Consider the following 136,912-nt stretch of genomic DNA (forward strand, 5'->3'; position numbering starts at 1 on the left):
GTCTTAAGAGTTTTCCTCTAATTACGGGTAGTAAGCGATGATTCCGTTGAGTGGCGAGCTCAGAGAACAAGATGACACGTGGCAGTATATCACACGGCAAGTTCTGAAGTGTATTAACCACATAGAGATATTGTACTGGTCGCATTACGTGACCAGTAGATATGAGGCATGATGTTTTACAATGTAGATGAGTTGTACTTCAACAACAAGTGCATCTTCTATCATTGGGCATACAGTGTCCTGATAAAGCAATGGCCATGGCGTCACAAGTATATCTATATGCTTATGCAGAGGAAAGTGAATCGGTAAGGTTAAGCAAGTCAAGCCTAAAATACATCATAACACATACTGTACTTGCTCAGTGGTTAGCCCTGTTGCCTCACAGCAAGAAGGTCCTGAGTTTGAACTTGACTGCAGCCTTTTTGTGTGGAGTTTGCATATTCTCCCCATGTTCATGTGGGGTTCCTTTGTGTGCTCCTGTATTCTCCCACACCAAAAGTCATTCATGTTAGGGACATACTTCTCCCAGCACCCTATCGACACAACCAGACTGTGTCTCCAATAATTCACTCAAATGTGGAACACCGCAATCCCTATCCCTTAGGGGTTTATACACATAAAATAAATCATAACATTACTCCCACACACATTAATTCTCCTAACACATTCCCACAGGGAACAATGTAAATAAATGAGTTTAAACAAATAACCAAAGCTTGTGCACCCTGTGTATGCTGGAAGTCCATATATGTTCAATGTACATACAGTAGGAGGGACGCTAAACAGTAGGCTACAAAGCCCCTGCAGGGTTCTTACTGTCCCCAGTGATATATGCACCCAAAACAAAATCCTGGAAGAGCTGGGGTGACTCTCTGTCTTTTTCCAAATTCTTTTGTATAACTGTGTCTCACAGTTATACAAATCAGGTATGGAGTGTCTCTCCTCCTCCACATGGTTCTCCTCTGCATCAGTGAAAGGCAGATAAGGTGCCAGTCAGTGCCGGTGGAAGATTCATGGGCAGTTCATGGGCCGGTCCACTTACTGTCAACACTTGTTTCCCGAGAGGGGTCAAACACCCAAAACCCAAGCCCCTGGGGCAACGTCCATTCCTGTACATTGGGAATAGTAGGCCCACTTCTTTTTACCTTTTTCAATTTAGAGTATAGCCAATCATTTTTACCCCTTTTTCTCCTGAATCTAGCCGTTTAGCTGATGTAGTGCTTCCGACCTCCTCCGACCGCCCAACGCTCCCTATTCACCTGTTTCCTAGGCTGTGTGTTTTCCACTTCCTGTCGGATTTCATTGGATATCATTAGTCATCTGACCAGTTTCATTGGATTTCATTGGATCAAATCGACAGGAAGTGGAAAACACACAGGAAGTGGAAAGCCTAGGAAACAGGTGAATAGACAGGTGCCGCCATAGATATATATAAAGGCTAGATGACTCACCCGCGCTGCTGGCAAATGGAGTACGACGTTGCCACATGGCGGCCATCTTGGGACGGTCATTCATAACATTATGTCTATGGTGCATATACTTTCATAGCGTGTTAAATTTTCATCCGATTTTCAAACGGTTTGGTGTGTTGTAAACACCAAAGATGTATTTATGATACTGCATATTTAATGTTATTTAAAAAAGTACATGCACCATAGACATAATGTTATGAATGACTGTTGCAAGATGGCCGCGGTTGAGCTACGCTTGCGACGCCCCCTTGAGCCATCTAGCCTTCATATATATCTATGGGTGCCGCCACCAGCCTACACTCCGCAGTGGTGGGCAGGTAGCCTATACTTTACCACTGTGCCACTCAAGCGCCCTGCAGGCCCACTTCTGCTGACTCTGAGCCTGGGCCTCAGCGAGTGTTTTCTGGCCCCTGTAAAAGTCAAAGCCTAGCCCCCCCCTCGAACTGTTTACTGTACAGATTTTAGTTTTAGTTTTCAAACTGTTTATATGATGCTTTGCATAGTAGTGTATATCTGTCATTCAATGTTTCGGTGAATTGAGTACAAAGGACCCCAATGGAAACAAGCCATAGGCCCATGAATTGAGTATGTGAGGGTCCCATTTGAAACAAGCCATTGTGGCTTTCTTGGGCAATCCATTTTAGTTGACTTGTATTGTAAAACTGTACTTCCATGTGCTTTTTCTCTGCAAACTTCTGAATAAAGTATTCAATCAAAAGGCTTTCTTGGGTTTAAAACCCTCTTAGCAGACCTTGTATTGAACTGTACTTTCCTATTCTTTTTTTTTGGCAAACTGCTAATAAAGTATTCAATCAATCCATCAATCAATCAATCAGAGCTGTTGGGGTGCACTGTGCTGACTCCTGTGCTGACTCTATACTGCAGTCCGTCATGAACACAAGACCAGGCAGAAAGTGATCCCAGTCCTTAAGTAAGACTTGTACATTTTAATCAGTCATTTTGTCTGTATTAATACAGTGACAAATGTCACCCAATCAACTCAATTCAATTTAAAAATCGGCTACACAGTACACCATACTATTGCACATTGTCTTTTTTTGCACTTTGCAAAAGTAAATGCGCAAATGTAGATGATTGAAGAGTATTTTAAAAGGGGTACCAAAGTTACATAATTGAATTTGCACAGATTAAATTTGTTTGGCATCACCGCAGCGCGGCGTAACCATCATGGATGGATACACTCGGTGGGTGGGTCTTGATCCCTAAATCCCCGGACTGTCCCTTTAACATAGGAAAAGGGGTTGCTATGCAGGCGGTTGGTTGTGCGCTTGCGTCGCCACATTTTCGACAACAGAGACGGTAAAGGGAGCGTCTTGGCACAGCTGGGGTACAAATCAGGTAAATAAAGTTTCTCTTTGTTGCCGAAATCGGTAAACATATCAGAGTAGGCCCTACGTACACTATGTTGTCGGTGCGGCGTATTTGTAGTTTATATCTAACTGCTCAACGAGCGCTTTGTTACAGACAGTGAATGCAGGCAAAGCGGCCACTGATCCTGTGATTACAAATAATCTCGCTTGTCAGCAAATGTATCGACCCGCTATGCCGCTCCTCTCTCTGGTCGCCCATCATGAAATTCGGACAACAAAATAAATGCCGCTGTGGTGTGATGGTGGTCGCAAGCAGTAGGCCCACACGGGGCAAATATTACGCGCGTATAACGGTGTCATAATAATATATCGTTCGATCGTTTGTTTCTCCATCTCTGTGTGTCCAAGCCTGTCTAACGGGCTTTGTTGCTGTTCGTGACATTTCTTTCTTGCTGGTCGGTTCCAGTTTATTTCTGTCACAGTAACATTCCTGGAACCAGCGTCACGGTGAGCGGCATCCGCTGGCTACTCACTGACTCACACAGATGCCTGATGTTTATATACAGTAAAATCCTTACGTTCATTTATACTCAGAGACAGAGTGTACAAATGGAACGAACCATTTGTAGCCTCAGATTTTAAAAGGGATATAAGTGTAGCCAACGTCAGTGTTTCTCAACCATTTTAATTTCAAGGATCCCCCCGCCCCCAGTTTGATATGCATCAGGCCACGGACCCCCATTTGATACCATTTTGATCTCTGCCCCCCCCCCCCATCTATTGGGTGTTAATTTAACTCCTGTGTGTACAAATGGTTCAATTCCTACACTCTCTGAGTTACACTCATTTGTACACTCTCTGAGTAACAGACACGTAAGGGTCCATTTGGTTCCTAACTATCAATTTGGCTGGGGACCCCCTGGAACCCCCCCCCCCAAGGACCCCTGGGGGTCCCACTTTGAGAACCACTGGTCTACATCAACACAGGACAGGACTTCACTGTGTTGCTACAATGCCACACAGCTGTTCAGTGTTAAATGCCTCTAATAGAATTAATAGGATTGGGTTCATTGTGTTTTACCTAACATTTTATTTGCAGATGAGTTGAATAAATGTATTTAAAATTCATACATTATGTAAGGTATGTCAACAGTTCAGAGCTGCAGTATAACTGTGCGTGTGTGTGTGTGTGTGTGTGTGTGTTTCTACAGACGAATAATCTCTCCAACAGACCCGCAGGAATCATGGGGGGTGGTGAGTTTGTCCACACTTTTTACATTTACGTGCAGTACATGTTTAAGCTGCGGGCTATTGACACTTTTTAATATTGACTCACACATTTCCTGCTCCAATTTCTCATCCTTTGTCTTTTGATCCTGGTGAAATGAAATATAGTTGGAATAAGTTTCCATGCAGGATGCCATTCTTTTTTGTTCTGTTCATTTGTTTTTGGATTCACTTTTTTCTTTTTTTTGGGACACACAGCTGGCATTCTTTTTGACGGGAAGTCCCAGTTTTCCTGCTTTGTGTACATTATTTCCTGCTGTTTGTGTGGTCCAAACACCATCCCTATAATTATGAGTCACGGGATGTTCTTTCTGTGTACACAGTAAAATCGGTGGTATTTTATCAATTTGTAACTCTGAGCTGGTACAAATGTAGCCAAATGGACCCTTATGGGTCCATTTTGTTACATTTGTACCGTCTCAGAGTTAGATTGTTGTGGACTTTTCTGAGGCGTGTTGAATGCTCCATTGGATTTGTGTTCTTGCCCCCTGCCTGCCTTTGCTCTTATCGTTGATATTTGGAACAGAGGGCTGCTCTGTCTGTTGCTGCCTCTTCATTCCTCTAGTTTCTCTTATATTTCCCAGGGATGGACGTTCCTTAATCAAAGGAGCTTTTGTTTTAGTCAAAAATGCAGTTTAGTGGGCAGCGCTCAGCTCTCCTCGGATGGCTTTGTTTCGGTCCCTTCCTCTCCCCCTCCCTCTCTCACCCTTTCGTTTATTTGCCTCTCGCTTGTTATATTTCTCACCCTTTCCCCCCTTACCTTGCCTCTTTCTTACAGTATTCTTTCTTGGGGTTACTTAATTTCATACCCTCTTTCTCCATCCACTGTACCCTCCCCCATATCATGCCTCTCTCTGACTCATAACCTTTCTATATTCCTCATCCCCCGTCTCTCCCCCTCTTCAATACTCTTGTCCCTCACCCCCTGTCCCCCCTCTTCAATACTCTTGTCCCTCACCCCCTGTCCCCCCTCTTCAATACTCTTGTCCCTCACCCCCTGTCCCCCCTCTTCAATACTCTTGTCCCTCACCCCCTGTCCCCCCTCTTCAATACTCTTGTCCCTCACCCCGTCCCCCCTCCCTCTCCAATACTCTCATTCCCTCACCCCTGTCCTCCCTCTTCAATACTCTCATTACCTAACCCTCTGTTTCGCTCTCCTCTCTTTTCAGAACTCTCATTCCCTCACCCCTGTCTCTCTTCCTCTTACTGTCTCTTCTTCACTTCCTCAAATACACTTCACCCGTTCTTCTGTCTGGTTCTCTCCCTCCCTTCTTTATGTCATCTTCTTCCTCATTTATTCACTCTTCATTTTTTCTTCCTCTTTTTCACTCATTTCCACACTCACTAACTTAAAAGGCCCAATCTGGGAATGTTTTGTAAATTAGGGTTATACATTCGCAAAGGACCATATTGGTGATCTAGCATTTTCAACCCATTGATTAGCCCTAATCAATGTGTGTCCAAAATAACTCCCTACTCACTATATTGTGCACTAGAGTGATTACGCCATTTTTTAGTGGTGTCCGATTTTACAGTAATGCCCTATAGTTAATAAAACATCTACTGATGCACAAACTTGGACACATCATCAGTGTTGTTTCCTGGAGTTAGAGGGTGTTTTGTGTCTTGCAACAGACACCCTCCTCCAGGCGACGCGACCGAGGCTGATCAGACCCCGGCCTGTGTCCAAGTGGCATGCTGCTGCCCCCACTGTCTCTTGGGGGCTTAGGGTGGCTGGTGAGATGTTATCAGCAGGTGTTGGCGACACTTAAGAGGCTCTCTAGGCACTGTGGGTTGCCTCCGGGCCTGGCTCCTCCTTCGTCTGACCAGAAGTGAGCGTTCTTCTGTGCGTTGCGTCGTCATCGTTGCTGCTGGGCACAAACATCTCATTCTGCCTCGATGGATTTTTAAACCCTCCTGGCAGGTTTTACCGCAGTCTGTAGCTTTTGGGTGCACAAACTTGGACACATCATCAGTGTTGTTTCCTGGAGTCACTGGGTGTTTCGGGTCTTGCAACAGACACCCTCCTCCAGGCGACCCGACCGAGGCTGATCAGACCCCGGCCTGTGTCCAAGTGGCATGCTACTGCCCCCACTGTCTCTTGGGGGCTTAGGGTGGCTGTGTAGTGGACTTAATTTACCCCACATCGGTAGGCTACAACCGATGGTCACTATCGCAAATCCAGCTTTATGCTGAAAGAAATGTCCAAAATGTGTTTTAATTAGAATTTTGCTTTTATGTTTAATCATCTCCTTTTCTTCATCCTTGCATTTCTCTCCACCTTACTTATATTCAACCACCAATTGTCTCTCTATGTCTGTCATACGGACCCTTATTGTCACTCGTAGAGATGTTCCCATACCATGTTTTCCTTTCCAATAATATCTTTTTCAAAAACAGCAGCTCTGCAAGCTCACAAATTTGACTTGAAAATCAGCTATTTATGTTATTTATGAAAACTGAGAATTATCGCCTATTTGTTATTTTGGAAAACGCATACGAAAGAAATAACATATATAGTTGCATACAACTAACCCTGCATTGATGTGATATGATTGTGTACGGCCTAGTTCTACATCCTACAGATACAGAGAATACATACAGAGAATTAATGACATTTTGACAATGACATTCTGCTAGCTCTAACATTACACTCTGCACTAGCAAAGCATGTATTGTTGTTTGCCGGTGTAGCGTAAATGAGCTGTCATCAGATGATAAATGATGCGGTATTGGAACGGTGCATAGACAATTGTACTTGCAGATACCTGATCCAGTATTTTGGTATCCAGGGTTCGATTTCCTTGGGGCGTGGGGGTGGGCGGGGACCCATGTCTCTGCTTTTGAGACATGCCCCCCCCCCCCGTCCCCCCGTCATTCCTTTGTATCCCCGGTGGAGATATGTTTTATCCCTGTTTCTGGATTAAGTATATGCATTTCCTTTTTAGGAAATGTAGACTCTGACTGTCATACTTATGTTTGATAATATCACAATTTCATAAAAAACAATGGTTGTTAACCACTTTAATCCTGGCATTCCTATTTGTAAAGTTTTTTTTTTTTTCAATTCAAAAATAGCAAAAATCGTAGACACAGTGTGTCTTGTGAGCTTTTTAGTTTTTTACACAAATCAAACCCTACGTATCAGAACTCTAATCACTTACTCATCTCTTCTTCTTCTCCTCCTCCACCCTCCTTTCCAGTGTTCCTGTCGGCGGATGAAGCCCATGCGGTTCTGAAAAGGCTGCCCAGGGCCTACTCCCTGCTGGAGGAGATAAAGCAGGGCAACATCGAGAGGGAGTGTCGCGAGGAGATCTGCAACTACGAGGAGGCACACGAGGCCTTCGAGGACCACGAGAAGACGGTGAGAGGATCCTTACAATAGTGCTTCTTAAACAATTTCATGCCAAGGCTCCCCAAATTGATATGTATATGGCTGCGGACCCACTTCTGAAAATATTTTGTCCCGGGGATTTGTGTTTTTTCAAAAATAGCCAAAGTACAAGATAGGGTTAAAGTGCTTGAACTGATTTGATGCTAATTCTGCTGGGGACCCCCTGGAACCCCATCAAGGACCCCTGGGTGTCCCCGGACCCCACTTTGAGAACCACTCACACCCAGTTTATCAATACACAATGGATATTAAGTGTACCGCAATTATCTTTTATGCACTTGTAGAGCGCTGGTTTGCGTGCCAGGGGAAAGTATAGGGGGAGAGAGTGGCTTTGCCATTACTGTTTGTAAGGGAGTATTTACTGTTATGTGAGAGGCAGTTCAGAACACCTGCCACACCTATTTGTTCACCCGTCTAGTCTGATAAACCGCGTAACATAAGTGTGTGTCTGTATACTCAATAGTGAAATCCTACTCCCAAGTGTGTTTGCTTCTGGAATGTGGCTGATTTTCAGGAAGCGATTATCATCAGCAGGAAGAAAAGCTGAGTGCATGCTTTGGAGGGAGGCATAACGCTAAAACGATTGTGAGACTTTGGAGAGCACGATCATGTGGATGGAGATGCATAATCATGTGGGAGGGTCATTGTTTGGCAATTGTTTTTTCAAAGGCGTAGTGCAGCTGGTTTGCAGACAAACATTCTGTACTCTGAATTTTGGCTTTTGGACATTATGTCCTCTATTATATCAAAAGTTCAAAGCAGTCAGCACATCCAAAAACCTTTTTGAAGAAGGCAGGTGCTGCACCTAAAATTAACAGAGATCAAAATGGACCCCATTTGTGCACTCACAGAGATGGGACCTCAATCTACACTGTAAAATCCTATTGATAAATCTATCAAATGGGGGTCTGCGACGTAATGCATGTCAAACTGGGGGTCCATATACCATTAACTATGCTCTGCAATACTCTGTTGGATATACCGTAATAAATGTCATTTAAGGGAACTACAGAACGGTTGTATACCAGCACATTCCATAGTTAGTTTGTCTCCTTAACAGGTCTATTTAGTTATGTTTCATAATGCCATATATTGGACATGCCTGCCTGCTGTAAAGTTAATGATATAGTGGAAACAGCCAGTAGAGGGCAACAGAGAGAGGCCACGTTCGGACTGTCGTCAAAAAATGAGAACATTTGACATCTTTCTTTTTCTTCTGATTGGCTGCAGAGACGTTTTTGGGAGGAGTATGTGCGGGAGAGCAGTCCAAGTGGAGGGCTAGAGTCGGTGGTGGGCGGAATCCACTCTCTCTACTTGATCCTGCCGCTGCTATTGGTCGTGTTGCTCATCGCGGCGGTAGCCATCACCGTGTGGCGCTGCCACACCCGCAAGCGCTCAGAGCGCAGCCCTGGCATGGGGCACTCACACCATGACCCCAACCTAGCTGTGGTCTCCATGGACCAGTGGGGAAGGGAGTACCACCTTGGTGACCAATCAAGTAGTCACAGTAGTCCAGCCTATCCGGGCTCAGAGGTCACATCGGGAAGAGGAAGTGCTGGAAACCCACCGCCATCTTACGACGAGGCTGTGGGCCATGCAGACGTCCACATAGAGACTGAGCCTCCTCCAAAGTACGAGGACATTGTCAACACCAACACTACCAGTGTCAACGTTGGCTTGGGGAAGTAAGCTTCCAAGCCTGTCTCAATGGCCCAATCCCAAAGTGAAGATTCTGGACTCTGAAGACTTTCCATGTAACTTACTGAGTTAGATGACAAGTGCACAAATAATCATAATAATAAATAAGGCAAAAGGGACACACTTCTTACATTACCAGGGACATTACTCAGTTACAGAGCACTATGTTCTTGGGGACAATAGCAAAACTTTGGTTGAACACAATGAGGCAATGTAAATAATTTAACAACTGCAAGGCTGGAAGATTGAGAGGGAAAAAAGCAAGGTCCGATCTACAGTTCATCAGTTGAAAAAATCTGTTACTTTAAAAAGCTGTTCAGCAAGTAAAATTTACAGTCAGAAAATGTTGGAGATTGGGATGTAGGCTGGTCTAGATAACGATTTGTTTGTGTTCTCAAGTGTATGTCTGAGAGGAAGAGGTGGGTCATTACTGAAAAACGTCAGAATGAGCTGAATTATGGGCAGTTACCATAGCAAAAGTTGGCAAAGATGCTAACTTACAGAAGGAGAAGATAAAGGACTCAAAGTCTGCTCACTAGCCTTCAAGTGGCTGTTTTTGAGATGGGACAATGCTTGGTCCTATGGACTAGAGGAGAGCATGTCTGCAAGTCCAGCAAACTGCAAGGGTGGATTTTGGGATTGGGCCACCCTGACAAATGCCCTAACCTCCACTAGGACCTCATCACTTATAACAATGCCATTATCCTGGTATCACCAGCTTCCCCAGCCCCCACTAATTCCATAAACCATTAACTATTTTAATGGACTTGAGTCAATTTCTGCTGGAGCCAGCGCTGTTGAAACTTGCACTAACCACTCATCATGGAAGTAGAATGATGTTTGGGATGGAGCCAAACCAACACACCGTGACCTAATCCATCAACTTCTTTGAAGTCGTTTCCATTCTATCACACTGTTAGCGAATAATTTAAGGCACAAGGCATTGTGATGCCTGCATGTGACATAAAGGAGGAAAACATATTTTCTTTTCCTGTTTGCCATAGTTATAAGAAAGGAAAACATTTCTAAATGTATAGAACTATTTTGTTGATTGTTAATGGGGATTTAAGAACCGTAAAGGCAAGACATTTTGATTATGGTGATGAAAATGTATATTTTGTGTATATGTGTCCTGTAAGCCTGTATTATGTTCAGCCATGTAACTGGCTCAGTACACATGAATTTGGTTCTTTCTAGCCCAATGTTGTTTGTTGACGGTCAATACTTGGCTTTGTGCTCATTTACCAGCTCATGGCGGGTGACATTTACTCTGGGTCTCATCATTTGAACGCTGTGGAAAATGTAGCCTACCCTTCCTTGTGATCGTTTCCTCAAAGCAGATCTTAACTACATTTGATAGGCTTAGGAAATGTATGCTGGGCTATTTTTTTCCACCTATCACATGATGTGAACTCTCCAAGGGAAAGATGCTCCAAAGAGCACTCAAACAGGGCAGTGTTTACTATTTTGTTAGGCAGGGCCATGGTGTGAATTTGCGAGGGGAATATGGGACAGAAAGCAATGTGGGTGTGAAGCCAATAACATGCAGTATTATATATCAACATGGCCAGAAACTGTTTAGCATGTGTAATATATAAAAATGTAAGTACTGTATGTATGTGTGAGTTTTAGAGTGCTAATATTTTCTATTGCAGTGAATGCATTGATCACTAATGCAACTATTTTAGGTGGTGAATGAAGGCACTTTTTATGTTTTCTTCAAGCTAAGTAATGAATACTAAGGCAGTCTGGTTTGGTGTCTCCCAGTGCCCTCCTAGGCAATAACAATTACCGTTAAATAATTCTCGTAATCAATATGCAACACTTCTGAAGACATTCTAGATACCAAATATATCTGCCTAATATTCATTTGATATTTTTTGAAATGTCATAAATTGTCTCTGTGTACACTACCCACGTTGAGCACTGATATTTATTTTGATTTAACCTGTGAATCTCAGCACCAGCTCCTCCGCAACAACCTTGGGCTGGACTGCTGGTTGGGATGGGGGGATGTAGTGTGTTGTATTGTTTTTTTATTATGCCTTATCAAGCAAACAAAAAAATGTTAAACATTTTTTAATAACATGCAAGGGAATGTGTTGAAATCAAAATTTGGATTTGTGCAGAAGCTTATGTTAATTTGTAATAAAAGGGTTGTAAAAACTCAATTGTTTCATTTTCTGTAGCTATTGAAATAAAATTATCAACATAGACAAGGCTGAAGAAAAGCACAGCTTTTTCAAGTAAATTAGATTTTCAAACATGACGTTTGGGCGTTGTTGTATTGTGTGCCCAGTGGGTAGGACTCTTGACTACGCTTGGGGTCCCCCCCCAGGACATTTTTAACAGTAGATGTAATTTCCAGATTTAGGGAGTTTGACACTTTTATCAGGCTTTACTTACATAGGATCCATTAAAAAGTTAAAAGCAATACATAGCCATAAAAGACACATATAATAACATTTTGCTGGGGACCCCCTGGAACAAAATAAGATAACTACACACTATAGTTTGCTTTTAAAAGAAGACACCGTTGTAGCAGACCTTAGATCAGCTGATATAGAATTCCACAGAGTGGGACCATAGTGACTGAATGCACCATAACCTGATTTAGAGTTTATCTTGGTCTTAATGAGGAGACCTTTGTCAGATAATCTAAGGGATCTGGTTGGTACATATGGTGTGAGCATGTCAGAAACATAGGAAGAAGCTAAGACCTTGATTGTTTTTAATAAGCACTTTAAAATCAATTATTTGTTTCACTGGAAGCCAGTGAAGAGAAGATAAAATAGGAGTAATATGTTCAAATGGTTTGGTTCTAGTTAAAACTCTAGCAACAGCATTCTGAAGAAGCTGGAGTTTATATAACACCTGCTTTGTCAGTCCGGCAAAGAGATCATTACAATAATCTAGTCTATTATAAATAAAAGCATGAACCAGTTTTTCAGAATCTGATTGAGACAGGAAGCATCTGACTTTAGAGATGTTCCTTAGCTTAGCCTTAGATGATAAAAGGCAGTCTTGGAGATGTAAGTGATGTTCTGGAAGTTAAGCTCATCATCTAAAATCACGCCAATGCTTTTAACATGCTCAGAAAGGGGTTTACATTTTCTCACAGGGTTCTACTGACAAGGGGGAATAACAAGGAATGAATCTGGTATCTTCAATCCTTGGGACCTACTAATAAAATGAAACTTTAAAAAATTGTTAGTTATCCAGTCTTTGATGTCTGAGATGCATTGGATGAGGTCATTCACTGGAGACAGAAATGTATCGAAATGTTTTCATTTCATTTCATTCATTTTATAGTCCTTTGTTTCCATTAACAAGAGACCACATTGTGACTTTTGTAAACAATGCCAATGATCAGACATTAAAATATCAAAAACAGATTTATTAAAATGTGTTCTCTGCACACTATTGGAGCGGCTCGGTTCCTAAACGTTCCCTTTTAAGTGAGCTGTGTTTAATGGGTCGCCCTGGAGAGTACACAGCTGTGACAGCTTACAGTGAGAGCAAGCTACATGACAACCACAGCAGAGCACAGAAAACAAACACAGGATGTTTCTGACACACGCAAAGGAGAAATAATGCTTAATTTATACTTCGTTGTGCGCTGGTGTTGTGTCCCGAAAATAAACACCTTGTGAGCTTTTAGATGAGCCATTGTGGTGTGGGATACCGGCGTGCAACTAAGTATAAATCATGCTTCAGTGATAGGTGACCCAAAAGTAGACATAATCATCACCTGAGAGTATCTGGCTCCAACTTGTTTGGCAATGTGCAATAATGCCACAGACAGAAATTGTATACAAGTAATGATTCACTGTAAATAGATACAAACGTTAGTAAAAATATGAGCAGTACCGGTTCGTAGTAAGTCATAATTCTTCCATTTAGAAAAATTCAGGGCGAGTTTGTCCCGCCTAGATAAGCAAAAAAAGCAATATCTGTGAATTGGCGCATATTTTGGGGCAATTCTGTCATGATTTAGATTTCACAGATCGATGACACAAGCGCACACTTGGAGGTCGTCTTCATGGTGACATGTAAACACGATGCACATGGCCTTGTCACACCCACTCCCTGGGGTTCCGTAGCGCGTCCAACATCTCAGCCTCCGGGGTACCTTTGGCAGGCTCATGCATGTACTCCCACCTGGGGATAAACAGTGCTTGGTTACCAAGTAGCGCACTCAAGCACACGCACACACACACACACACACACACACACACACACACACACAAATTACTTATGTACAACCACAGGCATACTGTTTGCTTACCTGGCAGTAAGGGGGAGGGACATGAGGATGCTCTCAATTCTGGAGCCAGGGGTGGCCAGGCCAAACTTCACACCTCTATCATACACCAAGTTGAACTCCACGTACCTAAAACACACATACACACTTACTCAGGGGAATCTTTTATGGGTTTGAGGGATGTGTAATGATAGGATTCAGGGTTACTCATTTTAGCTACCCCCCCTCTCTCTCCCATACAAACACAATTGTTATCCTGATTATTTGTTGTCAGGTGAAAGTAAAGAAAAGAAAAGACCAAGTTAGAATTTGACTGTAGAAGCATCATTGTCAAGTGGTGTATCATTGTCACTGGGTTGGACAGTTTAAAAGTGGTTAAGTGCTCCTGTCGCACCCTGGAGGCCTGGGCTCAGTGGGTCACTCACCTGCCTCGTCGAACCTGCTGCCAGTCTTTCTCCTCGGCAGTGAAAGGTTCATTAAGGTGTTTGTCTACGATGGGTAGGTAGCATGGCACCACAGTGCGGGCACAGCTCCTGACGAAACTAAAGGCCTCCTCCTGATCAGGCGAATCCAGGTCATCGAAGAAGATGCCTCCTATACCCCGCGTCTCTCCTCGATGGCGAATGAAGAAGTATCTGTCACACCTGGAGAAGAAAGGAAAAGAAACATGTTACACAGTCATCCATGTTAATTAAACTCGGGTGTACAAATGCAACCAAATCCATTTAATGGACCTGTAGGGTCCATCAATTTGTCTCCGATTTGACCACCAGAGGGTGCTAGAAGGCACCGGGTAGATGTCAACATTGAACTTGAAGCAAACCAAGAGGATTATCATTTGCTGAAGACAAAAGAAGTCCTGCAACTTCACTCCATTACATAGACTGCTGACTGCATTGCCTCCCAAAAGGAACAGACTTGCAAGTTATCATTGTGTCACAATGCAAGGTGTGTGGATACCTTGTAGATTTGTTTGTTTTGTCAAGAAATCAACACTGTTGCGCATGGAGTATAAATTAAGCTTAACATTGAAATGTCACAATTTGATTGGAATTTGAAGATCCATCTTAATAATGGCCTCAGCATTGCCCATACACAGTGCTTCGCCTGGCCACCGGCACCGTGACTCCACGACAGCTGTCAATCTCAAAGACACCTGACTTCTTATTTTGAGGGCAACATTATTCAGCGCCACTGTTACTTCATCCTAGGGGAAACACTGACATGTACAAACTTCCTGGTTCTATCAGGTAAGGTTCACCTGTCCCTCTGAACCACCTCTAAAATGTGTCAGTCCTACACTTTACTGAGTCATATCTAACGCTACACTAAAACACGACATGAGCCTGAAGCATTTCAGTATGGAATAGAATACCTTGTATTTGATAAGTATGCCTGCATTCCTGGGAATGATAGTACAATGTGAGACTTTGCAGCACTGCTGTGCTGTGTGGAACAATGTGTGTCCACAACCTACAGTATGGTATCATATTTGTCCCACTGACATACTATGTGAGTATTATGTTCAGGATATTACGCATCAGTGTTTGACTGAACGTACAGGAAAATGTCTATAGGAGTCAACTTGAAGTTTACAAATTAATTAAATTAACCAGAGACACAAATCCATCTGAGGACAATTAACTTTCTTTTGTCCGAGCACAACATAGATTTTATGGTGCATCAGTGGGTTTCAATGAACTTGAATGGTTGATTCAAGTCGACAAAATGACATTACAAGGCCATGCAAGATAACATCCCACCCTCCCTTTCATTGGTGAACTACAAGGTCTTTCCCCTCATGACCTCTGACTAAACAGTTATTCTGCAGTTGCAGATTATAGGGAGCGACTTGCCCTTATCATATTCAAACAGTATGGATACGCCCACTGCGATGAAACACAGACACACGTACATGTACACACATAACCCATTAAAGCATCTGTCATTTTAGATTTAGATATACAAGCTCACAGCACGGCACTGAGTGCCGCGCTATGAGCTTGTAGATGCTATTTTTATCTGCTATTTTTTGCAAATCATTGAATATATATATATTCAAAGATTTGCACAAATTTTCACGTTTTTTTCAAAAATAGCAGATCTACAAGCTCGTAGCACAGCCGTGCTATGAGCTTGTATATCTGCTATTTTTGAATAGCCAAAGAAATCTCAAATGACACAGATGCGTTCCCGGTCTTAAGGGGTTAAACCACACAGTCACTAAATAAAACATAATGCAAAACATGCACACAAATAGACTTCATTCATATTATCCAAAGCGTTTAACAATGTGCATTACATTCACCCATTCACACATCGAGGGTGGAGGCAACCATGCAAGGCACCAACCTGCTCATCGGGAGCAGTTAGGGCGGGGTTCAGTATCTTGCTCAAGGACACTTCGACACGAAACCAGGAGGAGCCAGGGATCGAACAGGGAACCTTTCTGTGCCGCTGCTGTCCTCGCACATACATGAGACGAGCCATTTGGTGGACGCTTTCATCCAAAGCTCTTTATAGTACCATAACAATACATACTTAATAACATGGGGGCCCCCAATGGCAATGAAATCCCTTGGTAATGTGAGTGCCATGTTCTACTCATTGTGCTACATGAGACCAATAAGTAATGCATGGTGCGCACACTCTTGCATGCACACACGCACAAAAACACAGACATGCATAGCATGCAGCCATGCACACACACATCTGGAGAGTCGGCCCGTACCATTTCTTGAAGTCAGGGTAGTACCGTGGATGGTGCTTGTCGCAGGCTCCCTTCAGCGTGTTGTGGAAGTGAAAGGCATCTTCATCATTAATGAAGACTGGAGTGAGATCTGTACCTCCACCAAACCACCACAGTTTAGAGCCTGACACACACACACACACACACACACACACACACACACACACACACACACACACACACACACACACACACACACACACACACACACACACACACACACACACACACACACACACACACACACACACACACACACACACACACACACACACACGTTATCATTCATGTAATCAATAGTGTCACTTACACCAAAACACAACCACTACTGACGTCACTTGACAATCACACACTCACCATCTTCCTCATCAATCTCAAAGTATCTGTAGTTGAAGTGCACTGTGGGAATGTGTGGGTTCTTGGGGTGGATTACAGAGCTCACCCCCATGGCAATGAATGGCAGCTTACCTGGGGGAGAGTGCAGGAAAACACATTAAAATGGTAAATGCTCTGCCTTTCTAGAGTGACTGTAGTTAGGGGTTCAGTAGCCTTGTTTTTTTGTGGGGGGGGGGGGGGGGGTTCTGCCTTTATTGGTAGCACACAGTAGAGATAGACAGTAAACTGGGAGAGAGAGACGGGGAGTGACACACAGCAAAGGTCGTCGGGCTCTCCTCCGGCCTAGAACCCGCAACTCGCCGTCAGGCTGCATTAGAGCCTTGACCTATATGTGATATGCTCCTTAACCGCTACGCCACAGTAGCCTTGTTTACCAGCCTTTTTGTTTCATAATTACATGAAACAAAAAGGGGTTCAGTGTCTTGCTCGAGGACACAAAGCCACAAGAAGCCGGGATCAAACCAGGAACCTTACAGTTCCCAGAAGACTGCTACCTCCTGAGCCATTGCCGACCCAGAAGCACCACCTGGGTCGCTCGCAGCTACTGGGTAGGAAACATGACAAGCCGCCAATAGCTCATGCAAGACTCAGGTACATTTAAGATATTTAGCTATTGCTCTTATTCAAAGTGACAATAACTCACTTTGAATATATAAGCATGAGCTCCTACATTTATTTCTCACAATCATAAGGATTGCAAAGGTCTAAGCTGGACATTTTACTGATATGCGATATGATATGAGACTAGTAGATACCGTCTGTGATTTCAGTTATAATAATATCATGATATAGCTTACTGTAAATGTTGCCTTATAATGAATATTGATTTGTGTAGACTTACCATCTTTCCCTTTGAGAACTTTCCCTCTGCTCCTCATCTGCCTGGCAGCCTCCTCAGTCAAGTGTCCAAACACCACCGACACGTTGACCCCCGCCTTCTCAAACACCTTACTATCCTGCATCACACAGCTGATTCCTCCACCGCCTGACACACACAAAACATGCACACACAACATGAGACAGGGACACAACAATGACAGTTTTTATGAAACAAAAACTTTGCAGATAGAAAGAGGATAATCCAAGCTTTCCGTACAGCTGCAATGTGAGTTTAACGTCGTTTAACACAATCAGATAGGACTTTTCTGTTTGGATGTATGGGGGCTGTCAAGGGTTGGTATTGCAACTCTAGATTCCAGATATTAAAAATAGAAGAGTTGCTTGCGGCTACATCAGCTCTGATTACCCGTCAAAATGTCAACGTTGAGGGTTCTAATGTCAGAAACAACAGATTTAGCATCATAACCAGCATCAACCAGTTTGTAGAATCGCTCTGAAACATCGTTTACTCCAGTTTGGTGATTGATGCCTACCCGCGCAAAGCCAAGGGTGCGTGCCGTGCATGTGCCAACCCCCCCCCCACCCCCCTTATATCTTATCCAGTACTCGCCTTCCTCCCTCTCCCATCGGTCCACCTTGAACGTCCCGCCGTCCACCTTCTCCAGAGCTCTGCAGAAGTCGGCCTGCGTCTCCATGATGAGCATCTCCATCCTGGTGCTCATCTCCGCTCTCCTCTCCTGCAGCACGCTGACGTTGGTCACGGGGGGAGACAGGAGCTCTTTGCACCTCTCCAAAATATCCCCCTCCTCCTCCGGAGTCACCTGAGGGATCACCGACGCCATCTCCGCCCGCTGGATGATGTGGCTCCTCGCCCCGGCCACGAAGCCCACCACCGCGGCTGCAGCTCCGGCGGCGAGCAGGAGCCGGGCTCCCCGGTGGGCTCCTCGCCCCGGGGCAGAGGACCCTGTGGTCCCATGGGACATGAACCTGACTCCGGTGGTCCTGGAGGAGAACCATCGCGAACCAGAACCCACCGACTGGCTGCTATGAGGGTAGGAGGAGACGGTCGTGTTAGCATTGACCCCTTTTAACGGCGAAATAAAACATTTTCTCGCAGTTGTCTGAACTAGCGTCCTGTTTACGGAGTACAGTCCGACAGTAGCCATGAGTAGAAGGACCTGCGCTCTGTGTGCGTCACTGGAATAACACGCAGTTATGATACATTTACTAAAGTCATCTCAACACTGACATACTGTAAGTTGACGTAAGTGCTGCTATCGTTGTCGCCAGGTTTCGTGAGAGAAACAAGCAACCAGGTCTAGGAAAACAAGCCCAAAATAAGCCACAAGAGCACTCTAACCCTATACATTGGCTATTTGAAAATATCCGATCTACAAGCTCACAACGCGCTGCGCAACCACCAATATTTTCAAACAACTACACAGAAAAAGAAGCCCAAAGTCGCTTATAATAAGTGGACATGGCAACCCTGCGTACGTGCTGCTTTCGTGCAATCAGATGCGTGCTAGCTCGAGGGGCGTGGTCCTTTCTGAGAACTGTCTGAGGAGACATAACTTGGGAAATGTAGTTCTTCATTGCTCACAGCGCAGCGAACGTAGCGGTCCATAAGTAAACATCAACACCCAGAAGGTAATGCGTGACTCTGCCGTCACATCTACAGAGAATGACCTATGAGCGAGCGGCCCACAGCGTGCGTGTGCTTGCGCGTGTGTTTGTTTGTGCGTGCGTGCGTGTTGTGTAAAGTAACACGCACGTAAAGTAACTAAGTACATTTACTCAAGTACTGTAAACTTAAGTACAGTTTTGCGGTAGTTTTACTTTACTGGAGTATTTCCAATTTGTAGTACTTTTACTTCTACTCCACTACATCTCAGAGGCAAATATTGTACTTTTACTCCACTAAAATGATTTTAAAACTTTAGTTACTAGTTACTTTGTTGATTTTGATTATTGTTACAAAACATACATTAACCACTTCAGCCTTATACATTTCAGACATTTGAAAATAGCCTATCTACAAGCTCACAATGGGTGGTGATGCACGCAATGTGGCTTGTAGATCTGCTAATTTCAAAATATTTTTATACATATGAAAACTTGTGAAATGGGACATTCGGCATAATGAGTACTTTCTACTTTTGGTACTTTAAGTACATTTTGATACTTTTACTCAAGTACATTTTGAATTCCGTACTTTTACTTGTAAAAGAGTATTTCTACAGTGCAGTATTGATTATTTTACTTAAGTAAACAAATGTGAGTACTTTTTCCACCACTGATGTCCTATTTGCGCATGTGCACGACGATAAGGCGTGTTGTAGGTCGCCATGACAACGTGTATTAAAGCCTTTAGAGCAGCAGACAGAGAGTGGATTATGTGCAACAGGTTGATGGTCTGCAGACAGACAGTTGTAGGATATAAAATGTAGGATATAATAATAAGGTGCAACTCGTCTCCAGACAACCTTCTAGAAGACTTTTCATTTCTTTGAAGCAAGAAGAAGAAGAAGACAGATTTCAGTGGTAGGTTGTTGTGGTGGTCACATTAATTCTGACCCTAAACCACTTATTTGCTACAGCTGTACCATGATGATGATGTATATTGTTCGTTTCTTTAGCATAACTTTCAAAGACGAACAGTCCATTGTGACGCAGCTGTTTTTTATTCTCACAGGTTAGATGTAGTTCGTTGATGTCCTTACGTCAGTCAATGAATTCAAGTTGTAGCCTACACTAACACTATAACTCTCTTCTGTCTATCCTATAGCTCACAGTTGATCTTTAAACGTATATGGTGTACATACTTTGAGAGCCCTAACAGGAGAAAAATAATAAATGCATGTTTGAAACAAAACAAAACGCCACACGCGTTTGTGGGATATTATTACATAGCCTGTTACTTTACCCTGAACTATTATCTTTTGACCAGGAGAGGGCGACCAATTCATAGCTAAAGCTAACGCACTCAAAACTTAAACCAAACCTGAATTTCACTCCTTGTTGCATCCAAATAAATATACACACATTATTTACACATTAGTTTGTGGCTCTGTTATATTATAAGAAGGGGAAATATGAAAATACTAAAAGCAGTTTTTAAGTTAATGCTACCTGACATTTCTCTGTAGCAATTTGGTTGAAGTCAAGTGTCTAGAGATCAGTGGTTCTCAAAGTGTGGAGTCCAGTCCAGGGACCCTTAGGGTTCCTTGAGGGGGTCCAAATGGACCCTTACATGCCTGAGTGTGTACACATGGAAACAAATGGACCATTTGGTTCCATTTGTACACTCTCAGAGACAGTTATGGAGGTCCTTGAACATTTCTTCTGGCTAACCTCAGACTGTGTTTTTATATGGTTAATAATGACCGTATACAAAATACAATACAATTCAATACAAATACCAAATATATTTGAGTTCATATTAAATATGTCATTCTTCTCCCAGTGGTCCAAGATGAGTCAGGTTGTGAGTACAGAGAACCAGGAGGAGTACGAGGATGACTTTGAGAAGGACCTGGATTGGCTGATTAGTGAGGAGGAGGGCCAGACTGAGGACCAGGTGAGCACTTCCTGCTTATTTGACTTATTTAACTTCCATATTTGATGCCCCAACATCTCCTTAATTCAACAACTTTAAAATATATATTTTTCTTCTTACCTTTTAATACTATTACCTTGCTGTTGTAGCATATAATTATGTTAGCACAGTTCTGCAGAACAAGTGAGTCCCATCAACATTTTGCTGCTTGTTCTTGTATAAGTAAGTCACAAATAAAACCCTTCTTGATTCTTCACAACTTGACAATTTAAATGCCTTAATTTACTAATATTAGACTCATGCCCTCCATATTTACTAAATGTTTCCTCCACACAGCTGGAACCTGTAATAACACTATTATAATGGAAGGGAAAGAGAAGCAACAAAGAGATGGAGATAGATAATTTAGCTTTCCCTTAAATTGTTGAAAGACACATTGAATTACAATAACCCAATCTTATTTATTGGTATGTCACTCAGCACTTTGATGTAGCCAGTTCGCAGGTACATCTACTGTCTACCTGCAGTGAAGACGAGAAGCCAATGGGACCATGACCCTGACCCTGTGAAAGTGTGATAGAGAGTGTTGAGTAACCCAACGCTGGCATGTTCCACGGTCCCACCGTCTGCATGGGAAACCTGCTCAAGTGACACCACCGTGCATACTTTCTCTGTGCCAGTGAAAGATATCAATATAGGATGCATTATTGATAGACTTGAATATGCACACTTAATGCTTAATTCATGCTTAGCTGCGCTGATAATAGCCTATACAAGCTCACAGCGAGTAGAGTGGCTACCTTCGCCACGCGACATCGACGCACAAATAAGTAGAAATCAGGCTTCAGTCATCACGTCTGTTGGCTGTTAAGTATCAACAGTGGAGGACAAAGTACTCAACGCCAGTACTTGAGTCAAAGTATAGATACTCCTGGTCAAATATTACTCAGCAAGTGAAAGTTGCTCTGTACTCGAGTTGCCTACTTGCTTTTAAAAATAATAAAGTATTCAAAAGTACACGCTTTTTAAAAAAATGGTAAAAGGGGCATTTCACCCATTTTCAACCTCATCTTCATACTATTGGTCCTCAATAATGCTCATTATAAGATGGCACAATTTCCATCTACTCACTAGTTTAGAAACCTACCTACCAATGACATCATTGATGGGGATTCCAAGCTACAGTCTGGAAAGTTAGCATGCTGAAATAGAAGCCATTGTTCTCGCATAATAACATTTAAGTTTGAAATCTTGTTCGAAATGAACAAATCTGCCTACCAATGATGTCACTGGTAGGCAGGTTTCTGAACTGCCCAAAGCCCTCTTCTTAGATACAGAGTGAGTAGACAGAAATGTTGCCATCTTATAATGAGCATTAGTGAGGACCAATTACAGTATATGATAGGTTGAACATGGGTGAAATGGTCCTTTAAGTATTCAATAGTACAAATTACAAAGTACAATAGTTGTTTTTGAAATATAGTGGAGTGAAAGTCATCCAAAAATACAAAACTTAAGTAAACAAAAAACAAAAGTAAGATTTCATTTATCTATTTAGATTTTTATTAACGCGAGAACCATGGCTCCCATTTATATGCTAACTTTGCAGGAAAAGAAAGCCCAGTTTCTATAAGATTAGATTCCCCATCGATGATGTGGTGTTTCTGAACTGTCCACAGCCTTCCTCTGAGACACAGTAGACACAAATGGTACCATCTTATTAGTGAGAAAAAATGGGTGAGGTCGTCCTTCAAGTACAGTACTCAAGTAAATGTTCTTTGTTACTGTTCACCACTAAGGGTGTCGATAGCTGTTCCCTATACTTTGTCACCACAGGGTCCCGACTATGAGGAAATTGAGAGCGAAATAGACAAGGAGCTGCTGGAGGAAGACAAGGATGAGCGAGGGAAGAAGGAGAAGAAGAAGAAAAGCCAGAAGGCAGGGAAAGCAAAGAAGGCGACAAAGGAGATGGAAGTAATGGAGGAAGAAGAGAGGTGGCCCTCACCTATGGAGCCTCTGGAATGCGACTTGGAAGGAGAGTCTCAGCCCACAGTTTCGCCCCCTCCTCTGGCGTCGGACGACCAAGAACTGGACGAGGAGAAGAAGTACATCCTGGAGAAGATCCAACAGGCCAACCGGGAGCTGCAGGACCAGGAGGCTCCGGACACGACACGCCCCATTAGGCTGCACTTCAAAGACAACCTGGTGGACCTGGTGGTTCCTCCTCTGGAGTACGAGCGAGGTGGAACACCTGCCGGTGCAAAGGCGGAAGGACGGGAGCGCAGCGGCGCAGAGAGGGCCAACGGCACGGAGGCAGAGAAGGAGGTGTCAGGGAGGTTGTCTGAGCTGAAGATCTCCCCACGGCAGGGAGGCGCGGCAGGAGGAGGGCCCATCGGGGCGACGGCGGAGGCTGAGGGAAGCAGCCAAGCGGGGCACGGAGGAAAGGAGGGAAGAGTCTTGGTAGAAAAGGACGGCAAGTTTGAACTGGTCAGTCTGAAGGAGATGGAGAGCCAAGGCCTGCTGCCTCCGTTAGCAAACCATCCCAGTGAGACCTCCTTCTCCTCACCTCGCCCTCAGGAGCCCGTGTCGAGCCCCAATAAGACCCCCGCCTTTTCCTCCGCCTCCCCTCAGGTGGCCAGCGCTTCCTTCTCTCAGCAGGGCGTTGCAGCACCCAGACCTCCGGCCAAGCCACGGAACCGACCCAACTCAGCCAGTCACAGTCAGAGGGACAGCCAGAGGAGAAGCACTAACCGCAGAGTGCAGTCAGCCACGGGAGCTCCCTGCCAGGCCACCTACACCCTGTCCCCACAACAGAAGGAACTGCTGCAAAGATCACAGGAGAGAAAAGAGAGGCTGGCCAAAGAGGTAGGAATCGATGGTGTCAGTGATCTAGAAATTAATGAAAAGGTGAGAAAATAATGGATTCCAGTAAATGATCAGGGTGGGCAGCAACCAGTATGCCAATACCCACGTCCATGGGCTTTTGTTTTGTCAGCAGTCATGCGTTAATATCATTTGTTAAGCTGTCAAGTCACCATGAACCAAAGCTACATTCCTTTCAAGAAACCCTCTTGGATAATAAATAGTTTTTGATTTAGGTTTTTGATTTACTATAAATATCTCAAATTAATTCATGGATAGAGTTCATATATATTTGAAAGTGGGATGCGTTTTGCATTAACAAAGTAAGTGTTTGATGTTTAGGTGGTTTTGCCCTCCAGTACATCCCTGGTTGGACTCTTTTCACAGCAGCCATTTTTACAGGTAAATGCAGCTGAAGGTAATAACGCTAATTGTGGGTGGTTCTGTGTGCCAGCATGAAGTTACCTGTACAGAAGCATGGACAGCTTTTATTATTATTACAGACTTCACCTAAATGAAACACACCCACAATTAAAGGTGATATTGATAACATTTGTTTATTATATTATAGACACATAATGAAATGATAAAACTAAGTAAAAGAAAATTGCAAATTGCATGAGTGCTGCCTACACGTGATTCAGGGAAATAAGGAACCTTATGCAACAGAGGTGCCGCGATGTGGAGTGGTTTGCAACATAGTGGCTTAATGTTAACTATAGCACCGTTAATGTTATTACCTTCAGCTGTGTTTACCTGTTTAAATGGTAAAGGGTCTATTGTTGTAGGCCTACTTTTCATGCCATGGTAATGATGTGTTAGCTTCTCCACTCTCCCTTTCTCCCCTGTCAGGCGGAGCAAAAGAAACGCGAGGAAGAGGAGCAGAAGCGTCAGGAAAATGAGGCGGCATTCCGGGCCTGGATGATAAGGAAAAGAGAGCAGTTTCAGGAGGAGAGGCGGATCCACCGAGCACAGGAAATGGAGAGAATGAACAGTAGCAAGGTATATGACCACTAAACGGCGAGACTAACAACTTAAAACCATTGCTGAAAATAAAACAGTGGTTCAGTCCAGTCCCAGTAACCTCAAATACTGCTTAGAGGTAGACTGAAAAGAGTTAATTAAATAGCTTAGTAATATGCGTTTTCTGACAGTATATTGTAGTGAGATTTGTTTTGATGACGTATAGTATAGTATGACCTTTTTAACAACTATTTCATGGCTGTTTTTATGACGAAATCAATTGCAGTTGGGGATCGTGCACAAGTGCACAGCGAATTCTATGGCATAGAATAACTTTTAGTGAAATTACTCGACCCCATAGTATGAGTGCAAGTAGCTCCATAAAGAACCTCTCACTCCGCTATACAGCTCCGAGATGAGGTTCTATGTCGTTCTCATCCAGAATCGGGTGAACGTCCGCCAAGGCTCCGCTGTTTACCCTTTTGTATACATATATATATGGTTCGGAGCATAATATTTTAGGTCCGGAGCGAAACTACCCGTTTAAATCGCTTATTTAGTTAGCCTGTGGCCATGTTTCCCATTGTAGCCAAACCGGGAGCAGTACTGGCAGCGGACGTAGGGGGGTTTTCCGGGTTGAATGGGAAACATGGCCACAGGCTGACTAAATAAGCGATTTAAACGGGTAGTTTCGCTCCGGACCTAAAATATTATGCTCCGAACCAAACCTTAAACATCCGTGTGGTTTGGAATCTACCATTACTTTTGGGATACGATGTATACAAAAGGGTAAACAGCGGAGCCTTGGCGGACGTTCACCCGATTCTGGATGAGAAGGACATAGAACCTCATCTCGGAGCTGTATAGCGGAGTGAGAGGTTCTTTATGGAGCTAGAGTGCAAGCTGAGAGTAACAGAGGCAGAAATGTGAAATCTGTTGTTGTTTTTTAAGTTTGACTTTCCCTATAACAGAGAGATGCCAGTGACCCAGAAGTGGCCTTCAGGTCCTGGCTGCACAGGAAACAGGAGCAGCAGCAGAGGGACAGACAGCTGGAGGAGATGAGGAAGCTGGAGCAGGAGGGTGGCATCTACTTACACAACCCGGTGGAGTCTGACAGGGCATTCAGAACGTGAGTCAGTAGCCCAGGGTTATTCAACTAGATTAGGCAGGGGGCCACATAGTGTGTAAAAATGACTTGAAATCGGCACCAACAAGAACAAAAACAGTGACAACAGAACTAAAAGTTCATGGTTAACCATTTCAACCGGTAACGTTAAGACATAATCGTTAACTTAATTTATGGTTAATTAACCGTTAATGGGGTTCAGTTAACGGTTATGAAAAACATTCAAATTGGTCATCCCAATGCCATTGTTATCCCTTATTGTATAACCAACCGTCCAATCATTATTATTATAATAATTTGGTCTGCAGGCTGCTAGTTAAATATCACTGCAGTAGCCAATGCAGGAGCTAAGAAAGGCTTGTGGATGCCTGGCTTAAGATAGCGACGGATTTAAGACAGCGAAAAAATCCAAAACTTGGAGGAAACTGAGTAGACTTCTGAACTGTCCACAGCCCAACAGAGCAAGTAGACAGAAATGGTACCCTTTTATAATGAGCATTAGTGATGAGGACCAATTGTATGAAGATGCGGTTGAAAATGGGTGAAGCGCTAAAACAACATTTTAGATAATATACAAGCTCACAGCGTGTCACATCGCGACATGTTGTGAGCTTGTAGATTTGCTATTCTACAAGCTAACAACACGCAAATCAGTTCTTGTCAGCAAGTGACACTCGCTGCACTGTAAATTATGTTTTAGATGACAGGCTGTGGTCGACCCACTCATTGTAACTCTTTCCTTCTCATTATCTTCCATCACCTTTTGAAGGTCACCCCATCATCCATGATCACACCAAACCCTTTACAAGCCATTCATTTATTTTGTCTGCACCTCACACACTGTACCTCTCCCTCCCAGGTGGTTGAAGAGGAAGCGGGCGGAGAAGCGTTTCGAGCAGCATGCAGCTCGAGAGCGCTCCCGCAGGCTGGTGGTGGAGGAGCGGCGAGCGCGACGCACGCAAGACCTGCTGTGTACCGTCAACGACATGAAGCCTTTCAGATTCTCCGAACACCTGGCCTACCGCTTCTGAACTCAACCGCTCACAGCACGCCTTCAGGCGTCCGTTGTAGGACAACGAGACCAGTATAGCTCACATCTCCACACTGAAGTTGTGAGCTATCGTCACCTCACACAGAAGTCATATGAATATTACTGACAATCCTTTTTGCTGCTACAGAAGTCATATAATACAACAGGTATATAAGCTACTTATTTTTAACCTGGAATGTTGTTTGATCAGTGTGAATGTAGCTTGGTTAATGAAATAATCCAAGATCAATGAGGTTACTGTGGGATACATCGTTTTGTTTTATGGAGTGTTTTTGTTGTTTTTTTACAAGCTTTAATTATTTCTGTAGGGGCAGATGCACTTTACACTGTTTAAATTACAGTCGGGACATGAGAATAATACCCTTCTTTTGATCATAATTATGCCTTTTCAGAGTCTGTATCAATAAGTGTTTTGTAACAGCTGGCAGACCTGGGACAAATACAGTAGTTTGTGCAAATCTGGAGCATTTTTATTACGTCTCTGCTTGGTGTATGCATGTAAGAGTGCATTGCCAAAAATGGCAATAGAATTACAAGTAGTAATGAGCAGTAAAAAAAGAAACTACTACTCTGGTTGAATAGATACAGTATAGTATGTTACAATAGTTGTATGGACACCGTATATTAGTTGTATGGACACGTTCTTATCAAAAACTAATGAAATGTATATTTAAGGAAGATTATATTGTTTGCATCAAAGGAAGTTGACAATCATGACAATCAATGACATCAACAATGAGAAATGCATTGTGGCAAAGAACACAACAAAAACGAATATTTAAACAAACAAAACATTCTATTCCGCAATTTTGGATATGCAATGTTCTCTTTAATTTATAGGCACATACTGTACATGTCACATACATCAACTTATGTCCTACAGCATTTCATAGTTAAATATCAGTGAAACAAAACAAAGTGGCCACCCTCTCCATCAGACACGAATCCTTAAAAACAGCTCTTCACCATCAATGGGTTAAATTCATAGCGGTTGGAATCGGTGAAAAAAAACAAAAAAAACACAGCACACATGCCACTTCAACTTCCACTGGACTTACAGTGCATGCATTTTACCTGTCTGTATTGCTGGCAAATAAGAGTTCTGAAAAGAAAGTACAACTACAACCCACTTAAAGATAACCATTACAAAATAACCATTATTCCTTGAAACAGGAACGATTGAGTTCTTTTATTAAAAAAGTTACTAGTATTAAAAGCCGACAATTGCCATAGCAGCTATCTTAAAACAAACAAATAACACATAAAAACACACACACACACACACACACACACACACACACACACACACACACACACACACACACACACACACACACACACACACACACACACACACACACACACACACACACACACACACACACACACACACACACACACACACACACACACACACACCAATGAACTTGTAAACTATTATACTGTTCTGTTTGTTCAAAGGGAAGGGTCTCTGCTTATCTCCTAACATGAGGAAAGTGCAGGTAGTGCACACAGGTAGTGACAGATAACATCAATCACTGGTTTCAAGAAAGAAGTCAAATACAAAATGTCAAACACAGACAAATATATCCTATGTTCCAATATTGTCCCCTTTCTGTGCTCTTGGCTGTCTTCGTTTCCGGAAAAAAAAAGAAAGAGATATCCACCTTTGGAATAGCTCTTCATTCATGTTCATGTTTTGTCTTCCAAACTTGACAGAAGGACATTTGATTCCCACTTCGTTGCATGAAGGCGTCACGCGCCGAAAATAGCCGACCTACAAGCTCACAAAGCGTTGCACCCGCCGTCGTGCAACAGAGCATAAATTAGGCTTTACAGTGACACCTACTCTGATAAAACATTATTGCTGGGGTTAAAGTCAAATGCGTTAGGTAAGAATATTTTTGAAAAGTTAAAAGGATTATTATCTATTATAGTACAGGAGATAATTTGAACATAGAATTTCTCAGACTGCATGTTGCTCTTTGATTTGGCTTGTTCACAGTGCAGAAAACATAATGGCCCCAATATCAACGAAATACCCAAATAATAATAATAAAAGAATGCAGAGCTTGTAATCGGGCGTGCTCCGATGATTTCCCCTGCTGCTGCTTGCTTGCCCCATCAAACCCTCAATGTGGGCGGGCTCCCAGAAAGGCTAATTGTCACCTCAAGTTCCAGCGGGACCCACATATCCATCTATCCACACCTAGCCCACCCCAGCAACATTCAAAAGGAACACACATATCCGTGATTAGACATATTTTTCTGCCACCCCTTAATATCACTATACTAATGATTTGTCTTTACTCCTAACAATCCATGGACTACAATACCAGTATTTCAATATTTCTCTCAGGGGGGATTTGTCTCTTGTATCTTTGTTTAGATTTTTGTTTGTCCTGTAATATGGTGTCTACTACTTGCACTGATAAAATTAAAGGAAAAACATAAAAATAAGACATAAAAAAAAAATCAGGACAATACAACAAAGCAACAATGATCAATATTAATAATACCCTTCCACTTTAAATGGTACAAAAATAGAATTGCTTTGATCCAAAAGGTCATTCAATAAATAGATAAAAATAGATAGATAGAAAGATCTGACTGCAAGGAGGGCAGGGGGGGGCTGGTGTTACAATTCATCCTTAGGGTTGATACTAAAGCCCTGGTCCCAGTTGAGCTCGTGCTGGGGCTGCTGGAGAGACTGGCGGTCCAACGCCTCTATCACCTCGTCTGCTTGTAATCTCTCCTGGTATTGAGGAAGAAGAGATGGATGAGGAGGAAGGTTGGGAAAGGATCAATCAAAGTCAAACATCACTTTAAGTAAAAGTGGTTAGTTATTATCCACTTGAACCCTGGCGCCCCCTATTATGAAACATTCATCAGAAATAGCTGAACTACAAGCTCAAAACGTTTGGCAACGCGAGCTTGTAGATCAGCTATTTCTGGCAAAGAGATTTGGTGTAAAAGGCAACAAGAGCAAACCAAGTACAGAGCCAACTCAGGTCCGTTTCACTAAAAGTATAGAGGGTTTAAGATGTGGTTAACTATTATTCTTATTAGCAAACAAAACAAAGACACTAACATTAAAAACAAAACAGAAACTAACAATAGAAACTATTAACACTGTTTAAAAATGATGTTAATAATTCGTTTCTTAAATGTTAATTAAATACTTACCAAGCAATATGAATGAGTTTATCGAAGTGTTAAAAAACAGTAAGTAACAATAATAAACCATGAATTGGTGTGTTTTGTAATGTTACCTGTGTTTTAGAGTTAAACAATGCATTTTCTTCAAAGAACATAAAAGTAATGAACCAGTGTTTACTATCCACTTCCACTGAAATCTGTACTTGAACCAGAATACGGACAAACATTGCTAAAATTAAACCCAGCAATCAGTTGCTATACATACAAGTGAAAACCTGTGGTGGAAGGTAACTAAGTACATTTACTCAAGTACTACTTTGAGGTACTTATGCTTGTATTTCCTTTTTTCAATACTTTATTCTATACTCCACACTACTAACAAATATTGTACTCTATTCTCAGAGGCAAATATTGTACTTATTACTCCACTACAATTATTTGAAAACTTAGTTACATGTTACTATTTTATACTTTGGCTATTCATAAAAAGCAGATCTACAAGGTTATAGATCGGCCATTTTCAACAAAAAAAGAACTTAAAACTGAAATGTGGGGTGCCCGCTGGCCTAGCGGTCCAGGCGCATACCACATACGCTGGTAATCCAGCTTGACAGCGTGTCGCGGGTTCGACTCCCGATCCCGACGACCTTTGCTGTGTGTCACCCCCCATCTCTCTACCCATTTCCTGTCAGCCTACTGTCCTATCAATAAAGGCATTAAAAAGCCCAAAAAACATATCTTTAAAAAACTGAAAATGTGACATTCTGCATAATGAGTACTTTTACTTTTGGTGCTTTACTCAAGTAACATTTGAATACAGGACTTTTACTAACAGGGTATTTCTACATTGTTACTTTTACTTAAGGTAACTCCGCACCAAACAGACTCGTCCAGACTATTGCAGACTACTCCAGACTGCAACAGACTGGTATTCGGTTGGCAAAAGTTGGCATTTAAGTCTGTCAGCCGACTGGCCATTCATGTGCTAATTTGACTTTTAGCCTGCCAGCGTTGCCAGGTCTGCTTATTATAAGCGACTTTGGGCTTGTTTCCCTGCAAAGCCACTTAGGGATGTTACCAGCGTTTTTTCTTCACTGACGTGCAGTGGTGTAAGTAACTAGTACATTTACTCAAGTACTGTACTTAAGTACAATTTTGAGGTACTTTTACTTTACTGGAGTATTTCCAATTGTCTATACTTGTACTCCACAACAATTATTTCAAATGTTTAGTTACTAGTTACTTTGCAGATATAAATCATTATGAAACATACATTAACCACTTTAGCCCTACCTATAAGCTATTTGAAAATAGCAGATCTACAAGCTCACAACGTGTTGCGATGCACGCGTTCTGAGCTTGTAGATCTGCTATTTTCAAACATTTTTGTAGTTTTACTTTTGGTACTTTAAGTACATTTTTATACCAATACTTTAGTACTTTTACTCAAGTAAATGTTGAATTCTGGACTTTTACTTGTAACAGACTCAGAGTACATCTATTGCATTCAAGCCTGGAATTTCGTCATTTTAGGGGCAAGGCCACTTGGCCTTTGGTGTTGTAATTTTTTGGAGGGCACAAAGGCCCTGCCCGGTCTTCCTGCCAGGGCCATCCAAAAAAATAATGATTTTTAAGTTCAAAAATGATTTTTAAGTCCACGGAAATAATGCATTTAACTTGAAGGTTAAGGATCATTGTATTTTAATATATTATAAGAATAGTATAACTATCTGTGAAATATAACCCATTTATTTCACAAAATAATGTGTTGGCAAATGACCAATATTTAGTTATATAGGTCTCAATATGTCACATTCAGCCCTGGACTTCACTGACTGAAGTAGGGGTCACATTAATCACATTAGATTCACAGAATGTATTTTACCCACAAGTTATTTTCATTCAAATGAAATGTGAATGAACTTGCACTAATAATGACTTTAGTTGATTTTTCACTCTTTAAAATATAGTATTTCTTAATTATTAATAATTACAGCTTGTAGATTGGCTATTTTCACGATTTTAAATTGTTTTTAAATAATAATAAAAAAGGAACATACAAGATTTCCACCCGACAGCCATAATATATAGCCAATATGTTCTGTATCAGTATATGAGTCCGTTTTTGCAGATTTCATTCTAATTGGCTACTATGCCTGCATATGAATTTCATGAGCCTGGGTAGGTCACCCTGGCTTGGCGGAGATATGCCCTGTAGCGCACACTCCGCCAGTGGTGTAAAGTAACTAAGTACATTTACTCAAGTACTGTACTTAAGTACACTTTTGAGGATTTTTTACTTTACTGGAGTATTTCTAATTTTCAGTACTTTTACTTCTACTCCATACATCTCTGAGGAAAATATTCTACTTTTACTCCACTACAATTATTTGAAAACTTTAGTTATTAGTTACTTTGCAGATATAAATTATTACATTATAAAACATACAGTAACCACTTTAGCTCTATTTTATACCTAGGCTATTTGAAAATAGCCGATCTACAAGCTCACAACACGTCGCGAAGCGACGCGTTGTGAGCTTGTAGATCTGCTATTTTCAAACATTTGAGTACTTTTACTTTTGGTACTTTAAGTACATTTTGATACCAATACTTTTGTACTTTTACTCAAGTACATTTTTAATTCGGGACTTTTACTTGTAACGGAGTACTTCTACATTGCAGTATTGATACTTTTACTTAAGTAAAACATTTGAGTACTTTTTCCACCACTGCGCTCCACACAGCAGCAGCAGGTGAAAGCAATTCACTTAAACGAGGGTTGTGTTGCGCACCAAAACTGCACAAAAGTAGGTCAAATCAATCAATCTCTCTCTCTCTCTGGGAGCAACAACGAGAAACAGTGAATGTAGGTTTTCATAGACATGGTCGCTTGTTTCTCTCACATAATCTGGCAACACCGACAGCCCTTTGTTGTCACTGCCACTGCTCTGCCAGTCGGCTAAAAAGCTGAACATGTTCGGTCGGCTCTGGGTCGGCCGAAAAGGTCCCGACGGACCCCCCGACGGACCCCTAACCGACTGGACGACGCTTCCCGACGCCAAGTCGGGCCAAAATCGGGCCGACTAGGATTGGTCTGGAGTTAGCTTTAAGTAACACATCTGAGAACTCCTTCCACCACTGGTGAAAACAGAGTCCTGGTATTATGCGCCATGCTTACCATTTCCCTGTAGAGGGGATCCAGGGTGAACCAAAGGGCCACAGCACACCTCTGTCCCCCGGTGACGGCCCTCACACCGTGGGGGTTCTCCCCTCCTGAGGAGAAGCCCACCATTCGACCACACTTTGGCTTCACTGACGCCTGAAGACCACACACACAGGAAAGAGAGGGAAGGAAAGAGGGGGCCAGAGGGAGGGAGGGAGGACGCAAGGCAGAGTGGAAGTGAAGGAGGGTGGAGGAAAGGGAAGCAGCAAGAGAGATAAGACAATAACAATGTTTGGGTTTTTTCCCACTTTAATAAAGTTGTTTTTTTGGTAAGATTTTTGAATACCCATGAAGCGCTTTGATGTATTATTATTACTGTTCATAAGAACCACCAACTATTAACCACTTATAAGTCCTATTTTATACTTTTTTGCATGATGTGTCACATGGCAAAAATAGCAGATCTGCAAGCTCACAAAGTGCAGCTTTTAGATATGCTATTTCAGCTTTTTAGGACATGCCGAAAATAGTGTCTCCAAGTGGTTAACAGCAAAGACAGGTCAACATTATTCTAAATACAAGTCACAGTGATGAATCAGTGTAGGAGAAAATAAGCTTAAACAAATATAGTACAAATATGTACACTGGTGAAAAGTCTAAAGCTATTTTTACTGTACTCAGGGCTAAATACAACATTACAAGAAAGACAAATTACCGTGACTGTTTTGGCATCCATTTCCGTGAATATGAACTCTCCACCCTCAAAATCTCCATTTAGGTACAGCAGTGCACTGAAGACACAAATTAGTAAGCACAATCAGTAACTTCCACACAGTAAACATAAAATGAAAGGCAAATATGATATGATTTACAGTACAACCAAGTTTAAAGATGTTTGAACCACTTAAGCCCTATTTAATTTATTTTCACTATTTTATAAAAAAAAGTAATAATGTTTGCAATTTCGCTTATTTGATATGCCCAAAATAGGGACGCAGGGTTGAATGTGGTTAAAGGTGCAATGTGTAACATTAATGTGCTGTACCCGGGATAATGTTCTACCTTTGAGCTAAAATGCAGAACTATAACCCTTTGAGTGTCATGCAATACCTCTTGTCACCCAGTAGTGTTCATACCCGACCGTCTGACACCATACAGATTGGTTGAAATAATGTTTTATTCACCCAAAAAAGTAATGGATTGCTGCTTTAACACAGTTTTCCATGTATCTTCTAAATTCCTAAATTGTAAATAGTTTCCCCTGCATGTTGTGTGAAGTATTCAAGCTTGCGGCGGCCAGGTTTTGTGAGAGAAACAAGCAACCAGGTCTATGAAAACAAGCCCAAAAGAATAGACTAGGCCACATGAGCCCTTAAAACCAATATACATCGGCTATTTGAAAAGAGCCAATATACAAGCTCACAACTTGTCGCGATACGACTTGTAGATCTGCTATTTTAAAAAAAATAATGTTTTTTTGTGTTTGAAAGATTTGGAATATATTAACAACACAAATCTTGTATGGGTCCCTGGCATAAAATATTTTCAGATGGAGTCTGCAGACAATTAAATACATATTAATTTGGGGGGTCCTTCACATGAATATGTTTGAGAGCCACTGGTTTAAACAACATAACAAAGCAAGCCCAAAATAAGAAACTGCACTTTGGAAACGAGCCCAAAAAAACGCAACCCGCAGCTACCAATATTTTCAAGCAAATTTACAGAAAAACAAGAGGGGATCCTGGGGAAGTAAAGAACAGAATCGCCTATAATAAGCGGACATGGCAACCCGGACATGGCAACCCTGACTCTAACCTGTAGTCTCTGTACGTGTACGCTGGAGGTTCCTTCCAGCACTCATTGGCCTCAGGGTCCAACAGGCAGTTGTCAGCATGTATGGGGTGGCTCAGGTCATTCCTGTGGTCCTGTTGGCCTGCAAACAAACACAGTCACGAACAAACAAACCCAGAGATTAAGGCCTCTAGTTTGAGGGCGGTTAACTGTAATGTTTATCGGCATGGGTTGTCAACCCCGCCCTTAGTTTTGCATAGCAGTAGAATCAGTACAGCTCGTGCCAAAGAATGAAAAAGGTGGACCTAACGAAAAGGGACAACACACCACAACACTGACTTTTATTTTATACAATCTCACCAACTCAGTCTCTCAGTCACATCCAGTCTACATGGTTCTCTGACTACAGGGGAATAGAGTCATGTCTTTTTTTTTTGCCAGTTAGATATGGCTCTTATGGGCCTATGTGTATTAGTCAAGCTTGAACATTGTCAGCAGCAATATTGCTGAGAGACCCACTTCAGTAATGCAACATCTACAGTGACGGATTAGGCCAACTAAGTACAAATCAGGTATTAGGCGTGTAATACTCAGCACTGACAGGATATTTATTTTGTGTCTGCACAGAACACAGAGAAAGCAGTGTGCTTATTGGCTAGTTTACCCCCTCAAACGACAGGCCTATGAGTAAAATATGAAACGTTAAAAACAATATTTGTTTCAATGTTGTAATGGAGGAGTTGGACAGGCCTTCTCAGAATGGCCTTCTGTGGTGCTAAACCCAAACAATATGTACCTAAAAAGACTATCCAAGGGTAGCATTCACCAACTTAACAAAAAAGGACAAGGACAGTGCCTCGATTATATCAATTTATTTTGTCCAGACAAAGTAAAGCTAACATTTTGGCCTAGTTGGCCTTCATCAGAGCATGTTTCACAGACTTATTTTTCGTGTGTGTGTGTGTGTGTGTGTGTGTGTGTGTGTGTGTGTGTGTGTGTGTGTGTGTGTGTGTGTGTGTGTGTGTGTGTGTGTGTGTGTGTGTGTGTGTTCACCTGTGATGGCTGTCCGACACACTAGATGTGTGTAGGAAAAGTGCAGAGTGGAGTTCAGCAGGAAGTAGGACTCGACAATACGTCTGGCTCTTTCACTGACTTCATAGAAGAGACGAGCACTCCCCAGTGGTACTCTGCCCTCATACCCAAACTGAAGAACAAAACAAAATCACACAATCCAATTATAACATGACACTCCCACCCCCTTGGGATTCATTCTTCCGGGTATCTACAGTAATTGCACACACCTAATTTGCCACACAGGCAGAATGAAAACCTCATTAAATAACCACACACTCAGCTTAAAAAAATGAACTAATAACACGGTCTCATGACTGTAACATCACCCCCACGAATGCTTGTATGTTCATTGCTCACCATGATGACGTGTAATGCCCCAGACAACCACTGTAGTCTCATTTAGCCACTTGTTTGCACGGTGCTTTTTTAAGAGACATAAAAGCTACAAAATTCACAACTTGGGTATTTATGTGGTAGAACAATACATGAAAATCTATTAAACCCCTTTTATTATACACAGACCTTATATCACACATCTAACCAAAGACCAAAGACTTTTTCAATGCAAAAATGCTAACCTGTTTCCAGGTAAATCTGGGAAAACACTGCATCTACACTGAAACCGTCCCAAAGACTGAAGTGAGAACTGCTATAGAATGCATACTAAGATTGTCATTACTTGGACAGTAGGCTAATTCTGATAGCCTTATGTCATGTATTATTTCTCCATGAAATGTTCGGAACACACAGATATTTGTTAATTGTTTATATTAGGTGCAGGGACTAATCTTTCGATGGCTTGGACAAAGTTATGGATGAATATGTACGTGGGCTTCAGACATATCTTTGGGTTTCAACTCCCTGCAGATTCTGGATGACCTACTGTGTGAACACTGACTTCCCTGTGTGGATCAACTAAAGTGTGTGATACTCCTTCTCAGAACTTGCATTTCTCCTTGTTAGTTTTCTCTCTGTGTAATGTTTATTGTACCTGCAGGGCTTTGAGAACAGTGGCTCCTTCAAACTTCTCGTTGGGAGTGTGTGGAGACATTTTGCCTCGGTATCCATCGCCTGCCAAGGTGATACTCTGGAAACATACAATAATACATCAAATAAAATATCTAATTCCCTTCCAGTATTGAGGACAAGTTCGGGCATTTCAGTAATCAAGAGTAAAGGAAAATTATTACATAACAATAATCCATAATTAATTGAATTGAATGTCACTAGTCCCAAATGGGGATTTTTGATTGTGATGTTATGATTGGAGAATCAGTTATAATTGATTAATATAGGCTAATTCAGCAACAAATCCATACAAATCGAATGCTAAAAGCAGAGAAATAACTGTTTCCTCAACTGGTCACAGAAGTCAGAGGAAGTAAGTCAGTGGATTCACAATTTGAACATTTGCAGTGTACAGTCAATATCTGTGTGTGTGTGTGTGTGTGTGTGTGTGTGTGTGTGTGTGTGTGTGTGTGTGTGTGTGTGTGTGTGTGTGTGTGTTTTTTTTTTAAAGATTTATTTTTGGGCTTTTTATGCCTTCATTATTGATAGTAGGCTGACAGGAAATGGGGTGCGAGAGATGGGGAGTGACACGCAGCAAAGGCCGCCGGGATCGGGACTCGAACCCGCGACGCGCTGTCAGGCTATTGTAGCCTAGGTGCCCGGACCGCTACGCCAGCGGTCCGGGCCGTGTGTGTGTGTGTGTTCTTACATGGGCCAGGACTTTGAGGTCTGAACACTCCTCGTCAGAGATGACATGATCCAGCAGTACCCTCTGGGTTCCGTTCAGGGCAGCAGAGTTCTGCACCAGCTGTATGTGGTCATACAGCAGCGGACCACCTAGGCAGATCACAGCACAATGTCGGCCGTGTTATCTTAACTGCGCTAGTGGGAAAATGTACGCTGAACACTGACAAATGTTGGTTCTGCTTTGAATGTCTATTAACTCCTGTGGTTGAGGAATGTGTGACTGAATTTGTGGTGGGGTACATCTGCGTTATTTCAGCTCAGTTAAAGGGTTAAGGGTAGGGTAAGTGATATTTTTGGGTTAAAACAAAAAGTATTTTTTTAAAAGGTTTAAGCACTATATTCTGATAGTAATCATTGCTAGAGAGTGTTTGTTCAGTAACAGGAGTCTCCCCGTCTCTCCAGCTCTTTAATAAACAGAAAATACATTTTCTGGTAGGTGTCAAAATCTCAGCCAATCAGGAGAAAGTACCCATTTTTAAGCTTTATTTTTTATAGTGTTCCAGTTCAAATTTTGCCTGCTCATTTCTTAGTGTCATCACTTCCAATTTCACTTGTTTAATCTATATCCTGATTGAGTTCTCTATCCTGATTGGATAAAATTGGAAATGAAACTGAAACTGAAACGAAAATGCATTTTCTGTTTTATAAAGAGCTGGAGAGACATGGAGACTCCTTATATGGACAGGACACTCTATAGTAACGAGCACTATCAGAACATAGACCCATTTTGCAATTATTTGAATAATTGCAAATCACTTACCCTACCTTTAAGTAGTTATGGGTGGTTGGTAAAAAGCTTAGACAAGTAGGATTGTAACAAGGAAAATGCACTGGTAGGGGTGGGTAAATTAACATACTGCAGTTCCTAAACAGCTATTGTCAAGGCATCCTCGTTCAGGACATGTTTTGAGTTCAGTGGTCCACTACAGAAAACTGTGACTGTTTCTACGGTTCAGTTCAGCCTGATTTATGCTTTGTTTCATACTGGTGTCAGCGCACGACACCAGCTTGCAACAAAGTATAAATGAAGCATTTCTGTTTGTAAATACCATTTGTCACTGTCGGGCGGAGGCTTTGTATGTCCAAAACCATTACTTTTCTAGGAATTGGAGAAAAAAAAGTCTGTGTTCCAATGGATTCAAAGTACTTCGTCACAAGCTCTTGTTAATACTTTTCATTGATTGTCTTAACCACTTTCAACCTGGCATCCCAACTTTGATCGTTATAGATGATTTTCCCCCCCCAGTTTTAGTTAAAAAAAATGCAGATCTACAAGGAATTCTGCGCGACACTGTCATTAAACAAAGTATACAAAAGGTCATTATGAAAAGACATAAAATGATGAAATACAGATTTATGCCTGACAGCGACAAAACATGAAACACTCTTGTCAGATAGTATTCATCTCCAGGAAAAGAAATGCCAAATATGAATTACAGGAGACTAGGATTGATGTTTGCACTGTACACAGTACCTTCTCTGTTTGGTAAGGACGCTACGGTGTTGTTCTTCTTCTCTGAAATTGGAACGTACTCCATCCAGCCATCTGTACCAGAGGGGATCCTGGGAAAGTAAAGAACAGAATTTATGACGCACAAAATTGGGAACACACGACACACTTTCACTCTAGTTGGGAATTAATTATTTGATTGATTAACCATCTGTACTCATTCACCCATTCAAAATGTATGAAATAAGACCTTTCTGTTGTAGAGTCCACACCTAGCTAAGATGTACAGTACAATAAATGTGAAGAGAATTTATTTTCTCCAAATCCAGTATCTTTACCTGTTTGAGTTCTCTCTTCCACCTGTGCCACTCCAGTATTGCTGCAACAGAACACATAATTGATACTTTAAGGCATGTATTCAATATGCAATCAATTAATTCATAATTCATTTCTCAACGCTGTCTAGTGCCGGTGTATAGTTAGTTGCATACAGTATGTATCGCAAGCAGCACAGGTCTCTGTATGACCAGTAGGTGGTGCTGTTAACTGTCAATGCAGTGACTTCCGCAGGCTGTTCCAAACACCTGTTCCACTGCTCTGGGTCTGATCTCAGCTCTCTGGCTCATTAAGGCTGCTAGTGGCCCAGCATGAGTTCTGCTCTGGATTTAAGAAATGGGGACAATATTCCAAATAACTGTAATGATGTAACTTCCTTTTGCTTGTGAGAAAAGCTGAGAAAATGACTCATTTGGTCTCATTTGGCAGTTACAACTCCCAGTTGACAAAATTATACCGTCCATATAAATGCCTTTTGTATAACATAACTTCCTCTTGTCTGTAAGCAAAGTTTTAAAGTTTTAAAGTTTGGCACTGGTTTAACAATAACTGATAGTGTTGAGCAGTGTTGGCATAATATCACAACTATTTAATGGCCAATTTTGAGCATACAGTGGCTTCCCAATGACCAATTAGATGACATAACCTCTTTGGGTTGTGGGCTAAAACAAAAGCATCTGCTGTTAATAACGCACACCCTATACTAAACTGCTAAAAACAGATAGTTCTGGTTGTTGATTATTACTGACTGAGCCGCATTCAAAGTCATTGTTAAATACTCTCTAAACACATAACTGTGATTGCAGTATTACTGCACCAAACAGATCATTTCAATTGAAGCCGGATTTAACAGACTGGTTTGTTCGCTGTTTTCAGACCTGGTGTGCTGAGAAAGATCTGGCTATTGATTTTAAAACGACAATCAATAAAGTGGAGATAAATCAGGCTCTCTATCAGATTTATGCCAGTGAGAAAAAGGGGCAAGGTGAGCGCTACACTGTATGTCTGTATTGCTTTGCAACGAATTAAATGTCACTAAAGTAGAGAACTAATAGAGAACTACATTTCTTGGTGGAAGAATGATTTGCTGTTGTCAATAAATGATTGTTTGTTGAAATCTTGCTAGGCAAATTATTGAATGTAGTGACTGTTTTATAAAAGCAAGTAGCCACATGAGGCCATGGGGCAGTGGCTCTCAATCTTTTGTGGATCAGGGCCCACTTGAAAATCTCAAAAGCGTTCAGGGCCCACCCATTTGAACACATTGGCCTATTGGCTGCCATGTTATGTGGTCAGATGGGTGGGCCGCGTGCGTTTTCAGAGCATGTTTATTTGAATGATCAATCAATCGATTGTGTTTCGCTTGGATCAATGGAACTAACATAGTATACTTCAAGTTATTTATCGGTATCACAATGACAACTCACATTTAAAATATATATTTTAAATATTAATTTTATATTATCCTTAAAATCTTAGTGTTTTGCCAATTATTTGGGGGTCCACTTGCAATATCCTCAAGGCCCCCGGCCCACAGGCTGAGAACCATTGGTTTAGTGATTTTAACAGCTACTGTACTGGAGTTTTAGGCAAACCATGTCAAACCACGGCTCCTTAGCTGTTCTAAACTCACTGTATATCACAGCCTCTTGGGGCTCATTGTTTTACTCTACACTTCTAATCTACAGGGGAAAAGGATTATAGTTTTACTCACCCCTTCTACAAACTCCACCCCCATGGTTTCACTGCCAATCAGGAGCAGCTTGAACTCCTGCTTATGACGCCTCAGGTACCACGCTGCCTTCTGCGGGCACGCACACAAAATCACAGCATTAGGACGCATACTGCAACATTGATTCCACTGGTTCTCAGTGTGGGGACCCCCAGAGGTCATTGGGGGTCCCCAGCCAAATAATTGATAGTTACGAAGCAAAATGAACCCTTACGGATCTATAACTCCAAGTGTGCAAATGGGTCCATTTTTGTACACTCTGAGTTAAATTAACACTGGATTTTACTGTGTAGATTGGAGTCCCACAGATAAAAATCCAATCAAATAGGGGTACGTGGCCAAATGCATATCAAACTGGGGGTCCTTGAAGTTACAAAGGTAAAGAATCACTGATTTATACTATACAGCATAACTACATTTTTACATTTTCGAGTTTTCTACCTGTGGAGAGAGACATGGGAAAGAGACAGCTCAGTGAAGAGTTTACATTATGCCAGCATCATGAGGTGGAATTAAAACCAGTGTCTATTGTAAGCATTTTGAATAGGCTGAGAAGATTACTGCACCCACAACAGCAGCAACGCCCAAAATAAACCTTCTTCCGTTACAGCACGAGGGAAACTTATCCTCAATGATTCCTTGCCCTAGTAAAGGCAACCAAACTGACTTTCCTCAATCCATCCTCTTCTCCTCGCCTCAGTGCCAGGGTTAATGGAGTGTGGTGCCCTTTCTTCTCCTTTTTTCACAGACTGAGCTCCTTGCTAGTGTTTCCTGCCAGGCCTGAGAACAGGAGGCTGCTGGCAGTGAGGTGAAGCCTGGCGTTGCCCAAGTATTAAAAATGCTATACAGTGGCAAGGACTGCTTTACCGGCTTGCATTAAGGTGGATTGTGTGGATTGTGTGGATTGTGTGTGTGTGTGTGTGTGTGTGTGTGTGTGTGTGTGTGTGTGTGTGTGTGTGTGTGTGTGTGTGTGTGTGGCCTCTCTACTTCCAACCATAGGCACCTAATTTAACACGGCCCAGACCGGCCTTCCTGACAACCAAAATCCTACCTGCGGAGGAGTGTGTGTGTGTGTGTGTGTGTGTGTGTGTGTGTGTGTGTGTGAGAGTGCGTGCGCAACCCTGTATGCATGTGTGCTTGAGAGACAGGGCGACAGAGAAAGCATGCGTGCGTGTATGGTACTGTTTGTGTGTGGGTGTGGGTGTGGGTCTACTGTACATACAATCGCTCCTTGTGTGTGCACGTGTGTGTGTTTGTGTAAGAGGTGGTGGCGGGGTGGGGGGATGTGGAGGTCGTTCCAGCGAGCGCGGGGCGATGATCATGAATGTTATGAAACCCGAGCAGCCGGTAGCATTTTTGTGGCAACGGGGTGAAGAAAAAGTGCTCCCTTTTCCAGCCTCCTTTTAATACAAACAGCCCTCAAATTGTTCTGACCAATTTCTGAGGCCATTCTAACATGCACCCCCCACACACGCACACATGCACGTGTGCGCGTGTGCACGCACACACACACACACACACACACACACACAGTAGGATTTTGGTTGTCAGGGAGGTCGGTCTGGGACATGTTAAATGTGGTGCCTATGGTTGGAAGTAGAGGATAGGATACATGAACGCACGCACGCGCGCGCACAGACACACACACACACACACACACACACACACACACACAGAGCTCATATTCACACCAGCCCATTGGGAGGAAACTTTCTAGGAGTGGGTTTTCTAGGAAAAAGAGAGCCGAACAAGAGACTGCTTGACTTCAGACGTAGGCTGGGTCCAGGACAGACAACATCTCTTGTGCCTAAAAAAAAGAATGTGCTGGTAATTTTGTCCATTACACTAATGCCCATACTTCCACTCGCATTTTCCAACCGCATTTCTATAAACTGGCACTCTACACGCCTCTAATAAGTCACTTTGTTAGGATTACTCGGGGGAGGTGATTTGTTCGATGAAATAATGATGATGTGGCATCATGAATCACAGTGGCAGAGCAATATTGGCTTAATAAACCCAGTTGGAGGGAGATCATATCGGAAGGAGAGGCAAGTCCTCTGAGGCACCTTTCTGGCAAGTGACAATAGCGCAGTTGTCCAAAGTATACAATAAACAGCATGCTGCCTCTTAGCTCTTCAACCATCCACTCTCCTCTCTCTACTCTCCTTCACGGCATGTCAACTTCTTTCATACACACTCTCCCGTCCCTATTCTTTCTTATTTCCCCAGTAGTCATTCACCCCCCCATATTCAGAGTAGACGTATCCATCCATCCATCCATCAAACATCTTTTTATTATGTGTATGTCAAGTGCATATCGGGCAGAAAACCATCTATATCCATGTTTCAACTTTTTATGCTTTTTCGTAAAGGAATGCCCTACTTCGCCATACAAGAGTGCCGCACAAAAGCAGTGAAAATAGCCTACCATATCTACAGCTATGATCGGCTATTTTCACTACTTTAAATTAAGTTTTTTAATTAATAATACAAAAGGAACTGTTTTGGACAAACAAGGTTTCCACCCGACAGCCACGATACATATGTGAGTGCACTTGCTTTTGTACTTGTTGATGCTTTGTTTTTTGTTTTTCTGTGCAGCACTTTGGTCAACAGTTGTTGTTTTTAAATGTGCTAATTAAATAAAGTTTGATTTGATCCATCCACGTCTCTGACCTCTTGTGGGCGGCCCTGGTGTCCCAGCACCTCCCTGTAGTAATCCACGTTGTCCGTCATGAACTCCTCTCCCTCATGGAACAGCAGGTAGGACAGAGCACACTGCAACGCCTCCTCTATGTGACCCACTGCATGGACACAAACCAGGGGAGGGAGAGAGGGAGGGAGAGAGGGAGAGAGAGAGAGAGATGAAACCCTGGAGGTTACAGCAGATCGAGGATAAACACAACAAAGTCTTTCTTGAGACTTAATTCCATTTGGTCCTCTCACAAGCACTTAAGTTTACAACACCATACAAAACAACAGTGATAGATTTACCCCTAGACATTTTACCTTTTATAAAAGGAACCTTTGTAAAAGGTAGAAGAGAGAGAAGGTAGAAGACAGAGGGGATGTGAGATGAGGACCAGAGATAGAAGGATAGAGGGAGACACACAGGGAGGGAGAGAAGCAGAACCAGAGAGAGGAGGAGAGTGTCGAAGAGGTAGACAGACAGATGGAGATGGAGAGAGAGTGATATGAGGTGAAAACAAAGAGATTAGATGAGATGAAATAAAACCGTCTGGTTCTAATCACGGCTTACTCATGAACACAAGGAGCTGTCATCACACCTGAATTACATCCACTAATCTGACTGTCAGAGTTAAATTAGCACTCAAGATTCGACTTGTGTGGGTCATTCATGGCTGTCCACTCGTCTACAGATCTACCTAAGAACTGAATGAGCTGTGTGTGACTGTGTGTGTGTGTGTGTGTGTGTGTGTGTGTGTGTGTGTGTGTGTGTGTGTGTGTGTGTGTGTGTGTGTGTGTGTGTGTGTGTGTGTGTGTGTGTGTGTGAGTGCGAGCGTGCGTGCGTGCGTGCGTGCGTGCGTGCGTGCGTGCGTGCGTGCGTGCGTGCGTGCGTGCGTGCGTGCGTGCGTGCGTGCGTGCGTGCGTGCGTGCGTGCGTGCGTGCGTGCGTGCGTGCGTGCGTGCGTGCGTGCGTGCATGCGTGCGTGTGACAGCGCGTGTGTGAGTGTGCGTGTGTGTGAGTGTGCGTGTGTGTGTGTGTGTGTGCTGAGGAAATCTATCACGGCTGACATTCCAAGACCATTACCACGATGGAGCATGAACTGCGGCTGGTTGAGATAGTGGAAACAGACACACAGGCACGTTTCTCTCTCTTCTTTCACCATCAGCCTGTGGTCATCAGGTTGAGAGTGTTGGCTATGAGGCAGTGTTGTATGTCAAGAGTGAGGCCCTCCTACCATGATTTATCCTGTTCTGTCTACCCTCAATATATGACATCTCTTCTGGGCAACAGGTAGACACACGCACACACACACACACGCACCTTACAAAGATATATTGTACTTCCATGCACCTTTTTCCACGTTCATACATATACTCTCTGTAGGTCTCTCATATACACATGCTTTGCTAGCTTGTAAAGGAGAGGGGCTAAGCAAAGATTTCCTGTCTTGGCAGAGTCTTTAGACAGCACATGAGCTGCGGTCAGAGTGTCTGCTGTGCTTCCCAGCTCTCTTCAAGTCTGAGGGATTTCAGCTCAGTAAACCAGAGAAAACATAATTGTGGACTTAACCACACTAACCCTGGCATCCCTATTTTGGCCAAATTTTCAGAGGTGATTTTCAAATAAAAATGTGTAATATATTTTGTTTATTATTAAGAAATAGCAAGAAAAGCTGATCTAGACAAAAATATATAGGCCTATTGTGGGGCTTAAATAGACACCTAGCGCATAACTACGGGGGGATGAGTGGCTTTATCATAGATTATTTTTTGGTTTATTGTACAGGACAGGTAAAGACGTGACCGGAAAGTGAGGCGATGACAGATGACACCGTCAGTCATGTTCTAATGCATAAGGCTAATGAATGGAACAAACGGAACATTTTTAACAAACCTATAAATTCATCAGTAGCTCTCAAACGTTTTTATACCATGACCCCCTTTTATGGGGAAACATTTTGGCAACCCCAGTGCCCACACTTGATTTATAGCGCAATTTCAAAGTTGAAAACGAAAGTAATATTTATTAGAAAATGCATAATGCACTGATGGAAACGATTACTAACAAGCTACTGTATCAACATTTTTTAAACTAATTTTCTTTATTTTTCTCAAACAGTGATGGATGTGTCTAAGTGGTGAAAGCTGGATGTGCAGACGCTTTGCTCATAGGGCAGATTTAACAGGCATTAGAGCATCTAGGATATCGTAAACCCACACAAAACGGAGGATAAGTGTTCTCATACTACATTTTAAGCCTGTGTGAAGTAGTATTTCAGCCAAAGACATGCACACACATGCAGACACACAGTTTTGTAACTATACTTGTGAGGACAACAATATTAACCACATTCATCCTATAACTCCTATACTTAAACTTAAACGGTGACCACTTTCCTCCTTCTATCCCTGTGAGGATGTATGGTCCTCAGAAAGATAGCAGAACAACAGTACACACACACACACACACACACACACACACACACACACACACACACACACACACACACACACACACACACACACACACACACCTGGCTGCTGTAGAGTGTTTGCACAGATCCTGTGATCCACTTGACTTTAGACTTTATGAGAGCCACATGCTTACAGGTCATTAAGTATAATCTTATGATCTCACTGAGATCCAAGACACTGGCGTTTTAACAACAGCCTGTGTTGTTCTGCCAGCACCCTCTCCTGCACTAACACACACTCACACACACACACACACACACACACACACACACACACACACACACACACACACACACACACACACACACACACACACACACACACACACACACACACACACACACACACACACACACACACACACACACACACACACACACACACACACACACACACACACACACACACACACACACACACACACACACTAAATAATTGTACTCTTCTGTACTCATACACAAGATGTAACAAATACAAAAACCTTGAAAACCTGAACCTTAAACACACACATGCTCAGCCAAAACCTATAGGTACATCTACGCGCACACACACACACACGATAATGACGTAAAGAAATTGGGTGTGGTGCACTGTCCTGTCTAGCGCTCTCTGTGGTTGTGTATGATAATGAGTGCACAGGGTGGTGCACTAACCTAAATGGTTGTATTCATGCTTTGTATCTGCTGTCATACAAAAGGTATCATGTTCCATAACCTCAAAGGAATATTGTGTGTGTCTATGTGTGTGAGTGCGTGCGTGTGTGTGTGTGTGTGTGTGTGTGTGTGTGTGTGTGTGTGTGTGTGTGTGTGTGTGTGTGTGTGTGTGTGTGTGTTTGCGTGTGTGCGTGTGTGAGTGCGTGTGTGTTTCTTACCCTGAAAGTAGGCAAACTGCAAGTAGTCATAGTGCAGGGGCAGGAAGTTTTCCATGGGGGAGAGTCGTCCGGGTCGCGTGGCCAGATCTCTCACACACTCATGCTCACAGTGAAGAACCTGAGTGAAGTGGTCTGCAACAAGATGGAAGTGATCGATGTGTTAATTCAAGGTGCTTTATGGCAGAGGTTCTCAAATATTTTCATGTGAAGGACATCTAAATTGATATGTATTTGGCCATGGGTTAAAGTAGTTAAACTGATTGTGATGCTATATTAACAAATTTCGCTGGGGAGTGGGGAGTCGGGACCCCCTGGAACCCCCTCAAGGACCCCTGGGGGTCCTCAGACCCCACTTTGAGAACCACTGCTTTCAGTGCTTTACGGACTGAGGGCAACAACTGTTAGCTCTCAGAATGCCTCACACTGTTAGCATAATTACACAAATTCTCCTTTATCCACATCTTTTAATGATCAAGATTCGTACTACATTATGTTGTCTCTGAAGGTTGTTACTGAAAATGTTCCAAATCTTTGATAACATTATAAGTTCAGGCATCCCATCTATTTCCTTCAAAAAATAGATGGTTATTTCATTCAAAATTAAACTTTTCGGTCCCTTCGGTGTAAATAACCCAGTTGGCCACCCCCTTTTTTATTTCTTAGATATCCTACGTCAGTAACTGGCCTACACTGAAGGTGCAGTGGCCATGGGTCCCCTTACTGACTGTTTACATTATAATTAGCTATATTTATATTACAGTTAGCCCAGTGCACTGCCTGGGACTCTGTGTGGTCTGTTGCTAATTTAACACACCATATGATGTGGTCTCCCGCCAACAGCCATTAACCACGAACTGTCGATGAGCTCATCTGTGTGATGTCATCTCAAGGGGAAAGGGAATGCAATGATATACTGCATAGTCCTCTTATTGTATAGCAGCAGGCACTTGACTCGTAATGGGACACATTCTTTATTTGAGTTAAGGAAAAAACGAAAAAAAAGAGCGAGATTTACATTATAGCCAATTATCCAGTGTAATGGAAAGCAACAGTGGCAGGTTAACGAGTGCAATGGAGCACAGTGACAACATTGTGTCATTACACTTCTGATATAACTGGCTCCTTTCTACTACAACAGCCCCTGTTTGGAACAGTGACCTATTAGGGCATGTCTGAACATTGGAGTGTGGAAAATAGACTTTGGAGCTGGAGAGCGCTGATACATTGATGTCAAACTGGATGGCTGTAAATGCAACATGGCGAAAAAAAAACTCCTGTTGATATTGCATATAGAGTCATGGAGGAAGTGAAATTTCAGGAAATCAAAGAGTTTGATTTTCAAATTGTGTTGAGTGTATGCATTTATTAAGGGGAAATTTCAGTTGCATTTATTAATGTTTACAAGTGCCCAAGGCATTAGGGAGCACTCCATAGAACATTGTTATACAGCTTAGAGCAGGGGCTCTCAATTTTTTTAATACCACGACCCCATATTACGAGGGAATTCTTTTTCCCTCAAAATACACAGCGGAGCTGTGTTTGTATGAGGAGTCAAGTGGCCGTCCTCTTCACGTTTTTTTTTCTTTTTTTGGTTGCCAATGCGCAACCCCAACGGCACCTTCCCGCGACCTTAAGTATAGTTTGAGAACCGCTGGTTTAGAGAAATTTAAATTAAAATTATATTTTTGACTCAGAAGTAAAAATAGAATTTGTGGAAAATGACATTGGAATTGGGACAGTCAAGATGATCTCTACAGTACAAACTAAATAAACCAAGCCCAGCAGCATGGCAGGTAGATCATAAGTTACTTGAACTGGCAATTGTGGGCTCCATTTGACAGTGACAGATTACCATATAAACATTCTACAGTAGTTGTTTGTTGTTTTCCCACAAAGTTTACCTTGACTCTAGATGTAGACTTTGTTGGAAACAACATTGATGAGTTGAACCAAACTGAATAGCCGCAGGCTCAGCTTCACAACTTCTGCATCAAAAACGCAGATCAAAACATGCCAACTATAAACAGCTATTAACTGTTCCCTTAGTAACAATCTAGAGCTTTTATGAGGGCCCACATTTGGAGAAATGTGATTTCTTTGTGTTGAAAACACAAACTGAAAACAAAGTGAACTTAATGGAAAACAGACAGTGGAAGTGGGCAGTCCTGATCTGTATCAAATTAAATAGACATGATATCATTGTCACGATCGTAACTTAGATCAAAAGTACGTCTACTATAAATTGTATGGAGTGCAGGGATTTTGTCTCCTTATTGTTATTTGGAAAGAGGATAAATCATGATTTTGTTCATCTATCAGGAGATTTCACAGTACGCTGTTATCACCCCCTCAAGTCTCCTCCAGCGGACTAGTTATATACATGATTGATGCGCGTGTTTGTTAACGTGTGTGCTGAATTGGTTTGTTTATGGGCGCATGTGCTTGAGTGTCTGCATGAAAATGTCTACAATTGTTTGTACGTGCGTGCGTGCATCCACATGCTTGAGTATGTGACTACAGTGAGGTCAAGTTTAACCCATTAAGACAGGGAACGCATCTGTGTAACCACTTTAACCATTATTTTATACTACGCTCTGAGCTTGTAGATCTGCTATTTTGGAAAAATCTTGAACATTTTTGCAAATCTTTGAATATATATATATTTTAAAGCGAACATTTGTAACTTAAATCTGGGAATTCTACAAATGTCTTCTAAATCCTAAAAGTATCAATGCAAAAAATGATGTTGCTATTTATCAGCGGCTCTTAAACTTTTTCATGTCAAGGACCTCCCAAAATGATATGTATTTGGCCACGGACCCCCATCTGAAAATATTTTGTTCCAGGGGAGGGACCGCCAGAAGCAAAGATTTGAGTTAAAAATGTATGTATATATTCAAAGATTTTAACACATTTTCACAGTTTTTTTCAAAATAAATAGCCCAACGAAATCATAAAATTACACAGATGCGTTCCCGGTCTTAATGGGTTAAGTGGCCACAGCAGCACTCTTTCCAAGAGAGAACTGTGCTGTCATCTCTCCAGGAACCAGAGAGGGTGAACTATGTCATGCTATAACCACGCACGACAGCAAAGGGACGCGGTTTCTCAATCTCAAAACCATCATTAGATTACGTGTGGAGATTGAAGCCAATGTACGAGGAAGTTTTCATACGAAATCAACTTTTTCCATTCGACACAAATAACAGACAACATTCAACTGAAGAAAAAACATGTATACGCCTCCTTTGGCCAAATAAACTCTATCTGTCATCAAATATTCTCCACCGCTGTGGGTTTACAGCAAATGATCCCCTGATTAGAAGTCAAATAAAGCCCGGCCAAGAATGAATTACCCAATTTTCACTGTTTACGAGACATGGGCCATACATACGTTTGAGACAAAGCACACTAATCAGAGATTACGCTGCAGCTACCACCTGGCTCTTTAGTGATAAAGGGCAGTCTCCAGCTAAGAAAAAAACCACACAATTCACAATAGCTGCTGTGTGTACAGTACATCAGTAAAATCATATGATTATCCTCTGGTGCCAGTGTTTTGCTATGGTTAACACTCTTCTCACGCACCTCCCCCACAACCAGCATGCTCAATGTTCTCCAGCTGGCCGACTGAAACCCTGTGTGCCCTCACACTGGATGTGCACCATGCTATGCAGCACCGCTTTGGAGCAACAAAATGCAACGATAACACAGAACATTAAACCGAAAGCTTTACTGCTTGTAGGCAGTGAAGGGTGCTTTACGAGGAAAGTGAGGAAATTAACGCTTGAAAGATCTGGGTTTCTATTGGGCTGTGCTGTGCCTGTGGGTTTCCTGGTCCAGGCAGCATTACTCAGCACCACTTTGGGCCAACAAAATGCAATGATATATACATAAATGCATAAACTGGCAAATCCACTGCTTAGTTTGTGGCACCTTTTATGACACTGTGGCTCACACTTAATGATGTAATAATGAATCATTGCAAGAAATATAGAGGGTTTTCTATTTGGCTGCCAGCATGTTGAAGATGTGTGCTGGGATTGGAATGGTTTCATACTGACCTCAGTAATTTTACTGACTAAACGTGACGGACTGTTGGAGCTGTGTACTTCAGGTTTACAGAAGGAGGTGTGAGAGAGAGAGAGAGAGTGAGAGAGAGTGAGAGAGTGAGAGAGTGAGAGAGTGAGAGAGAGAGAGAGAGAGAGAGAGAGAGAGAGAGAGAGAGAGAGAGAGAGAGAGAGAGAGAGAGACACACAGACAGAAACAGATAGACAAACAGACAGAAACATGCAGAGAAAGAAGGGAGGTCTTGTTGAGAATCAGCAGAGTCCCGGTGGACTCAGCTCTGTTCTGGCCCAGGCTCAGAGCATCTTCTGATGCAGTTAGAGACGGTAATAGAGCATGTCTTCCCAAATCCCCTGAGCTATACTGCGGGCAGCCAATAGTTTCAAGCAGCAGAGCATAACACTTCCACACCAACTACGATGGCCTGGTTCCCATTAGCTTCTCACCCAGGGAGCTTCTCAGTCTGCGGTAACGTCATGCTGAGCTGTCCTCTCACTCACTCACAGGGCTGGAGAGTGCTTTCTTCAATCAATGTGTTGCTATGGTTCAATGAACGTTGCAGAGAGAGATCCAAAGTCACTGCAACATGTGGACGCGCTTTGTTACCTTAAAAACACCCTATGAGTTATTCATTCTTCCTCTTCTTTATTTTCCATTCCTCCAATAGAGTTATCCGAGAGGGCTGCGTTCAAAGGCTGTTCACAGATCTGGAAAAGCACTTACAGCGACCCTAACAATGTTTTCCAATGACAATATGGGGGATAGTAAGTGGGAAAAAGGCTGAGAACAAAACTGTGTGTCACCTTTTAGAAGCCAAACCGAAGTCTAATATGCTATAAAATAGCACAGGTGCTAAGGTCATCTTGAATTAGATTGTTTTGAAATGTACAGTGCGTAAAGCAACGATTCTCTTGAAGATAATGTGAGAAACACATGTGCTGGAGAATTTACTGACTCCCCCTATTGTTGAAAAATTGCAGTCGTATTTGATTTAGGGTTCTGAGTGTACTGGGACACGCACACACCATGCTTTCATAACATTGTGGGTTTGAATCCACAGAGTTATATCTAACACAAAAGCCACTTTAATCTTTTGAAAGTGACATCCTTTCTTCTCAACATCATTATATTTGACTTTTATATCCCCCCTCGGGGCAAGCCAAGAGAATCGCATCATCATATCCAAATATCATATCTTTCACAGTCTGTACTGCCAGAGGAAACTTGGCAACCAGCAAATGTCAATAACGATGGCACCGTTTAAAGTATCACCTTTGCTAATCTATTATTTAGAAATATTCTCCTAATCACATGCCATGAAAAACATGTTTCAACAGTGAAGTTGGTAACACAAGATTTCTTGGTATCGGGACCACACACACACACACACACATTCCTGTCTCCTCTCAGTTTTTCTCGCTTTCTGTCTCTTCCTCAACTCTCTGCCCTCTCCATTCCCCTCCATCGAGTTTCTCTTATCAGACATTTGACCTTTTGCCAACTGCCTGCTAGGGCAGATTCAATCACCTATGAGCACGCAGACAGTAATGCCCAATTTATGCTCCGTAGTACGACAGTGTCACATGTAGAAAATAGCAAACTCACAATGTGTCGCAGAGGTACAGCTAATTGCAGTTGTAGATGATGATCTGCTATTTTCGGTATGAATCATGCTTAAGCTGGCACAGCCCTGAGCCGTCTCAGTACAACAAAGTGCATGGCGGTCGGTGGTTTGTGCCGTGCTAGTAGAGTCCCCCAAATCATCATTCCTTTTGTGTTGGGACTCCAAAGCTTCCCATAGTCTGTATTCCCTCCGGCTGGAGATTTCTAAACCCGCTCATCCACAGGGTCGACGTGCATCTAAACATTCACACCGACAGACATTCCCACATCAACAAACATTACCACATGAAAGATAGACTTAACAACACAGCAGACCGCAGCGTTTCCCACGGCGGGTGTTTTCTCAGATGGGAGAAAAAGTGCAGCAAAAGCGCAGGGAAGGTGGGTTGTAAACAATGTAATTCATCACGGCAAGGACAGGCCTGCGCTCTGTTTCTGATAAAGACCTGGTAAATAGTTTATTGTTTCTCTGGGTCTGGCAGTGTAGAGACTACACACAGCAGATTGTATCAGCAAATCATATCCAGTGCTGTATATTTCCATATGGTTGCTTCACAGGTAGCCTACAGACAGGGGAGCGTATTCAAAGAGGTGGCTGTTGGCCCTGAGTGGGGGTTACAAGCAGCATTGCCTTTTGTTCTACCTGAGGAGACAGAGGGCATGTCCCCCCCATCCCCCCTTCCTGCCCTTTACAGTTGCAAATGTGGGGGCCGGGAGGTGGGGGGCTCACCTTTGAAGGCTGACACACCCATACATGTTACCTCCTCTTATTCAAAATGTGACCACTGCTATAAAGAACCATACTGAAATGCATCTTGGTGTGTGTGTGCCACTCCAGGCCGTTGGGCTGTGGAGATGGTTGGCTGTTCTGTACTGTCTGTACTGTCTGAATAAACTGGAAGCAACGAAACCTCACTAACTAGTGATGACTCCTTCATTCTACAACCATTCATTCTCATCTCTGGGACAACAAACTTATCTGCAATATGGCGTTGTTGACAACTATAAAAGCAATAGAAACCTTTAAGTCTGTGGTTCTCAGATACCACATTATGGCGTCGAAGTCGGCAGTCGTGTTGGTTTGGTTTTTTGGAGGCGCAAGTCTCCAGGGATACTGAGCCAGGCGTCGAAAGAACGTGCGGCGGGACATCGGGGCGACGTGACGACAACTTTTCGAGGATCTACAAGGAGAGGACTTCATGACCAGGTCTAGGACGGCTGCACGACTCATCTGGCTGCTCAACATATCTTCTGCGGTCGCTAGAAGGGCGCGCTGCGGTGCAGACGGCAGAGCGGAGAAATTGGTGTGTCGAATTTCTTCGTGGCGGGTATGTTGTGGGGAGAGGACAGCGGGTGCCGGCAGAGTGGAGGACTTGCGATGATGGGGTTCTTCGTGGAGAGTGTGGTAACGCATCTTCAGCGATCGCAAGTGGAGCGCTCTGTTGTAAACATGCAGCTATCTGTTGACAATCTGGGTACGGCGCTGGAGCACGGCTGGGTGAGAAGATGACATTGAGGGAGACTGCAAGAGTGACATTGTCGAGCGGGACACTGCGCATATGGGACCTGGGGTTATGTTTTTGTGATAAGGGTGGGTTAAACTATGGGGCTATGGCTGCCATGGGAAGTGATGCGAGGGTATTTTTTTTACTTTCTGGTCTCCTGTGTTTAATGTGAGTTTACTTTGTGGATTATTGTTTCATTGGGGGGTACACTGCCTTCTTTTTTCCGTGTGGGCACTTTCGTGGTAGTTGTCATATATGCTTGATGGTACGGTGTAAAACTTAGGGATAAGAATTAGGCTATCTTTGAGTATATTTTGGTGACTGGACGAGGGGGACATTGATCTTGGGGGGTGGTGCTATCGCTTGGTGGGCGTGATTCGACTGTATGCTGTCAGCTTCCACTGGGTGGCTGTGTAATGTTTTATCCTGGAGTTTAAAAGGCTAACAGAGGGATCCTGCACGCTAATTAGTTTTGGGGGTGTCTATTTTATGTAATTCACCGTGTCGCTGTACTATGTAATTTTGGTTTTTGTATGTGCATTGTTCTGTGTGCTGTTGTTTGCTGTTTTAGTTTTCCTGAATGTTAATTTTTTTTTCCTGGTTGGTGTTCCGGTCGCTTTTCATGGGGGGCGGATTCTTTGTGGTTCTTTTGAAATATACGTGTTTGTGGAAGACGTTTGAAGTCTCCCATGGGGGGTCTGCTGTATATTTCCATATGGTTGCTTCACAGGTAGCCTACAGACAGGGGAGCGTATTCAAAGAGGTGGCTGTTGGCCCTGAGTGGGGGTTACAAGCAGCATTGCCTTTTGTTCTACCTGAGGAGACAGAGGGCATGTCCCCCCCATCCCCCCTTCCTGCCCTTTACAGTTGCAAATGTGGGGGCCGGGAGGTGGGGGGCTCACCTTTGAAGGCTGACACACCCATACATGTTACCTCCTCTTATTCAAAATGTGACCACTGCTATAAAGAACCATACTGAAATGCATCTTGGTGTGTGTGTGCCACTCCAGGCCGTTGGGCTGTGGAGATGGTTGGCTGTTCTGTACTGTCTGTACTGTCTGAATAAACTGGAAGCAACGAAACCTCACTAACTAGTGATGACTCCTTCATTCTACAACCATTCATTCTCATCTCTGGGACAACAAACTTATCTGCAATATGGCGTTGTTGACAACTATAAAAGCAATAGAAACCTTTAAGTCTGTGGTTCTCAGATACCACACCAGCTAACCAGATCATACCTGCCTATATAATACTGGAGGGACTGTTCATAGACAGTGATTCAAAGTACAAGTGATCATACTATTTAAACGAGAACTGTGATTATGCTGTGCTGTGGAACCTACACAGTAGATGCAGCAATAGTCCTATTTTAGTAGGGAACAGAGTGCTACAAGGAAAATCTGGACGTTGCCTCCACCGTGGTTTTCCATTATGATATTTCCAATGGAATTTGTTAATTGGACTTGGATAACGTCTCTGTCGGGTGGAAACCTCATATGTCCAAAACTGTTACTTTTCAGGATTCAAATTCAAAAGTAGCAAAAGTAGCAGATCGGCAAGCTCAAAACGTGTCGCTTCGTGCCGCGGTTCAAGCTTGCAGATCTACTACTTTTGATACTTTTGTGTGGCGCTGTAGTATGATCAAGTAGGGCATTCATTTACGAAAAAGAATATGGAGATAAGAGGTTTCTGCCCGACAGCGACGATATATTAACCACATGCGCATTGATAGGTATTAGAATAACTGCAGCAATGACCAGACCGCACTCTCGCATGGCATGGCATCAATGGCCAATCAAAAAGAACAAACAGTGGTTCTGATGTAGTAATGCTGCATGATGGATGCAAGTGGACTTCTGTAATAGTAAAGTACACTAAAACTATTTTCATAGGCACATTTGTTCAACACGTTCTACAGTTTATGACTCATAGCATAGCTGTATGTTTTGGTGCTATAAATGTTAACTTCTGAAAGGGGAAAAATCCCTTACCTGATATGAGCTCCTGGAGGCTGTAGCGGTACAGGAGGTGGTCATGGCCCTGGAACTGCTGTGGCCCTTGGCAGAGGGCCCGACACTCCACATCTGCTTTGTAATAATCTACCAAGGCCCCCTCGAACAGCACTATGGCCCCCTCATAGTCCCCTCTGTCATATAGCCTCACACCAGCTGTGAAGGAACGCTGGGTACACAAGAGAGAGAGAGAGAGAGAGAGAGAGAGAGAGAGAGAGAGAGAGAGAGAGAGAGAGAGAGAGAGAGAGAGAGAGAGAGATGAATAAATGTAAAAGTACTTCTTTTGTTGTGTTGTTTTTGTTACGATCGGAATGTGTGGTTTATTTTCTTCATTTCATTCTGTTAAGTATTACTTTTATGTTGTTGCGTGCTGAAATGTAAAAGCACTTTGAACTGCATCCTATGTATGAAAGAAATATCTAGTTTTGTAATAAAAGTGCTTTATAAAAGGTACATTTGACATGGCTTTTAAAGAAACACAGAAAGAGAGGGACAGAGAAGGGAGAGAAGTAAAGGTATGTGGATTTATTTCTTCCTTAATAATAACAACCTTTACAGACACAGAGAGAGAGGAAGAGTGAGGGGGAGTGAGAGAGATAGACAGAAATACAGAGGAGAGGAATTCTCCTGCTAACCACAAACAGCACCAAGTGACCTAAACGAGTTCTCTCTCATTAAACTGCAGTGACCGCAAAAACAAAGGCCTCCTTCATACGGGACAACAGCCACTGTTCACCCCGTGCAGATAGCAGAGGAGCATATTAACCCGAATCAGCCTCTGGCTGACTAGACAGTTTGGCAAGGTGCAAAGACATCTGAGGACAAAAGCTGGCAAAAAAAGAAGGCAGCATGCTGCAGTGATTAATGATAAAGCTGGATGATGATAAAGACGGACGTCGCTCGATTGGTTGATAGCAATGATGCGGAACGGAGGAAAGAGCGAGGGTGCGAACAATGGAACGATAGAACAACTGAAGAGAAGGGAGGAAGGAAGGAAGGAAAGGATGAAAGAAAGGGAGTGAGGATGGACGGGAGAGAAAGTAGCAAGGATGGTACGAAAATTAATTAAAAAAGGGAAAAAACGCAGAGAATACAAAGCAAGGAAGGAAAGAATGTAGGCAGAGATAATGAACAAACAAAGGAAAATTGTTTAAAACTAAGGGTCAGAATCCTTTACAGGGGACTCATAGGTTCTGTCTCACCTGGTGAGGTCGGGCTTCGCGGTCCACAAAGTGGTCCTCTTGGACGCCCTGCAGGTCCTTGTACTGCTCCAGGTTCTGACCCATCTCAACATGTTCTGGATTGGCCTGGAAGTAAGTGTGGGCCGCCGCCGCTGCCTTGTCGGGCCGCTTCAACTATGGAGACACAGGAATACAAAAGAAAATAGTTCAGATTTCTCTGGACAAACTCTGGAGTCATAAACAATTTCAAACAAACACTCAACATGCAAAAGTACATCAGAGACGGAGAGAGGGAGGGAGAGAGGTCCATCCACAGTTCAAGTGAATGGGAGATGCTGTTGTCATTTGCCAGCTGGGGTTCTGTGTTCATACACATGGACTGAGCCAAACAACATTTCCCAGCATTTGGTTTATTTCATACAACATCAGTTGAGGGCAAGAAGAAAATAACCATGACAGCCCCCTTCAACACATAAACACTGTCCTCAGTCCATCTGTCTCCAGCTGGGTGAGCAATGCCTTTAGTTCAAATAAATTACTAATTATATGCGGAATCCAACAAATTAAAAAATAATGAAAAACTGGAGACAGCCTTCAGAGCTTGCAACATTCTGGCAACTTTGTAACTTGTTATCACTTGGTAGAAAAAAGAAAATCAACATCAATAGAGTACCGAAGTCCTGACGTCACTCCCACTACCCCGTGATTTTTTGTATTTTAAATCCCATAGAGAAATCTCAGATCCCGTCATATAAGAACTGTGTTCCAAAAATAAACAAACCACCCGCCGATTTTGTCAGGTATGTGACTCTGTGTCGTTACATTTGATAACGACTGTGTTTGGATAAATTAGTACTTTTTCACCGTCAGTTGATGCTTCATATCCATATGAAATGGAACACAGTTCTTATATGACGCGATCTAAGATTCCCCTATGGAAATTCCAATACAAAAAAGAACTCCCATGACCCAGGGGGATAGCACCCTCTAGCGCCCTCTGATGTCAAACTTCGGTATAGAAGCTACGGTATGCCTCTGCTTTTACAATACAATATTATTTCTCTGACTTTCACAAATAAAGACTAATGAGAAATCATCTTTTGAAGATTTGAAAGCGTTAATGTGGTAGAATGCCTCATTATTGATGATAGATGCATCTAAAATATTTTGGGTGGTAATGTAAACTTCTCTGTCCTGCTCATAATATGACACTGAATATGGGTAAAGTATGTGCCTTTTTTACATAATGTACTTAGGCAAGAGATCTGAGGAAGTTCTTCAAATGCTCCTCCAAATGAGCCCCGACTTGTCTGCCAAAAATAACAAGGTACATTCAATCCATAACTAATTATACCCATCAGGCATTTTGGAACCCATTAGTAATTGAATAACTATGACAAAAGTGAATATTTTGAAGAAACAGACTGTTCTCAGACTCTTCCTGTCAGTGGGGCGAGCTGCCATCCTTTTGACGGAAAAATCTCCAGCATGATGGATGAGCTTCCTGAGCTGACAGAATGTGGGATTCATGACTGTTGACGCATCACAGTGAAATAATCACAGCGTTCCGCTCCTTAACCGAAACATTTGTGCAAAATAAACAAGATAGAAGTACTCTGGCAAGCATTGTCATTTCATGGGATAAGATAGAAGTGCTCTGGCAAGCATTGTCATTTCATGGGATAAACAAGACACACTAATTATTGCAGTTGTAGCTAGAAAGGATGTGTGTGTGTGTATGTGTGTGTGTGTGTGTGTGTGTGTGTGTGTGTGTGTGTGTGTGTGTGTGTGTGTGTGTGTGTGTGTGTGTGTGTGTGTGTGTGTGTGTGTGTGTGTGTGTGTGTCTTATGTGTGTGTCTTATGTGTGTGCAAGTGTTTGTGTTGGATGCGAGTGCAATTGCGCAAACTAGATATGATATGAATGGAGCTGAACGGGGGACAGTGCAATGTTTGGAACTTCAAGACGCTACTGGGACGCTACAGGGACGCTACATGGTGACGTAAACTTCCGCATTCCATTCTTACAATGGGAGTCAAAGCTAATGTCATCACTCTCATACTCAATCACGCTGGGTGGCTCACAAAAGTCCAACCCTCGTCTGCTGCTGCTCGCGCTGGTCGGTGACGTTAAATGCGTCACGGCAGCGGTACAGTAGTGCGCTACCGAGCAAAACATGGGCCAAAGAACGAATACAAATGTATACTGAACAATTAAAAGTACACGCTCCGACGGCTACAGGCGTGATAGATTTTTAGGCTGAATGTGTAGGCAATTGGACACGTGGTCTGCTAGAACAGTGGTTCTCAACCTGTGAGTCGGGACCGCCAGGGGGGTCCCCACATGATTTTGGGGGGGTCCCCAGATGACAGTGAAGTGACGATTTAAGGACTTTTAAGACCTTTTTAATACCTCAAAAGAAAGAAAGAAGAAAATAAGACCATTACTTCATCAAAAGTAATCAAAACTATACTATAAAAACTGGTAAAACATTAGCCAATTTGTCAAATAATATAACAAAGAGGCACAAATTGTGAAAATAGACGATCTACAAGCTCACAACGCTGAGCTTGTAGATCGGCTATTGTCACAATATTTATCTGTGGAGTCAAACTAAATGTAATGCCTCAACTCCTACAATTCCAAGTGCTTGTCAGGGTGGGGGGTCCCCAGTTCAAATATGATTATTTTGGGGGGTCCCCAGCACAAAATATGATAACATCCAAACTCCGTCCCTTTCTCCTTGAGTCGGGCAGTGAAGATCTGTCTGCAAGTGTCATTATATACATGTGTGTCATAATTGCGCTAATGGGTATATATTGTACAGACTGTCATGTGTAAATTGTTAAAATGATAGAAACCAGTGGTTGTCATATCTTAGCAGCTGGCCAAGCCCGTCTGAAGAACTGACAGCTAGACTTCTTCATAGTGTTTAATCCACTTGACCTAACAATGTGTAACTATGTAACCCTCACACCCCACTATATATCATTGACAGATCTTGTTGCGTGCGGACATGACATCACACATTCACTCATTTGTGGCTGTGCCTAACTGACAGTGAGAAGAGGAACACGCCATTCTATTGGATTAACTATTGGAAAGCTTATGCTTCCCATGATTATTGTATTCCCTCTGACATGAGACTTCTAAAACTGCTCATCCAGAAAGTTGCGTGCATCTAAACATTCACGCCGACAGACATTCCCACAACAACAAACAGTCCCACATGAAAGATAAACCGAACAACACAACAGACCACAGTGTTTCCCAGCGCAGGTGTTTTCTTAGATGGGAGAAAAGGCGCGGGTATGAAGGTATGAAGGTGGTTTGTATGTGATTCATCACATCAAGGACAGGCCTGCACTCTGTTTCTAATAAAGACCTGGTAAATTGTTTATTGTTTCTCTGGGTCTGGCAGTGCAGAGACTATACACACAGCAGATTGTATCAGCAAATTATATCCAGCCAACAGATCATACCTGCCTACTTATATATACTGGAATCACTGTTGTATGTCAATGCACGAGTGATACAAAGTTACTTAAATGATAACAGTGATTTTGCTGCACTGTGGAACCTGCAGTGATCGTAGAAGTCCTACTACCAAAATGGAATAGAGCGCTGTAGGGCACACCTGGAAGTTACCTCCATTATTACTTTAGTTACCTCCCACAACCTTCAAAAAGGGATTTTGGATAAAGGCCCATTAAGACAGTTGAAAAGGACCAACCTGTAGGTGTCGCTAGTGCAAGGACAGAAAGCACAGTGCTGGCTTCCCACCCACAAATGCAGCCAATTGTGTTCGTTGGAGCAGCCGCCGCCGCAAGCTGGCGGCACCGAACTCCAATCTCCACAGTGTGGTGGGCAGATACTTTACCCCTGCTATACATCCAGTTCTGCATACATTTTAAGTACTTCCTTAACTAACCCATTAAAACCGGGAAAGCATTGTGTCATTTTAGATTGTTTTTTTGCGTTGGCTTTTCAAATATAGCAGATCTACAAGCTCACAACGCGTCACGTGCCAAACTGCGAGCTTGTACATTTGCTATTTTTGAAACATTTTCTTAAAAATCTTGAAAGTGTTCAGAACTACTGATTTAGAAGGCATTTCAGGTCTTAATGGATTAAGAGTGACAGTGGCTCTAACTTTATATTTATTTATCTATTTTTGCACCCAACAAACCGTCATCAATTGTCTGAAATCAATCAAAAAGGAAAAAGATACAGTAATCTAACAAAGCTGAAGCATCTCCACTCACTGTACTGTCTCTGTCCAGCAGAGGCAGAGAGGAGATTCTACCTCTCATGTGAAATCTGAGGACTTACTTCTCCTGCCATGGCGTTGTCACAACCTCTGGACTGACTGAGGAATCACGGGTGGACTATTGTTTACCAGGAACTAAAAGGACTTCCAGATGTTAGGAACCTGGAAGAGGCTTTCCCACCATCGCACCTTCGCTCCTGCTACCCCAGCCCCACCCATACACCAGTTAACATCGCCATACCTTTTACATCAAAGCTTGGTAAACCTCAAAAGAGACTTTATTCTCAAGGCTTACCTCATACGGCTGTTTCAATACAGACAGAGGACATTAGGCAGAAGAGCAACTTGCTTCTAACAGGAAAAGTCATGATGTGTCATGCAGCCATCTTTCATTCCTTTGCAGAAAGATATACTGAGGGATACCTCCTTAACCATTTAAGTAACTGATTTAGAAGAACCCTTCCTTTGAATAACGTCTCCTTTCTTGTCTGTTCAGATTGTAATCAAAGTCCAAGCTCAGGCCAGTATGCGCCAATTGTGCCATATCATGCGCATGCATCTCTGCCTTGTGAACTTTATCTCTCTCTCATCTTTCTCATTTCCCTCAACCGCATTATATCGGATCAAAAATAGCTTAAATACAAGTAATATCATCATCATATCATGCATCCTCATTTATTACGAAATGCATTCGCAACAAATGCGTCAAAAGAGCAACGTAGTAAGATTAAGTAGAGAGTGGAATGTGTAACGTGGTTGCAGAATGTCCAGTGGTGTCACTGTAGCTCATTGTAGGCAGAGGACACCGCCTTCATCATATCCCTGACAGGTGCAAAACTAAAGCCATTTCATAGTGTCACTCTTAACAGCGGGCAGAGGATGTCTGCTAAAATGTCTACAACTATAGATTATCTTCTTAGTGATTATTCTATCAATTACTCTTTAAATAATTCTTTTCATCATATAAACGAATCAACAATTCTAAAACATTTATTAAAATCTACTAGATCGATTCGTCTGATTAACCTAATAATTGATAAAATCAATAGGTTTGATTACCTGTTGCACCCCTACTGTACACCAATCAGCACTTTGTTTGCCAAGATGAAGGTGAACGTGACACAAGAGTTTGTGTCCCGTGTGACACTGAATCTTTTCGTATTACAAAACAATGTACAAATGTACACATTTCCAAAGAACGATTTCACTGTTTGACAAAGTCTGGGGTCTTTCATCAAGTGGCAGAAAAGAGAAGAGGGAATAGAAAGCGTGGGCACACTGGCCAGGCTTGCTCAGTCACCTCTGAAAGGCCAGAGACTCTAAGGTGCCATCGAGTGCATTCCTGCTGAGGCAATGTCTTCCCACAGCTGAGCAGGAGCTACTCTGCAGAGCCCCAGAGCAAGACGTAGAGGCAAGCTTGGTGTGTTGGAGTGAATGAGACAGAGAAAGGGAGAGCAAGTCGGAGACGAAGACAACCCACATGCTGGGACGAGGTACAGGGAGACATTTTTGTTTCCCATCCAAAGTGTCGCTGACAGAGTGCCAACAACATGAGATGTGGAATCCAGAAAAGAACGGCCCTGAGGATTGAGGAGGGAGTCAGTCAACCTACTGCAGCCACCTGGGGAGGCACTGGACCCACCTGCAGTACGATTGCCCCCCCCCCACCCCCCACCCCCCATCCATTCCCCCCTCTCCTCCCACTCCACAACCGCCTAAGGGACGGCCAGAGAAGGAAGGGGATCAACTTCAGCACGCCACCCCACCGCAAACACAGCTGTGGCCGCGGCCGTGCCAGACCCCATTGTCCTGGGGCCCGAGACATGCATAATACAGCGAATCCTTGAATGTGGAGGTTCTCTGTGTGATGTCATCATTATCGCCTCTTTAATCACCTGGGGGCGGGTCATGGGGGGAGTCAATGAAAAATGACTCAAAACTGTGTACGGTTTCATCATTCGCTCACGTCAAAGTTAGTTAGGAAAAGTAGTGTACTCCAGGGATTGTACTCCTAAAACAGAACACTTAAGGGAGGAGAAATAGTTTGAAAACACTTAACATTTCCGAGTTTTCATTTTGAGTGACAATTAAAATGTATCCAAGTGTAAAAAAAAGAAAAGAAAAATGCTCTCCAAAGAGTAAAAGAAAACAAACACACGTTCAATATCCTCCATGGGAGCAGTTCATTGGAAGCAGTACAGTGGAGGAACTGACCTACAGAGTGACAAAAAGAATGACTAATTCTGGCTCCATAATGAATTTTAAGTCATATTCAATATTGCTGACCTGCATACTTATAAAGAGGTCACCGATTTATGGAGGCGGATGATAGTGCTGAGGGCTGCTGGGAGCCAAAAATGTAATATCTGTAACTCATTCAACCAAACTACAGCCAAGCTCACCTGTTTTCCCCTCTTTCATTAAAAACACATTTCACATTAACAAAATGCAGTACCCCCTAAAGATGAAGGAGCGGAAATCTATCGCAGTTTATGAGTTAGATTACACTTGTAAGAGAGGAGGGAAATGGAAAATTATATAGCCTAAAGACAGTCGTGCATGGTTAAATCAAAATTCTTTCCATTATCATGCCTCACCAGCTCAGACAAAGAGTGGAAATTGATGTTTTAGGAAAGTTTAGCTTCTTGACTGAATAATTTACCCCAAAGCTGTACTGGTCCTGCGTTGTAAATAATGAGCTCAAGACTAACTTCAAATAGTATTCATTAGTGATATTTACTGTGCCTTTCCTTTTTTAGGTTTCACATTTTACAAAGTCAAAATAGGAGCCTGAGTTACATTAACCAAATCACTGGGCTAATGCTGTTATTAACCACTGAACCATTGTTTGAAAAGTTTTCAACATTTAAAAATAAATCAAAAATAGCAGCAACACATTGTGAGCTTAGAGATGCTTGCTATTCGTTGTACGAAGAAGTATATAGGGCTTAAGTGCTTAAGTTGTCTTCTCAAACTTGATTACAAATTTTCAATTCGCCAGTCAAACGTTTTGCTAAATACAGACAGATGATAGAAAATCACACACAGAACAAAAACTGAAAAATTGAATTCCATCAGTTTGTTCACACACTTCAGACCATCCATTCTACATTCCGCCATGAAAAGCTGGCCTTTCAACACATACAGTAAACCTTGTACAGAGTGCGTACAGTTTTCCTCTCTCATGAATTTCAAAGAAGCACCTGTAGAGGTGAATGAGTGCTGCTCAGTATGAAACCTCAGCTTGCCCTCCTCGCTCAAGAGCAACTTGTGTTAAAGCTGCTTGGACCGCCCTGCCACTCTGAAGAAAATGCTCTTGATGTGGGCATCGGGGGTGCCAAGTCAAACAGCTATTTGCATGACTTGCTCCTTAGGGGCCTCATGCTCACTTCACAGGTATGGAAATAGGACTGAGGTGGCGCCAAAAGTAGAGAAGCTGGTGCAGTGATGAAGAGCACGTATCCACATGCCACAAAACCTGTGACAGTTAAACAGATGCCCTTGTCAGGGCTGACACTAAGGACCACTCAGCGGAGTGAGCAAAAGATAATTATATATATATGTATTTTTTTAATTGCTCAGTCCGCCAATAACCAATAACTGTACACGATGAGTGGTCAAACCTGGCAACCACAAAGCTTGCATACATAAGAGATAATGTATTTCAGTGGCTTTCTAAGATTCCCCAAAAGGTTGGAAACTTCTGGTAAAGTAGATTGGGGTCAGACTCAGTGCTCACTGCTCAGGTTAGAGGAGGGGGGACCACAATGGAAATAAGGACTTTATTTCGTTTTATCCTTGACTGTGTTTCAACGATGTATGATTGATTTGTACGTTTTATGCAATCTAAATAAACAAAACAAAACGAAAATCAATCAAACAAAATAATAAATACAGGAGCAAAAGTCCATGCAGCTCAGATTTAAAATTGAAAACAATGTGGTCCCTTCTCTCCAGCCTTTCCATGGGTCTGTTCCCCATCAGGGACCCATAGAAAAACAACACTCCCACCTACGCGGTAATCACTATAGCATGTAGTTGAGGCTGTACGTGTCAAGCGCATGTCTGTGGCTCTTCCATACACAAATATTTCTAATTACTGCAGTTAAACAGCCAGTTAGCCCTGCTAATCCTCAGCTGACAAGGACATGACCCTCCTGAGAAGATATTTCAAGTTATTATTGGCTGCCTACACTACAATATGGCTTTTCACAACTTAGCACTGTGCATATTTCAGCAGGCAGATTTGCTAGCATGATAACAGCAGCCATGCGCAGCCAATAATGGTTTTAAGACCATTGGTAGAGCAAAAAATACTGTCTCCTCAAAAATGAAAAAATGAAAATGAATAGGCTTGGAGATACCATATCTTAGGAATGCACTTGGGAGAGACCGCCACATCGTTACGAAGCCATCCTTTATCTCTGAGGATGTTGCAAGCTCAGTTTACATGTCGGCAGACATAACAAGTGGATGATTAAGTTCTGTGTGAAGGGCCTTTTCTCTCCAGACAAAAACACATCTTGAGTTTAACCTCACAGTTGCACAAGTTCTGGAAAGCAGAGGAAGAAATAAAGGGGAGTGTGGAAGTGTTTCTATGTGCGGGTGGCACCTTCGAGCAGATTGCGAAACAGTGAGACAATGTTCAACTGTTAGCAGCAGGGTGCAAACCTCATTCTGTACAATTTACACCTCAAACTGTGGAACTGCAAACAGAAGGAAGGCCACCTTTGTTGCTCTGGTCCTTAACATTCCATCCAGCTGTTTGGAAAGCACAGAGTCCCCTTCTGGGGCGTGATTTAATGGGACTGCATAAACATCATAGTACATTTCCAACCATATTGCAGGTTTACTATCACTGAACTAATATTTGTGTTTTGAGGCAAAGTTTTAAAACATATTCTGGACTAGGTGTTGTTTATCCTACAAACAAGCATGAAAACCACACAGCGTCTATCTTTGGTATGCTAGCAAATCCATGAACTCAGATGTGTGTAATGAAGCCAAACATTAGCAACACGTAGACACAACACAAGGGATAATTTATGATAAAGAAACCTATGGAAACACATGTTCCAGAGTTGTTATAGGAACTTGGCAGGAGAATTCCAGAGGAAATATTAGGCTGTGATCTGTAAAAAAAACACCTGGGTTTTGCTGGGATATTGGAATTACAATAATGACAACTGCAGTTTCACAAGAGGCTGCAGTTAATGAGAGATTAATGTGTTTTAAACAGCCTTCTAAATGTTTATGGTGCTGTGCAGGATCCCTTGCCTATAAATCCCGTTTGATGTCAAACCAATTTGTTCTGTTCAGTGGAAATGCACCAGTGTTTTCTCAGCCTTTAAGTGTTGGAAATAATGTGGATGACTCTGTGTCCACGCCGCGGTTGCAACTGCAAATTAATACGTTTTCATCAAAACATGGCAGCTATAGTGAATTGTTGTTCGTGCTAAATCTACTCATTAAACCCGGAAATGAGCTGTTAAACTATCCATACAGACATGAGTCTCACGGTTTATGCAAGGAAAATGTATTTGATGGTTTAAGATTTTTAATTAACAGACACATACGTAAAGTGCCATACAACTCATCATTGACTGGCTCCTGGATAAAAGGATCAGGTTAAAAATATAATAAAATAGACGATTTCACAATACTCGCTGTAAATCACTACCAAATGGTCCTATGATTGAAGTTTCATTTTCCTGGCGTGGAAAGGAATATACACCCATTTTATCTCATAAACAGACCATTTCATAGATCCATGTGTAAGTCCATGTGTTAGCTGTAGTAGCAGCTATGTCTTCTGGGAGTTGGCATCATGAACTTTTAAGTATAGGAAAACGCATACACAAGCCCATGGCCTGCTGGGAGAGTAAAATGTCCCCTCGATGAGTAATGTCGTAATTCTATAAAAGCGGTAGTCTTCCTTCCATTTCAGGTCAGTTCAAAAGCACACAAAGCATTGATTCACTGTTCAGGGAAGGCTTTGGAATTCTTGGAACCATGAAAAACTACTCCTGTCTGGTGTTTTATCCTGTATTTCCATTGGACGACCTCCTGCTGTAGGAGAATTTGTAGACAAGTATCTAATCAGAGTTCACTTTTGAGTTTGCCAAGAGTCACCCATTTTCCTTACACACATACGTACACTGTACATGCTTGAACGCACGCACGCTCGAAAGCATGCAGGCACACACACAACTTAAACACTAAATAGCTAGAGGGTGCCGGTGACGTGAGCATGACGCTAATTGGGTAGGAAAACATTACAGTTCTACAAATAAACCTTTCCATAATGGACCCTTAAACAGGCCTTTTCATTCCTAAATAACCGTGATTGACTAAAACAGCTTTGGGACATGTCTACTGTATACACGCAGGCCACTGAATGTTAGCACTGTACATTACAGGTGTGAATAAGTCACTTGATCGTCTCGGCTGACTGGCTAAACTAATCAGACGGCGGCTTGTTTTCGCTTCACCGCCAAAGCACACAACACTTTAACGCAACATCAGGGCTATAACTCACATCCCTGCCATACTAGCCACAGTGAAGCATGCCTACATTTGAATTACAACACACGACTAGGACATGTTAAGCGCATGCTGTGGAAAACATGCACGCAGGGGTGGGGGGGAATTATGTTGTTTGTGACATCATGAGTTGAGAGGTCAGGGCTCCCCTTGTCGAGCATGTCGTCCTCTTTCAACCTCTCCCCCTTCCCCATCCCTCCTCCCCTCGTCCATCTCCACATGCTGACAGCCCTACACACTGGGCTCTTCTCTTGCCTGTCCTCGCCCCACCCTGGCCTGAGCTAGCACACGTTCCTCCTATAAGGTCATGCCTGTGGAATGCCTGAAAAAACCAAGCCACCGTCACCACTGTAAAAAGGCCTCTTTCATTGAATCAGGGCTGTCTGGAGACACGAAAGACCAGGGAGAGCTGTCCCGACGAACCCCCCACCCCAACCAACCACTAACACCCTCCCACCCATTACCCCCCTCCCCCGCCCCATCCTTCATCTCTCTTATAAAGTCGTGACAGGAGGCGTGCTCTCCACTGTACGTGAAAAAGAAAACAGAGGAAGAATAATCTTGCCACTGCACGGGAGCAGAGAGTGGACTTCCGTTGGGGTAGCGTGCCCAGGCTGCTGTGTGGTCTCTGGGCTGTGAATGGAGAGAGGCAGACTGCTGGCTTTGATTAAGGGAACACAACACCAAGGCCTATACGCTCTGTCATTGTGGCCTGAACCTCACCAGGAACCTAGAATGGGGAACAGACGGTCACTCGACCAGAACCTCTTAGTTACCAAAGCACAATTCAAGTCTATTATAAAGTAATCAAATATCTGGCTGAGCTGAATGGAGGGGGTTGTTTGTATGTCTGTAACTGGTCCGGCTCCGTGGTTGACATCATTTGATTGGTGGGATTAGCCCTCTTCCAACTCCAGTGACAAACCACCTGAGCCTCTGTGGAGTTCCCGGTGAAACACTAGACGGCTTCGTCCCGAGGCTACCCCACGACATCAACTACTGTATCCTTAGTCAACCATCAAGCTCGTTCCCACGTCTGCCCTCGCTTCCTGGGCAGTATGGGGACACACAAGGCCCGCTTTGTACGGCAACCTCACAACACAAGGTGTAGGAGTTTTGAGTCGTGCAGACAGGGTGGAAAATTGCCTTTAATGTCCGGGCCGCCCCCCCTCCTCCTCTTCCTCTTCACACCTCTCTCACGTTTTCTCCTGCTCCATGTACAGTCAGTGACACACTCTCCTTTCTTTCTAGCAACATCTAAAAACAGGCCTGGCTGTCCTGACGTTGTTATTTTTACACCATGATCCCAAACGCCACTGGTTTTCCATTCACATAAAAGAGCCCTTTTCTGTGGAGTGGAAAACATTTCCAACCAGTGTCAGAAATCTGAAACAAGGCCAGAAGTTGTGTTGTGTTCCTGTCACTTTGTAGGTTGCTCATTTTGGTTGCGGATTGGGTACACACGTGTGTAGGAGGGGTTCTACACAGAGCAACGGCTAAGGAACCCAATGATGCAGAATTCCACAGATGCTGGCCGAGGCTGGTGGGTTGAGGAGCCGGGATTTCTCATGTAGCTGTAGCCGCCGTTTAACAATGACTTGGCAGTGCTAGTGTTGACCAGAATGATCAGAACTGACCTCAACCTCACAGGAGATAACTAGAAACAAAGGCACTTCAGATGTTTTGTAGATATTTCACCCCAACACCCTCCTCGTAAAGCCCCCAAAATGAGGGGATTTCCCGTCTGAGGATGACATTACGAGGAATGGTGCACTTTAAGGAAACATTTACGGGAGGGAACCCTCCGAGACAGGGGTCAAGGGTCACCCTCTCATGCTAGCGTGGGCATGTTCAGCTTTTCCACCGGAGCTTGTAAAGATGTCGGGTTGGAAAAAAAAGAGGAGGTGGATTCTGTGTGGTGTCTGAGTGTTAAATCCAAAGTAGAGAAGCATTTTGTTCGCATACAAGTGGGTTTGGAGGAGAAGCATTGAGGAGGAGGCAATGGGAGCACTCTGTGTGTGTATGCACGATACCAGACAATGCCAGCATTCATCCAGCCGCTTGGTTCTAGTTCTGTCCCTGCCCTCCCTAACCCAGAGAAATATAAAATGTATTTGTTCATGTTGAAGTCAATGTGGTGCTGTAGCACAGCCGAGCAGCTTGTAAAGGACAACGGCTGACCTCCTGTATCTGTGGTTTTCAGTTGAGGGAGGCTTCACAGAAAGGAAACACACTGACACAAGCAAAACTTTCATTACACAAACGTATAATAAAATCTTTTTTTTTTTTTTTTTAAAGAACTGCATTACACTGTGGCCTCTAGTTTGAACTTGGTAGAATGGCACACTAGGCCGAAACTATAGTTTTTTAATTCATTATTCCACATAGATACTAACAAAATCTCCTGTCAGTCCTGAGATTCCCAAGTATTGATTTCCATGGAGGCCGTGAAATTACAGAGTGACTTAACCTTAAACAGTCAACAATGTGAGTAGAAGTCATGGGCTCGCCTCGACTACATCAGTGGCTGACTGCTTAAAAACTGTGATTTGTTCTTGTGAAGTCTCACGTGTCACCATACGATCAGAGATATCAATGAATTCAATGAATGTGCTAAAACTGGGTACAAACAATTCAGAAATGTTAAAAAAATAACAGCATCGAAGAACAAATGCAAAGAAAGGGCGGTCCTCCATATTGGGACAGTATCAGGATTTGTTTTCTCTGGTATTCTAGCCCATACTTCGCATTTAGATTTCCCCAGACATATCAGTAGGTGGAGATCACTGATCACTCATTAGTTAAAAAAGGTTTTGAACTAATCGTGAAGAGGAGTTTATTGGTCATGACACAAGCATAACTGATCCACTTCAATGTGTGTATCAAGCAAAGAAGGGGGTAGACTCAGTTGATGCCAAATTTATTTTGTTGTTGGACACCTGGAGTGCAAGAAGATGTGTGTACGCTTATGCTTTGGCTAATTTCTCATCAGCTTTCAACTGCATGCAGCCCCATATTCTAGCTTGCAGTCTTTCTGGAATATCTGGCACTGACTTTGGCCCTATGTTTGCTGGTCGACTTCCTGACAATGAGGTCATACAGAACCATTTTTTAATTACACTTTCTGAGGCCCTGATGTGTTCTAAACGAAAAGGATCACCCCCGGGATGCGTTTTGTTGCTTTTGTTATTTGTGCTCTACAACAATGACTGCCAGATTATGTTTGAATCAAGGTTTATAATCAAGTTTGTTGATGATTCTGTGAATGTCAGCCTCCTGCAGGACAATGAGGTAGGTAGGTGGACCATGGTCCAGCCTTGGACATTTTCATGAAATGGTGTGATGAATCATACTTGTAACTCAATATCTCCAAGACAAAAAATATGCTTATCGACCTTCACCAAACCCTCCTGTCACGGCACCCACTTTCATTAATGGCATAGCTGTGGAGACAATAAGCCAACATACGTAAGTACTTGGGGACCATCCAGCATAACAAAATTACTTTTGATGCCAAAACTGACTCCATCTGCAAAAAGGCAAATCAGCGAGTATTTGTCCTGTGAATGTTAACAGCTCTTGAAAAAAACAAATCACTTTTATTATAAATCTTTACTTTTGCAATGATTTGTTGGTTTGGCAACCTCTGCATGGTTAGCAAAATAGGGAGGGAAAGATTGTTAAACTTTTACCAAAGTCCCTTGGCACTAACTGATGATCTTGACCATGTTTATCAAGTTAGAGTCACTCAGAGGGCAAAGGCCATCCTGGCGGACCCCCAACACCCTCTTCATACAGAGTTTCCACGAGGGAAAGGTACAAAGCTCCTTTGTTCCCTCAGCTGCTGGGCTTTTGACCAAAAACTGTTTGTTTATTGAGTTTCCTGAGTTTATTATGATGGCATGTATTGTATGTTACTGTATGTATTTATATCTATTTATTTTATTATGTGTATCGGTTGTGTTGACTACTGTTAAAAAACATTAAAGATAAAGAAGAAAAAAAATCAGCCATAAAACATGCAATGTTACACAAGTTGGCAGTGTTATGTCAGCACCAAAAAAACAAGCTCCGATCACACGGTACGTATTGGGAAGTTATATACTGTAACTGTATACACAATAGGATTCGGGTCAAAAATTGGCAACGCTGCACTTCAAAAAGGTTAGTCTACTTTCCATGTCACTCAAGAATGTTAATCAGTACGGTTCATATGAGTGAGTCTGTCAGCTATTGTGCCTTAGGCCTCTGATTCTTTAAATGTTAAATGTCATTAGAAAAATGTCAGTAGAAAATGAGTGCCCTATGGACATACAGTACTTTCTAGGTCCACTCCCTGATTGGGTAATGCCAGTCCCCATAGCTCATGTGTTCCTGTCTCTTTATTAGTCTGTGGGTCCATCAATCAGCTACTCAAGAAGGAATGTCATAATTTATGTCCTAAAAACACAGTGACCAGCTTCAAACAATAGGAAGTAAAAGGTCAGGAATGTGGCAGGGGGCGGTGTGGTGGGGGGAGAAAGTGAAATAGCAAGCTCAACACAGTCTGAAGATCACCTGAAGGAGAAAAAACATCTACCCCTCCCATCTCTTTACGGAGCTCAACGGTGGTGGTATGCAAGCAGAGACTAAAAAAGCCACCTGGATCCGCACACAGAATAGTGTGGGTTTAAGAAAGAGGGCTGAGGGTGAGAGGGCCTAGTCGGGTCTGCATCCATTATATGAAGGCTTGCTTGAGGCTTCCAGGCCATGGAGAACCAACCCCATGTTTTCAGTCTTAAATTATACATGTAGTACATCCAAAAGAAGGTCCTCAGCTCACTGATAAAAGCTTATTTCATCATGAGTCAGTCTCATTACACAAGTGAGTGTGTGTGTGTGTGTGTGTGTGTGTGTGTGTGTGTGTGTGTGTGTGTGTGTGTGTGTGTGTGTGTGTGTGTGTGTGTGTGGGGGGGGGGGGGGTTATTATTGTTGGAGAGAGCTTAGTAATGGCAGCAGGCAGTAGTCAGTTCTCTTGGCAAGTAACTGCACTCCACAGCTCATGACGCTCGAGCCCTGGAGAGCTTAGATGGAGACGTACCTGGCTCAGCATCATTTCCCTTCCTCGCCCTTTTTTCTCCGACATTTTCACAAACACACTGTCTCTTTTCCAACTCTCTATTCCACTGCTTCCATGAACTGCTCTTTTTCATTATTTCGTTCATCTTTTTGTTCCTTTCTCTACAAATTCATTCTTTATGCCATTATTCCACTTAACATAATTAAATCCAGCTTGATTTCTAACGTGGAGGCATTTTGGTTCATGACAGCAATTACAATTTACAAATTGCAAATTACAACTTGGGCATTTAGCGGATGCTCTTTTCCAGAGCAACTTACAGTACAAGTGTACTAAGTGGCATGAACCAAACAAATGACAGGGTAAAATGGTCACGTAAATGTGTGCAGCTGTACCTTTAAGAAAACCCCATTCTCACATCAGATATCATGTAGACAAAACATCAAGAAAGTGAGATTACTTCCCAGCCCTCTCTCTTTGCGTCTGTCTGTCTGTCTGTCTGTCTGTCTGTCTCACACACACACACACTTTCTCTCATTCTCCTCCCCCTTTGTTGCTGTCGGGCAGAAACCATACCAGAAACCTTATCTCCATATTTAAATATTGAAGCATACTTATTTACGATCGACAGTAGATGCTGGGCCAATGAAACTAATATGAAAAGAGGTAAAGCCCGCACACCATTTTCCAGGTAAAGGATTTACTTTATTATTTGAGACAACGTTTCGATCTCACAGGATCTCCATCAGGTCAGTATAGTAGGCCAAATATCCCCCCCCCCCCATACTATACTGACCTGATGGAAGATTTTGTGAGATCGAAACGTCGCAAAGTAAATCCGTTACCTGAAAAACAGCTTTGTTCCATCTCTTTCCCATACAGTTCCAGAGAGGAGTTCCCCTACAGGGGAACAGGATCCATGACACTGGCGTTCCGTCAGGGTAAGATCAGAGGGGGGTGGGACGTGGGAGTCATTTATGGGGGTGGGGGTGGGGGTGGGGATGGGGACAAGACAACACAGATGCTGAAGACTCTTCTAAACACTCAGTGGGAGGTAGAGGCGGATTGCAAATTCCTCAAAACAGGAAACGTATCCATTGCATATAACTGTGTGGCTCCGGGCTGTACACAGGCATGCCCACAATAGGGACGGCAGGATGAAAGTGGATAACTTTGCTAGTGTAAAACTCTTCAGTTGATAAGAGAATAGAAAAGCTAAAAAGACACAGGAAGGTCCAGTTAATTTAACCCGGACGTTTTTACACTTTTGGAGTAAAAAGAACTCTCTGGAATGTTCTGTGTTACTTTCTTTTTTGCCATTTAATTCTCCTATACTTTATACTTCATTCTCTACCTAGGCTGAAGCTAGAATCCTACCTGTTGTTTATTTGTCATTTTTCAGTTTCTTTTCATCTTTGTCTACATAGGTCACGGACTAAAAAGGATGACCGCAGTCAGACAACTTCTTTTTCTATTCCACTGAACCCGAGAAAGGAAAGCATCCATCACAGGTTCAGGATACTGGGTCCGTTTCTATGGCAGAGAGAGCATAACACCACAAACCTAACAGTTCATGTTAAGTCTGGCCTCCCACGGCCCCATAAACCTGGGACAGTGCAGGGGAGGTTTGTGTATGTTGTGTAGCCGTCCTGAAAAGACCACATGTTAGCACTCACCAAGTTTATAGAGACATACAGCCCCCATTACACAATGTCTAATAAATCGTCACACAGAAGGGTCTTTTAAGCACAGTAATAAACATGTGGACGTGCTGGAAATTTCATTAAAAAGCTGGAATGACTTTGCAATGAATAGCTAGCATACTTTAAAACAATTGAGAAATAGCCCCCCCTCCCATATGTATAAATGTGTATGTATATGACCGTACTGTACATATACACACATGATTTGCGTTTATGGCATTGGCGGACAACATTCCAAATGTGTTGCTTGCTGCCAGAAAGGCAAATCTAATTCCTTAAAATTGCATTTCACACAAGGCGTTGCAATAAATTTCACACATACATTGTGAAAATAAAGAAAACAAATGCAGTAGAGATGCATGCCAGCAAGATGCAACTCATACTACTCGCCCCAGGCAGCTCATTTCAGACATAATTCTCAACCAGTTGCTACTTCCCACTGGGGTGCACCTCCAAAGCCCCCTACACCGCTGTGTCAGGGGTCAGCACGCTGCTACATTTCATCTGGCTTTTCACACACACTCACCATGTGTGTGTGGGTGTACGGACGCATGTGCGTGAAAGAAATCCAAACTTATCTGTCAGTGCACAGATGTGTGTGCGCGAGAGCATGCACCGTATGTAAGTGGCCATATCTGTGTTTGTGTGTGTGGAAGTGGTCCTTAACTTAATATGTGTGTGTGTGTGTGTGTGTGTGTGTGTGTGTGTGTGTGTGTGTGTGTGTGTGTGTGTGTGTGTGTGTGTGTGTGTGTGTGTGTGTGCTTGCGTGTGTACAGACTGGCGTCACACTGGCGTCACGCTGTGATTTATTGCTGAAGGGTGGTGACTTTAATAACCTTGTCTCTCCCTATAGGGACAGGGAAGAGAAATGGTGGCACCTTCCCCTCAGTATGTGTAAAGGTGGGCTAACACTGACTTCACACCAATGGTGGTATTCTGCTTCTGTGTTCTGAGAAAGCGGCGTGGTTCCACAAATTACCAGAGTGAGGAGCTGTGGCAGGAGGCGGAGAAAGCAAAAAGCAGTGCTAAAAAGTTTAGGATAATTCAACTGTTTCGCTGGAGTTTGCAGCAAGACAAAGCCAACGAACAACCCAAAACTCACTGTGGTCTGAACGAGGCATGGACTAGACATACACACAATGGTTATTTGGATGTTTCATTTCAATTTCTTTCATATTCCAGAGAGCATGAAGGTGCACAGTAAATTCCATGGCAATCCAACCAGTTTATGATATATTGTTAGGGGCCACACAGTGTTGGATGGACGTACGTACGTATACGTACGTACGTACGTACGTACGGACGACCAACTGAATGACATTGCCATCCTTAAAGCCCAGCCACTAGTTGGGCTAAAAGCTTTGTTCTGATTCCCTCTATAGGCCCCTAAGCAGGATTTGAACTGCATCCATTGACATGACTTGTTCCTGTTGTTGCTGTCACATTACACAAGACTAGCATTCTTGACACACAGCATGCCAACTGGAATTCAGGCCAAATACCCCCCCCCCCCCCCCGCGCGCGCACACACACACACACACACACACACACACACACACACACACACACACACACACACACACACACACACACACACACACACACACACACACACACAGTACTGAGATCACATGAGAGAGAAAATCACCAGGCTACTAATACGGACCAACATCCAGGTAGAATGTGTGCGTTCGCGTTTGTATGTGTGTGCTTGAGTATGTGTGCACATGTGTGTGTGTGTGTGTGTGTGTGTGTGTGTGTGTGTGTGTGTGTGTGTGTGTGTGTGTGTGTGTGTGTGTGTGTGTGTGTGTGTGTGTGTGTGTTCGCAGCAGCAGCATGCATTCATACAGTATTGTGTTTGTGAACAGATGTTCTGTGTCACAATAAAAGTCAAATGATTACTTTTGCTGAGTGTGTTCGGAGGAGAAATGTAGAACAAGGAGTCATTAGCCTCCAGTCTGTAAACTTCCTGGGTCTCAGCTAACATCTGTTAGGGCAAACTGTTATCACTGGTGGAAACAGAAAAGTCCCAAGATAACCTTGTGTGTGTGTATATGTGCATGCGTGCATACATGACATGTAGGCCTACTACATGTTTGTGTCCGTCTTCTTCCTGTCTACAGCTAAGCCCTCTCCAAGGTACCCCATGGGACTGCTCTTTGACCTTCTCCTTTAATGTGATTGGCAGTGAGCGGTTGAAAAGAGACGAGGTCAGGGGTTGCACATTGTACCGGGCTGATAGCCTCGCAGTGAGACATCACTGGATTGGCTTAGTGGTGGTGGAAAGCGTTCATTCCTGACATTCCCATGCAGTGACGGAGGAGTCGTAGAGATCAGATTGTGTTCACCTCTTGGAAACATTAGACTGGAGGCCGCAGAGAGCCTCACGGCATTAGAGGTTAACAGTGGGTGCCACAGTGGTTCAGTGGTTAGCACTGTTGTGCATCACAACAAAAAGGTCCTTGGTCGGAACCTCTGTGTGTGCATGTTCTTGTCCCGTTTATGTGGGTTTCGCCCTGGTCCTCTGGTTTCCTCCCACACCAATCCACATGCAGGTTACATCCTCCTGCCAAGGTACTGGACTTCCAGGCCCATTGTTGTAAATAAAAGTGTGACTGCCCTGGTTAAATTAAGGTTAAATAGAATAAATAAATAGCATGATCAAATAAGTTAGATTTCCTTAATGCAGTCTCTGCACATGGCTTCTCTTATCCTCCATATTCAGCCTAATCAGTAGCTACTACTTTTAGTATTGGTCGGATTTGACATGTCAGCTGTGCAGATGTAATGGGAACTTAGTCAGTATAGGAGCCTCCCTGGACTTAATGAGCACCTTGAGGGGTACACTGTGACATGACTCCCCCATTTACTGTCCACAAAGGGGCAGCTTTCACTTGCTGATACCAGGCTGACAACACTCTGTAATCAGGCCTAGATTGTGGTTGTGCATGACAAGGATGGAACGCCAAAGAGTAGGCGGCAGTTTGTAATTTCACCGACATCACAAGCCTGTCTGTTTCGCTGCAGCGTCAAAGTCATCTGCCAAGCACATGGGCCAGCTGCACCGTTTTCTGCATTTGTAAAGGTCGTCTATAATATGTAATCATGTGAAATCAGAGGCGGGAGAAACTGCAGGCCAAACGTAAAGAAACTAAATATGCTAAATCTGTGAGTAGTACACATTAGCCACACTAATCCCTCATTCAAAAGCAGCAATAACATGCTCCATGTGTAAAGTATTTCCCTCGAAACAAAAATGCAACTCCAACGATTTTCGTTCTTCGCTATAAGAAGCTGCTTCCACTTTTCTTCTTCAAACTTCGATTGTTCATTGTTACATGGTTGAACCTCCCTCAGAGTCAGAGAGCCAGGCAAGGCCTCTGCAGTTGGACCCACTGGGCCCTGGGAGGCTGCCAGGGAGGCTCCCTAATGGAGGTCAATTGATGCTAGCCATTTGGCTTTCATTCCATTGTTTCTCCATGAGCCTGCTTATTTTGGAGGAAAACAAGTGCTAAATATGTGACCACAAAAAACAAATGAGTGTAGCATTGAATTTCCATGGTTTGACCATCTGAAACACGAGGGAACCATGTATGCAATCTGGTTATAATCTTACACCATTTGCTTGCCTGATCACAGCATTTCCTGATGTAGTGAATCCCATATGGCCACACACTGAGAGGCCTCAAGTGTTAGTGTATGAGTTGAGTTTGTGTGTGATCATGCATTGGACATACAACTGTGGTTTGGTTTTGTTGGTGAGTGAGTGAAAAGAGCCATGGGTAAGACAGACCACAATACACACACAATACACAGTATATAATAAAAAACATGCTTCAGATGAATCAAATGTTCAAAACAAACATGGAAGAATCTTGAGGTCAACTTTATGATTTGTCAGTTTGAAATGCAATGTTACTAATTACTAAAAACATTGCATGAGACCGAAAACTATTTCCAATGTGCCACTCTACAAATTTGCTTCCATCCGACTAGATTTTCTGCGGTTTTGAATGCAAAATGACATCTTGTCTGATTGCCATTATATTTTCTGTGGATCATTATTGGTCAGACCACGCTTATCAAAATTGACAAAGGCCTACACCTTGTTTTTTTTAGATATTGACCAACAAACTTCAAGATGGCATGGCTCAGCACAGAAATACACAAAAGTAAACAACTGTTGGGCCAATCATCACATAATGTGCAGGATATGGCTACATACTCTACACATACTCTGAAAGTTTCATTCAAATCAACCACTAGGGGGTGCTACAAATGCAAAACATGGACATGGCATAACACAAATCCGACTATAAATTTAAAGTTGTTTGTTCAATCGTTACAAAACTCACAGAGTAAGTTTCACAACACTATGTGTGTACATTTATTTTGAAATCGCCCAAAAGGGGGTAACATTAGTTCCAAACACATGTATGGGCCTGGAACATATTTGGCCATAAATCAATGACGTTCTGTCCAAACATTCTCAAACCTGTTCAGCATGTTCAACCTATTCAACACTTGTTTGATTGGCCAAGTCTGAACATTTTGCAGAAGTCTACAGTGTCTTGTGTCCATTCTGCTTTGGATGGGGACTAATATGTTCCATCTGCCCTGAAAGATGAAACCTTGCCTCCCCCAGAAATAAAGCTGTGAAGATCCCCTGCCGGCTAGAACCATGACATTTCCTCCAAGATCTTATCCAGCACCTTCATCAGGTATTATGACTTGATCTTGACTGAATATCTGGCTAAACTGCAGCTGATTGACTGTCTGTCTGTCTGTCTGTCTGTCTGTCTGTCTGTCTGTCTGTCTGTCTGACTGGCCGACTCTCTGACTCACTAGTCACTGGCCGGACGATTGGCTGGAAAATACACAATTCATTCCGTCAGAGCATCTTAACCACTTAATACTTCGCTGAGCGACGATGTTACATGCAAAGAATATCAGACCTACAAGTCCACATGTCGCAATGCAAGCCATTGTGAGCTTGCAGATCACCTATTTTTGAAACATTTTGCTTATGTGACTACGGTGACCAGATGTTCCCGTTTGACCAGGATTGTCCCGATTTCAAACTGGGATTCGGACAAATATCTCTGAAACACTCAAACATTTTGATTATCAACATTATAGCGCAAATAAATCAAAAGTCCAAACCTTGGAATTGACTTCCAAATGTAAAAATAATGAACAAACATTTGAACCTTCAGACGTTCGGGGTCAGCTCTAATAGGGATGACATGCTGAAAGTGGTTAAACATGGGCTAAGTGTTTCTCCAAATGAACTGCTGGTGACACAGTGATCGGTGCACCTCAAGACAATGAATGACTCATGGGCTCTGACTCACGCGTCCATACCAGCCATCCCGAAACGCTTAAAAGAGATATCCATCGGCACATATATATATAAGTCTCTGCGTCAGAAAAGGCCCACCTGGCAATGGTTTCTGCTTCGGTCACTGGGGGTCACAGGCAATAAGATCAGAACACTCTTCTGTACAATGCAATATTGGGAGCTTCCTTTGCAGGGTGCTTTGGGAAGTGAAAACATATGCGGGAGATTACCTGCCGAGGTTAAAGAGGAGTCGAAAAGGGTTCTGCGTAAATTCAATAACGCTTATTTTACAGCTCATTCATTTGCACACACATGCACAACATAGTAGTATTATGTGTTTTTGCCATACAAGGACAAAGGAGAAATGGTGTGTGTGTGTGTGTGTGTGTGTGTGTGTGTGTGTGTCCATCATTACACGCCTTGCATATGTATGCCTAGGGTAGAGCTGACCTTGTGTTTATGTGCGTGTTCCTAAATGCATGCGTGCAACAGGTGTGCTCACTGTGTTCTAATCCCTCCCATGAGTTTTGAAGAAGTTGCAGAGTTTTTAGCACGTTAAGACTCCCTGGGCTATTTGAGCGAAGGAGAATATACTGACCCTCACACAGGGCCACAGATACTCTAAATATACTCTAAATATTTGGACATTCTCCCTCCTCAAATGTCTCTGCCTCCCCACCAATGCACTGAGATAGAAAGACGGGGAGGGAGGCAGACAGACAGACAGACACACAATGAAGAAAGCAGGCAGGCAAGGAAGACAGACAGAGGCACACAGGACACCGACGCAGACAGACATGAGGACAGGGTGTCGCAGGGATGGGAGGGACAGACATCCTGTGTTAGCTGATCTAAGTGTGCGGAGAAGGGCTGTAGGGGTGGATCATGCCATGCCACGCCATTGCCTTAATTGTCTTGTAGCTTACCAGTGTTTTGAATTGGATGCGGGCAGCAACCGCTCTACTGCCAAACAGCACACAACAACAAACTGCCTGAGAGGCTCAGATTCTTCAAGAATCCCAACAATTCAGACACTGGCAGCTTGGACTGTCTCCACTGCTCGACACATAAAATGTATTATTGGGACGCTGACTTTTTTTTGCAGAAGACTGTTACCATTTAAAATGGTTACCAGTGGGACTCTTGGGACTTCAGCTTTTAAAACGTTAATACTGTTTCAGGGCATTCACTGGATGGATGTCATGTGTGACTGAGACTGAGCCCTATTATACACATGATTCTACATGGGGTGAAGTGGTTTGGCAGTACAGGACAAACTGGATGTGAAATGAGACATCTGTTCATTATAAAATGTGTTCTGCTCCTTTTTTCAAAAAAAAATTGGTTATTAAAACACCCAACATTTGTTAACGTTTCTCAATGAAGCATTTTTCCTAAAGGCCGAAGTACCAAATAATCTGTATGCTGTATAATATCCAACAAACACATGCTGGTTTGTCTGAATAGGGCAGCTGGTGAATGTCCCAAAATATTTATGAACACCTGTTCCAGAAGTAATGAATAAACAAACAACACACTCCTTGCAATCCAGACTTCGATGTTTCATCAACTTGTCTACCAAGCTGTCAACACAGTATGGAACGTTGTAGTTCTAAGTAGTAGCACCAAAAACAACTCCAGGCCATTTAGTTTCATACATGCATATAAAAGGAATTTGATTATGCCTTTCAATGTGACAGACTGTGAAGTGTAAAATAGTTCTAATAAAAACCTGTAATTCTACATGAGGTCCTGGAAAAGGCTTGCCAGCTCTACTTATAATGTCAGTCAAGAGCGCAGCCTCATGCCAGCACCATGGGGGTGAGCGCCGCTCAAAGACTTGCTTTCACTGCTAATAGCCGGCACTTTCAAAAGCTGTGAAGTTGCACGAGTGATCCTCATTCATCATTTAGGACCTGGTGTTGCGCCTCTGGCCATCGAGGCACTGAAGATCACGATAGCCTTCAAATCACTTTTGTTCATGGCTCCTAAACTGGGACCTATAGTAATTGTTACAAACTCTGAATCCGGTAGTTTGAGGTCTCACAATCTCATTGGCTAACCACCACCCACCCAGATCCTTACCTTGACCTTAACTACACCAAACCCACACTCAACCATCTCAAACCTAAACTCAACCATTTTAATGTTAAACCCGAAATTAGATCAGCTATGCACGTCTCTGGCATTGTGGGTATGATATTGTCACTTCAGGAACCACTACCATTCTTTTATTTTGCTTTTTTACACGTCCAGTTGTGAACTGTATTTGAAGATACATCACACACATTGATACAGTATTTATTAAGTGAATGTGAATTAGGATCCCTGGCTAATATGCCTTATATGCCTTAATACATTATAAGACTTAACACATTAACCGCCAAGAACGTAGTCCTACGGTCCGTTAAATCCAACTGTTAAGCGCCGAGACCGTAGCCCTACGGTCCACGGTCTTTTCGCGCTATTCACTTCCGGGTTCACTTTCGGAATTTTTTTGATCCACTTCCGTTTCCGGTTTGATGACCGGAAATAGAATTATTTGGGATCCGGTTTTGACGATCACGTCCGCTCTCGTTCTACAGACAAAACTGAAACTCAATTCTCTTCCTGTAGTTTTTTCTCCTCGCATTTCACTGTTTAACGTAATCCGCTCTAACTACAACATGGATACCCCGTTTGACACGTGGTCTTCACTGGGAGATACAGTGGGATGTCGCGGATGTAAACAGACCTTGTACGGCTCAATCTTAAGGATTTTAACAAGATCTATGGCGACATGAAAAAAACTAAAAAACAACAAAAACACCTTGGCACTGGTGAGTACATTATGAGATTAACCTCTGGCGGTCGATGTGTTAATAATTAGAGTTAAAAAGTTAAATATTTTTATCATTTACTCAAGACCGTCGCAAGTTGATGATGTAATTTGTCTATGTGTGGTCCAGCCCTATGGAATGTATGGAATGCAAAAGTTGCATAAACCAACTTAATACCTCCTAAGGTTAATAATATTTTTATTTTTATTTTTAGCACATGTATGCATTTTTAGCACATGCATACATTACATAGGGCTGGACCACACATGGACAAATGACATCATCAACGTTTTCCCCTTTGAGTAAAAGATGCTATTTCTAAAATAACTAAAATATTTAAGGTGTTTTTCACTTTAGTTATAGAGGGCAATTATAAAGTATTAAGGCATATAAGGTGTATTAGCCAGGGACCCTTTTAAAGAAAACGGTCAGCATGTGGGAAAGCTCTCATTCTATTGAAACCGTTTGTCATAAAGCCTGACACTCATTAGGATCCCTCAGATGATTTTATCAGATTCATCTCACATCCTAACCTCACTTCCTTAGCTGCTACTGTGATCTCATGTGCATCTGGCTAGATTTGGTCCAGTCTAACCACAAGTGGTTAGAACCACAAACAATCACTAACACATGTCTGCACTTCTCAGAGACAGATATGGGTTCATCAGCTGATCATGATCCTCACTACAAGGAGTGATCAAGACCTGAGAATGCTCTTGTCCACATGCAACATGCAACTTCCTTTTCTATCATGTCACAAGCGCTCTCTCTTACACCCGCTCTCTCTTGGTCAGACTCAGTGAAAGGCCAAAAGGAAACAGCGACGGAGACGAAGGAAAAGAAAATGTCTGCTCTCCCCCAGACTGATGTTAAACTTGGAAGCATCTCAGACCATGAGTCAGCAACTAAACGGTCCGGCCATAAAGCGAGGTTTTAGGACACACCTGGGTCAGCCTCAGGGAACAAGGTGTGGAAAGACCTTTTGTGCATGGGAAACACAATTCTCAACGACATAATGTCTAACAGTGCACTGATGATGATGATGACAATGACGACGATGATGTGTTAATGTTTTCCCTTGCCAGTTCAATAACAGTTTTTTGTTTTGTTTTTAAAAACATTTCTTTGGCTTTTTCTGCCTTTATTGATGGTATACAGTAGATTGACAGGAAATGGGGAGAGAGAGACGGGGAATGACACGCAGCAAAGGACGTCGGGATCGGGATTCAAACTCGCGATACACGGTGCCCGGACCGCTGTCATGCAATAAAGGTGTTTTACCGTTATTGGGGGCAGGAACACTTTTTCTTGTTCTGGTGAAACACAAATGCTTAAGTAATAAACATTCTTACAATATGAACAGCTTTATCTTGAATGAATTCAGCTCATGAAGACTACACCCCACAATGAGCTCCCTATTAAAGTATGTTTATTAGTTTATTAGTATGAGTGAGCATACAAGACTAGCATTCAAATTAGTTTTTTCTATGGAATGTCGGCAAATCTCAGACTGTGACTCTCAGACCCAGAGTCAGGGAGCTAAGGCGCTGAACAGCTTTGTCAAATTGCCATGAATAAGTAAAGTTTAGGACATAAGCCTACCTCGTACTGGCACTGGTAAACAAGGCATGGAAATGTGCATATAAGTTATATCTCCTTGGGAAATGCCAGACTGATACAGTATTGACACTGACTTTCAGTCAACTGACAATAATGATGGTAATGACTGTCTACTGAAACATTTGTGCAATCGTCTGCTTTGTATGAAATAAAAATCCTTTAGACACAGTATTGATAATTAATCTACTAAATCCAAGACAATTCAACACTTTAAATTGATTTACACTCAGCAATAACTTCATCTTAAAGGTCATGATTCTTGCCTCATGAGGAGTACACGCCCCGTGAGCTTGCATGTTTAAGGGGTGAAGCTACAGGAATAGCATTATGAATCGTTTTAGGAAAAGGACAATCTGACTGACATGTTAACTAAAATACAGGCCATGAAGGTCAGAGTTCACCCCACCCAGCTGTTTAATAAGAGGCCCTTGGGGCACCACTGATCCCACTCTCCATCTTTCTCCCTCCTCTCCACTTCACTGCTCATAGTAACAATAATTACTCTTGGGAGAAACCCTGTGTGACATGAAGCAGAGCAGGCCAAACTGTCGCCACAAGGTCTAATTAATCAGGCCCAAGGTAGTAGCCAAAGGACAACATGGATTTACACCCAGGCTTAGCTCAGGTTTCACAGTAGTGTGTGTGTGTGTGTGTGTGTGTGTGTGTGTGTGTGTGTGTGTGTGTGTGTGTGTGTGTGTGTGTGTGTGTGTGTGTGTGTGTGTGTGTGTGTGTGTGTGTGTGTGTGCGTGTGTGCGTGCGTGTGACCTGCTAAGTGCAACTCAAGGAAAGGGCCTAGGGATAGGTTTTCTGAGGAATGGCCATGACCATGAGATCATTCAGCACGGGTCATACACAGTGAAATTCGGAGTGTTAATTTAACTCTGAGAGCGTAAATAAATTGACCCTTACAGCTCTCAAGAGTTAAATCAACACTCCGGAGTTCAATGTGCATTTTAAAATGATCAGGGCTGTGAATGGCCATCTGGAAACTAATTCAGGGTTTGTGGCAGCTGACCGAACAAGGCCGGTCAAGTGGTCCACTGAATTTCAGAGAGAGGTCAATGCTGGGGAAGGTTCAGACCATGAACACAGTGCCAAGATACAAGATTCATAGTTTATGTTGGTAATTACAGGCATTTTTACTTTCACAGTGGGAGTGTGTGAGGGCCTTGTAACAACGTTGTTTCTTAATGCAAGCGGCTGTTTCTACAAGGTTTTCCTCATCAGTAGACCGCCTACTGCGCCCAGGCTGGAAACCATTGACTTCAGCCGTGGCCTTACGAAGGATGATAACATAAATCATCCTCCCGTTTAACGAGACGTGATGGAGAAGGCACACTCATTCCGTGCAAATTGCACTTCCTCCTTTACTGACGAGGGCCTCCTCTTCCTTTTCATCCAACCAAAGAGGGAATTCTAGATTATGTGGCCGGGTCTGGCAGTAACATCAACTCCCAGTGAAATATTATGAATGATGTATGACCTTAATCCAAAGCAAGCAGAGATTCTGTATGAAAAATAAATCACTTTCTTAACTACTACTACATTTGTTCAACTGATTATTTTAGCTTTCATATTATGTTTGGACAGTGGCTTGTTGAACGTTCAGAGCCAATTTGTTCAAAACTCTCTTAACTTAAAAAAGTTCTTCTGGCCATGTTTGTCCAAACAATATTTATTTTGATGTTTTTTTAAAGGGCTTCTGTAACTTTTGATTTGAGGATAGATTAAATCTTTTTGGCACATTTACATTCATGTCTATTATCAGGAACAAACAGAATTACGTGCCAAACTCAGAATTCTGTGCACTGCCCAGCATAGCAAAGTAACGGCTCTTATTAACACATTGAATGCCAGTCGCGTAGATCTACGCGAACCTATTTAAAGCCGCAGCGTGCCAGTCGCGTAGATCTACGCGAACCGCCGATTCCCATTGAAATTGCCCCAGGTGCACTTTCCGAATTTTTTTTATCCATTTCCGTTTCCGGTTTCCGGTCGGAAACAGAATTATTCGGGTTCCATTTTTTTTGATCGTATCCGCTTCCTGTCTGGGATCCTCTCGATTTTCTCGGTTGTTGTTTTTCTCCTCGCTGATCACTGTTTAGCGTTGATCGGCTGTATCTTCAAGATGGCGGCTCGCATTTGGAAACTGTTTTCGCTGGCCGTTTCTCACGGATCCGCTGTGTGTTTAGAACCAAATGAACGCGCACTTTTAACTTATTTAGCGAGGTCTGTGGCGACATGAAAAAAACAAAAAAACAACAATAAAACGCTGGCACTGGTGAGTACATTATGAGATTAAACTCTGGCATGGAATGTGTTAAGGTTACCAATGCCTTACTGCTTGCTGCTGACTTTGGGTCTTGTTCAATTAAAATTCTGCTAGATTTGAGTTCAATCTGGGAACCCATCGGCAAAATAAAGAAAAAGCTGAATCTGTCTTATTAGAGTATTAGTTCCGGTCAATGATATCCTTTTAAACTGCCTGGAGGCCCGGGCACTTAGGCTCCAATGTAGCCTGACAGTGCGTCACAGGCTCGAGTCCCGTTCCCAACGATCTTTACTGCACGTCTCTCCCCATCTCTCTCTCCCCGTTTCCTGTCCGTCTCTACTATACTCTATCAATTAAAAGGCAGAAAAGCCCAAAAATCTTTAAAACAAATTATGAAAATAAAAAAACTGAGTTGATATTAAATGCCTGGTTTCGCTCCTACCTCTCTGATAGAAATATAATGGGAGAAATATCCTCATCCTCCACCCCTTGATTTGACACTTTTAATTCGTTTTAAAGCTCTACATAGCCTTGCTCCTATCTAGATTTACTTGCATGCTATGAGCCTAGCTGCTGCTTTCAATCCTAGGTAGCACCCTTCTAACTGTTCCCACAGCCAGCCTTATTACAAAAGGTAACCGGACGTTTTCAGTTAAGAGCCCTGCAGCTGTGGAACTCCCTACTTGAGGAACTTAAGTGCCTTGCCCTGCAAAGACAAATTAGGTTAGCAAGCTCATGTGCCTTCTTTTAAATCACTTCTCAAAACTTACTTTTACAGGGAGACTTTTTATAGTAAATCTGTTTGAGTTTCTATTCTATCCTCTTTTATCACATTTATTTCACTTGTTTTTATTATACACTTTAGCACATCTTACATATGTCCTTTGATGTTTTACTGTGTTTTTTTTGTTTCCATCATGTGTGTACTGTTTTATCTTGTTCTGTAAAGTACTTTTAACTGGGTTTTGAGATGTGCTATACAAATAAAGTTTATTATTAATGTGCATTGTCCCACAGTCAGGCACTGTCAAATAAACCAAAAAGTCTGGCGGAAATGGCCGTGGTCTTACTGGGAGTGTGCGTGCAAAGTGTCACACCGATCGGTGTCATAGATTAGCTGTCACACGGATGGACGGACGGACGGACAAGGGTGAAAACAACATAGTCTTTGGCTGTCCAGCCTGGCGCTGACAATAAAGGTTCTACCCCATACCTTCTTGAAGGATAAGAGATTTATCCTCACAGGAATAATGGAATATTCCATTCATCCTTTAGTAAACTGTCCCGCTCCTCCAGACCTGAGTCATCCCACACACAGCTGTTATAGTAGGAGGACATGACTGAGCAGTCTGGCCCAATATAGTACACAGTAACATCTACATTCCCTTCACCATATGAAATACCTGACATCCCTAACATGGTGAGACACCTTATACCGAGTGAGGTCACTGCGATACAGTATACTGAGCATTGTAGATCTGTAACACAGCACAACTTGTATCAATCAAAGGAGGTTATTCAGTCTGGGAGATAAACAGCCAAGTTTCCGGTCTGAAATCCTTCCATTGAGTCACTACTCAGATAGGGGGGGTGTCCCCCCGGGATGAAAGGAAATCCCCAGCAATCTCACGTGGGTGGGAGGAAAAAGGCAAAACTCATCAGGGCTTACAAAAACAAAGCTTTCAGCAGATCTTGACCACTGCAACCATTGCCATGAGAACCAGCTGGCTTTCAGCTTGGGAAGACGGAGGCCGGATCATTGCTTGTAACAGTGCCCTTTGAGGGAGCTCACAGTGGGTCCATCCCACACGTTATCACTGACTGTAAATTGCTTGCTTGCTTGCGTGTGCGCGCGCGCGCGCGCGCGCGCGCGCGCGCGCGCGTGTGTGTGTGTGTGTGTGTGTGTGTGCGTGTGTGTGTGTGTGCGTGTGTGTGCGTGTGTGTGTGTGTGTGTGTGTGTTTCTTCCCATGAGGTGTTGTGGGATCCACATTCTGAGAAAATGCAGTAATTGTCTTCACTGGTAATGTGTGTGTGTGTGTGTGTGTGTGGGGGGGGGGTGTTGCTATCATCACAAAACTATATCCCATTGCCTCTCTATGTGGTGAATGACCTCACTTCCTCCATGGTCTCTTTGATGATATGACACGCCATGCCCCCTCCCCCATCGCGAAGGCATTTCTATTACCTTCATTAGCAGCTGACCACATATAGCAGTGTCCTAGAATGACAGAGCTTTGTCACTGTTCTATCCAGTGTCGAGACCTACTGTGGTCCAAACATCATGTGTGGTACCATACCGAGTAGGGCAACAGCTGGGAGCAGACAAGGGAATTAAATAATCACAGTCATAAAACTTTTATTATCCCATTCTCCGGCATCACGTCACTGGAAAAAGGTAGTCATCTGGGAATATGGTATGTGACAGCCCTGGGGACTTACTGGGGATATGTGTGTGTGTGTGTGTGTGTGTGTGTGTGTGTGTGTGTGTGTGTGTGTGTGTGTGTGTGTGTGTGTGTGTGTGTGTGTGTGTGTTCTAGCAACTGAAAACAGTGCAAGTATTAGAACCCACTCTACCAAAAGAGGGGTAATTCCAAAGAGCGTCCTTAATTACAGGGCAGGGGGGGCTGACAGGTAAGTGCTCTACCAGCCTGGCTCAACTTTCACCAGGAACACAGCCGCGTCGGAGTAAAAGCTGTAGTTACACCCTCCAAAAACACCCAGGCCTCTTTGCAAGGCCCCCAAGGCAGCGAAGGATTGATGTTTGTTTTTGACGTGAGATTCAACACGGAACCATGTCAGCTGTAAGTGGCGAGGCTTGACAAGAGCAAACCAGGTCCCAAATCCCTTTCAAACATTTACCTTCACCTTTTTACAGAAGGTAAGCGATACGCTCCTGCCAACAGCTTACAGTGGACAATGGAGAACTGGACCCAGACACGAAGGATTTCCCACAGAGCTGTAACGATGGGTTTTCAATCTCAAATGAAAAGGGGGATGTTCTTGGACATTTATGTGCAGATACTGTAAATGAACCTCCCCAAGCCTCCTCACACAGAAAGCTTATCCTGAGTTTCTTGAATCCATGCAACCCCACTGAGAGTGTGTATACGCCTTAGGGCACAGGGGAAAGGGTGAACTGAAGGTGAGGACTATTATCATACTGACGAACATTCCCTTTGGACAAGGGGGGTCTGTGATTGAAAACACACAGGCCAAGGGGTTCGGTTCCCCAACACTTCAGCCATTTTCCCACGGAGGAGGGGAAGGCTGGATGGTTGTGAAAACTGTTAACAGTTGAAAATAATAACAGCAGGTTTAGGCTGCATACCTTCATACAGTGAACGCTGTCTCACTGTATATCCTATAACCTTTGATGCAGTAGCATTGTGCTTACAATATACGTAGATGTTACCAAAAGACCCCATAAAATGAAAAAATACTATGCGCAAGACGGCACTAGGCCCTCATTGATATTTTCCAACCGGCGCAGTTGTAATTTACGCACCCAGTGCCTAACATACCCATGGGCGTGGTCTTAAAATGAGGTGTGGTCTAGCGCAATGCTCTCTTACATACAGAGTGAAGAGTCAAAAGGCGATTGACGATGTGGTTAACGATAGAAACACTGACAGCCAATCAAAATCCATCTGAATTTATAGGGTTCAACACATCACTCATGTTCAACATGTTTACATAATGTAATCATTCATCAGTGTGAATGTTCACCTAATTACCTCATGTCATTTCTTTCCTTTTCCTTCTTCTGATATAAACCCACATACAGTGCAATATCATTACAAATTCTTTATGAGGTAAGCCTGACAGTGATACTGTGTGAGGCTAACTGTCCTTCCTATTACTGAGCCTCTCAACTATTCCTCCACACACACAACACGCACACAGAGAGGGGCTAAAGCCTCCACACTGGCTGACGGGGCAGTAAAACCACATCGCACTAGCTAACCCACCACCACCAGGCTGATCTACTGTAGCAACTGTGACACAGCTCATGGAAAACATGAAACCGAGGGAGACGGACTGTATGCATACGACATGCCTTCACATCGCCGTGGACCACATCTCACTCGGCAATTGAGACGGAAAAGTCCATTATTTTTGGCTGGGAAGGAGCTGCTACGCTATGACGACCACACTTGATTTATAGAGTAGAGCGATGGAGAGACAGAGACAGCTACATCACTGTTAAAGTTAGTTCAAATTCACTACCATTCATTCAATGGCTCCCTAAATTAAGATATCAATGCAAGTGTATAATCAGTGACAGAAATGGTTTTATGTAACAGGTGCTGTGAAGACATGATGGCATACTCAAAAACCATCAATAGCTTACTTCAGAGAAATTATAGTGTGTGGCCCCTAATAACATTTGGCAAGATTGACCCACTAAAACTATAAAAGGCTGGCTGTGTTTTTCTTTATCCATCATAAATGTGGTACCATTAGCCAAATACTGAACTATAATACAATGGCTACACTGTATTAAAAGTAACCCCTCTCCCCCCTTATGGGCCAAATCTGAGTCAACATTAGAACCTTTATTAACCTTAATTTAATCAGAATGATACAATCTGCAGTGTACATTAAGACTCAGTCATGTGCTTTAAACCAGCACTGGGCCCAGCAAGAATTCCTCCATGATGAAGAGATCACTGACATCTCCAGACACAGCAGCAAACCTCTCATTGGCAGCGGTGGGAAAAGCACTCCAGTATTTTACTTAAGTAGAAGCAATACCACAATGTAGAAATACTCTGTTACAAGTAAAAGTCCTGTATTAAAAATTTTTACTTGAGTAATAGTACAAAAGTAGTAGTTGAGTAGAAGTATATAAACTGTCAATAAATGGAAATACTTAAAGTACATTTTTTTACTAAAGTGCAACACTTGAGTAAAAGTATTTATTCACTTTCCGCTACTGCTCATTGGCGATCTTGTTTGTATCTGCGTTGCTCAGCAACCAGCCCACAAGGTGAGCTCCACCTTGTGGGATTAAAATTAGTAGCTGATTCAGTGGAGAGATGACACAGCTGAGGCCGTAGCTGTGGTATCAGTGAGCACATTCATTGGCACCAACGCCACACAGATGCCATTCAAAGTCAAATTAAAAGTCTTAATAAGCTGTGGTTAGGTTTACGGTAAACACTGCAGACTGTAAAAGCAAGCACTAAAGCTAATTAAAGCAACAAATAAATATATATTTGAAGTTTGCCCCTGATCCCTCCAAAACATCTTACTTCCACAAATATGAGTCATAGACAAGCCAAATATTTTTAGGACTGATCACCCATAATTAACTAAAACCACTTTAAACACCATGCGTAGATCATTAAAAGTGGCTATGTTGGGATTTAATTTTTAACACAAGAGCTTGGGGTTCACCAGTAAACCCGAATCAAAGGCAACATGTGAATGCTGTGGATTTCTGAGACGTCAGCACTCTATGGACCCCCTGCCCCCCTGCAAACAATGTATAGCCCCCCAAGGAGGCCAGCAAAAGGCTAAAAATAATTTAACCGCAGTAGCTAGGTCTCCACACATCCTGGAAAAGAAGCTACTTTTCCAGCCTAGTTTGCGGTGTAATTTTGAGATCAATCTGGCTGTGAGAGCTCTGGGAGTCGTTGCCACGTTGAGTGAGTCCAGGGGGCCAGTGAAGAGGATAGCACCAATGATTGTTTCTGCTTCTGAGGAGCCTTTCTGGGTGGATTTAACCACTTAAACCCTCTATTCTTAGTACAACAGACCCGAGTTGCAACTCTTTCTTTCTTTTTCCTTTATTTATTCAGGGAAGCCCATTGAGAGCAAGCTCTCTTTTTCAAGGGCGCCCTGATAACAGCATATAAAGCACATACATAATGAAGAACAATAACAAACATTTGAATCACATTTCAACCTCACAGATGCAAATAAATATAGTGTACTCTACACCAAATCTCATGCCAAAAATAGCCAATCTACAAACTTGCAGAGTGTCGTGTTGCGACACGTTGTGAGCTTGAAGATCTATTTTTGGCGACCGTTCACCCCACAATAGGGATGCTGGGGTTCAACTGGTTAACCAACTAATGCCCTATTAAAATGTCATTTAATATTGTCATATTAAAATGATTGCACATTTTAAATGTGCAATAATAGACATTCTACAAGCTCACAACACATCACATAGCAACACTGCAATGCGTTGTGAGCTTGTAGATCTGCAATTTTTGCTATTTCTGAACTTGTTTTTATGTTTTGCCTATAATGACATCCAAAATAGGGATGCCAGGTTGAAAGTGCTTAAATACTGTAATGTCCGACACAAAGCTGCATGTACAGCACATGAAGAAAATAAGCATTCTTTTCTGAGACTGGACCCCCCTACGACTTCTCCTGACAAAGGTTATTTATCTCCTGCTGAGAACACTACAGTCACAGATTAGAATAAAAGCTACACCGCCTAACCTCACTCATTAGATTAGAGCCGGCTAAAGTGTTAAGAGATAGCAACAGCAGCAGCACTCTGTTCAATTACAGATGATTGACTTGCTGCTATTAAATAAAGACCATAAGTGGCTGGAATATCACTGTGCTTTGATGCACAGATAAGTATAGTATAATAGGGGGGAAAGCCTGGAGCATTACAATGGTATAGCATAGTATGTTCATGTTGTAAAATGCAAATTCTGTGATGACCTTTTCAAGTTGAAACAGGTTCCATCAAAGCTTGTCTGCAGTACTGTGTGTTGGGAAATGTGTAGGTTAACATTAAATCTAAGGGAATCAAGAATCTAGTTTTATTTCATTTGTCACTCCTCATACAGCGAAACACAATTTTGTGAGGTCCTCAAAGTATTGTGTAAGATAAAGAGAGAAACTGCAGTTTTTAGATAATTGTAAAAAGCGTATTCCCTACAAAGATTAAAGGATCTCAACTCCATACACAATAAGAACTAGAGTTTGTAACATTCACGACATGAGAGATACATCCCCTGAACCTCCTGCTCCATTCTTCAATCACAGTTATGACAGCAAAGGTCAACACATTGGTAGATTACAAACAGACAGTGAAACCAAAAATCAGGAACAAAATAAATGAATGTAAACATGCCATTCTATAAGGCAGACATGGTCAAAGACATCGGATACTCTTGGTATCTTGTAGAGTTGCCAAACTGCTAGTGAAGTTTGTAGAATTCTCTACTCCTCCATATTCCATAGGCTTCCAGGCTGGGCTATATTATGGGTGATAATGTTTCACCCAGAGAAATCTTATATTTGGGTTTAAGTTACCCAAAATGTTCAATTTCCACATTTATGGTTACTTGTGTATAGACACAAAATTACGCTTTCTCTTTATAGAGCATATGCGGCCACAGGGTAATGCGTGGTCTTGTGGTGGTGGGTCCCAGTTATTTTTCTCCAAAACTAAAAAAGAAATACTCATGACTGGAGCCAAACAGTCTAGTCTTTGAGAACTGATAGGAAGTGTCTCCTACTGGGTGAGATCACAGACCAGAGTGCTTTACTTAAACTGAGCTTTCAACTCAGCACTAATGACGCATTATTAACCTGGCACACACAGAGCTAAAAAGGTCCAATAATATCGTGCACAGGCGCTTCGCAAAAACTGCAAGCAAGGATTCAGGAAAGGTTTCAATGGAGCTAAAAATATCAGTGAATCAATTTTTAGCAACCTCCTTCACCCATCTGTATCTTTTCCATCCAAGAAAAGCCTCGAGCAGTAAATCAGACCAGTTCAGCTAACGCAGGCTATTTACCTGGACTGACATAGAGGTTGCACTCACCATGTGTACACACCACAGCAGCATCCATTTGGCAGAATCTCCATCTCAAACAGCAATTACCAAACAGACCTGTCCATTCATGTCAAACACTCACACAACACTCTCTATGGAAACGGGAAACTTTACTTTATATTTCTTTTGACTATAAGCGGCAAGCCACACCATTAGCTAAGACTCTAAAGGAGTCATCTCTAGACACATGACACAGTGAAGGCCCAGAAACCTTTTCAGATCTGTCATCTCCCCACCAGAAAGTCTTGAGTTGTTCTTCTCCACATGATCATTATGTAAAACTGGGATAATGAGACAATAACAAGGTTTAAAGCTTATTGATTCATCAATCACACTTTTATGTTTTTAGGGTTTAGCAACCAAGCAGAGGAAACTGGTGTGAGTACAGGCTCTAGTTACACAATCGCAGTAAAGAGTGCGACACGGGTGACAAAAAAAACATGTCGCATTTGGGGGTTAACTACAGAGTGCTTTTCAAACAGCTAAGAAAACAACTGGTCAAACATGAGTCATGGAGGGGGATCTGCCCGACACCTTACTCTAAGGCTTAGAGTCTAAAGGTCATTACACACCAGCGATTATGCGAATATACGCAAAATTCGGACTCGTTCCGAATAACTAAAAGACGCTTTTTCGCTTCGCTTTTTCGCTCCGTGGAAGCTTGCATTGACTTTATACGGTTTTTAAAAAAACGTATCATTCGCATGAAAAATTCGCCCCCGGTGTGTAAGGGCCTTATGGCTTAGACTAGTCTAAGTATCTCACTCAATAAAGCAGAGGATTTGGGCTGGGGATAACTCAGTCTTTGTTGCAGTACTGTAGATACTGTATACTCGGCTGGAAAAGTTGAAACACATAACGGCTAATTATTATTGAGTTGATCTGCCAGAGCGTCATCTTGGCAAGGAAATAGTGGTTCCTAACGAGCTCGGAGGGCCACTAATAATGCTTGGATGCTAAGTGAAGCTTCTACACCACATTACACATTGAGTCAGCCACAGTGCACACTGCACACTATCCTGTTCTCTGAAATGGTTGCTAATTACGCAAGTCAGATGATAGATTTTGTATCGTGCTTGAACCCTCAAACTCACTTATCCATCACACCCTGGCCTGGCCAAAAAACTGTCACCCATTTTAATGACCTAGACCAAACTACTACATGCCTCTTTTCATCAATCTAACTAATCTTCAAGGCATGCTGAGGAAGCCAGTGAGGACTTTTGCGGACCTGCCTCCGATTCTAACATTATGCAGATGATATACTCCGGCTATCCAGGGAAGGGTCTGGATTTACAGGCAGGGTTGTTCAAGGATATCCAGCCCAGGACCTCTGACGCAAGTCTTTTTGATTTAACATGCCAACATACACACACTCCCCTCCTCATTCTGTTTATCATCAACCTCTGGAAGTTGAGTTTCGAACCAGACACATTTTGCGAGCACAAACCCAATAATGGTGAGATGTCGTAGGCATATAGACCTGTTCAACCCATTCCTTATTTCCAGGGATTTTCCTTATCTCCGCTCTCCCCTCGTTTAAATATTTTCCGTAAAAAAAAATTTTTGGGCGGTGAAACCGCCCCTATATGTGAGGTTTCGATATTTGCACCGCCCCAATCCTGCGCTGTGATTGGCCACCAGTGTACCCCCCTAACCCTGCACCGTGATTGGTCACGGTGATTGGTCACAGTCTATTCAGGACTGTGATTGGCTAGTGAAACATGACACATGTGCATAGCCCTATAAATAGGACTATGCACATTTATGTTTTTTTTAAAGTGAATCACACATTGTGGGTGGAAAGGGTATTGTGATTAGCTAGCAAGACACCGCCCACTTCACACTGGGTGTGATTTTTTAAATACATTCCATCCCCCATAAAAACAAACTGTAACTTGCTTCCTTGTTTTGTCCTTAAGTGGACTATTTTCGTTTAAAGAAACTGAACTGCATTGAAACTGAGTGTAATTATTATGGAAACTACTACTCTTTTTTTTACATAACCTATGAAAATGGAACTCATGTTATGGTTGCATTTATATAATTTGAGTGTTTTATTGTGCCGTCTTGAAATTGATTCATCAAACCACTTTATGAAAAATACCAATACAAAATTATGGGTGGGCAGACAAGCCCATCCATACTCTTTTGATGTTGGAAAATAAGCGTTCAACACTACATGCTGTCATTAATTAATGCGTTCAAGAAATAATGGACATGGGGGAAAACGTCCTAGTCTACACATGTTCATAACCTCAATTAGGTTTCAAAAGTAATTACTTTCTTTTATGGCATGATGTTTTGCAAATACCTCAAGCTCTGTTTCTGTCACGTTTACATACAGTACACCACATACACTGCCAAGGGATGTTGTTAGGAAAAGGCCAGCCGATTTCATGATACCATGTGTCACTTTGGAACCTGGCATTCAACTCATTAAGTTGACAGTCTTGTTTGGTTTAACATGATGCGCAAATCATTGTCATACCTGACTCTTGTTGACTTTCCCAGCGAAGTCAACAACTTAAAAGCCCCCCTCAAGTCGAGAGGGGGGCTTTAACGTCAGGCTGGCAAAGACACGTCCCAATGTTATTATCCCTCAATATCTGATTTGATTTTACCAGGATGCTCACATATCCGTTGTGGCAGCTGTCTTTTGACCTAATATCTGACAAGGATTGCTTGAGACCTTCAATTAAATCTGTAGTGTCTGATGCCGTTGACTGGAGACACAAAAAAAAACAGCTGCATCAGCTGGCGTGCGCGCAACAGCGTTCAGAACAAGATTAAGTCCGATGAGGAATTTGAGGAGAGTGAGTGGTCTTTATGTAAAGTAGGTAGTGGCCACTGGCCAGCCATCTACTGTAGGAGCTGCAGTTAACACATTGCTAACCTATCACAGAAACAGCACACAGAACAGTGAGATCGGCCAATACACAAACGTTGAAAGGGAGACACAGACAAGATCCCAATTTGATCAGTTTCCCTGGGCGGGCAAGGGCAAGATGCCATTGCCCACACCAACTCCTGGCACCAGCGCTGACTACAATAGAGTGGAAAGGGCAGTCTGACACTTGCAGCTACCCACTGGTAATCTCTGCCAGGCCAGGCCGAAGGCCGGGGACAGAGATTGTGTTTAACACTGTCGTCAGCTGTAATTCACAGAGTTGGGTTGCAATCTGAACCAGATGTGGAGATGCTGAGAGGTCAGTGTCGGCTGGAGGTCGAGTCGGTATGGGGCATGAAAACGTTACGCTCTCTTCTGTGTCTTCTGAATAGGTGTAACACGACCCGTTTCTCTCCATGGAAAAACGCCTATGGAGAGACAAGGTATGACAACACTGACAGATCACACAGCCTGGAGGGGGGTAAATATTTTAAGCTGTCCTCGTGTCCCATGGTGTGGTTTAAATTCTCAGACAAATCATCTCTGTTCAATAAATGTATGTAAAAAAATCCTAAATGACCTTCATAGTATTTCCAGAGAGCCGAGACCAAACACACCAGGGCGAAAACAACCGACTCACTTCCTTATTATGGCACCCACGGTGGTGTCAGGTTACGGGGGAGTGCTTTCATTTTCACAGGTACGTTTCAAAAGGATATTAACCAAACAAAAAACATTATTTTAGGGGGAGTGGGTCTTTAAAACTCTGGGATTTCTGGGATAAACTGACATTTTGAAAGTGGACAGTAATCTAAATATGTGTGTGTGTGTGTGTGTGTGTGTGTGTGTGTGTGTGTGTGTGTGTGTGTGTGTGTGTGTGTGTGTGTGTCTCAGCGCCAGCTGTCAAACTATATTGGGAGCGCTGGAGTGCGAGGCTGATTCAGTGGACAGTAATGTTGTATTAGCTCCATATTGCGATGTTTAGGTAGTGGAGAAGCGCATCTAGCTGTCTTGACCTCTTTTTTTTTACTATGCAGACGTATGTGGAGACGAACTCTGCAAGCACTCAAACACTTACACCACACACACACATTAACATGCATTTACTTCATATAGCTGCCTTGGGACCCTTGCCTTCAGGGTGATGACAGCTGAGTGGACCTGGGTAAACAACCAACATCTCTAATTGAATTTCACACAGGAAACCGGCCATGGGGTCAAGAAGGCAGAAAACTGCCTTCAAATTATGCATTATTTAGACAAAGACACATGGGCTTCTACACAGGAGACATAACTTAAACTTTGATTTTTTCCCTGCGTAGCTCAGTCGGTAGAGCTCTCACCTTTTGACCACAAGGCAATGGGTTCGAACCCGGGCACGGCCAACTCAGCGTATGAGTAGCACAGCTTGGGTGCAGCAAGTCATGCGGTATATGTACTGGAAGCTGATGGTAGGTGTGGTGCTCCACCTCAGCAATCCATCTCCCAGAGGTCGAGCGCATTGTAACAGGGATAGACTCCCGCGTTCTCGGCTGATACCGACAATAAGCCTCTCTGACCTACTTACTTTGGGGGGGAAATTAAGGTGAATCAGGAGTCCAGACGCTATCCATTGACGAGCCTTCCTATGTCAAGTATAGGGCTGTCACGGTCATGAACGTTTTTGGCATTGAACATTGGGACATATGAATAAAAAGGTAATTTCTCTATGCCTTTTAGCTTTGTACACAAAAATTACACAGGGCAGATATGACAAATAACTAGAACATATAAAGAAATGACTGACATATTTAATAATTTTAAACTTTCAAAATATTTTAAAAAGAGTGGAAATAGCCAATCTACAAGCTCACAACGCGTCGCATCTCAGATCTGCTATTTCCGCTATTTTTTTAAATAACATTTTTCAACATGGAAAAGATTATGATGATTATGCAAAATATTGTGATTAGGTAATAATTGTGACAAGCTGCAAACAGCCAGTGGTCCAGGAGTGGTCCAGGAGGTCCTGGTGGAGAATACAGTTGTACTCTTTTCACCACATCACTCAAGACTGTCTCAGGGACCTGAGGCGGTGTTGATTAAATCCCAGTGGGTAATTAGAGACATCTGTCCCTGCTGTGGCCCAGGTCTGACATCTGAAAACCAGACAGACACTGCAGCCACATACTAAATACTATAGCAATGCAGTCAACGATGACTTAAAGGACACATGTGCGTGTGTGTGCGCACACGCGTGCACATACATGCGTGACATATGAAAATGATATAATCATTGTATGATCATGTAAGAATGTGATTACTTTTCATGGGTTTATTTTATGATCAGGTTAGTAATCAGGTTATTACTTTTAAGGGTTAATATATTAACTAGAGTATTCTTGAGAATATTTTGTAGAAAAGTCTACTGGTGAACAGGGGTAACAAATTAGCCTTGGCTAAAAACCTTATATGCAATACTTATTGTAACCTGTTGCAATGTTTTTCATATGGTCCCTGACTAATAAAACCAATAAAATTAAATATTCAGTCAATTTCCAGCTTTCAAAATCACATCAATTGCAGCATTCTGGGTACAGATTAACCTCCCGATTAAAGTGTATAGATTAACCCAAATCAGAAGTGTGAAAAGACAAATCACAACAAATGACATGCAATTCTTTACAGTTAATTCTTAGGCAACGAGAATACAATCATTTTCTGACCAAACTTTCCAGAATATTCCAAAATAGATCTGACTTCCTGTACCCCCTACCCTACTCTGTAGTTTCCACCCCAAACACCACAGCTCTTCAACTTCCTGGAAAGGTTTTGCTGAGGAGAGAAGCAACATGAGAGCCGAGCACAATTTATAGCACATGGTTTTGTATAATAAGCTGCCTGTCTGCAAAGGACACCTGAGAAAACCTGAGGAACACGTTACGGTTTCTGTGTCCAAAAAGATTCCTTTCAGAAGCTGAAAATGAGTTTGGACGACATTTCATTAGGTACAAAGAACAAAACATATTGAGATTCTAAATAAAAAATGTCAGTGCAAAAAATCACAATATACAGGATATAAAGACATTGAGCCATTCAACTGGGGTATTGGACTGACCAACTGGGATACTGAACTCTGGTTTTGTGTGAGCAAACAACATCCAGGAAAACAGAAGGGTACCTGAGAGTGACCAATACTGTGCTGGTCAGTAGGCTAAGGCCAGCTACCCAGTGCACACAAGCACTTTTTTGTGCTTGTGACTTTGACAAATTGGATCATGACTTTGACAAACTGGACCATAAGACGTGCCAGAGCAACCGGGAATATGTCTTAAGCCATTGAGATCAGTTCTACCTCATCAGTATCCTGCGCATCTAAAAGTACCCAATCTCTCATACGTAAAACTCTGTGGGATTTACAACAAACTGTCAAGATCCACAGACAAATGTCTCCTTTGCTTTATAGATGTTCTGGCCTCAGCTGCTCACCCTCCAAACTTGCCAACATTCACTTTCCTGTCTTGCTCCAGAGAATATCTCTGTGCTCCGACGTACTCCCCTGGACACATGAAGAACGCACATATACAGTACACATGCAGTTCTCCTCAGGCTAATCTATCTAAATCTGGGCACAAACTGTAGGTGACACATGGTTGCCGAGTAAACATTCTTCCTGTGCTTATGGACAATCATTTTGTCAGCTGTGTGGGAGATGAAGTGATAGATAGGGGTGATGAGGAGGGGTGATGTGGAGCAGTCAACACATAGTTCTGCTCATTAGTGAAGCTGAACAGATGCCTGGCAAACTCCAGTTTTTCCATTCCGACACTGGGGAGTCCTTGACTCAAGACACCCATGTGTTCTTCCTTACTTGGGGCCAAAATCATAATCACCAGAAGGCATACAACATAGGCTATTCCTACACACTTAAACCAAGGAATCTGTAGTGGCAACAATGACTCCTATCCTTGCTGCCAACACTTCAATTATGAAATACACACACATACTTTTCACACACTGTCCACCAGCTGCTTGGATCAGGACTCTGAATCGCTGTCCAAAGTCTCTCTCTTGTGACGAGGGAGGGATATTGTGAACCTCCATAAATCAGAAATATGGTTGGAATGCAGTCACTGTGACAAATCTCCCACTTACGGTAATCAAAAGTTTGAGGATGTTGGAAGAAATATCAAACTAAAGTCCTTATCACAAACATCTACTTCATCAGTAGTAGACAACGTCTGCGTCTCTTCAGGGGGATGTCAGACACTTCACACTGTGACTTCTCCTAGGCCAACTCTATCACTCCTCTACGATCTGTCGTTTCATCTCAGCACAAATACTGCAGTGTCCTTGGCAACCCTCCCGCCTCCTTCCAACCCACAATGTATCTAATCGTTAATCAGGGGAGGGTACGATATCAGTGTGTGTTGCACCACAGAGTGCCCCTACGCATTCCTGCAGTGCTGTTATGCACTCGGGTCCAGTCATGCAGAAGGCCTTTGGCACAGCCAGTGCCACAATGTCTGAGGCCCATCTGTGGGCATTGCACGGTCGGCGGCGTCAACACGGAAGCCTGGAGAGCTGCCTGTGGCAGTGCAGGTGTGCTCATTCATTCATTCAAGCTTTATTTAATTACCCTAAGTATTTAAACTAAATCACAGTGTCGTAAAGTAAGTACATTAATAAACATCACAGTGTGTTGACTGTTGATAGTAATTACAAATATAAAATAAATATAAAAAAAGAGGACTCTGATGAAGTGCATTTGAGACAGCATCAAACAAACCATAAACTTTGTATTTGTGGAAGAGAAAAAGTCTCAATAGATCAGTGTTCTCCTTTTTCCATCTCAAAACCATCCTCTTCCTCATCATCACCGCTAAAACGTAGATGAAAAGGAAGAACCCCTCACCCCTCGGAATCTCTTTGAAAACAATATTGCAATCAGTTCCAGAACTATTGAACCCTCTAATCACTCCCCTAACCTGGTTTCCATAGCTCTTTTGTAATTAATACCCAAATCAAATAAATTGAATACATAAATCTGGCAACCTGCTCGACCACCTGCCTTAGACCGATGAGAGCATTTTTGTTTGGTTGAAGTAATACAAAGCCAGACCCTTATTATAAGCTACAGATGACCACATCTATACTCTCCATCTAACTCACAAACACTCACACAAATATACAAATAAACAAGACAGATGCACTCAGTCACTGTACTCGGGCTGGGCAATTAACCGAAAATATATTGAAACCAATATTTAGAACCAATAACCAACTTAATCTTGCTCATGGAGTAGCTCAGTCCATTATGGACTTGGCTTTCGAATTGGTTCAATTCCAGGGTTAGGGTTAGGGTTCCAGCACAGATGGAGTGTGGACTGGTAGCAGGAGAAAGGTGCCTGTTTACCTCCTTGGCACTGCCGAGGTTCCCTTGAGCAAAGCACCGAAACCCCTAAAATTGTTCCTCCGCGCCTGTGCAGCCCATTATCTCTCTGCATTTGCATGTCAGTGTATGTCTGTGTTTTGAGTTTAGGTGTTTAAAAAGAACAGAGTGAACACTGAATTTCCCTGCGGGAATTAATAAAGGTAAAATTATTATTATTATTGAATGTGCCTGGATTTGAAGAAATAATTGCAGAGAGAGCGTGAGAGAGACAGAGAAAGAGAGAGTCTTAAGACCATGCATCAGATAGTAGGGTAGTGACTTGCATCATGCCAGGAGGCATGGAAAAGTTCCCAAAACAAAATGGGGATTAGAAAACACTGCCCTAGTCTGTGGGGTGGAGAACAATGCGTTGTATCATCCGTCCTCAAACCTAAGCAGAGCAACACATAACAAAGCTGTCACTTCCAACTTATGCCAGTGTCATTCTCAATAGCTGTCAATTCCAAGTTACTGTATGTCAGTGTTATTTTCAATCCTTCTTTTTGCGAATTCATTTTTTACCAATCTTTTTGTCATCACTGTAGCCTGCAACAGCACATTTCACTATATCCTTTAAAATATGTCTCCACAGTCTTTTGTTACAAATGAAGGCATTCCGTCTTAGCTCGGGGACAGAAATGTAAGGCACTAGAGCAGTGGTTCCCAAACCTTTTAGCTCGAGACCCAAAAGAGAAATTTTATGTCTCCACGTAATCCAAACTAGTGAAAATAGCAGATCTACAAGCTCACTTTGAGATTGCAGATCGTCTATTTTCACTACTTCTTAAACATTAGTTTCATAATTTATGGAATTTCTTAGATTGTTGCCATCTATTTATACAATTATTTTTGAAAAATGTCTGAATTTGTTTTAAATTCATGAACATTTTAGATTTTTGGGGGGAATTTTCAAATTTCTTTTCAAATAAGTCAAAACAAAATGTAGGAAATGAAAAAAGTAAAGGGATATTTACTCGCGACCCATAATAATGGACCGCGACCCAGAAATGGGTCCTGACCCACTGTTTGGGAACCACTGCACTAGAGATCGTATCTGGGCCGAGACCCAGAAAGTGCTCCGTGCCCCAGGGCAGCCTCCGGGCCTTTGATCCTGCTGTGGTCTACTCTGGAGCCAGAGCTTCGGCCAATGGGCAGAGACCTCTGAGGGCTACGTGGGGCCAGCCCCACTGGCAACTACAAGAGTCGACCCTTTTAATTCCCGCATACGGTGCGCAAGTCTCTCTTTTTTAGAAAAGCAAACAGGTCACAACAGGAAAACAAAATATTTGCCAGGATAAATGATGGGCGAATCGGGAGACGTATGCACTGGCCCGAACGAGGTGAAAACAGTTGGTGTTTGTAGGTCCTCTAATGCCAGGGCCAATGGAAGCATTATCCCAGAGGCTGTCAGGAGGTGGGCGTGTGAGGCTGGAATGTTAAATACTGGAGGAATGCTATTTATTTTCACAAACACCACCAGCACACACCCCCACCGCAATTTATACACACCCGCACGGATGGGGATACATACATGCACTTACACATGCAGATAACATGCATGTGTGTGTGCGCTACCCCCCCCCCCCCCCCCCCCCACACACACACACAGTAAAATCCTCAGAGATAATTCATCCATTTGTAACTCAGAGAGTGTACAAATGGAACCAAATTGTCCATTTGGCTCAATTTGTACAGAGTTAAATGAACAGGATTGCACCATGTTGAGTCCAAAATACATACACATCCACACAGACTGCTGATGTACTCTTATTGGCAAGCCAAAGGGGAAACAAGTGCTGCACTCACTCTCTCTCTCTCTCTCTCGCTCTCCCTCCCTACCTGTGTTAAGGTCAGCAGCAGACCCCGATTTGCCTTGATGTGCTGCCATGTACTCAATTCATAAAGACGTCAACACACTGGAACACATGGAGGAGGGCGTGGGCGGCTCAAGTAGAAACTGATGCGAAAACACTAGCATCAGAATCGGTTATCACTTTCTTTTGGGTGTAAAACAATCATGTGCCACTCTGCCACGACTGGACAGATGGTGGTGAAATCATAACTCTCTAAAGCCCAGATGAGTAATATTTCTTTATTTTAGTGCAGAGACTAGCGTTTTTGTGCAAGGCCATCTCTGTGACCAACGTCTAGACAGTTGCATTGTTGTGCAATGAGCGCATCACCCTCGTGGACTCTTTCTGCTGATCCAGGGGTATGGAGGAACACTCATTGCCTGCAGTGATCTGGATGATCAACTTCCTACCACTTCTGAGAGGTGGAACCTGTGTGTCATCACCTTGGCATTCAGAGCCCCTCTGGGCACCAGTGGCGGTGGAAATCGGCTGTATCTCGGGTTCATGTGAGGCTACGGTGATGCCAGGTGCCCAGCTGGGCTCTTTGAAGAGCCAAAAGCCGGTTCCACAGCCCAGTTCAAAAGGACACTGTCACACTCAGGTGAAGCTAAAAGCGTAGAACATTTTTGGAAAGTTTGGGGAACCTGGGTTGCATCATCATTGAAAGCCTGTCACAAGCACTGCCAAACTTAGGGGTTCAATGACCACTGGAGCAGCTCCTGTTAAAAGCATACGGTCCTTTGGAGAATAACTTCCACCAAATGATATATGTTATGTCAAACTGGTAATCACACAATAAATTCAAGCCCGACTGATGCCAGATTTTTTGGCTCCCATGCCGATCCAGATCTTGCAGAATCATAGACCACCAATTACCGATGTTTTGATCGATGTTTTGCAATAAAAAGGAAAAAAAAGAAAATAGAAGAATCTTGAACTTTAAACTTTAATTTGATTTAAGTTTCTATTTGAGAACATTTAACTTCTAAGCAAACAAAAAAAAGATAGATTGGAAAAACAACTTTTTCATAGATAACCAATCTACAAGCTCACGCGGTGCGAATCGTTGTGAGCTTATAGATCTGTTATTTTTGCTGAATATTCCCCCCAGAATAAGGACGCTAAATGTTCATGTGGTTAAGCCATATTAAAACAAATAGCCAATTCTATGTGACGTGTTGTGAGATTAGATCTGCTATTTTACAAATAATATACATTTATTGTGTGTGTGTGTGTGTGTGTGTGTGTGTGTGTGTGTGTGTGTGTGTGTGTGTGTGTGTGTGTGTGTGTGTGTGTGTGTGTGTGTGTGTGTGTGTGTGTGACATAACTTTTTGAACAATTTCACCAATAATGAAATGTCTGATATATCGGTCAGGCTCTACTGTACATACAGAGCTGTAGAATCAGACATTGGGAAATGAGAGACATATAAGCTATGTCTATGGGGGATATAAGGGATATACTGTTCTGAGTCTACTGTATTATCAGTCATCAGGACCGTTCCCACAGCCATATCTAAGCCAAAAGAAAGACCTCAGGGAGTGGGCTGATCTCAAAATCTCTCTAACTGCTGAGTGAATAACCCTAATATCCATTCTGTCAGTAATAAGGGTAATTGAGGGTTTACCAGATCAAACAAAGTCTCATTCATTGAACAATAGGCTATAGCCTCCTTTTATCTACCCGACTACATCCAGTGGTGAAAAGTAACTGTAAGTTTACTCAAGTACTGTACTTAAGTACAATGTTGAGGTACTTTTACTTTACTTGAGTATTTCCATTTTCCGATAATTCTACTACTCCACTACATCTCAGAGGCAAATATTGTACTTTTTACTCCACCACAATAACTTGACAACTTTAGATACTAGTTACTTTCTAGATTTAGATTACTCATGCAAATCATACCTATTCTATAGCCCATCTACAAGGTCAAACGTTGAATCGCGAAGCATTGTGAGCTTGTAGATCTGCTATTTTTGAAAAAGTTTGACCAATATTTGGAAACATTTGACTACTTTTACTTTGGTACTGTAAGTATATTTTGATGTAAGTCCTTTTTTGTAAGTAAAAGCATGCAATACCACAACATTTTTATGTTGTGGTATTGCTACTTTTACTTAAGTATAATCTGAGTACTTCTTCCACCTCTGACTACATCCCAAGAGATAATCACTGATTCTGTCACTGTGTCAATCTTTTCAAACATGGTCTGCTGTTCGACAAGGTGAGGCAGCGCCACTGTAAATGTGGAAAGAGTTAGGAAGGAATTAAGAAATAACTGTACCAAAACAGAAAAAAACACAAACATTTGCTGAAGCTTAGCATGGCACACACAGAAGGCCATAAAAGACAAAGCATGAAATTCTCTGAAATGGAAAACAAGTGAACAGATGTGTTCAATGAAAAACTACCTGTAGTAGAGTGCCCATGCCTACCAGTATATGAAACTTATGAATGAAATATGGAAGGGTGTAATAAATGAACACAATATGCCACCGTTTGTGTGCATGCGTGCGTGCATGCGCGTGTACACGCGTGCGCATGTGGGAGACTGTGTCTGAATTTTCCTAATCTTGCAGCTAAAACATGTAACGCAACTTTGCAACAATCTAGACAATTGAGACGTGCAGTACAGTAGGCCCCTACTGCAGTTATAACATTGCATTATGCATCTTACTGCGCTCTGATCAGAGGTGTAAAATAACTAAGTAAATTTACTCAAGTACTGTACTTATGTACAATTTCGAGGTATTTTTACTTTATTGGAGTATTTCCAATTTGCTATGATTTTATTTCTACTCCACTACATCTCAGAGGCAAATATTGTACTTTTACTTCACTACAATTATTTGAAAACTAGTAATTAGTAACTTTTAAGATTTAGATTAGTATAAATAAATAAAACATACATTAACCACTTCAGCCCTATATATACTTTGGCTATTTGAAAATAACCAATCTACAAAGTGACGCATTGTGAGTTTGTAGATCTGCTATTTTCAAATGATTTTAAAACTTGGAACGTGAAATTGGACATTCTGTATAATGAGTACTTTAACTCTTGGTACTTTGATATTTCTACATCTAAAGTAGCCTATTGAATTGATACTTTTACTTAAGTAACAAATGTGAGTACTTCTTCCACCACTGGTTATGATGAGATGTGCCTTCGAAGCAGCGTCACGTTGCCGAGCAACAGAGCAGGTCCAGCTGAATGCAGCGTGGACAGGTTATTACAAGAGGACCCGTGGTTCTCAAACTTTTAAATTTCAAAGGTACCGGCCTGGTTCCATTTTGTACGCTCTCTAGGGGTCCAGGCAGATCATTTGGAACCCCAACCCCCTCAAGGAATCCTGAGGGTCTCTGGACCCCACTATGAGAGCCACTGATTTAGACCAGAGAGCAGCAATAAACATTCCCCGCTGGCCAAAGAAGGCCTGAATGGCCGGTTGATCTAAAACAAGTTGTAAATCAATGTCATTTGATTGTAAAGCAGGCTATGGAGGAATCTGGGATGTGGGTCTTGCCCTCCGAATACCAACGAAATTGGAATTTCATGTGACTTTTGAGACTAGAATACAGCATTCTGTTTTCCCTTAAAAGCTTCAACATTCAGTAGCATGTTCACATTTTGCTCCCCGTAGCTTATTTTCAGCCTATTCAAATTATGTTGTTTGGCCAGTAGCAGTGGTGGAAAAAGTAGCTTACTTAAATGTTTTACTTAAAATAGCAGATCTACAAGCTCACAATGCTTCCCATCATGATGCATTGTGAGCTTGTAGATCGGCTATTTTCAAATGGCTGAAATGTATGTTTTGTAATAATAATAAAAATCAAAAGTAACTAGTACAGTTTTCAAATAATTGTATTTGTAGTGGAGTAAAAGTACAACATTTGCCTCCAAGATGTAGTGGAGTAGAAGTAAAAGTACAGAAAATGTTAAATACTCCAGTAAAGTAAAAAAAAAAAACTCAAAATTGTACTGTACAGTAGGCCTACTTGCGAGTACATGTACTTAGTTACTTTACACCATTGGCCAGCAGCCAATCACCACTGTCACCTCGCCTTACCTTTTGATAAGCCTGTTGGAGAAAGTTGTAGGGGATTCGTCTCTGGAAATCCTGAACGACGTCCTCGCTGACCTTGTGCATGGACTGCGTCCCGACTCGGTCCTCGATGCACGCGTCCATGCAGGCGGACCTCTGGAGGACCACGGAGAAGAACCGCAGGTCCGAGGCGGTGTCCCGGTCGAAGGGATGCTGGTCCTGGCACTGCAGCCGACATCGCACCTTGGTCCGGCGGACCTCCGCGTAACTGTGGAGCGCTGCCTCCATGGAGCGCACCACGCTCTCATAGTCGTTGTCGTAGAAGGACTGGACCGCGGTGTCGTATAGAAGATCGTACGGTTCCAGGACATCAGCCGAACAACAACAACAACAACAACAGGACAATAAGAAAGCCAGGACCGTTGCCACCAGGGCTCCACATTGTGAAAAGTTTACATCCATGATTTTTTTTTAGACTGGCGACAGTCTATACTTGACATCTATCTATGTCATACGTTCTTGTTTCCTTGGCGCACCAGCGCTCGCTATTAGTCCAAGTCGTCTTTGACACCTATAGGAGCGACTTTGTAGAGTCCAGACGGAGCGGCTGTCCGTCACCGAAGCAATGCAGCGAGCGTTTGATTACAGTCCATTTAAAAACGCGCCGGAGGAGGATCGCTCGTGTGTTCAGGACGGAGGCAGAGAGAGGAGCGCACTGGCGGGGGAGAGGAGGACATTGGATCGTGTTTGTCTGGGACACACATTTTTGTAAATGACCCCCACTCTCTCTCTCTCCGCTAACTAACTCCTCCCCCTCGAAGACGTGAATGGCCATTAAAGCCCAATTATACTCCGTGGTACGACGGTGTCGGTTGCCAAAATGTTAATTTCTATGGCATTGGCAACTATACGACGACGAGAAAAAAAGTAGGCTAATGTTTGCGAAGGTGTTAAGGTCATGGGAAACACAAGCGCCCCGAGAAGACTAATCTTCCTGGACAAATAGTTAAATTGAGTTAAATAACCAATCAACAAGCTTGTAATGTTTTGTAAAGCTTGTGGATTTGCTTTTTTTGTCAACAGAATGAATGGGTAAAAATAATCTTCAATAGCCTACTTTAATGGACATTTGTCATATATCATCATAGCATAAAAGTGCTCAGTAGACTACTAGGCTACTAGATAGGCAACCATTCCATTTACATGGGCACTGTCTCCATCTTGAGGCTGTCAAAAACAAGGCATCTATATCCTTATATTCTCTCAGCACTGATCACAGCATTTACAAATATAGCAATACAAAAAAGAAATACAAATATATGGGACAAATAAACAATTTCGGAACACCAAACATGACTCCTTGTAGACTAACCAGCTTCACCAAAGTGAATATGCTCATGATATTGATAATCCAGTATGATGAATTACAGTCCTGACCAACATTATTACAAATTAGGTTTATTGGCAAAATTCATAAGCCCTGTCAGCTGTTTCAATAAACACATCAAACAAGATCCATTTAAATAGCTCAACTCAACACATATTAGGCCTACAAGTGGTTTCTCCAAATTCAACACAAAATGACACTTTCAATGACTACTGCAGGATCAAAATGACCCGCTGCAAAGGTGATGCGCATGGCCAGAAACCAGCTTCTGGCATGGTTCCTGCAGAATCTTAGTTTTGCAACCTCCTTCTTCTTTGAGGTACACAGTGGGCCCTATTTTGCGTGTAGGTACCAGGTCTTATGACTTAACTTAAGATCTGGAGGCGTGGTCAATGCCGTTTCGCTATTTTGAGTGGCCAAACAGCATTGGCCACGCCTCCAGGTCTTAAGTTAAGTCATAAGACCTGGTACTTAAGACTCGCAAAATAGGGCATTGTCCTGTTGGAAGGTCTAATGACGCCCAAGCTTCAGTGTTCTCACAGCAGCATGATATTTTCTCCAGGGATATTCCTGATACTTGATTGAATCCATCTTGCCCTCCACACGCAAAGCAGCCCCAGAGCGTCACTGATCCACCCCCATGCTTCACTGTAGGAAAAAGGTGTTCTTTTCAGCATAATGCTTCATTCTAAATACTGAGTTAAATTGGCATTACTTGGGACACTGACAGACAGACAGAGAGACAGAGAGACAGACAGACAGACAGACAGACAGACAGACAGACAGACAGACAGACAGACAGACAGACAGACAGACAGACAGACAGACAGACAGACAGACAGACAGACAGACAGACAGACAGACAGACAGACAGACAAGACACACACATACAAAGGTTCCATGCATTACTAGATAGATGACAGTTCTCGCTGACCGAAAAATATTTGAGAATCAAGGTTGCCTTCTGGAATTTGAAATTTAACGCTGAAGTGGTTTGCAAGATTAGCCACAGACAGACACCCCAAAATGTGACCAAGAAGTGTTTATCTCTAATACCATAGCCACGTCACAAAATACTCTGTCCAGTCAGTGTGCAGCTGTGACGCACCAATTTGGGAGAGTTTGGGGGATATAAATAACTGTCAGAGCTGCAATGGCCCATTAGTACTTACACCGGCAGCCATAGTCTTATTTGAGGCATCAAACCTTTTACAAATGACTGATGTCTTCAGTATTCATGTTGTTCTCGCCGTTGGTGTCGTGTCATCGGCAGCAACACTTGTGTTTGGTAACTTTTATATGCAGAAAAGAGACAAGACAGGACAAGAGAACATCACCCTCATGGCTGAATGGGATGAGACAAAAGACAAACTGATTGAAAGGCTCCTCTTGCTAGAAGAGAAGATGAAAGACTCGGAGGAAGAGAGGAAGACCAGAGAGATGAGAATGGAAAAGCGGCTGGAGCTAGTGGAAGCCCACGAGAAAAGGAACTACCAGGCAATTGCAGCATTAAAGGAAGAGAGGAAGAAATGGGAGGAGAGAATCCAAATGTTGAGAAAGGTGAAGAAAGATGCTTTGTCACAAACATTTGTCTCCGAGGGGCACAAGAATGAAGACATGAACAACGAGAGAAGATGGAGGATGTTCAGGAAGAGGACAGATTCCTCTGCAGAGTAGAAGAATTAAGACTTGACAAACAAGATGAAGACGCGATCACACTCCAGGAGGAATTGAGGAGGAACAGGACAAGAGACGCAAACTGATTCTTGAAAAGGACACTTTTGCAGTAAATGACTCTCATGGAGGAAGAACATACCTTCTCATCGAATGTGTGTGAACTCACATTGGAAACAAACACAGAAATCAGAACCCTCTCTGTGTCAGAGAACGACAGAAAGGTGACACATGTGAGAGAGAATCAGTACTTACTGACTGGATGCTGTTAGTGGGAGGTAAAGAGGAGTGGATGGGTTTCTTTAGCAGTGACATACAGTACAGTAATTTTGTTTATTCATTTAATTTACTTTTGGCATTTCATGCTTTATTTAGAGAGGAGTGTAGAGAGAGGAAATTTAAGAAAGTGAGAGGAGAGACATGAGGTTTACACAGAGCATTATGGCCAGTCACCATCCAATAGTTTTATTTGTATTTAATTTTTTGTTAATTTTGTCATTTTATGCTTTATTTAGAATATAGGAGACTAGAGAGCCAGGCACACCAAGGGGGGTGAGAGGAGACATGCGAGACATGATGGAAGTATATTTGAACTGTGGTCCTTGTGTTTCACAAGGAACATTATTGTCACACGCTGCTGCTGCTACACAGTATATGAATTCATGAATGAATGAATAATAATAAACAAATAAATATCCCATATCAAAATTGCCTTAACGGTAATGCGGTCGGTGGACCACTGCGCCATGGGCCCCCTGGGCCCCCGTCACTATAACTCAGACATTACCATATATACAGTTCACTATGGCTCAGACATAACCATATATAGAGTTCTCACTGCAGCTACACCCAGATATGGTGTGTGTTATGCTGACTGTGACAGAATGACATCAGATCCAAACAAACAGTGTCATCATGACATCAGGCTCAAACCATTGTAAGAAGTTAAGCCCAGAGGACAGTAGATACGAAGCTTGCTAACTTTAATTACTGTGTGGTGATTAGTACTGGGAGGGAGGTGCAAATAACTTTAAATAAACATAATACCGCCGAAAGAATACAAAATAAATAATACAAATCATAAATAAATAAAAATCATATAAGGATCCATATAAGAAGCTCCATGTCAACCATGACCATATGGAGTTCCGGGTTGACCATTATGTCCGAATATGTAGCTAGGTCCCTATGACCCTAAGGTCATAGAGAGCAGTGTAATTGCATCTCAACAGCAGAGGGCAGTCAATACTGTCAACTGTAAGTAGGCTTCATGACTATTATGCAAATAGCCTGAAAATAGCCTGTAGCTATTATTAGATTCATACTGTATAAATAAAGTTGGTTTATGTGGTTTATGGCATTACAAGCCCAGTCACTTAGCCTATTGACAGAGATGCCAACTTTATTTAGTATGAGTCTGATAATAGCTGCAAGCTACTGCCAGGCTATCTTCAGGCGATTTACAAAATAAAAAGGTGAGAGAAATGGTTGACCACTTTCCTTTACCACCCCAACTGCCCTTTACCACTGCCACTCCCTCTGCCGGTCACTGACCAACCGAGAGAGGCAATGTCCTGGAATGGACAGCACTGGTGGAGAAAGTACTCAAAACCTTTACTTAAGTAAAAGTATCTATACTGCAATGTAGAAATACTCTGTTACAAGTACAAGTTCAGTATTCAAAATTTACTTGAGTAAAAGTACAAAAGTATTGGCATGCAAATGTACTTAAAGTACCAAAAGTAAAAGTACTCATTATGCACAATGTCCCATTTCACAAGTTTTCATGTGTATAAAATGTATGAAAATAGCAGATCTATGCGACGCGTTGTGAGCTTGTAGATCGTCTATTTTCAAATAATCAAAAAATATATATAGAGCTAAAGTGGTTAATGTATATTTAGTAATAAAAATCTAAATCTAAAAAGTAACTAGTAACTAAAGTTTTCAAATAATTGTAGTGGAGTAAAAGTACAATATTTTCCCCAGAGATGTAGTGGAGTAGAAGTAAAAGTATTGAAAATTGGAAATACTCCGTAGTAAAAAGACCTCAAAATTGTACTTAAGTACAGTTAATGTACTAGTTACTTTACACCACTGATGGACACTGCAGGCAGGTTTGAGTGAGTTATGTGAGTGTGCAAGAGGATGTTGTTGAGAAACTATACATGCATAGCACAAACTTTAAACGTTATAAGGTTGATAAAACAAATGATATAACGTGTTTGCTTTATAATATAACGTAGTAAAATGTGTCTGCTTTACAGTGTGTTTATCAGGACTATATATCCCTGGGCTGATCTGTACTGGCTGGAACTTTAAATAGAACATGTGTGATTAACCTGAAGGATGCTGTGTACATTCAGTACATTCTGTGCCCGGTCTGTAAGACATCACACAAGTGTCTATGTAGGATACGCATGTGTGTTTGGCTGCATGTGTAGGTGTAGCCTACTGTATGAAATCACTAGTATTTCCGGTGATTAATTGCCTCGTCATAAGATGAACATAAAACGGTCAAAATATCCTGGCCAGTTTAAATAGTTCAAATAAATGACCTAAGTGTAAGTTCTACCCATACTACAGTACATGTTTAGAGAATGTGGCATATGATTTGTAAACAGGCCTTAACAAGATAATGCTTTTCCACATTTCTGTGTGGGATTTCATTTGTGTGAGTAGATGACCTATATGCTGATGTACTCAGATGACACCCCTGGCCAGCATGTTGATAAGCTTGATATTGTACATCTTTGTTATTTTTAACCGTAGGTGATATATTGCGCTGTCTATTTCAGCGAGTGTGTATGCAACACAAATTCATGTGCCCTTTGCGGTTTTCATCTGGCTTCACAATGTGTCAAGTGTTTTGGTTTCTTTAATGGAGCTGGGAAGAAGGGAGTGGGTAAGCAACACTTGAGAAGATTTACAACAGCCTGTTATCATTTCCATCCAGAAAGAACTTTAGAAAGTACTACCGTGAAGGTATCAATGTGATGACATTTTCATAGTTCAACGTTCTTTATAGAGCCTCATAAAAAGGTACGCTGACATTGTCAGGTAGATTGTGAATATCTTTAGATCTATCATCATGATCAGAGGTTTTTTATCAGGTTTTCTGAATAGATTTAATAAAAACCGATGCTTGTTTTCTTATCAATTTGCCCCCTTTCTGTTTTACTTTCACATTTGGAATGAGTATCCAGGAATGGGTGGCGGGAGACAGAGGGAGGGAAGTGTGTGCATAGTTCTATTGGCCCACTGGGAACTATTAACGGAAGTTTATCATTCATTTATCATCAGAGGAAAATAAGTAATTTCTTAAGCTGCTACTTTTTGTATACTTACTGTAAGTGTGAGTTTCTCCAGGTGTTGTTGTATTGTGATGAAAAAGTTTTATTTACTACTAAGTAGACATTTTGGGGGAACAATTACAAAAACATAATCTTTTACCATTTGAAAATAGATAAAACTTCTCACATAAATTACCTTTAAAAAATTAAGTAACATAATCTGTTTAATTTTTTTTCAAACATTTTAAAAGAATGTTTAAAAGACATATTTAAGAATGCACCACCTTTCCTACAACGGTGAATATCTCATTTTGGAACAGACCTCCTCTCAGGAACTATGCAGGACAGCCAAATCCTCCTGCCTTTCCAAAACATACAACTCAGGACCGACACGTTGGCTGAGAGACAACAGAGAGTACAGTAGACATTCCCACACACCTTTTCCTGTGAATTTATTCTCTGAAATGCACTCCCAGTTCTGGTAACAGGTGTCAGTGAATATTTATCCAGCTAAGAAAGGAAGGAAACGTCTCAGTGTTTCAGGAAGCTTTCATTACTGGAGGGTTACGGTCGATTCGAGGGAATATGCTGTGGAAAAATGGCTAAAGAACCTCTAATGAAAGATTTACAATTATTGTGCTATCCTCTATTGAAAGATTAACAATACTATTGTGCTGCTCACTGCCATCTCAAAAAGTGTTTTTTTCCTACTTTCCTACTTCATACTTTTATTATCACAGGGTAGACTATTAAAGTGAACGTGACTCTTCTACAGAGGTGGAAAGTAACTAAGTACATTGATTCAGATGCTGTACTTCTGTACCTACATACAGTATGTGATTTTACATTGAATGAGTATCTTTGGTCAAATAATATATAAAATCTGTCAAATAATGTACTTTTTACTCAACTACAATTATTTGTAGGGTTCAGTAACTAGTTACTTTACAGATTTAGATTAATACAAAACATACATTAACTGATACATTATGATACTAATACAAAAGAAAGGTTATGTTAGCAGCACATAAAATCATGTAATCATGTAAATTAATACAATCCAATTATATAATTGTGAAATGGGCCATTCTGCATAATGAGTTCATTAAAGTTTGGTAAATAAACGATATGAATCTACCAGCTCACAATGCGTAAAAACACTATGCATTGTGAGCTTCTAGATCAGCTATTTTCGACCAAGAAATTTGGTGTTGAGGGAAAAAGGAGGGCGCCAAGTACAGAACCCTGGGTCCCGGGTCCCGGGTCCCGGGTCAACTATAGAAGGCATATACAATTTAAGTGGTTTTACGAAGTGGGGGATGGATGGGCCTGTAATAATGTTTTGGTGCTTATGGCTGGATAAGCGTTTAAGCGGTTAAGTATATTTTTATGCAATTTTTATATTATATTATTATTATTATATTTATACTTTTACTCAAGTAAAGTTTTGAATACAGGACTTTTGCTTGTAACAAAGTATTTCTAAATTGTGGTATTGCTACTTTTAATCGAGTAAAAAAATCTGAGGACTTCTTCCACTACTGCTCCTCTATATAGTATGAAATCCTCAGTGTAAATGTAACCGTCTGCCTAATAGTTCAGAACTAAACTCTGACCATTTCTAGGTCAATTTCTGCACTCTCAGAGTTAAAGTAAGACTGGGAATTTTCATGTGCACATGACATATTTATCAGTGCATGCTGACCAAGTCCTGTTTAAACCAGTCAGTTTTGACCATTCTGACTTCATGACCGAATGCCCCAGACACACCCAATCACATTGCTCCATAGCTTCACTTCCTATCTCTTAATCATCCTCCCAAAACATTGCATACGTGTAAAAAAAGACAAAAATGTCATGACAGAACAAAAGTTGTGATTCCTTCTGTATTGACTGACTTACAGTTGGATATGTGTGCTTTAGTCAGGAGAAATTGATATCCAACCATGTTGATCAATCGCATGACACATATTCTGAAAGAGATGCATAACTGAATTATGGAACGAATGATGATGATGGTAAAGTAGGTATGATATAGTAAATGGTGGCTATGTATTATGCTATATGCAATGTTAAATGCCACATGTTGGTTGTGAGGAATTATCATACGTAGGAGTGGAAGAACAATAAATGACAAATATCTGATTAAGAAAAGACCTCTGAGAGAAAAGGAAAAACATAGGCTACATGAAGAAATATTAGGTAATTTCCTCATATAATTGTATTTTTTGAACTGCACTTTCAGTATCACCCCTCCCACCACGCACACACGCACGCACGCACAAACGCACGCACGCACGCACGCACGCACGCACGCACGCACGCACGCACAGAATTTCTGAATTGCAAGGCTGGGATATTGTTATCTTGTCTCGATGTGGTCAGATAATAAAGATTCTAATAATCTCATACAGACCAATCCATAAAGGTGGCTGCCAACCCCCCATCGATCCCTCTTCTTTAGAACACGTAAAGCCTGCAGACAGTCCTCATCACCACCTCACAGGGTCTTCAACTCTCTTGTAGCACTTCCTTATCAGTGAGGAAAAACAAAGCACGTTTGCAGTTAAGGAAATAATTCACTGAAGTAGTACATCGAAGGTCATCATTAACACACATCACCCACCAAGGTATTAAACATCATTTGTTATCCCCTTGCCAGCGTAATTACCTTAATCCGATGACATTTGAAACGCTGTGGAAGCGACATTGTCTACAAAAAAGAAAACGATGGTTTTCAATGCAAAAAGCAGCAACTGAGTTAGAGGTGTTTTTCTGAAAATCCCATCGCCAGGGCGGATGGAAGTGACGTTTTTTGGAATGATGTCACATCCACATGCTTCTTCTCTGAGTGACGATGGATCATCCCAAAGCTGTGTTATGGTGCCTAAAACAGCGTGCCTAATTTTAGGGCAATTTTAGGGCAATTTTAATAGAACGACTTTATGCGTGTTGGCGGGCAAGTGGACTATTTAATTGAACGACTTTATGCGTGTATGGCAGGAAATGAGTTGTTAACAGTAACCCAAGTCCATTAAAAAAGTGCCCACAAACTCTGTTAATTACTTTACAAAAACACGATATAACTACATGCCTTCAGTCTGTCACTTCTTTTCTCTTTTTTCCCAATAAACACCTTCCAAATTATTCTTAATGTAACCGGGTTCAAGGCATTATGGGAAATGTAATACTACTGAGTAGTCTAGTGACATAAAACTCTTTATTATCATTCTGATACCATGGAAATGTGTAGATTTTTCAATTTGTATCAACATTGTATTTTTATTTTCAAGCTTAGTCAAGATATACATTTTCAACAGCTGACATTGTTGTCCAGAGAAACTTATAACAAACGCTTAGTAGAAGAGTATACTCCCGGGTCACTAACATTACAAGCAACCAGTAGTGGCTGCTTGTAATGTCAATCAATTGATAAAACAAAGTCTGATAACCTGGTATTGCTTGCCTGACCGTGGTCGCCGCAGCAGTGTGAACAGATTATGGCTGCGGTGATGATTGTCCTTGACTCTCAGCCTTGGCTACACATCTTGTATTTTCTGAAGGGATATGTGCAATGCTCTGAGCCAGTGTTATCACAAAATCCCTCTGATCATAATGATCAAGCGTGAGGGCTAGCACAAGACAAGAGATAAGACAGGAGGATTAAAGTAAGGAGAGTTATAAGCTCTTGTTTAGGGCATGTTTAGGGCATGGCAGAATGTATGTGTTTTTTTAGTATTAAAGAGCAATTTAACATCTGATGAGTGTCATCTCTACTGAAATTATTTAAGTGATGTCAGAGTTTAATCCACAAGATAAAAAAGTACATATGACATCATTGGTGTAACAACATGCCCTCAGTCTGAAGAATTAAAAAATATTATTCTGGAAGTATAATTTGTACGTTACCTCTTAACAAAGAAAATAAAAAACGTATTTTGCTGTTGAGAGTAGATTAAGATAAGAAAAACAAGGTTGCACAAAACAACAATAAAAACAATGTCAACATTTAATTTGATTATTTTCAAAAATATATAAAAGCAACTTTTAAACTCTGCTGTACAAAGGTCCGCACAAATGGTAAAAATCAATCTGACAAATGACGAAACTGATAATATACAACAATTATCTAAGTACAACAATATAAACAAGGCATACTGCAAAATGAGGAACTCAAATCCTTACTGCATACAGTACAGTGTGCTCTCCACTGTGTACTGTAACCTGATGAAACCTATCCGTGCTGATAGCCGTACAGAGTGAGTGACATATGCTGCTTTTTTATTCATACAGAAGGTGATGCGTAAACAGGACAAATGCACCGCAAACCTCCAGCAATAGAATACTGTACAATGCTGTATGATTCTACAAATACTGTAGACTCCTTTAATGGCCCTTCGACTGGAAATGAAGCACAAGGCACCGGTTGGTATAAACCAGCACTTCTCACAATAATACTTTTCTGTTACTGATGATGAACCACAGAAACAAGCGTCTCAATTAATCGTCTGTTTTACTGTTGATCCATTACGTGGATCAAAAAGCAAAACATTTATAAAAACTCCACTGATTGTAATTTGAAGTGGCAGTAGCTGCATTAGTAATATATGTATTACTGTATTTGATCCCACAGTGGGAAATTACATTATCACTGAAGAACCACGCAAGAACACACAGGCTGGGTCTGGATGTGGTTGTACTAACGTCTCTCTTGGCTTCTCTTCTGACCTCTTTCCTAGACATAGTCAGTACCAGAGTTGAGGGTTGGCTGGAGTTTGGGCCGGAGTTTGGGGAGGTTCACTAATGGCCTGGAATGAGAGCATCTCCGACAGCTCAGGAAAACACCTCCAGTCATCATGAGGACTGCACCGGCCCAGCTGGTAAACACTGCATGGCCAAACTCATATCTGCAGGAGAAATATGGCACGCGCACGCACGCACACACACACACACACAGGCGTAACACAGAGGCACAAACGAGATGTCAGAATTAAACACCATGCAGCAATAGAGGTCAATCAATAAGAAACGTATTTGAATGTATATGTATGTGTGTATAGGCTCCTGTACATGGACATACCTGAGTATGTGTAAGATTTAAATAATAATAAGTTCACACAATCAGCTAATTTGTGTGTGTGTGTGTGTGTGTGTGTGTGTGTGTGTGTGTGTGTGTGTGTGTGTGTGTGTGTGTGTGTGTGTGTGTGTGTGTGTGTGTGTGTGTGTGTGTGTGTGTGTGTGTGTGTGTGTGTGTGTGTGCGTACTTGCAATGTACAGTACATGTAAGCATGTGTGTGTTACAGTATGTATTTTCATATGTATTTGTACATGTTGTACATAACACATTATTTGTATGTTAATCTGTTATATACAGTATACTACAGTTCATAATCACATAATGCATGTGCAAGTGTATGTTTATGATGCTCTGTACCTATTGTTATGGTGTGCTCCATAGAAGGTCTGGACGATCTTTCTAACATACCAGGAGGTTATGGCCAAAGTCAAGACACCTGGAAGACAATGTAAAGTTAATTATTAAATTGTAACTTTCTCGATAAATAAATAAATAAAAGCTCTACTCTTGTTAGTTGATTGTGTGATTTCTTTATTCAACAGAATCTGTAAAACTACTGCCAGTTACACAAAGCATTTCATTTTTGACCAGTAGACATCTTAGGACTGTGTTTAAGAACTCAGGTCTCTTGGCCTACAGTATGTAGCATACCTATTAATTATGCATAATTATTTTGGGGATAGTGCGTCGACCAATTGCAACAGCCCGCTTCGATTCTGGCCGGAGGACTGTAAATGCATTCAATTCCTCTTCTCTACCATGCACCTAAATAAAGCAATAACAGCCTGACCATGAAATTATCAATGGGCTTTTCTTTTTTAAATCTTTGTCTCACCTGGTTCTCCTTTTCATGATGTCTACACTATAGTATGCTTGAACCTACCTGAAAGCATGAACATGATTCCTCCAGCCATGGCCACAGCATTTTTGGTCTTGTCACTCCCATCAAGGAAGCGAGTGCATTTCATCCCCACTGTGGACACCAGCACACCCACAGAGGCCAGGAAGATACTGAACATCATCACAGCTCTGGTCACCTGGACCTCAACTACAGGTGAGAGAGGGTGTCAGTTGTGCCATCACAGGGAGGGTTTTTATTTTATTTTGTTTTGTTTTAGGTTAGGACAGATGCCATCATTCATCCACTCTCTCATTCTATTCTTCCTTTCTCTCTCTTGCTGAGACTTATTATGAGGGTACAGTTAAAAACTAATATTTTCAGACGTTTTCTATGTTGCAATCTTGGCCAGGTAGACTATGGGCTATAGGCAGATATCACCTTTAAATGCAATATAAATAAAATATATGCCTTCATGTTGAATAACTAACCACAAATAAATAAAAATCGACTCAATCACACAAGTTGAAATACAAACATAGTTTTAGTGATGCATGAGGTTAATTAAAATACTTCCAAATCCCAGATCAGACATTAGCCTTTACTTACTTGGCAGGTCAAAGAGTGACTCGTGCAATTCGCAGCTGGTCTCTCGGTTGTTAAACCCAGAGCAGGTCATCCATAAGCCCTGGTAGGTCTGTCTCACAGAGGTGTTGCTCTCTAACCTCTTCCATGTCACCATGCAAGTAGCGGCAATAGTGGCGCCCAGACCTCCCAGTGACAGCACGAAGCCTAGGAGTTGCAGTGCTGAGCTCGCCATGGTATCCAAGATGAACACTTAAATAAATTAATTAAAATGAAAAAGATCAAGAATGAAAAATGAGCGACCGTTAACCAGCTTAGTCGGAGTCAATCGTCTCTGACTGACGTGGTCTACGTGGTCTTCTTGTAGGCTAAAAATTATGTTGAACTTGAACCTCGGTTCTTCTGGCTTACAACCGTTATCTTCCAGCTGGGTTGCGTTGCGCTCTCACTTTTAAGTCCAAGACGAGACGAGGGGGAGGTTCCGACGTCACAGTCACACACACGACATCTCCGGGATTTGATGATGATACATTTTCTTAGGAGAGGTAGTCTTTCTAGAGCAGTTTCCCAAACAGTGGGTCGGAACCCATTTGTGGGTCGCCGACCGATTTCTGTGGGTCGCAAGTAAATATCATTTTTTTTACGTTTCCTACATTTAAAAATAAATAACTATGTATTTTATCAATTAAAAATAATAACGACGTTTTATTTCATAAATAGGCCTACAATCAGAAAAATCGAACAATTTCCGTAAATATATATTTTTTTAAAGTTGAAGAAGTAGTGAGAATAGCGGATCTGCAAGCTGCGGCGCGAAGGAGGTTGCGAGCTTGTAGATCTGCTATTTTCTCTAGTTTGGGGTCCCGGTCATATGCTGCAGAAGCCATGTCAAAATTATTTCTAGGTGATTTCCCCGTGTGTGTGTGTGTGTGTGTGTGTGTGTGTGTGTGTGTGTGTGTGTGTGTGTGTGTGTGTGTGTGTGTGTGTTAATTATGAATATTCATATTCATAATTCATAATTAAATTCATATTAAAATATATTTTAGCATTTACAGAGAGACGAGCAGGTCTATTATTTTGGATAAAGATGGATGCTGTCATTGAAATGATGATAATAATAAAATATTGCTAATATAAAATTAACTGTTTGGTTACAGTGGTTCTCAACCTTTACAGGACCCTCCAAAATAATCATATTTGAACTGGGGACCCCCCACCCTGACAAGCTCTTGGAATGTAGGAGTTGAAGCATTATTTAGTTTGACTTGTTAAATATTGTAAAAATAACCGAATTACAAGCTTGTAGATCGGCTATTTTCAAAATGTTTGCCTCTTTTTTCTTATTTGACAATTTGGCCAATGTTTGACCAGTTTTTAGTCTGTTGATTACTTTTGATGCAGTAATGGTCTTTTTTTTAAGGCATTGAAAAGGTCTTAAAGTCCTAAAATGTTCACTTTCATTGTCATCTGGGGACCCCCCCAACATTATGTGGGGACCCCCTGGGGGTCCCAACCCACAGGTTGAGAACCACTGGGTTACAGTAGCCTAACAGTAGGCCAAAGTTTGGCTACAAATCAGGATCTAGAATACGGGGGAAAGTAGCTAACAACAAAACAGGAAGTCTTTCATCTAAACAAGGGAAGAGCCATCCTAAATTATCATTCCATTGCCCAAAAATACACCATCACAATTTTGTTTATGTGATTATATTTAATCCAATAAGAAAAATAAGAAGTCTGAGCAGAGCTTACTGCTCAAAATGTCACCTCACTGCATTAAATAAAAATCCTTCCATGGGAGTTATTTGGTGTGCTGATCTTTCTGCTCTAATCTATAGTACAATGCTTTATTTTAATCCACACACATATCAAATCATACCATATTTGGTCATGGGGTTTGTAAACACTGGGGATTTGCCTGTTGGGATCAGCCCCCCACCCTTTCCTGAAATACGCCTCAATCAAAACACTTACTGGTAATTTGTCCCACCGTTAGGCTACTTCACTGCAACTATTTTGTTTTTGTTTCTACTACTGTAAAATGGACTAAGATTTTAGGTTAAATCACCAGCTTAGTGACTAGCCTTATGGTTAGTGCCGGCCTTGAGACTGGGAGGTCGAGGTTTTATCCCCAGCCGAGTCAAATCAAAGACTGAATGGGACCCAGTGCCTATGTGCTTGGCACTCAGCATCAAGGGTTGGATTGGGGGTACATTTTTGAAAAATCTTGAAAGTGTTTGAAAAAGATTTGAATAAAAACACAAATCTTCTCTTCTGGGGGTCCCTGGCACAAAACAAAATCAGATGGGGGTCCGTGGCCAAATACATATCATTCTGGGGGTCCTTAACACAAAAAGGTTTGAGAACTACTGATTTAGAAGGCATTTGAAGAATCGGCCTCAGGTCTTAATGGCTTAAGAGGTTAAATCCAACCACATTTGATCTTCCTGATAGCCTAAGATCCTTACACCCTTAATTACTGTATTTTAAAAAGCAGATGAACATGATGACATGCCGGAATACCAGTGGGATGCACAGGTAAGGCTGGAGAGCAAAATTCTCCTCCTATTCTGGTTAGCAGCTGATCACCAAAAACAGCTCTCGGTTCTTCCACAAGATTGTAAAAAGTCAGCATAAATTGTACCAAAAAAAGAAAGTAAACAGCCTACTCCCCTCTTTGTGAGGACTGATTCATAACTTCATGTCTACAGGCAGATCATTACACTTGTTATCAAGTGTAAGAAACAGGTGCTGGTTTGTTTTAAGTAAATAAAAATGGGGTTATGCAACTCAAACAAAACCTTACACAAACTTTGAGAATGATTGTAAATAGTATTCATTATATAATTGAGATTTATAAACGTCAAAGGTGCCTTCATTTTATGGGTTCCTGGTCCCACTTCATGCAATAGTCTATCTACAAAGATGCAACCCTGTTTTTAATCCAAAACTAAATAAAAACGCTAACTACATCTACATTAAACGGACTGATGTTGCCATCCTTAGAGCTCTGTGCTCTCAGGGCTAGAAATAAAGAAAATAGAAAAGGAAAATGTTATTTTCATCAGAATTGAGGTGGTGGTTAACATATATTGTAAACAACAGCAGAAGCAGCAGAAGAAGTACCTTAATTAAAAAGGGGTGGTACTAGACTAGAATAAAGGCTATAAGGTCCACCATGAATGTGCTCAGCAAGTTTCAAAGTATTCCACCCATAAGACTTTTATATATCTTGTGCCAAATGAAAAAAAACTGGCCCAAGAGTAGCCCTAGAGAAGAGGTCAAATCAGTATGGGCCACTCTCTCTCATGAAGGTGCGTAACATAATGGAGAGACAGGAAAGTAATGGAGGGACAGTCAGTTAACTGACTGACCAAGTGACCTGCATAGCCTGTTCGTTTGTTAATAACAAACAATAACGTAAGAGAGTGTGGGACGGGTCACCAACTTGTTTACCATTCTTATACCACAATAATGTGGGTGTAAAACGTATGCCTTAATATAATTATGATTATTGGTGAAATGATCTACAATCTGTATACAGATCCATATCCTGTCATTACCTGCTATGCACAGCATTATGCATTATGAAGAACATTTTTGCAAATATTTCTTCCAAGCTCTTGACACAGAACTGATCAAACCTGATATGCACCAACTAAACATAAGCTTGATATGCATGCATATAGAATAAACATCCAAGTGTCCAAGTGTACCCCTCCCCCTCTCTCTCTCTCTCTCTCTCTCTCTCTCTCTCTCTCTCTCTCTCTCTCTCTCTCTCTCTCTCTCTCTCTCTCTCTCTCGTTATGATTTCATGTTGTGATTCGCAGTCATTGATGCACCTGTCGATCTGTGGTTGTAGCAGTAGTATGTAGTATTTTGCTTGAATATTAAAGTCATAGAAAAGGAGGGAAGAGGTCACTGAAGGGTTGTGGTTGTAGTGGCCTCTAGCAAAGTACACACAATCAGCTTTCTTCCTGTGATTCATGCAGTGGTATATGATAGGAATGGCCACAATGTCATTAGCCTAACGGGCTATGACATCAATTCCTGGTCAGCAGACACACCCACCCATTATTTAACAACACCCAGTATAGTCATTACCATCTGTCTGAGATGAAGACGTGTAAAAAATTATACAAAGCAATGTATTTAGCTATAGCAGTGGTTCTCAACCTTTTCAGGCCGTGACCCCCCCCAAAATAATCATAATTATTTTCTTTTTTTCCCCCCTAAATATTAAAAAGGTCTTCCATTGTCACTTCATGTGACAATGGACACACACACACACACACACACACACACACACACACACACACACACACACACACACACACACACACACACACACACACACACACACACACACACACACACACACACACACACACACACACACTATTTAGAGGGCATCAGCATCTTGTCATTGACGGAAAGTGTCAAAGCCTTATCACACACAAGAACATTCTCTGCATACTGTAGCAGCACACCAAAGAGTCTGGAGCATTCCCCAGTTCTATGAGACATAGTCTGTACACTGGGAAGTGAACAGTAAAATCCTAAGTGTTCATTTCACTCTAAGAGTGTACAAACAGAACTAAATGGACCCGTAAAGGTCCATTTCATTCCATTTGTACACTCTCAGTCAGATACACTCAGGATTTGTACTGTGTAAATCTTGTGTGTCTGTCACGTTGTTGATGAGTATCATAACCAGTTATTTTCAACAGAATTGGTAAACAGAAAGCAAGCTGTCACCACAACGTCCCTGGAGAATTACATTAGTGCCTACAGTGGGAGGGCAGATTGTGTCATGGAGAGAATTCTGAGTATAGATTTCAGTATTACTTTCTGATATTTCTTTACAGTATGCGATATAATGATAATGATAATGCATTTTATTTGTATAGCACCTTTCCAAACAGTTCCAAAGTGCTGCACAGAACAAGGTTAAAAACAACAGACAACAAAGCAAAATAAAAATCAGTTTGATTAAACAAATAACATTAGTTCAGTTCAGTTAAGTTTATTTTTTATTTATAGCGCAACATCACCCCAAGGGGTCTCTGTGCACTTGAATATACAGCATGAATATACTGTATGCAAAAACATCATACAATTAGGGTGTGAACAATCATAAATAAAACAATTAGGAAAAACACTTGGTATCGAGGTATGTTTTCAGAAGTGACTTAAACAGAGGCACGGATGGTGCTAACCTTAGCTGCACCGGCAGAGCGTTCCACAGCCAAGGTGCCCGGGCGGCAAAGGCCCGATCGCCCAGGATAACTAAGTTAGTTTTATGGACCTTCAGGAGGGCCTTATCTGAGGATCTAAGGATGCGCTTCGGCTTATGAGGGGACAGCATATCGAAAATATAGGTAGGGGCCAGCCCATGCAGGGCTTTATAAGTAATGATAAATAGATTTTTAATTGCCTTTGAGCTCCTGGAGCACAGGCAGACAGTGAAGGGTGGCTAGTATGGGTGTTTCTTTTGAAACAAAAAAAAAGGCATGGGTTTCCGAGGTATGGGTGTGATATGATCCTGTTTCTACGTATATTAGTAAGCAATCCAGCAGCAGAGTTCTGTATCAGTTGCAGGCGGGATATGACTTTCTAGCTAAGGCCGGAGTAGAGGGAGTTGCAGTAAGCAAGGCGTGATGAAATGAGGGCATGAATTACCTTTTCGAGGTCGGGGGCTGACAGGAATGACTTGATTTTCGCAATGTTCCTCAACTGAAAGTAACAGGATTGGACAACTCTTGTCCAATACTTGTCTGTTAAATGTGAGGTCGGAGTCAAAAATCACACTCAGATTACAGGCTGCAGGTGTGACATTTGCGGAAAGGGAACCAAGTTGTGAGTAGAGGGAGAGGGTTGAGCTAGGGGGGCAAATAAAATGATCTCTGATTTTGACTCATTTAGCTGAAGGAAATTTTGGGTCATCCAGTGCTTCATGTCGGAGAGACAGGCCAGAAGGCGTGACATATTCAGCATAGCATTGAAAGTTTATGTCATGGGTGCGAATAATGTTACCAATGGGAAGCATGTGCAGTAGATAGAGAACAACAGCGGGCCTAGGATTGATCCCTGTGGGACCCCGCATGTAAAAGGGGCCCCGAGAGGAGGAGGCCTCTCCGATTACGACGGCAAAGCTCCGGCCCATAAGGTATGAGCTAAGCCAGTCCAGTGCCACATCCTTGATACCAACCCAGTGCTTAATCTCTCAATTCAAATGGAGTGATCTACTGCATAAATGAAATCAATTGATTGGAAACTACTTTCTCAGTTTAAAATTGATAAAATGGAGGGGCCAATGGTTTCTAGAACCTCCTTCAGGAATGTGGTGGGGATTGTGTCTAGTGAGCATGCAGAGGATTTCATGTGTGTTATCGTCTCCAGACCCCAGGAGTGTTACCAATGAAATTTGTTGAAATGAGGAAAGTGAAAGTGAAAGCACATAGCAGCACAGTTACTGGTAGTAGATGCAGGATATGTTATCCAGATGTTGGTTACTTGTTCACGTAGGCTGTCTATGCTATTTACATGTAGCCTGTGTTGTCATGTGGTCCACAGCCAAGTTTGTTTTTTCTTCTATTGCATTTTAGTTTTTACTGTTTTAGACTCATGCTTGTACGTGTGTGTGTGTGTGTGTGTGTGTGTGTGTGTGTGTGTGTGTGTGTGTGTGTGTGTGTGTGTGTGTGTGTGTGTGTGTGTGTGTGTACACAGGAGGACCACAATGGAAACAAGCCCTTATATTATATAGACTTTTTGTGTTATCCTTTTAGCATTATTGTATAATTGTACCTCTGTACTATTTAGCAAACGGTTAAATCAATCAAAAATGTGTGTGTGTGTGTGTGTGTGTGTGTGTGTGTGTGTGTGTGTGTGTGTGTGTGTGTGTGTGTGTGTGTGTGTGTGTGTGTGTGTGTGTGTGTGTGTGTTACTAGGATAATTGTCATAATTATTCTTCTTAGTTCCATTCATTCCATGTAAAAGGTGGAAGCTGCATAGTGGGAGTCTGGGAGAAGGATTTCACTTCTTGGGAAAATATTGTGAGCCATGCTTGTGTCATAAATTCCCCCAAGCCACACCAGTATCTGAGGTGTACAGTACGTGAATCACGTGACGCTACAGCCTCTGAATTGGATACAGGAGTGAGCACCCGAAAAGTCTGGCTCTGGGCACATCATGTTCACTTCAAATCACGTAAGCCTACACTTTACCTTATTTCAGACTATTTCCCAAATCATAAAAAAATAAGAAAAAATTAAGTCAATACAGGTCTGTGTTTTACCCTTCTCTACTGATGTGGTCGGGTCTGTTCTATTCTACAAACCTATTATGCAGTGGCCAATCTGGGAACCCAAAGCCAAATGAGAATGTAAAACAGCGCCCTCTGCTGTTTGTTCCAACGCAGAGCAGAATCTGTTCTTGAGAGATTATGCAGTGGCTAATTGGAAAAGATATGAAGAGGGTGCCATCTTGTGGATCTTCTGAGCAAGACATCCAATGCCTACAGAAAAAGCAATGCTGCTTTCAGTGAGGAGACTTATTAGACTGAATGAAGACACAGTCTATCAGCAGAATATACAGTCTATCAGCCATCTGTCAACAATGGGTATCTGAATGAATATACTATGTGAACAAACAAAACAAATCTTATATTAATTAATAACGTCAATGTTTGGCAAGTACATCCTAGTGTGCAAGAGTGCAGAGTCCATGTGCAGGAGTCCCTAGTCAAACAAAAATCAATAACCGAGTACAGGTCATATGGATGTAAGGCTTGGTTGTGAAGCATGATAGCTATTATATATGTCACAAATGATTGACTATGGCACTTTGTGGAGTGCCGAGGAGGGATGAGTCTGTGGCTGAATGCTCCTCATCCTCGGTAGCTCAGAGTCAGACGGCATGGGTGGGGTTCTCCAGGATATCTTCCAGTTTCTTCCTCCTCATCCTCCTCTCCACAACCACCTCCAGACTGTCCAGTTCAATTCCAGCAATAGAGATATCCTTCCTCGCCCAGCTTGTTCAGTTTGTTGGCTTCCCTTGTATTGATGTCACCACTACAGCCTGCTACAGCAAAGAAGAGACACTGACTACTACACAGATTGGTAGAACATCTGCAGCAGCCTGTTGCATGCATTGAAGGACCTGAGGAGCCTCCCCAAGAAGAGCAGCCTATAGGTCAGTCCCTTCAGGCCTCAGTGCTGTCAGTCCATTGCAGTTCATACTGTATGTACTCCCAGGAACTTGAAGGTATCCAGCATCTCCCCTCATATGGTGATGGGAGGTGGGGGCCTCTTCTTGCTCCTTGTTCTTTCCTATATGTTGAACTGGAGGTGATAGCTGTCGTACCACCCTATGAAGCTCTCCACCAGGGATCTGTATTCCAGTGACAGCAAGGTTCCTTGGGGTGTGCACCAGTGTTGCTCACCAGCTAATCTCTCAAGAACAGATTCTGCTCTAGCAGAGGGCGCTGTTTTTCATTCTTATTTGGTTCTGGGTTCCCAGATTGCTCACCAGCACATCTGACACAATCCACAATACAGGCCTCCAGGTTGTGGTCCACCTACATCACAGAGAGCTTCGCAGATAGCCGGAGAAGCTGGATGGTGTTGAAGGCAAGCAAACCAATTAATTGTTTTGATGTTGGGAACAGCTTCAAAGTCATCAAGTTTGTTTGTGTTCTATTTCTCAATTTACAAAGTTCTATTTTATCTGGTGTAACAAGTCAAAGAAGAAATTAGATGATAAACATGGCTACATTAAAGGTAGGGTAAGTGATTTACTTTGGTTAAAATAAGTGTTAAATAGCTCTTTATTCTGATAGTACTCAGTGTTTGTTCAGTAACAGTCTCCCATGTCTCTCCAGCTCTTTATTAAACAGAAAATGCATTTTCAGAGCTCTCTCCCCGTTGGCTTACATTTTATCACCTACCTGAAAATGTACTATATTCTGTTTACTAAAGAGCTGGAGAGACCCCTGTGACCGAACAAACAAATGCTCTGTAATGATTACTATCAGAATATAGTAGGCCTACTTTAACCTTTTTAACAAAAAACAAAAAAACATATCACTTACCAACTACCCTACCTTTAAGGTAGCTAATGCCATTTTCTTACTATGTACTGTAACTCTGGTTATGTTTTAAAAAGGTAGCTGTAGCCTACTCATGTTGAGGCACAATCTTATGACGTCATCTGGCCATTTTTTCTACTTTAGTTGACAGGCAGATCTCATTATGATCACTGGGCCTTATAATCAGGGCAATTGCATTAATAACATCAATACAATAAAATAAATCATATAATAGGCCCAAGGCTCAGTCAGTCACTTTTGTGCAAGCTGAGACGAAGCACCAGTGGATTGTGGCACGTGAAGGGTGACTCCCAGTGTTTCCACGTTTTGTGAGAGAAACAAGCAACCTGCAGGTCTATGAAAACAAGCCCAAAATACCTGCAAACATCGGCTATTTGAAAATAGACGCTCTACAAGCTCACAACGCCTTGAGCTTGTAGATCTGCTATTTTCAAAAAAGTGTGAAACATTTGGAATGTTAACACAAATCTTGTAAGGGGGTCCCTGCATGACTCCTTGCCTGGCATAACATATTTTCAGATGTGGGTCTGCAGACAAATAGCCTACATATTAATTTGGGGGGTCCTTGACATGAACAGGTTTGAGAACCACTGGTTTAAACAACATTAGGCCACAACAAGCCCAACAAACGCAACCAACAAATATTTACAAGCACCTTTACAGAAAAACAAGCCCAACGTCGCTTATAATAAGCGGACATGGCAACCCTGGTGACTCCCCGCAGAGATAGGTGTGCTGCTCCAAACCTGTCGGGTGTCATTCCTGCATCAGGCAGAGCACACAGCGCCCTGGGCCAAACGGCCTGCCTACTGCCGACACCAGGCGATGGGAATGTTTGCTTTCTATCTCAGACCCGCATCATGCTAGTCATATGATATATGATATGATATATAGGGCTCCCTGCCATTCAGCCCAAACTTATGGTTGTAGTGAGATTCTGTTCTTCAGTAGGCTATAGTGTCAGTCATACAATGATTTAGGGACTCACACTGAGTTTCAGAATGACAGTGTCATGGCATGTGATGATATATGTAGGCTATATAGTGTGAGCCTGACATTTAATTTCAGTTACATCCTACAGGCCTATAGGCTATATAATCTACTGTAAATCTTTCTAGGCCTATACTACATGAGATAAGAAAGACATCTGCAAATCAACCATTATCCTACCTGTTGAGACTAAATAAAACATATATATACAGTATAGGCTATATATTAAGATTTTTCATCAAGGCTGCAGTTGCAAGCAGAAGGTATGAGGGGCCGTTTAGGCCAAAAATAATGAAACACTTTCACACACGCTAACGAGACAGTCTTATACTTACTACTGAAATGCTTTTACATTCAATTTTGAGACACTTTCACACACACTGATGAGACACTCTTACATATACTACTGAAATGCTATACGTTCAGTATAGATGGGTTTCCTGTTAGTAAACATGAGAGGATGATGCGCGCGCAGTGGAGGGAAGAGCCTGTAGAGGGCGCTATTACCCGCAGCAGCTCTGCCCATTGTACATTCATAAAAGTAATAGTCTTCACTGGGTTTAATGAAAGTAGATTAAATGATGCAGTTTGTAATATCTTCTTTACTCAATAAAAATGATTTGTTGGAAGTTGGATCTGTTTGTATATAATAGCAGCATTATGCCTATTATGCCTAAAATAGCAGCATTATGCCTATCTAAATCCCGAAAATAACAACAGAGTCAATGGCGCTTCCGGTTCGTTCTACCTCCCGCATGCGCAGATGACGCACTCTGCTCTGTGATGACGTCGCGCGGAAACCCATCTATTGAAACACTTGCACACTCACTACTGAAACACTCTCACATACATACATACTTTGTAAATAGATGCACGTTCATATATGAAACTTTATACATACTCATCTGAACACTTACGCATACATATGAGAAACACATACACATACATATATACTTCTCTGCCATATACACATGCATACGAAATGCTTGCACGCATACAAGTTAAACATTTATACATTTATATCTGAAACACTCACACATACACATATGAAAAGGCTGCATGTATATCGCTGAACACTTGTACATTTACAACTGAATTTCTTGTATATTATTACAAACTAAAATGAAAACTTTAGATGCATGTGCAAGCCTTTCACATGTATTCATACGAGTCATTTCAGTAGTATGTATAAATAAATTCAATAATATATATACACATAATTTCAGTGATATGTATAAGTGAGTTCAGTATAATGTATAAAAGAGTTTCACATGTATTCATACAAGTGATCTAAGTAGTATGTATAAATGATTTCAATAGTGTATATATACACCATTTTTAAAGCATGTACAGATCATTTCACATGTATTCATACAAGTAATATCAGTGATGTATATAAGTAATTTTGATAGTATATATAAATCATTACAATAGCATATAGATCATTTAACTATAATGTATATAATTTCACATGTATGCATACAAGAAATCTCAGTAGCATACGGAAGTGGTTTCAGTAACACCGGAAGGCACAGGGAGGTGCGCGCGCACACCAGGAAGAAACTTCCAGACCAAAATATATAAATAATTCGCGGTAAAATATTTTTTTACCGCGAATATTTTACAAATCCACGGGACACCACCATTTTGCATGACCACGTCCTACTTTATCCTACTTTATAAACAATAAAATCCACTTAGAAATGGTCTTAGAAAGACGATACAAATATCAATAATAATCCACGGGAGCCGCCATTTTGCGCATGCTCAGACCGAATTCTTTAGGTAACACGTTTGCGTGTAACACCGTCCGCGCAGTTGAAACGTGACGCTTGTAGATATGCTATTTTCGGCTGCTAGGGTTCAAGTGGTTAATGTAAAAAAAAAAAAATCATATCACACAATGATTTGGCGGACCCCCTGTAGTAACTCTGAGGACCCCCTGTTGAAGCCCCCTGCTCTACTCTATTTCATCTAAATTAATGGATAAGTTATAGAACTGCCCCTGCATTGTCATTACAGCCATTTCCTTTAAATCAGTGGTTCTCAACCAGTGGTCCTTGAGGGGGTCCCCAGCAAAAGGTTTTAATACATTTTCAACCCTTTATCCATATTGTATATGTTGGCTATTCAAAAATAGCAGATATACAATAAATAAAAATAAAAGATTAATGCTATAGTGGCACCAAAAAGATTCTGAGGGCAACACAAAACCCCCCGTTGACAAAACCGTCCCGGGGGGCACCGAACGGGTCCGCACTGACCCCAAATAGCTGATGTATAGGCTATATGGGTTGAAGTGGTTAAACTGCTGGGGACCCCCAGAACACTTCCAAGGACCCCCCTGGTAGTGATGCGCGGCAGCGCGGGACGGGCGGGTCTCTGTCTGTCTGTCTGTCTGTCTGTCTGTCTGTCTCTAAATGAAGAAAAAAAAAACCTGACCACGCATCACCCCCCAGGGGGGTCCCCGGACCCCACTGTGAGCACCGATGCGCGCATCTTCAACAGGAGTTGGATGGGATGGCCTAGCGACGCGTGTTTAATACAATTAATACATAGATACATTTTGATTGGTCAAAAGTCTAGTAAACTCGTGTGGATAGCCTACGGAGAAATTTTTATGAAGTTTTGATCGGAGAGCTACGCACTTATGGTTCTCTTTGTGTCAGTCTGTGCAACGTATGGTTCGCGGCCCCGGCCGGAGCGGCTTGGAGCGGCAGGCGGTTCTTGAGTAAATGTACTTAGTTACTTTACACTGTCGATTGGTCTATATCCAGCCCAAGTCTGTATCATCATACATTTCGACAATTTGAAAATAGCAGATCTACAAGCTCACAGATCTGTAGATCTGCTATTTTCAAAAGATTTGTATATGTCATACAGAAAACTTGTGAAATGGGACATTCTGCATAATGAGTAGCCTACTTTCTACTTTTGGTAGGCCTATTTTATTTTTTGTAGGCTACTTTTAGCCTACAAAGTACATTTTTTATTCCGGACTTTATACTTAACTGTTACTTTGTAACAGAGTATTTCTACATTGCAGTATTGATACTTAAAGTAAAAATGTGAGTACTTTTTTTTCTCCACTGACTGTATCCATGTCCAGTCCAACCACGAGGTTAGTGCCAGGGACCACCATATAATATTTATGGTGTTTTTCACAATTTGTCAAATATTTTTGAAAATAGCAGATCTACAAGCTCACAATGCATTGCATTGTGAGCTTGTAGATTGGATATTTTCAAATAGCTGATATAGGCTATATATGTAATGGTTAAAGTGTTTATACTGCTGGGGACCCCCAGAACACTCCCGAGTCCCAAGGACCCTGGTAGTGATGCGAGGGTCTCTCTCTCTCTCTCTCTCTCTCTCTCTCTCTCTCTCTCTCTCTCTCGCTCGCTCGCTCTCTCTCTCTCTCTCTCGGGCCGTTGATTTATATATTGTTTTGTTGAACTTGTGCTCCGTGGCGGGGCGGGTTATGAAAAAAAACTGACCCGCGCATCACCCCTGGGGGTCCCCACTCCCCGGACCCCATTTTGAGCACCAGTGCGCTCATCCAATGGGATGGCCTATACTAGATTGTTTAATAAAATGAATAGGCCTACATAAATGCATTTTGATTGGTCAGAGTAGCAGTCACCAGCATTTCCACAAAATATGACTGCTGTCCGAATAAATAAAAGACGCATTTTCGCTCCGCGAAATTTCGTCTTTGATGTGGAAGCTTGCATTGACTTTATAAGGTTTTAAAAAACAGGCGAAAAAAAACTTTTTTATTTGCATGAAGAATTCGCCCCAGTGTGTAAGGACCTTACACTGCTGCGTAGGTGATATATTAGTATTCGATATCAAATTAATTAAAGTGGGTCTCCGTTCGCCTCCATGCTGCCTTTGTCTTCTCCTTCTTATCTTCTCCTTCTCTCTGGAAGTTTCTTCCTGGTGTGCCCGCGCACCTCCCTGTGCCTTCCGGTGTTACTGAAACCACTTCCGTATGCTACTGAGATTTCTTGTATGCATACATGTGAAATTATATACATTATAGTTAAATGATCTATATGCTATTGTAATGATTTATATATACTATCAAAATTACTTATATACATCACTGATATTACTTGTATGAATACATGTGAAATGATCTGTACATGCTTTAAAAATGGTGTATATATACACTATTGAAATCATTTATACATACTACTTAGATCACTTGTATGAATACATGTGAAACTCTTTTATCATTATACTGAACTCACTTATACATATCACTGAAATTATGTGTATATATATTATTGAATTTATTTATACATACTACTGAAATGACTCGTATGAATACATGTGAAAGGCTTGCACATGCATCTAAAGTTTTCATTTTAGTTTGTAATAATATACAAGAAATTCAGTTGTAAATGTACAAGTGTTCAG

General features: G+C 42.1%; 5 protein-coding genes across 5 annotated transcripts; 2 read left to right on the forward strand and 3 right to left on the reverse strand.

Annotated features, from left to right (window-relative positions):
- The first annotated feature begins 2,743 nt into the window (after positions 1-2,743).
- On the forward strand, positions 2,744-11,353 carry prrg1 (proline rich Gla (G-carboxyglutamic acid) 1). The gene is made up of 4 exons (XM_080430299.1): positions 2,744-2,831; positions 4,015-4,057; positions 7,294-7,454; positions 8,715-11,353. The coding sequence occupies exons 2-4, from the start codon at positions 4,048-4,050 to the stop codon at positions 9,171-9,173; spliced, it is 630 nt and encodes a 209-aa protein (XP_080286425.1). The 5' UTR covers positions 2,744-2,831; positions 4,015-4,047; the 3' UTR covers positions 9,174-11,353.
- A 1,211-nt stretch (positions 11,354-12,564) lies between these two features.
- cpox (coproporphyrinogen oxidase) lies at positions 12,565-18,739 on the reverse strand. Its single transcript, XM_080429972.1, has 7 exons — positions 18,042-18,739; positions 17,433-17,576; positions 16,553-16,663; positions 16,178-16,319; positions 13,872-14,090; positions 13,471-13,575; positions 12,565-13,343 (listed from the first exon to the last, which is right to left on the reverse strand). The coding sequence occupies exons 1-7, from the start codon at positions 18,595-18,597 to the stop codon at positions 13,259-13,261; spliced, it is 1,362 nt and encodes a 453-aa protein (XP_080286098.1). The 5' UTR covers positions 18,598-18,739; the 3' UTR covers positions 12,565-13,258.
- Positions 18,740-19,708: 969 nt separating this feature from the next.
- Positions 19,709-27,306, forward strand: ccdc181 (coiled-coil domain containing 181). Its single transcript, XM_080430913.1, has 6 exons — positions 19,709-19,975; positions 20,898-21,011; positions 22,827-23,855; positions 24,705-24,854; positions 25,787-25,944; positions 26,801-27,306. The coding sequence occupies exons 2-6, from the start codon at positions 20,907-20,909 to the stop codon at positions 26,970-26,972; spliced, it is 1,614 nt and encodes a 537-aa protein (XP_080287039.1). The 5' UTR covers positions 19,709-19,975; positions 20,898-20,906; the 3' UTR covers positions 26,973-27,306.
- A 493-nt stretch (positions 27,307-27,799) lies between these two features.
- p3h2 (prolyl 3-hydroxylase 2) lies at positions 27,800-110,297 on the reverse strand. The gene is made up of 15 exons (XM_080431911.1): positions 109,559-110,297; positions 57,908-58,060; positions 56,685-56,874; positions 47,495-47,626; positions 44,138-44,265; positions 41,441-41,530; positions 39,729-39,769; positions 39,415-39,503; positions 37,903-38,030; positions 37,177-37,272; positions 36,165-36,315; positions 35,136-35,253; positions 34,033-34,108; positions 33,333-33,473; positions 27,800-29,747 (listed from the first exon to the last, which is right to left on the reverse strand). The coding sequence occupies exons 1-15, from the start codon at positions 109,994-109,996 to the stop codon at positions 29,631-29,633; spliced, it is 2,088 nt and encodes a 695-aa protein (XP_080288037.1). The 5' UTR covers positions 109,997-110,297; the 3' UTR covers positions 27,800-29,630.
- Positions 110,298-119,874: 9,577 nt separating this feature from the next.
- On the reverse strand, positions 119,875-122,843 carry LOC308086472 (claudin-1-like). Its single transcript, XM_080430003.1, has 4 exons — positions 122,413-122,843; positions 121,849-122,013; positions 121,323-121,401; positions 119,875-120,795 (listed from the first exon to the last, which is right to left on the reverse strand). The coding sequence occupies exons 1-4, from the start codon at positions 122,621-122,623 to the stop codon at positions 120,624-120,626; spliced, it is 627 nt and encodes a 208-aa protein (XP_080286129.1). The 5' UTR covers positions 122,624-122,843; the 3' UTR covers positions 119,875-120,623.
- Between the last annotated feature and the right edge of the window lie 14,069 nt (positions 122,844-136,912).

The sequence above is a fragment of the Gymnoscopelus braueri genome, assembly GCF_963280865.1.
Source record: "Gymnoscopelus braueri genome assembly, chromosome: 6".
Classification (NCBI taxonomy): Eukaryota; Metazoa; Chordata; class Actinopteri; order Myctophiformes; family Myctophidae; genus Gymnoscopelus; species Gymnoscopelus braueri.

Excerpts from the sequence above, each read along its gene's own strand:
- prrg1 (XM_080430299.1), top strand. Across the intron at positions 7,455-8,714 it reads TCGAGGACCACGAGAAGACG|AGACGTTTTTGGGAGGAGTA; the intron begins GTGAGAGGATCC and ends GATTGGCTGCAG.
- LOC308086472 (XM_080430003.1), bottom strand. The coding sequence starts at position 122,623 with ATGGCGAGCTCAGCACTGCAACTCCTAGGCTTCGTGCTGTCACTGGGA. Across the intron at positions 121,402-121,848 it reads AATCATGTTCATGCTTTCAG|GTGTCTTGACTTTGGCCATA; the intron begins GTAGGTTCAAGC and ends ATTGTCTTCCAG. Across the intron at positions 120,796-121,322 it reads GGAGCACACCATAACAATAG|ATATGAGTTTGGCCATGCAG; the intron begins GTACAGAGCATC and ends TTTCTCCTGCAG.
- ccdc181 (XM_080430913.1), top strand. The coding sequence starts at position 20,907 with ATGAGTCAGGTTGTGAGTACAGAGAACCAGGAGGAGTACGAGGATGAC. Across the intron at positions 23,856-24,704 it reads AAGAGAGGCTGGCCAAAGAG|GCGGAGCAAAAGAAACGCGA; the intron begins GTAGGAATCGAT and ends CTCCCCTGTCAG. Across the intron at positions 25,945-26,800 it reads TCTGACAGGGCATTCAGAAC|GTGGTTGAAGAGGAAGCGGG; the intron begins GTGAGTCAGTAG and ends TCTCCCTCCCAG.
- cpox (XM_080429972.1), bottom strand. The coding sequence starts at position 18,597 with ATGGCTACTGTCGGACTGTACTCCGTAAACAGGACGCTAGTTCAGACA. Across the intron at positions 17,577-18,041 it reads CCGATGGGAGAGGGAGGAAG|GCGGTGGAGGAATCAGCTGT; the intron begins GCGAGTACTGGA and ends TGTGTGTGTCAG. Across the intron at positions 16,320-16,552 it reads TGAGATTGATGAGGAAGATG|GCTCTAAACTGTGGTGGTTT; the intron begins GTGAGTGTGTGA and ends TGTGTGTGTCAG.
- p3h2 (XM_080431911.1), bottom strand. The coding sequence starts at position 109,996 with ATGGATGTAAACTTTTCACAATGTGGAGCCCTGGTGGCAACGGTCCTG. Across the intron at positions 56,875-57,907 it reads GCGAAGCCCGACCTCACCAG|CGTTCCTTCACAGCTGGTGT; the intron begins GTGAGACAGAAC and ends TTGTGTACCCAG. Across the intron at positions 35,254-36,164 it reads GTGTCGGACAGCCATCACAG|GCCAACAGGACCACAGGAAT; the intron begins GTGAACACACAC and ends GTTTGTTTGCAG.